The 144179-nt window shown below is 41.9% G+C and overlaps 3 protein-coding genes and 1 long non-coding RNA gene across 6 annotated transcripts; 1 reads left to right on the forward strand and 3 right to left on the reverse strand.

Moving 5' to 3' along the window:
- Positions 1–1163: 1163 nt before the first annotated feature.
- On the reverse strand, positions 1164–92575 carry tmtc1 (transmembrane O-mannosyltransferase targeting cadherins 1). 2 transcript variants are annotated; one of them, XM_026146480.1, is made up of 19 exons: positions 91536–92575; positions 77507–77684; positions 66838–66911; positions 65994–66170; positions 50353–50434; positions 48329–48432; positions 44616–44805; positions 38130–38251; positions 36281–36448; positions 29432–29545; positions 26650–26793; positions 23588–23696; positions 23365–23467; positions 21184–21319; positions 17414–17558; positions 17152–17289; positions 11568–11690; positions 3749–3826; positions 1164–3208 (listed from the first exon to the last, which is right to left on the reverse strand). In XM_026146480.1, exons 1-19 carry the CDS (start codon positions 91829–91831, stop codon positions 3083–3085), a joined length of 2607 nt encoding a protein of 868 aa, XP_026002265.1. In that variant the 5' UTR covers positions 91832–92575; the 3' UTR covers positions 1164–3082. The 2 variants fall into 2 exon arrangements, with proteins under 2 accessions (XP_026002265.1, XP_026002266.1); XM_026146481.1 differs by lacking the exon at positions 36281–36448.
- Positions 92576–103701: 11126 nt separating this feature from the next.
- On the forward strand, positions 103702–106926 carry LOC113009391 (uncharacterized). The gene is made up of 9 exons (XM_026147660.1): positions 103702–104196; positions 104363–104507; positions 104604–104647; positions 104790–104819; positions 105133–105177; positions 105986–106024; positions 106202–106222; positions 106323–106467; positions 106648–106926. Exons 1-9 carry the CDS (start codon positions 104011–104013, stop codon positions 106728–106730), a joined length of 738 nt encoding a protein of 245 aa, XP_026003445.1. The 5' UTR covers positions 103702–104010; the 3' UTR covers positions 106731–106926.
- Positions 106927–107895: 969 nt separating this feature from the next.
- LOC113009726 (uncharacterized) lies at positions 107896–110527 on the reverse strand. 2 transcript variants are annotated; one of them, XR_003270240.1, is made up of 4 exons: positions 110205–110527; positions 109963–110120; positions 109455–109632; positions 107896–109277 (listed from the first exon to the last, which is right to left on the reverse strand). It is a non-coding gene; the product is annotated as an uncharacterized LOC113009726 (long non-coding RNA). The 2 variants fall into 2 exon arrangements; XR_003270239.1 differs by having other exon boundaries at positions 109963–110526.
- A 10670-nt stretch (positions 110528–121197) lies between these two features.
- On the reverse strand, positions 121198–122139 carry LOC113009378 (uncharacterized). Its single transcript, XM_026147640.1, has 2 exons — positions 121697–122139; positions 121198–121610 (listed from the first exon to the last, which is right to left on the reverse strand). The coding sequence occupies exons 1-2, from the start codon at positions 122122–122124 to the stop codon at positions 121397–121399; spliced, it is 642 nt and encodes a 213-aa protein (XP_026003425.1). The 5' UTR covers positions 122125–122139; the 3' UTR covers positions 121198–121396.
- Between the last annotated feature and the right edge of the window lie 22040 nt (positions 122140–144179).

Here is a 144179-nt window from a genome sequence, read left to right on the forward strand (position 1 = left end):
GGAAATTGGCACGGGGCATTGCCGTCCTGGGGAAAGCAAAGCATATGTTGGATCAGAAAGCACTGCACATTTTATACTGTGCTTTACTACTGCCATATATGAGCTACTGTGTAGAGGTGTGGGGAAACACATACAAAAGTAACACACAAACAATAACTATAATACAGAAAAGGGCCATTAGATTAATAAATAATGTAGGGTACAGGGACCATACAAATGCACTCTTTGTCAAAATGCAAGCTATTAAATTCCAAGACTTGGTGAAGCTTAAAACAGCGCAAATAATGTATAAAGTAAGAAATAAATTGCTTCCCAAAGAAATCTGTAAATTGTTCATAGAAAGAGAAGGTGGGTATAACTTAAGAGGGAAATGGAATTTAAAAATACAAAGTGCTAGAACAACTTTAAGAACTATGTCTATCTCAATTGCAGGAGTTAAATTATGGAACAGTCTAACAGAAGAAATAAAAGACAGTCAAAACATAAAACAGTTTAAAGTAAAATATAAAAACCTAATTTTAAATAAGTATAAGAATGAAGAAAACGGGGTTAACCCAGGACGGTAATGTTGCTGGTAATGGTGTTGTGGTTCTTTTTTGGTTGTTTTTTTGTTTTGTTTTGGTTTGTTGTTTTTCCATAACTTGTGTATCTGCAAATATACACATTCTGTATTTTTCATATGAAAGAAACTATACTGTGGTGGGGCTTGCTAATTTCTTGTTTTTGATTTATGTATGTTATGTTTTGTTTTACTTCATATGTTTATATGTTTCATATGTTGTTTGTTTAATTTAAGACAAAAAAAAATTAAATGAATGAGAGGTAAAACTTGAGGGGGTAGGGACAAATAAGTAAATACTTCAGCCTACTCCTTTTCAAACAAATAATGGAATGATATTTTGTAATGATTGTGAAGGCACATGTTTGAAATGTTTGAAATAAAAATGAACTGAACTGAACTGAACTACCCACAGCTCGTGACCATAGGTGAGGGTAGGGACGTAGATCGACCGGTAAATTGAGAGCTTCGCTTTTACACTCAGCTCCCTCTTCACCACAACGGACCGGTGCAGCGTCCGCATTACTGCAGCCCCAATCCGTCTACTGAGAATATTTCATGTTTTTTTCTTAGACATTTAAAAGAAGAACAACTCCAAACACCATTTAATAAAAGATATATTTTATTTTCTTGGTGCAACCCAGTCACTGCACTAGTCACTTCACTTTCATCTCATTGGCATTCCACAATAAAATTCACTCGAGAGAATCAATAAAACCACAACGATCAGCGAAACACCATTCCTCAGAGGTTATGTTGCACATGAACCCACAAGTTGGAGCTCCACACAGGAGCCGACACATTAGCTTATTCTACTTGCTGAAGACTTGTGACATCAGGCTGTTTATTCTAGCTTCTGCCATAAGTGGAGATCAGATAAATATGATTTAGGTAATCTAGAGAGGAAGCAGCTGTTACCAGAATAATGACATTTTAAGAGAGCTTTACACATATATTCATTTAAATATCCCAGCAGAGTGGGATCCAAATGAATCTGTCCTTATTTCCCATTGGGTTATACAAATATAAACTTCACTTACTTTGCAGATCTTTAAATAACCTTCTTTAGTTAATATAGTTACTGATTTAATCATGAGGCCCAAGAATGGAGCTCAAGTATGATAGCGGTGTGCGTTGCTTATCTTAGCTGAAAAAACATTATAGACAGAGGCAATCTGATGTCTGTAATGAACTCATTTAAATTTTTATTCACCATCTGATGTTTGCTCATTTTCAATTAGAGTTTGGAAATTTTATTTTCTAAAAATGTAAAGTTAAAAGTCTGAGGACAGACAATGCTGCAAACAAGACAGCGTAACACTGCCTGTGTGATTTTTGATGATGGACACAATGTATCAGAGAATACAATCATGTCATTGTTACACTTATACCACTGAACAATGTACAAGGAACCAGTCAAGCCAAAACTTCCTTCTGCTGCAGAGAAGTTCAGAGTTAGCAGTCTGTAACAGCAGAAATGGGACTACTTTTGTGTCCCGTGGATACAATATCAGAGCATCAAGACACTGTTTCAGCAAAGAGCTCCTCTGCTGAATTTCAGAGTTGCTCAGAGTTAAATGTGCCTGATTGATTCCAACTCCAAAGCCACATTGTACTACCACTCATTTTAAAATAATAAGTAATCAATAAAAACTTTGCTGAGACGCTTCATTTTGAATTGATAAAGAACAACAATCCAAATGACAGCACGTTCCAAGAGTTTGTGTGAGTTGGTTTGCTGTGATACTGACGGAGATGGAAATCATTGCTGGCTGGGATTTGGAATTTTCAGAAGCTGGAAGTTACCAACATCATAAATGTTTGGCTCTGAGGCTTACCAACAGTTAGGTTACACTTGGTCTTGATTTGAGATTTGTCTTCAATATTAATTCATGCAAAAGCATAAAAATAATCGATACACCTCCGTTTATGGGCATTGATTCACAAAAATGTCTTTGTGTGAAGTGTAGGTGTCTTATGTCAGGTTGGGACATGGTTTGTTTGCATGAAACAGTGGGCTCTGATGTTCTTCGTGTCCATGAGCTGAAAGAACCCCAAAGCAAACAGGTGACTTCTGAACCTACATCATTTTATTATTCATACCTTAGGGTCAGGAAAATACCTGCCCACTCGTTCCCTTCATTAAATCTGCACACTTTTATTGCATTAATGTAAATATGTGAATCATTTTCAAAGGCAGAGCACAGAGCTCAGGAAGATCTCTGATTAAGTGCCTTAAAGAAAATGAAACGCAAATGTTGAAAACAGATATGCATGTTGAAGAAAAGCTGATGCAGGCTGGTAATGCACAGAGCTCTTACCAGCTTCTCTTTGTATCCTTCAGGAAAGGCTTTGGGCCTGTAGTTGGGGGCCAGTCTCTTTGAAGGCCCGAGAGGTTCACCCTACTTCTTTTCTCTCCTACCCATCGTCGTAACAGACTAAGTTTATTCAACAGTCTTAATGGGTGGTGTTTGGGCTCCAGAGCAAGTGTTTGTCCCACTGTGTCGTGTCACTGGCACCAGTCTACACAGCCCCTGTCAGTCTCCTCTCCAGTCGGTCCAGCTTGGCAAGGTTTTCCTTCAGAAGTTTGGAACCTGGACTGAGAAGGAGGGCGCGTTGGTAGTACATCCTGGCAGCTGCATAATCTCCCTAAACAAACACACACATATTACAAATCTGATTTCACATTAGACCTGCCTGCTGCCGCTGAGCTCTGCCATTAGGTTGAGGTCATTTTGAGTTGGGTTTAAATCTGCCTGACCTGGATCAAAATCACAGCACAACACGACACTGTTTTTGCTAGCAGCTTATGTGTAGTTCAGCTTCACAGCTGTTGCACATGTTTCCATGACCTTTTTGAGACAGAAGGGGGTGAGTGATCACCATGAATGGGCGTGCGGTTTGGGCTCAAACTGGTGGATGGGTCCAACAAGGCCCATTTCCCAAGGACAGCTGTTGGTTTCTGTCAGCCTCTAACATGGTTTCTGTAGTGGAAGACTTGGGCAGTACGAGCCAGCAGACATCTTGGGCAACCACCCCAGTAGTGATTTAGAGAGTGAGGTAGAGTGGACAGAACTTTATATAGCACAAACATCACAGTACATGCTGATGCTCGCAGATGTCGGACACATGTAAAGTTTGTCAGGAGTGTTCAGTTGTATTGTCAGATTTTAAATGTGTCTTTTCTACCTTGATGTGCTGAATTCCTCCCATGTTCATCCAGGCCTGTGATTGGTCTGGTTTGAGCTCAACAGCGAGCTTGTAACTCTGGTGATAGAGAAGAGGACTCAGTTATCTCTGGGGGCAAATCTCAGGTAAACACATATTATTTTGTTATAATGCAACCAAGTACAAACCTTGCAGCTTTGTACCTGGTTGCTTCAGTTGCTTTCTGAAAATTACTCAAAGGCTCACTGGTAAATTTACCAACTGATAGCAGCAGCTACAACACTGGGTTTTCCATTCACAACATTTTTAACAGCAGAAGTGGGACCGGACTCAATATCTCTTGATGCATGCTCAATCATCCAGGTGAGTAAATCCCAAACGGTCGACTCTGTTCATCTAGACCATCCAGATGAACAGAATCGACCAGACTTAATAGTTAGTTGGTCAGCTGGTGTAGGTTGCGGTTACACCTAAGCCACATAACCCACAGCAACACATGCTAAAGGTTCACTACTGGGTTCAGATCTGGAGAGTTGGGCTCCTGAACTTCTCTGAACTCAATTTGTAAGATCTGACCATTCAAAAAAGACACAAATTTTGATGGAGCGCTGTAATCAAATCTCTGCCATTGGTTTCAATAACTTATTGAGTCCAGTTTGACTCCATGACATTATCTGGCTAGAAGAGACCTTTAGAGATGGTCATGAAGGGATCCATATGGTCAGAAACAACACTCATCAGTCAGGAAGACAAACATGTTTTAACTATAATTTGTGACATATCACATGATATGCCAACCTTTATACCATTTTATAAAGTGTTGTTGTATTTAGGTGATTATGTTTCAGCTCGGCAGCATCCTGGAGATCCTGTGACTTCAATTCAATTCAATTCAATTTATTTATACAGATCACAACAACAGTAGCCTCAAAGCGCTTTATATTGTACAGTAGATCGTACAATAATAGATTCAGAGAAAAGCCCAACAATCATATGACCCCCTATGAGCAAGCACTTTGGCGACAGTGGGAAGGAAAAACTCCCTTTTAACAGGAAGAAACCTCCAGAAGAACCAGGCTCAGGGAGGGGCGGGGCCATCTGCTGTGATTGATTGGGGAGAGAGAAGTAAGACAGGATAAAGACCTGCTGTGGAAGAGAGACAGAGGTTAATAACAGATATGATTCAATGCAGAGAGGTCTGTTAACACATAGTGAGTGAGAAAGGTGACTGGAAAGGAAAAACTCAGTGCATCATGGGAATCCCCGGCAGCCTACGTCTATTGCAGCATAACTAAGGGAGGATTCAGGGTCACCTGGTCCAGCCCTAACTATATGCTTTAGCAAAAAGGAAAGTTTGAAGCCTAATCTTGAAAGTAGAGATAGTGTCTGTCTCCTGAATCCAAACTGGAAGCTGGTTCCACAGAAGAGGGGCCTGAAAACTGAAGGCTCTGCCTCCCATTCTACTTTTAAATACTCTAGGAACAACAAGTAGGCCTGCAGAGCGAGAGCGAAGTGCTCTAATAGGGTGATATGGTACTACAAGGTCATTAAGATAAGATGGGGCCTTCAGTTTTAGAATACAACAGGCAGTAAGAGATTAAAATTATAATATTATAAACCAGTGCGTTTGATTGAAAGTGTAAAATTCAAACTGCTTCTCAGGCTGTTAGCCTCACATTGGCTTCTTTAGACACTGTGCTGATGCTGTGAAATAAAACATCCCACGTGCACAGACATGGCCTTCTTTGAAGCTTCAGTGACCTCAGATGACCCCCACCCCTGTTTCTTCCAGTCTCTTTTTCAGTCCATCAGCGTTTCTGGCAGAATCATCAGTCTCTTGCAGTTCTGTTTGCTTTCTCTCCTCTCAAGCCTCCTCAGAAAGTCATTTCAAGTTTCCTGTATCCTCCACAAATTTCCTTTGCAGATTGCATCTCAACCATCGGTCTCGGATGACTTCTTGTGAGTGTGCCAGCAATTCTGAATGGGTGGAACTTCCACAGTGGGAGGAAGGCCAGCAGGCAGGGACAAGCCTGCCTGACTTTAATCACATTAATGACCTGATTCCTTTCAGTTCACTTTCTGCTGAATTTCCAGAGATTGCTCAACTTTACAAAAACAAGAACAAAAAAACGAAACCTCGATGTATACCCGAGTTCAACGCTATGTTCACTCCAAAGAAGACTCCATCTTTCTCTGTGTCATCTCTGTTGATGTGTGGCATGTGCAATAAATATATGATGCCAAGAGAGATCAGAGGAAAGACACAGGAGAGCCTGATGAATCTGCACTTAATAACTGAGGAAATTAAGCAAAAATAACAGCAAAAAAAACCTCTTGAATGACTTTGGGCGGACCGTGCATCGTACCGTGCACCTTTGTTGTGAGAGCAGTTACAAATGCTATGCACATTGTAGAGAATGAAGTTTAAGCACACAGCACAGCATATTTTGGACATAGGTTTTACATCATTCCCTACTGATAAAGATTTCCACCATTGCAATTAAATTTAAAACTACACTGATAATTAATAGATAAACAATAACAATTAAGTCACAGAAAAGTTGCTGTTTTTTCATTATCCACTCAGAAATGTCTATTTTTCACAGTGGATCCACAGCATGGGGAGAAAAGGACATTTTCTGAGCAGGATTTTTTCTGTCATTTTACACATTTATTTATTTAGGCTGGAAGATCAAAGTGCACCCGGTGGAAGTGCGGTGCAGGGGCTTTGTTGCCAGTACAACAGCAAAGCTGCTTAGAGAGAATGGGATCAGAGGAGAGGCGCAACGGCAGGCTATAAGAGAACTAGCTGACACTGCTGAGAGGACCAGTCACTGGCTATGGTTAAAAAGGGCTGACATCACTTGGGCAGCTAAGGCAGTCAGCTAACCGCGAGAGAAAAGAAAATACTCTGCTCTTCTCCCCTCTGCTCTTCTTCCCTTTTTGGGAGGCAGTGGGGAGGTAGAGCGTACAGCCCGATCCGGCGGGGAGGTGTAGGAAGCCAGATCGGGCGCCCCACTTCCGGCTCTCCGCTCTGCTCTCTCCTATCTTGCTAAAATAGCAGTTTAGCCAGAGGTTAGGTTGTGCTTTGTGCTGTTAGCTGCTTATTAAAAAGCACTAGTTACCATCTAGTACTGTTAGTGAATAAACCTCCTCTGTCAGAAACCTCTAAAAGCTCCCTTTTTCCTTTTACATCTCACCCTTGGTCAATATGGAACGCCAGGACTGCCATAATGAATTAATTAAATACACCATTAAATAATTAATTAAATGTGGCAATAATGAATTAAAATCGGAAATAATTAATTACGTAAATATTTACGACACATGTAATTGATTAATTATTGACACATTTAATTAATTATTGACATATTTATTTAATTAATGACATAATTAATTATTAACATATTTAATTAATTAATAACACATTTAAATAATTATTGACAGTTTTAATTCATTATTTATTGATTTATTTATTTAATTCATTTTGGCACTTTTGTCCCCTTCATCTCTCCCCTTGAAATAATTTTATCTGTCAGCCTCACCCATCAAACTAAGTGGGCGGGGTTAACGCTGCCATGCAGCTTCTCTAACATTTGATTGGTTGCCGTGCAAAATAAGTCAAGACAGGTCGATCCTAGATAATCGATTGCTTGTGTAGACTTGGGGCAGCCAGGTATCCCAGAATGCATTTCAAATCACAGGCAGCAATGGTGGTGGTGTAGTTTTAAAATACCCCGTTTTTCTGTCACCAACTACACTTTTAACAGTGTTTTAGCCGCGAATGTCGCGCCGTAATCTTCACACGTCTGGTCAGGTTGTCAACATAGAGCACGTTTGCAAAAGTGCTCAGATGTTTTCAGAGATGTCACTCGCTCTGCTAACAGTCAGCTGACAGAGTGCACCGAGCTCTGCTAACAGTCAGCTGACAGAGTGCACCGAGCTCACAGCCCCGGTGTTCCAGCTTAACTGTTTGTTTGTTTTTTTAAGTTTTTTATAGTTTGGTTTTTGTTTTTTTTTTTGTTTGTTTTGTTTTGTTTTTTTTTTGGGGGGGGGGGTACGTTAACCGGTTTGTTTATTCCACTCTCCGTGTTCCACATGTTGCATTCGCAGATTCTCATTTTCACCGAACGATCGTCTCTTTCCGCCTGGTCTTGTGTCTCTGTGCTTCTGTAACATAAAGAACGAGCTGACATTTTTCTCACGACACCAGCGATCAGCTCAACAGGCCCTAAGTTTACCTGCATGCATCCTCCTCCTCATCTGTCAGCTGTTTAACACCTGCTGCTAATTCAAGAAACACGCCCACGTTACCTGGTGATAGTCACAGTTTAACTGGGCAGCCGGCGCTCGATATAAAGCAATGTCAGCGCATTTTTCTGCACAAGATAAGTAAATATAGTGTTTTCCCCGAGCGCAGAGCTGCTGGAGCTTGTTTCCCAACAGAGCACTTTATAGGCGAACAGCTTCATCAGCGGCTGATGTCCAATCACTGGCACAGCTTTGAAACCTCACCTGAGTTTTAGCTCTCAGTGGTTAAACGCTGGACTTAATTCACTCAGGTTTTGTCTGTCGGGTCACGTTTACTTCGCTGTTTTATTTACAACTGAGCAAATCGGTTTGGCTGAGGTTAAAGTTACGTTTCAGAACTGCACAGTTTTACAGACGTTTAATGGTTCACATGTGTTAGACTGAACCATTCGCTTTTCTTTATCTGGTGTGTTTTGGATTTAACAGTGAATTTTGAGAGTAAACTGACTTATAAAATGTTTTAAAGAAAGAGAAGAGAAGGCGCATTTCCACCGAGAGGAGCAGAGTTTGCAACAGCGTGTTCATCATGCAGACTGCAACCTGGACAGAAATATTATATCATCTGTTTTTTAATAGTTATTCAACTGTATTCTAAGCACCAGCTGTCTGTTAGAATTTTTAGAGTTTACTTAACTAAAATAAATGAGGTTAACATATAATTTGTGTGATTTTTTTTCTCCTTTTTTTTTTGGTGTTTCGGTCATGTTATGTTTACCTGTCAAAGGCTTGTTAGAAACTATGAAACACATTGTGCAGACTTCTGGATGTTAGACGAAAACTAATACTGCTCATGAATGAGACTAAAGGCAGGAAGGTGTCCTTTAAAACTAAACATGTTAATAGGACCTCCCTGTTTATATCATAGTTTATGATATAGCACGTGTATTTCAGTAATAGCCTACTGATTTCAGTGTAGTGGTGAACAGTCACACAGCTCACGTGGGCGTTATCTGTGATACTCCTTAACTATAATTTATCCAAGTTAACTTCAGTTAACCATTCAGACGGTTCTTTTGCAATGACAAGCATAAACACTCATGTTGCTGGTAGGTTTCCGCTGTGCCAGCTGTTTACATTACAGCTGCTTATGCAGTAACCATGGTAACCACGGACTCTGAGCGGCTGGATCGACGGAGGTCAGACAACAATTTTACATGTATGATCTTAAAACAGGACACAGCCACTATACGTGCTGGCCTCATATCAAATGTGAACGCAGACTGAGTCTATGTTTGACGTTTGTTTATATCTAATATCTCTCAAACATTTAAACAACAGCGAGTCTGCAGCTGAGGGAATACAAACTCAAACTGTCCGAACAGGTTTGTTAATTTTGTGATTTATTAAATGTGTAACTGTTATTCTAATCTGCTGCTGAGTCTCTTACGCTGATGAAAATGCAGAAAACACAGATCACACCTGTTCAACCAATCACTTTCATTCCACTTTGATCTGCGACAAACTGACGCTTCATCTCTGTTACAGTGTTGCGTTAGACTGCTATATTTTTGTGTTCTTTATGCTGTAGATTTTCACGTCTCTGGAATAGTTGGCAGTAATACGGATGATTTCCTGTAAAATCATATAGATATGAGCCGTGACATATTCGTAGATGACAGTTAGATAGTCAGCTGGGAAACTCTGTGTTAACTCATGGAGCTGAGGATATCGTGGATATGCTGACCTCGCTCCGTGGTGTACAGGGCCGTTTACCCTCATGATTAATATTCACAATAAAAATATTAGCCGAACATCATGAAGTCTGTATGTGTTTCATAGTGTCGAACAACCTTTGTACAGTTAAAGCCAGCAGTTACTACATGACGGAAACACCAACGTTATTTCTTTTATGCGTTTATACACAGGTCACGTTGATTACTGAACAAAAACCCAAAGATCAGCTGTTAATTGAATTTATTTGCTCTCTCTCCTCCTTAAACATGTTTTTAATGTTAGTTATAATTCAGAATTGGCGACTGAAACACGTAGGACACATAAGAACATCAGGAAACAAAACTCCGATAAATATAACCTCAGTAAAAAAAGTCAGTGTCAGCGGGGGTTATTACAGCTGTGTACCAGGCCTGCGCTTTGCCAGTGGCAATAACAGCTCGATTGCTTGCGAGGCGAGCGGGTCTATCCCACGCTTTGCCGTCAGACTGGGCAGACATCTCCGAAATCATTGAAGCACTTTTGCAAAGAGGCTGTATCTTGACAAACCGACCAGACACATGAAGATTAAACCACTACATTCTCAGCTAAAAAAATATTAAAACGGTATTTGGTGACACACAAACAGGGTTTTTCAAAGTTCAGTTCTGTTAGCTGCCACATGCCGGTTGTTGTGTGCTAAAACCAATGGCCACCAGGCCAAAGCAATGGTTTTGACTCGATCAGCGTTAACCCCGCCCCCTGAGTTTGATGGGTGAGGTTGACAGATAAAATGGGTGAGACCTGGTGAGACCAGAAGGAGTCAACTGTGCCAAAATGAATTAATTAAATACACCATTAAATAATTATTTAAATGTGGCAATAATTAATTAAAATGTAAAATAAATAAATAATTAATTAAATGTGTAAATAATTAATTAATTACATGTGTCGTAAATATTTATGTAATTAATTATTTCCAATTTTAATTAATTATTGCCACATTTAATTAATTATTTAATGGTGTATTTAATTAATTCATTATGGCAGTCCTGGCGTTCCATAGGGTCAACACATATTCATATGATGTTGTTACCAGGCCTCTGGAGAACTCAAAGACATGCTGATGAGGTCATTTAGCCATTTGAATCAGCTGTGTTGGACCAAGGACACATCTAAAACCTGCAGGACACCGGCCCTCGATTCGCCACCCCTGCTGTAGTGGGAGGAAAAACACTCTACAAGACAACTTGATTTCGCTTTGATTTGTGAGTCTAAAAAACAGTTTTGCTGATCAAATTTAGTGATTTGTTGTAAATATCTTGAGAAGATTAGCCCAGACCAGAAAAATACTTTGTTTAAAAGTAAAAGTAAAAGTGACTGAGTTAGCATTAAGCACAGTTGCAGACCATGTAATTTTGTACCTGGCATCGTTTCTTACATTCAGGGTTCATACACCTTTTTCGGGGTCAAATTCAAGCACTTTTTAAGGACTTCCAGCTTTTCCAGCCCCCCCCCACCAAAAAAAAGAATGCATGTTTCAATTCGCATCACCTCAGTAAGACCATATGAAAAGATAGTTATTTGTGGTGAATGAAATACAGTTACACTTTCCAGCACTTTTAAGCACCACATCTTGAATTCAAGCACTTTTCAAAACCTTGAAAAGACAACATTAAAATTCAAGCATTTTCAAGGATTTCAAACACCCATACGAACCCTGTACATTACTGTTTGCATCACAGAATCAAACACAGACAGAGAGTCATCATTAGCAGCTACAGAAAATCCATGTTGCTTACAGGAAGAAAAAGAGAGAAAAATATGAGAGGGGAAAGATGATAAGTCTGTGTGTGACAGAGAGTGCAGATTGTAGTACCTCAAAGGCTCGGTCCAGCTGGTTCATCTCTCTGAGCTGGTTCCCTTTGGAAAAATATAGCTCTGCTCTCACTGTCAGGTCACTGGGATTCTGCTGCAGGGCCTTGTCCAAAGCCTCCAGAGCCTGGAACACACACACACACACACACACACACACACACACACACACACACACTGCAGGTGAACAGACCTGTCGAACTCTACATGCTAGTCTGACTGTATGTGTGTGTAGGCTCTCAGTCAAATGTGGCAGTCTAAGGAGCTTGGAAAGAAAAACATCTGGACATCTTCAAGTTTCTTGAAGATGTTTGATGCAAGATGTTAGTGGGGATTAAAGTGCTCGGAAGGGGATCTCAAAACTGCATTGTAGGAGGCACTTGGTGTTGTAAGCCACCCCCTCTGTTCAAACATAGTCAATCACACTCCTTTTTTAAACCATGTGAACATTGGCATCCTTGAAAGAGTGACCGTTATCCTTTAAATGCAGACGTAGAGGTCTGAGCACTGCTCGCTGCATTACACAGCATACTCTGTTTCTGTTTGGGCTTGCTTTATGTGTGTGTTCCCTTTCTTTCCCTTCTGGCTTAGAGGGAACATTTTCTTCCCGGTGTTGTATGGTCCTGATTACTCCAAGTTTGTGTTCCCGAGGATGGTGGGAGTCAAAGAGGAGATACTGGTCTGTGTGTGTTGGCTTTAGGTAAACGTCAATGTTGAGGTTTCCATGAACAGTGAAGGCATCAAAGTTTTTAAGAAAGTGCTATTACTATTTTGCTTGTAAATTAATAACTTCACCTGCAGTTTCTCAGTTCTTCTTTCTTGCTTGGTAAGAGAAATCTAGTCTTATCTAAGCTTGAACAAGTGCATTAGTATCAGGTTCAATGTCTGAGGTGAAAACGTTAAGTATAATCACAACAGCAAATGCAGGATCCGACTCCCATTCTGCCCATTCTGCATCTGAGAACTTCTCCCTCTCAGATCTGGACAACCATCAGTTGTAACAGCTGCCAGTTTGTCCCATTTCAGTCCAAGTCCATTCAGGCCTATCCGGTCACTTCCTTTAACTACTTACTTTCTGTCACAGTGCCTTTCATTGATTGCATTGCTGCTAGCTCTCCTGTAATCACAAACTTTGTCATTATCCTACTTACAAAAACTAATCAGCGGGCTGTGACATCACAGCTCTAGTCCAGAGCCAGGGAGAAAATGTCAAAATTGCTTGTTTATTAACTGAAGCTCCAGATCCGTCCGTCCATTCAGGGCCAGATGGTGAATTTGAAAACATTCTCAAATGCTTCTTTTTTGTTTTTGCTTTGTTTTTTTAAATCAGTGTATATTAACATGGCAGAGTCTACCAACGACTCTTTGATAAACTCTCTATGAGAGAAAATGTTACTGTTATGGTAAATGGTAAATGGCCTGTATTTGTATAGTGCTTTTCTAGTCCCTAAGGACTAAAAGCGCTTTACACGTTCAGTCATCCACCCATTCACACACACATCCACACACTGGTGATGGCAGCTACATTGTAGCCACAGCCACCCTGGGGCGCACTGACAGAGGCGAGGCTGCCGGACACTGGCGCCACCGGGCCCTCTGACCACCACCAGTAGGCAACGGGTGAAGTGTCTTACCCAAGGACACAACGACCGAGACTGTCGGAGCCGGGGCTCGAACCAGCAACCTTCCGATTACAAGACGAACTGCCAACTCTTGAGCCACGATCGCCTGTTATTTTGGGGCAGATTTTTGTAAGAAATTACAACTGAATCCTAATTTCCCATTGGCCTCATGGGATGGTCAGGGAGATGAGGATGATTTAGAATGCATAACAGCGTCTTACCCATATGTTAGGAGGTTTTTCTCCTACACATACACATCTACATACATATAAACTTACGTTCAGTCTTGTACTGTATATAAATAAGATTCTCTACCACCTTGGTTTGTGCAAGGCATACATTCATGTATCATCATTCAACACACGAATCATTACACTCCAGACTTGACTGATTGGTAAGATGTGCCGAAGGAGTGGCTGTTGCTGGGTTGTCTGCCAGACTGGAGGAGTCTTCCCAGCACCTCCAGACTACATGTAGGGATGGGTACCGGTAAATGGTAGTAACCAGACCGAAAAGCAGCGCACATTTCGGTGCTTTATTTCGGTGGTTCTTTTTTTTTTTCCCCTGAGATGTCATACACTTTGGATTCTAGCCAATCATTTTACCTTTCCAAGGATAGTAGGCGGGCCCAGGTACATACGTTCTTTTAGAGCAGAGCTACAGATTAAAAATGCCCAAGGTGAAGTGGTCAAAAGTCTGGCTGTACTTCACAGCAAAAGATGCAAACTCAGCAGCAACAAGTGCTTTAAGCTGATACTGTGATACTGTCAAAGGAGGTAACACCTCGAATCTGATGAAACACCTGGCGACGCATAGCGTTTTTTTAAAAGCCGAGAAATGTGCTGTGTTTGATAGCTTGCTGTGAGACCTCACACCGAGCACATCTACTGCGGGTGTGGTGCCTGTTATCAGACCCAGAGTTAGCAACATCCCCCAAGAACCCGAAGAGGAGAGTCCTGGCCCCTAGCCCTGCCAGTGTAGCAGAAATGATGAGGATGATGATGCAGCAGCAGCCGTTCTTCTCTGGGTGAGTAGCTTAATGTTGTTCGTGTGTAATTTACGCTGAGTAGGCTAACCACGTTATTACATTAATGCATGTAAGGTGAACTAGCAAACATCATCATAGCTACATGCGGCTGTCTTCTTGTTTGATGGCAGGTACTCCCTTCACCCTGGCCAAAAATGACCAAAGAAAAAGTGGAAAACAGTTAAACATGAGAGGTTTTTGGACAAAGTTTGTGTTTTTTCCATTGTTTAAGCACTGCTTCCAGCCAAGAGTGATACCATATATGCCCCATAGCTGCAGAAAAGGCTAACATTGTTATCTTTTTACAAAAAAACAGCTACACATGAGAGGTTTTTGGACAAAGTTTGTGTTCTCCATTCTTTAAGCACCAGTTCGAGCACCGTTTAAGCACCGGCACAGTTTCAAAAGTACCGGTTTGGCACCGGTATCGGATAAAACCTAAACAATACCTAACCCTATCTACATGTCAAAGAATTCTTAGGCAAGATACCAATGCATCCTTGCAGGAGTCCACTCTGCAGGTGGGGGAGAGACATAGGAAAGGTGGAGAATAAACTTAACCTGGGTGTCTGTTGTCTTGTGTAGTATGGGAGACGATTGAATGTTGGGGTGGGTACAGTTTCCTCTGCGGTGGGGTAGGGTGGGCTGCCCCGGGTCCTGTGGGGCTTGGCAGTGCTACCGTAGGCCCCGGTCTGGATGGACCTGGGCTCCCTTGCCTTGGTGGGTACCAGAGGACGGGGGTGCCTACTGGGGCCAGCGGGGGAGCTGGCCCTAGGGAGGGGCATCCTCCCCTCCCTCCTTTTCCTCCCCATCCCTGGCTACCTCCCTCTTCCCGCTCCACCACACTCACCCACACAGGTAGGGCCTTGGGGTGCGGGTGTGTCACCAGGGTGCAGGGGAGACATTCCCCCCCCTCTGTCCCCTTCTGGCCACCTGTGCCTCAATTTTATCTCACAACTTAGACATCCACATTACTTACACTCTCATAACACACACATATATATAGGGCCTTGAGGGTGGGCACGTTAACGGCGTCCAGTGGACGGTCTGTATACTCAAACCTACCTCTGGCACCGGTGCCCACCTCTCAATTTTAAATCCATGTAGACATTGAGGGTTCTCGGGAAGGGCCGTGCTGACACCTGCTGCTCTCTGGCAGCAGCAGCACCATGCTCTCCCTTGTTTTAAATGCACTTTAAACAACACGCAGCAACACTACACATGAGCGGGGGGAGGGAGGTATGGGGTCTTCACACACCCCCGTTCTCTGCTAGCCATCGGGGCGGGGGGGCTGGGAGGAGATGTTGGCTGTCCGATTGGCCTCCCTGCTGCTGCGGAGCCTGGGACGGTCTGCTTGCCTCCACCCCGGGGGGAAGGGTAACATCTCTTGGGTCTGGGTTCTGTCTCCCCCTCTGGGGGCGAGGGTACCTGGACCCGGGGTATAGAGCATGTTTGGGGAGTGTGATTGTGTGTACATGTCCAATCCTTACGTTGGGTGAGTGCTGAGTGTTTGTATATGTGTGCATGAGGGTGGGAATGCATGTTTGTGTCTGTGTGTGCCTGTTTGTCTGTGTCTATATGTCAGGTCGGGTCTTAGACTCCACCTCTCTGGGAACTCCCAGGCCCTCCAGGGCCTATCTCACCTCACCACACTCCCTGCCGGTGACTGATGCCCTCAGGGGTCGGTGCATTGGTGGTTCTTGGTGTCTGGGGCTGGGCACTCAGGTATGTACCGGCTCACTCCCGGTGGCTACCTGGCGGGGCCTGGCGCCTGTTGCTCAGTCAGGCCTCCTCCGGGGTGCGGGGGGCCCTCGGGCCTCCGGCCTCTGGGCCTGCGGCTCGGTTCACTCTGACACAGCTGGCTGCCGGCAGAGCCGGTGGGCACGCCGGTGCAGCCCCGTCTAGCTTCTGCTCGGTGGCTACTGGGTGATGCCTCGTCTGGGGATCCTCAGCCCTTCCCATGAGGGTGGCACGGATGCCCTCCGGTGGTCCTCCTTGGGCTCTCGCACTCTGGGGCCTCTGGATGTCTGGGGCCTGGATCTCCTCCATGCCTGCTTCATGCCCTGGGGGGCGGGGCTATGGCTCTCTACATCCTCTTGCAGACCATTACATGTGGAAACCTTTTGAATACAAGCGCGCTGATCCACACAGGTGTGCACACGGGTGTTCACTGTTCGTAGACTTAAATTACACCTTTCTTGGCTGCTACTTCAAAGCACATTGTGCGCTGTCTGTCCTGCGTGCTGCACAACAACATTGAATATTTAGTATTTACTGCTGTTTACACTTAGCTAGATTAATGCGATGGTGTTGTGTTTAGTATGTTGCTTTGGTTTTTTTTTGCTTGTTTTCTATTCTTCTTCTCTCAAAAGGTGATCCAGGAGATTTTATTTTTTCTCCCCCCCTTTCTCACTGTCCCTCTCCCCTTCTGTTTTTCTTTTCCTTCCTCTTTCTTTCTCCCTTTCCTATCCCTGACTCATGTCTGTCCCGTCTGTAACAATTGAAAATAAAATAAAATAAATAATAAAAACAAAGGTCGATCAAATGGACCAATACGGCAATGCCACGATGATCCATTTGGCAAAATAAATCCATTGGGTATCCTTGTTGGTCTTCAGACAACAATTCTGACGGCTAAAGAACCAAATGGGACAGGCAAAAAAAAAAAAAAGATACCAATGCATCGGAGTGTCAGTGGATACAAGTGTCCTGATGACTCTTGTATGAATATTTTTGAGAGTGATTGCAGCTTGTACTAAAAAGTGCTTTGAGTGCTCAGTTGGAGTAGAAAGGCGCCATATAACTACCAGTCCATTTACCATCTCTTCTGTCAAACTGGGTCATAAACACTGACGGCCGTACACGCTGCTGGTGCTAACACAACAGATTCAGAAAGATCATTAGCAGTTGCTCTTATGTAAAGCAGACGCGATACCTACCTCTGTGTAGTTGCCACGCTTGCTGTAGATTGCAGACAGGAGGCGGTAACATTCTATGCAGTTGCCTTTTCTGGATATGACATCGAGCATCATCTTCTCTGCCTCTTTGGTACGACCAGCCATTGCTAAAACCTGAGCCTGAAACATACATAGAGAGTTTTTGTGTGAAACAAGTTATGGTTAGCACGTGGTCTCCTTTCCAACTAACGCACAAGAAACTAAATGCTATTCTTAGTAAGTCTGAGTATGTATGCCTACTCACGAGAGCCAGCCAGATGTCGGTGCTCTCCGGTTGCAGGGCCACAGCTTCTCTGTACACCTGCAAAGCCTCCTCGTAGCGACCTGTATTGTAGTATAATGCTCCAAGTGGTGTCAGAATGTCCACCTTCCTTGTCACCTGCAGTGCCCTTCATACAAAGGTCAAAGGTCATGGTTTTCAATGGAGGGGATTAGAGACTCAATGGTAGACAGACTGGCATCTGAAAACAACTGTATTAAACCTCATTTACCCATTCACACATAATTCAAGAAAGCACTTTATTCTATGCATTTTAACCTTTTTTACTAATGGTTGGATGGATATCAGGGTTTCTGTGCAGGGGACTCGGACCTGTACATGACCCACTATATATACAAACTTGTTGTAAACCCTGGAGTACTTCATCTGAATGTCACAACTTTAAAGGGTCCCAGAAAGACGCCAGCTTTTTGATCCCCATAAGAAGATTATTCTCTTAACCCATCCTAAATATTAGGACCAGTGGGAACCTCCAGTGTTTAATTCCAGTTATAGGTCTATGCCTCGGTTAAGGACTCAAAGTTCCTCAAAGAAATCCTTGCATGAAGCAAAATTCAATTCAATTTCAATTTTATTCAAACAATGACAAAACACAACAACAGCAGGTGCCTCAAAGCAAAGTGATAACAACTGAGCAATCGTGCTTAAAAGTGTTTCAGTAATTTGATTGCCAATATCAATTTAATTTCTGGGTTCAGACTAGGACTGGGCGATATATCGAGTTTTTAAATATATCGATATGAGATGTGAGATGTGACAATATCGTTTATATCGATATAGTCTATGTTACGTTATAATTATACTTGTGGAGCTGCAAGTTTGCCTCTCTTTCGTCCATTTTTATTTTTAGCACCTGGCGACTCTTTTTGGCTTCTCATCCGTAAATACTCTGCATTTTTCACGTGATTCAGTTTATTTTAAAGAGTCTCAACAGGATCTTCAGCTTTATTGTGAAAGGTTAATATGCAAAACAAACAAGCAGACGGCGGAGCCATGCCATTGTTTTACTGTCGTTGTTGCTAACGGCAACACATAAAAACAGGCGCTTGTCCGTCCGTAGTGTGGTTATATTACATATAAGAGAAAGAGAACTTTAACAAATTAATAAAGCCACTACAGTGACCATCAAAACGATAAAAAAATATTCCCGTAAACAGTTTATTTTGCGACACCACGAAACAAACGACAGCGTAAAATGAAACGATAGACGTTTTTATATCGTCATCCGATATATATATCGTTATATCGAGCAGCCCTATGCTCAGCGTCTGTTAGTTTACATTTTGACTGCACAATTGTGAGCTTTTTGTTATGGACAAAAACAACATTGTTTTATTTTATTTATGGAGCATTATTATTTAATAAATGCTGATAATTTATTTCTGAGTAATTTTTTCTTGTACATCTGCGCTGTATGTTAATAAAAGTGCCTGTGTGAGATCTGGGACACAGCTTTGGCGAAGAACTCTCTTTTTGTTCTTACTTTATGGCTTTAAAAAAATATCGAGATATATATCATATATCACCATCCAGCTAAAGAATATCGAGATATGAATTTTGGGCCATATTGCCCAGTCCTAGTTCAGACCACAAGAACAACCCGCAGAAAGAGGAGTCTCTCTCTGTCTGTGCTTCACTCCATGCTATGTCTCTCTCTGCTGTCTGGTATTCCAGCACGCAGTGTAACTAAACTGATTTCTTTTGACACATATCTTTTCCCAGAACAAGTGTATGAACAGAGAGACGCATAAAAAGGCTCAGCAGGATCGCCCTGAAGTGCACTCACACATAGACTTTAACTATGTTGTCGTTTCTTCCTTTGAAAGAGAACAAAGGCATTAAACCTGTCGCTCCAAGTGTCCCACTTTTGAAGAAATTTCTTCCTGCTTCGTCATTCGAGCTGGAGTTTATCATCTGTCCCATCCATTTTCCACAGACACTGACTGATGCCGTGCACAAGAAAAAAAACCCTCTAACCTGTTACTCAAACTGCTGTTTGGGAGGGGGAGGCCAGCAGCAGGAAAATGACTGGGAGGGTGATGTAAATCCATAGTTTATGCAATCGTTTTCACACCTTACCTCATGTGATTAGGTAGAGGACCAATAGGGCGTCCAGGCCCCTCTTAGGGACACACACCCATAGGGCTTAAAATCTGGAACTGTTCACCAGTTGCTCTCAGAGCTGAAGAAGCTCCTTGAAATGAAACTTAAAGTAGTCCAGACGCTTTTCTTTCTAAGCTCCTGGATGACTGAGAACCTTCACAGACATATTCTCTACAGAAAGGGGAATTTCACTGGTCTGTCCCAGTTAAGGTGAAAGTGGGCTGTATGTGGCCCGCGAAATGAGTTTGATGGCCCAGTCTACACAATGAGCCAAGATGTCATCTAGGAAACATCTAGAACACCCAAAAGTTTGTGCTTGGATTCTATTTGGTGATTTCAGTGTCCCTGGTAACTTTTCTGGTTTGAGTTTCTAGTATTCAGTGTGAGAGTTTTTCTCAGCAAATAAAACTTCTGCTTTGAGTTTACCTTTACACGTACAAGTCCTGCATTTGGGCCTGCCACAGCACAAACCTCAACAGATACTGATCCAAAAACAGCTGCCCTCACAGGTGATATGTTACATAGCAAAGGGGGACTGGATATCGGCATGAAACAACACTCAACAACTTCAGGAAAAGCATTTTGGAAAAAGAAACGTGCTTCGATGACTCTTCATCATTCATTTGTATGACCTGGAATTTATAGATACAGAGCAATATTGGTGGAGGCAGCTACAGTTGTAGCCACAGCTGCCCTGGGGCAGACTGACAGAAGGCTGCCATATCGCGCCATCGGCCCCTCTGGCCATCACCAGTAGGCGGTAGGTGAAGTGTCTTGCCCAAGGACACAACGACCAGGACAGAGAGAGCAGGGGATTGGTTACAAGTATTCTAGCACGATGTGTAAGTAAACTGATTTCTTTTGACACATTTCTTTTCCCAGAACAAGATTAGAGAAATGTATAAATGTCACGGTCCTGGGTCGGTGACAGTGTTTTGAATTTCGTACTATTAGTGATCTTCGATTTTCATCGTGGCTTATGACTGCTAGTGTTTTGGTTTCTGTTTTGTATTTCTAGATGATCTCTAGTTCTTAGGTTTTGGTTCCTGTGCCCCTCATGTTTAGTGTAGGTTTAGTTCTGTCATGTTTATTTTCTTGTTCCCTAGTCAGTCGTGTTTCATCTTGCAGTTTGTTACTCCTGTCCCTGTGCTCCGTGTTCCCTTTGTTCAGGGTCTAGTCCGGATTGGATTTTTGCTTCTATTATCCTTTTTACTACAGTGCAATAAAGATGCCTCTTTTAGTTTATCATTCTGTCTCCGGGGCCTGCGTTTGGGTCCTACATCGTGCCTGCCACAGCACACCATGACAATAAAAAGGCTCGACAGGATCGCCCTGACGAGCACTGGCAAAGACTTTTGCTCCTTTTCACGAGAAGAAATGTGTTAAACTCGCCACTCTGAGTGTCTAATCATATGAGAGAGTTTTTCTGACAGGAGCTGAACAACAGAGTTTTGTAAGGCTCTGTCGAGTGTATTCCTGTCGTGCACTGAGGATTCTATTATTTTTGGATCCTGTCAATTCTGAATGTTCTGAACATGTATGTGAAACTCATTTTTAGCCACACGGCAGCACAGATAGGTACTTTTGCTGACAGATACTTTTGTTCTTCTTAGAAAAACTATTTTGCTCACCTTTTGTACCAAGACTCAGCTTCTTTATTCTCATTGGACGATCGGAGCAGACGGCCCAGGTTTACCATGGCTACGTAATGTGCCGGTTTGAGTCGCACAGCTTGCTGGTAGTGAGCAGCTGCCCGCTGTCCTTCTCCTGGGGGAAACGAAAGTGTAAGAATGAATGAAAAGAGGGAGGAAAGGAAAGAAGTGTTATGGGGAGGAGTGAATTAAAGAGCACGCTGGTGTGTCACTTCCTATCAGTGAAGAACATTGGCATTGTATTAATTTGCAACCCCATCAGCAGCCGCAAACTACCGTAAACAATTTCAGTTGCTGCAATGACATTTCTGCAAAATGGACTTTGATGTAGGGTGTCTTTTGAATTTAACCCTCTGTAGGTTGATAATTTTTTTATTTCCATCGAACAATCTCCAAAAGTTGATTCTGTTCATCTGGTCGTAGCGTTTTCAGTGGTACAGTACATTTGCATAATGACTGAAACTAGCACCTCCAAGCTCATTGTTCCTTTAGTGGGCTGGTTTCAGTCATTGTGCTGTACTGTTTATAAGATTGGGGAAAACTTCAGTCAGCTGAGACTGAAGAAGCCACTTGGATGAGTGATGAAACATTTCTCCCACTGAAAATGTCCAGATCAACAGAATCAACCTTTGGAGATTTACTTACCTGATTGAGAATGCATTGAGACGTCCATCAAACAATGTTTTTTGAGCAGTCTATAAGCATATACTTTGTGAAAAAGGGCAAAACAGTCAAAATATTGACCAGTACAAGTAGCTCTCTGTCCATGTTTTTCTTTCTCAGTCCCTCTTTTATTTCCATTCTGTTCTCTTTCTGTTAATACATATGCAAAATATGCGGTATAATATATGGTAATGCTCAGCCATTATGTTACCACATTGTCCCTAGCATTTGACAGACTCGGGTCTGTTTTTTAGCACAAACTTTTATTTTGGAGAGATAATCTCATACAATTCTTCCACTGAGTGGACCCGAGTGTCAAGGGGCTCGGTCCGTGACCCAGCATTTTTGAGTTTTTTTGTATTTTTATTGCTTATTATATATTGATATAATGTTAAGTTCTAATATCATAATTAGTTTGTCTTCATTGGGTTTTTGCCTAGTTTATGTTTCTTCTGTGTCTCCTTATTTACTAGTCTTCCTGTCCTCTGAGTGGTTTGTTTTACTTTAAGTTACAGTGGCTTGGAAAAGTATTCGGCCCCCTTGAACTTTTCCACATTTTGTCACATTACAGCCACAAACATGAATCAATTTTATTGGAATTCCAGGTGAAAGACCAACACAAAGTGGTGCACACGTGAGAAGTGGAACGAAAATCAGACATGATTCCAAACATTTTTTACAAATAAATAACTGCAAAGTGGGGTGTGTGTAATTATTCAGCCCCCTGAGTCGTAGAACCACCTTTTGCTGCAGTTACAGCTGCCAGTCTTTTAGGGTCTGTCTCTACCAGCTTTGCACATCTACAGACTGAAATCCTTGCCCATTCTTCTTTGCAAAACAGCTCCAGCTCAGTCAGATTAGTCGTTACCCTTGTATCTAAGTCCTCTGCGTCCCTCTGTTAAGTGTCAGGTCGTCTGCTCGCCTCATGTCTATGGATTTTTCATGTTTTGTCAAGTCTGCGTTTTTCATGCTTCTGTTCAGGTTCATGTCACAGTTTTCTTGTCTTGTTCTAGCTGTTCCCAGTTTAGGTTTATTATTCTTTGCCTCAGTTCGCCTTTGCCTTTGTTTTTGTTATCACCCTAAATAAACGGTTTGCCTTATGTTACACTTCATTTTTTGAGGTATGAACCCGCTTTTGGGTCCACACCTCAAACACCCCCAGGTGCTCCGCCGTGACATAGAGGTGCTTTATATATGTATTTTTCGTTTTTCTTCCACCAGTTTAATATTTGATTACCAAAGGGCCAAATACTTACATTCATTTTTTGAAATTGTTGCTAAATGTGAATTTCTCTGGGGTGTTAATCAGAAGCCCACTCAAATTTTGATACAGTATAGATTATTATATTAAGGCTCAGTTCTCTGGCTGCGGGTTCATTTTTTAAATTCTGAAAGGAAGAAAAATGAAGTCCTTTAAAACAGGCTTATATATGGTCAGTGTTTGAATCTTTTAGTTAAAGTAAGCCTGCGTTTGGAAAACTGGAAGGTTCAACTCACCCGTATCCACCAGAAACACGCCGTAGTTGTTATGCAGGTCGGAGCTGTCGGGACAGTTCTCTATACCTTTTAAATAAACTTCATTGGCTTCAGAAAAGCGTTTCTGTGGGAGAACAAAGAACAATCAGAAAGGATTAAAAAGAGTTACAACAGCCTTTCAGGCACAGTAATAGAATGTGATACATTACAATGTATGTACATTTTTGTTTGTGGTTTGAGTTACCTGTTCAGCATAGAGTGATGCCAAACTGGAGTAAGCATCAGCAAAATGTGGACCAAAGCGAATCGAGTCCTTGAGCAGAGCCTCAGCTTCTTTCTCCTTCCCCTGAGATCTGTAGACATCACTCAGCATTAGCATCATTATCATCATCATCAATTCCATTAACAGCATTTTTATCATTATATCCTCATTATCATAATAACAGCAATACTCTGTTATCGTCATTATATAGTGTTTTTCAACTCTGAGTGCTCAAAGTATTTTGTTTCTACAAGGAGGAGATAGCTCAGTAGGTAGAGTGTTTGCCCCATGAACCCACAGGGGTTCAAATGCACCGAATACTGCTCCCCCGGCGCTGTGTTGGCGGCTTCTTGAGGAGAGCCTTAATTTCAGGATTTATCCATGGCTGGAGGTCATCCTCCAAAGGGCTGCAAAGGTTGTCCCACACAGTAGAACGGAAACAGTCCCTCATAGCCTCTTCAGTCTCTGCCGACTATTTCCTAACTGTGCCTTTCACAACTGGTTCTCTGTGTACTAGAGGTTTATACACAGGCTGGAGATGAACCAGGTTGTGATCTGAGCCCCCCAGGGGAGCAAGAGGTGATGAGCTGTATACCTCCTTGGTGTTGGCATACAATAAGTCCAATGTTTTATTGTCTCTGGTGTGGCAGGTAACATACTGGGTGAAGGTGGGGAGAGTGGAGGACAGGGAGATGTGATTAAAGTCCCCAGAGATCAGGAAAAGGGCCTGAGGGTGCTGTGTTTGGAGTCTGCTGGTTACAGTGTGCAGGACCTCGCAGGCTGCTGCAGCGCTAGCAGAGGGCGGGACATACACAGCTATCACAATGACATGTGTAAACCTTCATGGTTTACACACAGATAGTACGGTCTCATGCTAACCGCTAGCAGCTCAATGTCCTTACAGCATAGCGTCTCTTTGATAGATAGATAGATAGATGCCCAGAGTTACACCATCTATCGTTCACAAACACAGCCAGACCCCCTCCTCTCTTCTTACCACTCTCCGTTGTTCTGTCGGCCCGGATCAGATGAAAACCATCCATGTTTACGTGTGAGTCCGGAGTTAGCGCAGTTAGCCACGACTCTGTGAAGCTGGATTTAAAAACAACCACTGATGTAGACTGCCTGATGTGAAGAGGAAGATCGTTCCAAAGCTTCGGGCCACCATAGAGAATGCTTGGTCTCCTCTAAGTTTCAGCCATGATTTAGGGACTGAAAGCAACACCTGCTCATGAACAAGGGGGGGCACAGGGCAAATATACCCTGCCAGACCAATTAAGGATTTAAAACCACTAAGAGGATTTTAAATTAGATTCTAAATTCAGTTCAAAGCCAGTGTAAAGAGGCTAGAACCAGAGTAATGTGCTCAAATTTTCTTTTACCCGTTGTGTCACAGATCACACCCAGTGGCAGGAGACACAATGAAAACAGCAATGGCCCAAGAATAGATCCCTGCGGTACGCCCCATAGCAGAGGGGCCACAGAGGATGAAGCCGAACCCAACTTAACAGAAAAGCTCCTGTTAGAGAGATATGATTTTATTCACCAAAGTGCCAAGATGGAAAATCCTACACAATGCTGTACTCGAGACCAGTGTTGGTCAAGTTACTTGTTAACTAATTACTGATTACTTCCCCAAAAAAGTAATCCCGTTACTTTACTGATTACTTATTTTCAAAAGTAATTAACTACTTAGTTACTTAGTTACTTTTTAAAAACACGATTTACAACCTGAAGAGGTGATAAAGCGATAGATCTTTCAGCCCAATTCTATTTTTTCTGCATAATCCATCATACAAAATGTAATCAAATGGAAAAGTCTCTTTTTTTAAATCTTGTTTTATCAGTTTTAATCTTTTAACTTTATGCATCAAGCAAAAATTTAATTATATGCACCATTCTCTGACTGGAAGAAATTTGTTTAACATTTAAACCTATTTTCTGCACATTCCAGCACATAAAATAATTTTTTTTGTGTTTACACTCAGTCTTTCAAATAGATGCAAGTAAAACGCAGCAGAAAATAAATAAAGTCAAAGACTCAGCGGTCCTGTTGCTCTATTTTAACCTGTAAAGCAGGACTGGGGGTAGGCGGAGGTTTACCCTGGTGCAGGTGTGCCGCGGTCAGTGGAAGAATCCGCGAGTTTCTCTGTGAATTTCCCATTACGTCGTTGCGCACTCTGTGCTTGCTTGGAAGTTTAGGGTTTTTTTGGCTGTAAAAAGTTTTCTTCCCACGCACAGCGGACGCTAATGTTTTTGTCACTTTTTATGGGATCAAACTCAAAGTAAGGTCAGTACTTCCACGCTTTCAACGCTGCACGCTCATACTCTCTCCCACAATTGATATATGATCCATTGTTGATATGCACACAGCTGTTGTCACAAACAGCGCACTCGCTTACGTCACTGTCATGAGACATTCTTGCAAAAAAAAAAAAATCATGGTTTTAGTAACGCAGTAACGCAGCGTTCCTACGGGAAAGTAACGGTAATCTAATTAAAAGTAATCAGATTACAGTAACGCGTTACTGCCCATCTCTGGTCGAGACATCAGCAGGTCATGATGCACAGTGTTGAATGCAGCAGTCATATCCAATAAAACAAGCACTACATGCTTACGACAGTCCATCGCTAACAGAATCTCATTCAGGTCTTATCTTGGTGCTAACCAACTCTTCATACAGTGGATCCAAAATCTACTCAAAGCGTTTCACTTGTTCCACATTTTGTCATGTTGCAGCCTTATTCTGAAATTAAATTCTTGTAAATTTATTAAGAATAAAAAACTAAAAAAATACCACATACAGCCTTTGCCATGAAACTCAAGACTGAGTTCAGTTTTAAAACTAAACTCAACTGAACTCAACTTTTCAGAGCTGAGGGAAAACAGAAGCTTTAAGCAGGAATTGAATGTTGCTGATGGAACAATAAGGCATAGTAAATAAATTCAAAAAAGTTCCCAAAAGTTCAACGTTCAAACCAAAATTAGAAAGTAGTGATGAGTGGTGGTCACGTTTCAACCTTGTTGTTTGTGTATCTCTTACTTAAAGAGGTTTCCCAGGTTAAACAGAGCTCGGTTGTGCTGAGGGTTGGTTTCCAGTGCTTTCCTGTAGTACATCTCTGCCTCCTCTGGGCTGCGAGTCAAAGTGCCAAGATTATTCATGGCGCTGGCATGACGGGGGTATAACCTGAGAGCAGAGGAGGATGCTATTGATCAAGAACATTTTGTATAATCAGCATTGGAGAATGCTGGACAGCACACTCCAATTAACTGATAATAGTCTTATGTGTCAACAACACTTGCCCTACCTGAAACTTTGCGCATATGTGAATCTTATGACACGCTCTGAAGCCATGTTTCATCCCCTCATGAAGCTTTTTATGAGGAGGCAAATTTTTAACACGTCAGTGGTGGCTTCAGAGCAAGTTAAACACGTATATATCTCTGACTGCCATCTACATACTCGTTCAAGTAAAGGACGCAACTTTCATACAAATGAAGTTATTGATATGTCAATGTTACTCACCGGATTATAAGGCACACTGTCAATTTTTGAGAAAATTAAAGGATTTTAAGTGCACCGTATAGTGCGGAAAATACAGTAAGTAAAATTGAACTGAATTTACTAAGAATTACATTATTGGGAGCCCCCAGCAGCCTAAGCCTAAAGCAGCATATAGTTAGGACCAGCCCTAACTATATGCTTTGTCAAAAAGAAAAGTTTTAAGTTTGATGGTGAAAATACAGGGAGTGCAGAATTATTAGGCAAATGAGTATTTTGTCCACATCATCCTCTTCATGCATGTTGTCTTACTCCAAGCTGTATAGGCTCGAAAGCCTACTACCAATTAAGCATATTAGGTGATGTGCATATCTGTAATGAGAAGGGGTGTGGTCTAATGACATCAACACCCTATATCAGGTGTGCATAATTATTAGGCAACTTCTTTTCCTTTGGCAAAATGGGTCAAAAGAAGGACTTGACAGGCTCAGAAAAGTCAAAAATAGTGAGATATCTTGCAGAGGGATGCAGCAGTCTCAAAATTGCAAAGCTTCTGAAGCGTGATCATCGAACAATCAAGCGTTTCATTCAAAATAGTCAACAGGGTCGCAAGAAGCGTGTGGAAAAACCAAGGAGCAAAATAACTGCCCATGAACTGAGAAAAGTCAAGCGTGCAGCTGCCAAGATGCCACTTGCCACCAGTTTGGCCATATTTCAGAGCTGCAACATCACTGGAGTGCCCAAAAGCACAAGGTGTGCAATACTCAGAGACATGGCCAAGGTAAGAAAGGCTGAAAGACGACCACCACTGAACAAGACACACAAGCTGAAACGTCAAGACTGGGCCAAGAAATATCTCAAGACTGGTTTTTCTAAGGTTTTATGGACTGATGAAATGAGAGTGAGTCTTGATGGGCCAGATGGATGGGCCCGTGGCTGGATTGGTAAAGGGCAGAGAGCTCCAGTCCGACTCAGACGCCAGCAAGGTGGAGGTGGAATACTGGTTTGGGCTGGTATCATCAAAGATGAGCTTGTGGGGCCTTTTCGGGTCGATAATGGAGTCAAGCTCAACTCCCAGTCCTACTGCCAGTTTCTGGAAGACACCTTCTTCAAGCAGTGGTACAGGAAGAAGTCTGCATCCTTCAAGAAAAACATGATTTTCATGCAGGACAATGCTCCATCACACGCGTCCAAGTACTCCACAGCGTGGCTGCAAGAAAGGGTATAAAAGAAGAAAAACTAATGACATGGCCTCCTTGTTCACCTGATCTGAACCCCATTGAGAACCTGTGGTCCATCATCAAATGTGAGATTTACAAGGAGGGAAAACAGTACACCTCTCTGAACAGTGTCTGGGAGGCTGTGGTTGCTGCTGCACGCAATGTTGATGGTGAACAGATCAAAACACTGACAGAATCCATGGATGGCAGGCTTTTGAGTGTCCTTGCAAAGAAAGGTGGCTATATTGGTCGCTGATTTGTTTTTGAATGTCAGAAATGTATATTTGTGAATGTGGAGATGTTATATTGGTTTCACTGGTAAAAATAAATAATTGAAATGGGTATATATTTGTTTTTTGTTAAGTTGCCTAATAATTATGCACAGTAATAGTCACCTGCACACGCAGATATCCCCCTAAAATAGCTAAAACTAAAAACAAACTGCAAACTACTTCCAAAAACATTCAGCTTTGATATTAATGAGTTTTTTTGGGTTCATTGAGAACATGGTTGTTGTTCAATAATAACATTATTCCTCAAAAATACAACTTGCCTAATAATTCTGCACTCTCTGTAGAGACTGTGTCTGGCTCCCAAATCATGGACTGGGAGCTGGATCCATAGGAGAGGGACCTGACAGCTGAAGGCTCTGCCTCCCATTGTACTTTTAAATACCCTATAACCCACAAGTAAACAACCCAGCTAAGAGCAACGCGGTCTGTTGGGGTGTCACAGTACGATGAGGTCTTTAAGATAAGATGGTGCCCGATTATTCAGAATCAGAATACTTTATTGACAAAGTATTTGCTTCATATCTTTACATGTATACATTTATGAAATGTATACATGTAAAGTCATAAATTTATACATAAAATGTTGAGGCTAAATCAGATGTGTTTTGACCATGGACGACACAAAATATGGGGGAAGCTTCTTGGTTTAGAAAGTGAAGCCAGCAGAGTGGAAAGCTGTCCACATTAGTATCACTTTATCCAGCATGGGTTGTGTGTTTTTTACTGTACTTATGTATTCCTCTAATGTCCATTGCTCGCTTCCATAGAAGCAAAAGTATGTTTTGTGCAAAAAAAACAACAAAAAAAAACCTGAGGGCAGTGGTGTAGTGGTGAATTGCCTCCTGGTGCCGACCGGCGTCTTTCAGGAAGTTGGCATAGTTGTAGTGGACTTTGGCATTGTGAGGCAGCGTCTGGATACCAGAACTACAATAAGGAAAAAGAGCATGTGGGAAAAAAACACTTTTTGAGGAAAGTTCTCTGCAAACTGAGCAAATGTGCAAATTTGGTTTGATGAGTGTGACAGTACTAGTCTGTGGTAACTGAGCAGTGGCTAAATTCTAGGAGCTCACTGGTCCTATAATTTAATAAACGTCATAAATAAATAACTCTGAGATACTGATATCTTTGGCATATGCATTGTGACTGGATACAACATTAGAGCCACCTGCCTAGTCCTGTGTATGTAACCTTCATTCCTGGTGCAGGACACCAGGCTGATGTGTCCTTGATCCAACACAGTTGATTCAAACGGAAAAATGACCTCAACATGGCTGTATCCCAATTCAGGGTCTGCAGCCTTAAAGACCGCATTTCACGTCACAGCGACGCGACGAAGGCTGTCCCAATTCAAAGGCTGCACGAAATGCAGCCCTCAAATGCGTCCTTCGTTTCCCCGGATTTGAAGGATGGGTCCGTGTATCCTCCATGGCCCAACATATCCCAGACTTCATAGCGCGGCGGTGGGTGTGGATAATTTTGCCGGAAAAAAACGGCGGACGGCTGAAGCGGGGCGGAAGAAGAGTAAACTTTCAAAAGTAAGTACTGAATATGATGTCACTTATTTATGTGCGAATGTTTAATAATGAAGAACATTAAACATGACTGTTGGCCACATGTCGGCAAAGTTATGTGACATTAGCGATGTTTGTACTAACTTGGTTTTAAAGCCTTTACTTTAAAATATACGCCGTTCAATAGTCGACCTTAATCTTACAGAGAATGTGATGATTTTATGGATAATTAAAGTCAGTCATATATCCACAAACACAACAAGCTGAAAGTCAGTGATGCTGCTCGGTTTGCAGTCCTGAATATCACGGCACAAGCAGGATTCACTGCACTGTTAATGTTAGCTGTGTTATATTGCTGCCTCTGTTCGGTGGTGTCGAGCCAAACGGACTTTAACGTGTGTTTGAACGAGCTGACGGTTCACTCGTTAAGCTGAAAGAAAGATGCTTTAATCACAGCAGTCACACATGTGTCCACTGCACCATCTGGAACTCTTCTTGTTTACACTCGTAATAACACAAACACTAAATCCTGCTTCTCTGTGCTGTTGTGTAGCAGTGTGTACACCTGAGACTGTCACCTGTCTGTCTGTCCTGCACTCTCTCTCTGTTTCTTTCTCTCTGATTGTGGAATAAAAGTATGAACATGTGTTTATAAGTTACACTTGTGTCTGAATCCTGCAGCTTATCACACATTTGATTTCCATGTGTGACGACTGCAAGTGTCCAGAGTGAGGACAGACTGAGGGACCCACTGCTGCACATCATCTGTGAGGCTTTGCAGCCCTGATGATCCACCAGGACAAACTCAGCAGTGTGTGAGGAAGAGGAGGAGGAAGAGCCAGCAGCAGCTGACAGATGGAGAGAATAGACAGACTGTTCCCTGTTTGTGAAGCACTGCTAGGAAAGTTTAAAATAACTAACTGTCTGTTCTGAATCAGTCTTATTAGGTAATGTTCAAATAATGTTATCATCCCAGTGTTTTCAGTGTGGGAGAAAGTACTCAGGGCCTTCAAGTTACAAACTATGAAAGGCAGCAACAAGTTTATATGTAAGCACTGAGCCAAATTTAGTAATGCCAACATATCTTTGAGTGAAGATTTAAGGTGATAGGAAATTTAAATAACTTGAATATTTGCTGCAGCTCAGTATTTGACACAGAGTTCAAGTTCACTGCTGTAATAAATCATAATGATTAATATAATAACTTTAATATTGGCCATATTATATTTACATTACCACAGTGAGATAACTTTAATCTCATGAACAACATGAGCTAATTGTTATTTACTAGCTAATCTTAAATGACTGTTCAGCACAGAAATGAAGGCCAACAATCATGTTTTACAGTCCTGTGGTCTCAGCCTCAACTAATCACACAAAGCTCATGTAGAAGCAAACAAACAAATGAACAAATATTTTCTCCTTCATTTCTGTCAAACAAAGCTGTTTGAAACGTTTCCAGCTGTTAGTGTCATAGTTGCTAGGCAACCTGAGCAGTGCGGGGAAGGTTAGACCGTCCCATTTCACAAGCCTCGCACTTCCGACCTCAGCAGTCTTTGAGTGCGCGGCCCTTGTGGACCGTTAAGGCTGCAGACCCTGAATTGAGATACAGCCATGTCTTGAAGTTCTCCAGAGGCCTGGTAACGAACTAATCATGTGATTCACGTGTGGTGACCCAGGGTGATGTCCCCCCGACCCCTGCTCTAAAACATAAAGCAGATATTCAGCTTTTCACTCAAAATGTTAAACACAAACTAGTAATGGTTAGAATTTTCAACTACAACTACAGTGGGGCAAAAAAGTATTTAGTCAGCCACCGATTGTGCAAGTTCCCCCACCTAAAATGATGACAGAGGTCAGTAATTTGCACCAGAGGTACACTTCAACTGTGAGAGACAGAATGTGAAAAATAAATCCATGAATCCACATGGTAGGATTTGTAAAGAATTTATTGGTAAATCAGGGTGGAAAATAAGTATTTGGTCAATAACAAAAATACAACTCAATACTTTGTAACATAACCTTTGTTGGCAATAACAGAGGTCAAACGTTTACTATAGGTCTTTACCAGGTTTGCACACACAGTAGCTGGTATTTTGGCCCATTCCTCCATGCAGATCTTCTCGAGAGCAGTGATGTTTTGGGGCTGTCGCCGAGCAACACGGACTTTCAACTCCCGCCACAGATTTTCTATGGGGTTGAGGTCTGGAGACTGGCTAGGCCACTCCAGGACTTTCAAATGCTTCTTACGGAGCCACTCCTTTGTTGCCCGGGCGGTGTGTTTTGGATCATTGTCATGTTGGAAGACCCAGCCTCGTTTCATCTTCAAAGTTCTCACTGATGGAAGGAGGTTTTGGTTCAAAATCTCACCATACATGGCCCCATTCATTCTGTCCTTAACACGGATCAGTCGTCCTGTCCCCTTGGCAGAAAAACAGCCCCATAGCATGATGTTTCCACCCCCATGCTTCACAGTAGGTATGGTGTTCTTGGGATGCAACTCAGTATTCTTCTTCCTCCAAACACGACGAGTTGAGTCTACACCAAAAAGTTCTACTTTGGTTTCATCTGACCACATTACATTCTCCCAATCCTCTGCTGTATCATACATGTGCTCTCTGGCAAACTTAAGATAAGATAAGATAAAACTTTATTAATCCCTCGGGTGGGTTCCTCTGGGAAATTCGATTTCCAAAAAAGCACAGCACCGACAGAAGTTACAGTTACAGAATGTTATATATATATATATATATATATATATATATATATATATATATATATATATATATATATATATATATATATATATATATACACACACACACACACATACACACATATATAAATACAGAGACAAATATAAATAAAATATACAAAGGGGATCAATAGAATAAATAGGAATAAAAAATAAAAATACAAGTGATGTCACGGACCCGGTGCCGGGGACTCGGGGTTCGTGAACAGTGTGGACCTTTATTGTTATTAGTGTATTGGATGTATGTTTGCTGCACTGTGCTCTTGTGTTCCATGCTGGTGTGTGTGTGTGTGTGAGGCTGGAGGATGAAGGACAGCCACCTGCAGGCCTGATGGGTGTGGCCCTGCCAGCTGCTGGTCACGCCTAGCTTACCACACACCTGCTTCTGATCAGGATCGTCGGGGGAGCTACTTAACAGAGCGATGGAGCTTCCTCCGGCGCAGGATCGTTGAGTTAGACTCCATGAGGACAGCGGAACACAGGACTGCAAGACACACGGGGTGTGTGAAGGCACAGGGGCAGAGAGCACGGGATACCAGCACTTGGGAGAAGACACGTCACGGGAGTCGAGGGAGCACTTTTGGAGATTTAATGTGTGGTGTACAATTACCTCACTGTAAATAAACCCACTGTTCATTCCATTAAGTCTGCGTTTTGGGTCCCTTCTCCTACATCCCCCACGGTCTGCCCTCCAGACCGTGACAAGTGAATTGCACATTTCAAGTATTGAGTCTATTGCACTGTTGACTATTTACAAAAGTATTGCACAAAAGGTATTGTACAGTGAGGTGAAGAGGCAATACAGCTTAGTTGTTCCCCCCTCCTTTGTCCTCCTGTCTCCCCTCCCTCTCCCCTCCAGAGAGGAGTTAAACAGTTTGATGGCGTGTGGGACAAAGGAGTTTTTAAGTCTGTTAGTTCTTGTCTTGGGGAGAAGCAACCTGTCACTGAACAGACTCTTCTGGTTGTTTATGGCCGTGTGCAGAGGATGCCCAGCATTGTTCATAATGTCCAGCAGTTTCTTTAATGTCCTTTTCTCTGCCACTGTCACCAGAGTGTCCAGCTTCATGCCGACCACAGAGCTAGCCTTCCTGATCAGTTTCTCCAGCCTGGATGAGTCCTTCTTTGCTGTGCTGCTCCCCCAGCACACCACAGCATAGAAAAGTACTCCAGCAACCACCGACTGGTAAAACATCCTCAGGAGCTTCCTGCAGATGTTAAAAGACCCCTATCCCCAAGCCATCCGTGCCCTAAACACACACACCCGCCCTCTCACATCATCTATAATTGACTGAGACAGGACTCTTCCAGACACTAAACCAAGGCACAATGTACATTCCAATTCCTTTAATTTTAAATATGTTTATATTGTCTATCCTGTAAAATAGTCAGATATCTATTCATACTAATGTACAGAATTCACCTGCTTGCTGCTACTACTGCACATTCACCCAGTGTATATACTAATACAATTTTTGCACATGTCGAGGAGCGTGTCAGGCTACATTTCACTGTGTGTTATACTTGTATAACTATGCATGTGACAAATAATAAAGAACCTTGAACCTTGAACCTTGAAGACCTCAGCCTCCTGAGGAAGTACAGTCGGCTTTGGGCTTTTTTATACAGGTGCTCTGTGTTGCATGACCAGTCCAGTTTATTGTCCACCCACAGCCCGAGGTACTTGTACTTGTTGACCACCTCCACCTCCTCCCCCTCTATCTGAACCGGCAGTGGACCTTCTCTGGACCTCCCGAAGTCCACAACCAGTTCCTTAGTCTTTGAGGTGTTGAGTTGCAGGTGGTTTGTGTGACTCCATGCGACAAAGTTCCTCACCAGACTTCTGTACTCCTCTTCCTGATCATCCCAGATACACCCCATGATGGCCGTGTCATCTGCAAACTTCTGAATATGGCATAATTCAGAGTTGTAGCAGAAGTCAGAGGTGTACAGGGTGAAGAGAAGAGGGGACAGCACAGTTCCCTGTGGTGCTCCTGTGCTGCTGACCACAGTGTCAGACGTGATGTCCTTCAGCCTGACGTACTGTGGTCTGTCGGTGAGGTAGTCGGAGATCCAAGCCACCAGGCAGGGGTCCACCTCCATCCTGTTCAGTTTTTCCTGAAGCATACAGGGCCGGATGGTATTAAAGGCACTGGAAAAGTCAAGAAACAGGATCCTGACCGTGCCTTTTCCCCCATCCAGGTGTGAGTGGGCTCTGTGTAGGAGGTACAGGATGGCATCCTCCACTCCGACACCCGCCTTGTATGCAAACTGTAGTGGGTCCTGGGCATGTTGTACCTGTGGTCGGAGGAGGTTGAGGAAGAGCCGCTCTAGAGTCTTCATAAGATGTGACGTCAGTGCCACCGGTCGGAAGTCATTCAGCTCATTGGGCCGGTTCCTTTTGGGGACCGGGACGATGCAGGATGTCGGATTCAGACAGGCCCGTCTGAATCCGACATCCTGCATCGGACATGCACTGGCTTCAGCAGCGGAACACATCTGGCACTGCGGGATTTGATTCCCTGCCGTTGTAGTGTGTTACTGATGGTGACCTTTGTTACTTTGGTCCCAGCTCTCTGCAGGTCATTCACCAGGTCCCCCCGTGTGGTTCTGGGATCTTTGCTCACCGTTCTCATGATCATTTTGACCCCACGGGATGAGATCTTGCGTGGAGCCCCAGATCGTGGGAGATTATCAGTGGTCTTGTATGTCTTCCATTTTCTGATGATTGCTCCCACAGTTGATTTGTTCACACCAAGCTGCTTGCCTATTGTAGATTCACTCTTCCCAGTCTGGTGCAGGTCTACAATACTTTTCCTGGTGTCCTTCGAAAGCTCTTTGGTCTTGGTCATGGCGGAGTTTGGAGTCTGACTGTTTGAGGCTGTGGACAGGTGTCTTTTATACAGATGATGAGTTCAAACAGGTGCCATTCATACAGGTAACGAGTGGGGGACAGAAAAGCTTCTTACAGAAGACGTTACAGGTCTGTGAGAGCCAGAGATTTTCCTTGTTTGAGGTGACCAAATACTTATTTTCCACCCTGATTTACGAATAAATTCTTTACAAATCCTACCATGTGGATTCATGGATTTTTTTTTCACATTCTGTCTCTCACAGTTGAAGTGTACCTCTGGTGCAAATTACTGACCTCTGTCATCATTTTAAGTGGGGGAACTTGCACAATCGGTGGCTGACTAAATACTTTTTTGCCCCACTGTATATGAGTAGTTTCACCTTGCAGCAGAGCTGGAGTCATAGAGTCTGTTTTCTTAGATTTCTTAGCATGTCATCCGTTATATTTTCAGATTGCACTCTTTTGATGGAGTAGATCTCTCTGCTGATCTAAAACTTCAGTGTGAGCTGATAACTGTGACTAAAGTACACAGGAACTCTTACAGGAACAGGGCCTCCCTGGAGAGCCACACATTGTTCTGATGGACAGTCTTCCATGAGAACAGCAGGACCAGTAGCAGCATGGACACACTGAGAACTGCGGTGCCCCAACGGCCAACCGACGAACACAGACGACCAAGTCCATGAGCCACCAGGATACAGTAACCCATGCTGCGAGAGGACAGACAGTGAAGGAGGAAGAAAGAGAAGAGGAAGGAAGCAGTGGGAGGTTTGTGAAGAACAGAAAAGTTACGTTGAAACCAAGCACACCATTGTTTTTCCTGTGACATTACCAATAAGTTTGATGTGTCACATGGCCCTCTTCCTATTGAAAAAAACAAAAGTTGTATCCAAGATGGCCGACTTCTAAATGGCCACCATGGTCACCACCCATCTTGAGGAGTTTGCCCCCTCACATATACTAATGTGCCACAAACAGGACTTTAATATCACCAACCATTCCCATGTTGTTACGGTGTATCCATATAAATGGCCCATCCTGTACATACTAGCTGTATACAGCCTAAACCCACAACCCTATATAAGGAAAAAAGTTTACCTTGAAGTAAACTGAAGAGACTTGTGATTATGTTGTAAGAGAGAAGCCTACACCACTAAGACAAGAAAGGAGAAAGTTTTGACTGAAGGAACTTAAATTATTGTCCATGGTCCAAGGATGAATCCAGAAAAGGGGGTTTATAAATAAATAAATTAAAGCAAAATAAAACGCGATGCTGAGGCTAAAACAAGCGGGTAGCTGAAAAGTAGTTTTTGGTTTGCTTGTTTTTTTCCAAATATAAGTTTAAAAAACCATTTGGACTCAAAGTCCTTCTGAAAAAAGTACTAACAGGCCAGAAGAAAAAGACGAATACAGGTGAAGGACAAAGAGCATGTCATGGCTGGAATTTCCATGAGGCTCCTGAACCTACCTGGGATCCGCCCCTGGACAGGGCCACCTCCTCCAGCTCCTGCACACCTGGAGCCAATTGCAGGCAATCAAGCCAGAGTGATTTAAGCCACATGCTGACATTCATTTAACGCCAGTTTGTCATCGACCCATTTCCTGGATTTGTCTTGGCTCGTGCTCTCCCTTCGGACTCAGGATACCATCATTCTGAAAATCACTCTATGCCTCACCTGCCTGCCCGCCATCACACTCCATCTGAAGACACCGGATCTCAGGTCAGCCTTTCCACGCCATTCAGCTCCCCTGGATTCTCGTCACCCCCCCTCTCAACACTCTGTCTCCCCTACTGCAATATGACTGTTTCCTGCCCAGCTCCAGTCTGCATCTTAGGCCCCGTTTCCTCGCCCTAGTTCTGCATTCCCCTAGCCACTTTTTCCAGGCCGCGCCAAGCTCTACGTTTTATTGCTTTTGTCCTTGCCACATTTACAGAGCTTAAGTCTAATAAAATATTGTTAAACCACCTGCTGTCTCGTCTCTGTTCTGGGTTTCTGCGCCTGAGTTCAGTTCAGTACAGACCACTCGGTCCCGTGACAGAGCACTTGGTTTGTCAGGTAAGATGAGAAATGCTAGAATATGTTTACATTAAGGCTAAAGCTTAAATCTGTGATTTATTATTTTTGTTTTCCTAACATACAAATTCTAATTGAGCTTTTTGTGGCTTATTTTTGAAAAGCTAAATAATGCTTAAGAGGTAATAATAATCATCATAATAACAATAATAATAGTTATTATTATTATTGAATATCACATTGTGTCAAAGGTAATTTATTAGACCAAGGCAAACCATCTCCACAAAAAGATATCATTGTTTTTTAAAGCAAACAAACATCAGATGTAGAGCTGTGCAATTAGTAATCAATTGCCAATAGTCTGACACGCACTCACCTCGGCATGTAGAGAACCCTTTCAGCCACGACAAATCCAACCCTAAAGAACAGGTTACTGGCAGGAATGAAGGGAAACACCAGAAACAACAATCCCACCAACACCTCCCTACTGTCTCGCCTCTGTGGAAAAAGAGAGAGAGATGAGCACAGTCACAGCAAACAAATCAAACCAAAAAGTTCCAAGTGAAGAAGCTTCAAACACCATGTGTGAGAAGTTTATTCATTTGGCAGAAAAACTATGTACATTACTCAATAACACATCAAATACACTTGAGAACAGACTATTTATTTATCAACACTGAAGACCGGCATAGAATCAAAGGGTGAAAGAAAGGAAGAGCAGACGTATCAGATCATAATCCACTGTTTCTGAGGAGGTGGAAGAGAAGAATATATCTGTAAGGCTGAGTTACTACAAAATGGGACCAAAAGTCAACAAACGTCTACCAAGACAAACACAATACACACAATTTAAAACTCATGAAACATATCACCTCCTGAAGATTAGCTCCATTGTCAGCATGTCAGTTATCCACAAATTTAAACTGGAGGAAAAAAAGATTTCCTTAGGACTTGCTGAGGAACATCACTGTTTACTTCAGTGTCAGTATAAATCCACTGATACCTATCCGTACATCTATAGAAGCTAAGTAACAGTTAAACTGTCAAACTTTTAATTGTGCAAATATATTGTTAGGCGGTAGGGCTGGGCCATATTATACCGTTCACGGTAATACCGGTATAATGTTAGGCAACGATAGGAAAATGAAATATCGCGATAGAATATGAGTGAAACGCGCATGCACAGTGCCTTTGTTTTCATACGCACATGGCCGATTGTTGAGTGAAACAGATGAACCAGAATTGGTTTGTACAAATGGTGCAACTTCAGTGATGTGGAACTGGTTTGGTGTTTGTCCGTCAAATACACGACAAAGCACATTTTTTTGCAGAACATGCAAGCGGCCGTCGTTATTGTCGGACTAAGATGCTCTTAAATCTGGGAGTAATCTGGGTCCTAAACTCCGTACTCCTCAGTTCAAACGAACACTGCAGCATCACTGAGAGTTAAAAACTGTCTAAATTCTTTCATCTTTAATAAAACAATCAGCATTGCTGCTTTACCAGGTGTAACTATGAAGTTTAACTTCCAGGCATCCATGAAAACAAAATTTATTACATTTAACGGAGTTAGAAGTTAGCAGGAAGCTAGCGGAAGTTAGCTCGCTAGTTTCGCTAGTTACCTAAACATGATATTGCATGTTTTGACTGAGAGATTTCTGAAAAAAATCAAACGTACAGCTCTGCTATCACTTCCAACATAAATGAAGACAGGAAACTAAACAGCAGTGACGTTTGTAGGGTTACTGAAGTTGGGCTAGCTGGTATATAATCATGTGCTACGTGATCGCTAGCGACACAGCTATGTTAGCATGACATAAACAGTGAAGCTGGAGGACGAACACTAACACTTTTCCACTTATAAAAGTTAACGTTAAGGTTCCTCATGGTTAGAGACAAATGCAATCGCATGGCAGGATGCTGTAAAAGGATTTTCCACGGTGTGGTGCACCAAGGTATTTTTTAAATGGACCCAAGAGCAGACACTGCAGGAGACAGAGTGAGCCTTTATTAGGGCTGAATGAAGGCAAAAAACAAAAACGCTAAGAAGAAAAACAGAAAAAGACAACTAAACTGAGTACAGGCTATGAACTACTATGAAACTGTGAAAAACTGAAAACTATGATGAGTATGGTGTGGAATAACAGAGGCCTTGACAGTGAGTGAATGGAAACACAAATAAAATGTCCATCAAAAGCACAGGAGCGCAGGGAACAGTTCATAACTCCTCAGGGGGCCGACCCGGAGGGTGACGGTCCAGAAATTCATAGTTCATTTGATCAGGGGGCCGGCCCGGAGGCCGACGGCACAGGAGTTCATGGTCAAACAGTTCCAGGGGCCGACCGTGCGGACGGCAGCGGCGTAGAAACAGTTCCGGCAGCCGACCTCGACGGCGATGACGTCCAGCTGGTGGCCCCGAGAGTGGCCGATGATTCCGAGGTGCAGAACGTGGCCTGGGCGGTGGCATAACAGCCACAGGACCAGGCGAAGCAGACGCAGAAGCCGGACCAGGCGACGCTGAAGCAGAGGCCGAGGCCGGACCAGACGAGGATGACGACTCGGATGAAGCTGGACCAGGCGACGGTGATGAAGCCGAAGCCGAAGCTGGACCAGGCGACTGCGTGGGCGGAGACACGGAGGCCGCAGCTGGCGTGGGTGAAGACACGGCTGCTGCAAACGTGGATGAGGCTGCTGGTGGAGCAGCTGGTGGCTGAACGGGCCCCTCGGACCCTCCAGCGGAGACAGGAGGCTGAACGGGCCCCTCGGACCCTCCAGCGGAGACAGGAGGCTGAACGGGCCCCTCGGACCCTCCAGCGGAGACAGGTGGCTGGACGGGCTCGCCAGAACCCCCAGCGGACGAGGAAGGTTGCTGGACGGCCTCCTCGGGCCCTCCAGCTGACGAGGCATGAGGCTGGTGCGGTTCTCCTGAACCCCCAGCTGACGTGGCATGAGGCTGGACGGGCTCCTCGGGCCCTCCAGCTGAAGCAGTGGCAGGACCAGTAGGTGCAGAGACTACTGGCTGAACAGAAGGCTGAGCGGGTGATGGAACAAATGACTGAGCTAAACACTGGGGAGCTGGCTGAGCTGCACAGTGGGCTAACGGCTGAGCTAACGGAAACACAGGAAAATGAACTATGGACTGGGCTGCTAACAGAGCTAATGACTGAGCTATAGACTGAAAAGCATGCAGTAGTGATGGTGGCGATGGTTGTGGACTGAACTCTCCTGAGCCTCTGGAACACAGGGAGGACTGCTGGGGGGGGGGGGGTTGCCTGAGCCTTCAGCAGAAACAAGAACAGGTGCAGGCACCTGCCGGACACTAGCCGCTCCCACCTGAGGAGTAGGTACGGGTGCGGAGACGGGCTGTATCCTGGCTGACCTCACCCTGGGGACCGGCATGGGTGCAGGGGTGGACTGGTTCACAGCCCCCCTCACCCTGGAAGCCGGGACAGGCACCGGCAACGGCTGGGCAACTGCCCTTCTCACCCGAGGAGCTGGTACGGGTGCAGAAACTGACAGAGCCTCAGCTGGCCTGGAAACCAGAGCAGGGACCAACTGGACCTCAGTCTCCCTCACCCGAGGAACTGGTACGGGTGAAGGGGCACGCTGGGCCCGAGCTGCCCCAGGAGCAGGAACACGAGCAGGCAAAGGAGCAGGCTCAGAAAAAACAGTCTTAGAATTGGCAGGCTTAGGGTTAATATGTACCGGGTCGACAAAAACAGACCTATCAAAAATGAACTTAGCATTTTTCCCACAATGTTTTTCAGTCTTTGTTTTAGCAGGTTTTGACGTCCTCGGGTTAACAGTCTTAGAGTGAGCTGACTTGGGGATGACTGAACCAGACTTGACAAAACCTGAACTGACAGAACCTGAACTGAATGTTTTAGACCTGGTGACATTGCTCAGTTTTTCCTTTAACAGCATTTACAGCCTTTGGCGAGTGCTTATTGTCTGTGATTTCTCCCTGTTCAAAGGGAGCAAAATGAAAAAACTTTTCCCAGTCTATGTCATCATCCAAAAGGGAGACTCCAACAGTGTCTGGGGTGAGTTTATTGTCCTTTTCAGTTATGGCTTCAGGTGGGATGTGTGAAAGGCAGTCATTATAACTCACCACCGGGAGTTGCTCAGCAAGTGAAAAGTGACGGCGGCGTGAGCGTCGCTTCCTCTGAGGAGAGAAAGCTGACGGGGCATACAGCTGAGCCTCTGACGTGCGGGACGGCAAGGCAGAGGCTGGAGCGTGAGCATCCGAAGAAAAACAGAGCACTCCCACCTCCCACCGGGGCAACAGGCGGAGGCTTTTGGCAACTTCGGGGACCTCCAAAAGCCAGCCGAGTTCCGCGGAATATGTGCTCAAAATCCGGAGCGCGCCACGGCTTCCAGCGGAGCTCCTCCTCCAGCTGGGCGAGGGCTGCCTCCTGGCGCTCATACAGCTCACTGTCTGCTGGGTCCATGTAATGGTCGTAGTCTTCTGTCATGTTTCGGCTGTGTACAGGCAGGAGAAGGACCCAAACGCAAAACTCACGACAACAAAATTAAACTCAAAAAGCTGCTTTATTGCAGAATGGCATGGAAAACTAAACTGGGACATGGATGACTAACACACAGGGAAACACAGCCATGAGGGAGACTACGACACTGACAAAGAGAAACACAGGGCTTAAATACACAGAGGGATAACGAGGGAATGAGACACAGAAGGAGAGCACAGCTGGGAGTAATCAGGCATGGACGAGACAAGGGAAGCAAAGCTAGAAACACTCACATGAGACATGGACCTTCAAAGTAAAACAGGAAACACACTGACTGAACTCTAAACATGCAAACTTAACAGCAACTGAGAAGACAGACTATAGGGACCAGAAACATGGTACAAAGAGGTCACAGTAGACACAACATTGAACACAGGGAAGCCATATTACAAAGCCAAAGAACTAAACCTATGATAACCATAACTGAAATCTAGGGAAACAAGAAACAGTACAACAAAGGACTCAAAACATAATCCATAATATAAAAACACGAGATCTCTTCAAAATAAAACAGGAAACATGAGAGGCAGACATGACAACATAAGACAACAGACATGAAACACACGAAGGGAAAGGGAGACTTCACAGGGGTTGAAAACACAAGGGGGAGCTAATAAGCAAATGAACATAGGAAACCTAATAAGCTTAAACATACACTATAAACATCAAAAGAACCAAAACTCAAAACACTGGGTCATAAGACCCAGGATCGTGACATAAATGACTGTTCAGTACAGAAATGAAGCCCAACAATCATGTTTTACAGTCCTGTGGTCTCAGCCTCAGATACTCAACTAATCAAAGCTCATGTAGAAACAAACAAACAAATGAACAAATATTTTCTCCTTCATTTCTGTCAAACAAAGCTGTTTGAAACGTTTCCAGCTGTTAGTGTCATGGTTGCTAGGCAACCTGGGCAGCGCGACGGAGGCTAGACCGTCCCATTTCAGAAGCCTCGCACTTCCGGCCTTAGCGGTCTTTGAGTACGCGGCCCTTGTGGACCGTTAAGGCTGCAGACCCTGAATTGGGATACAGCCATACACACTAGGGGTAATCAGGGGAAGGAAATAGCTGACACAAATGAACCCAATGACGTTACAGGGGAAGTGAACCTAAACACAAAGATAAAGACACAACAGACTCTTTCAAAATAAAACAGGAAACACTAAGAACATACAAAAATCAAAGAATAAAACTAAAATACACAAATCACTGAGTGTTAGTGTTAGTCAAATTTTAGCACAGAAATGGCTTTAGTGAAGGTTACAAATTATCTTCTTATGGCCTCTGACAGTGGACTCATCTCTGTGCTTGTCCTGCTAGACCTCAGTGCAGCGTTCGATACTGTCGACCATAATATCCTATTAGAGCGATTAGAACATGCTGTAGGTATTACAGGTACTGCACTGCAGTGGTTTGTATCATATCTATCTAATAGACTCCAGTTTGTGCATGTAAATGGAGAGTCCTCTTCACACACTGAGGTTAATTATGGAGTTCCACAGGGTTCAGTGCTAGGACCAATTCTGTTTACATTATACATGCTTCCCTTAGGCAGCATCATTAGAAGACATAGCATACATTTACACTGCTATGCAGATGACACCCAGCTCTATCTGTCCATGAAGCCAGATAACACACACCAATTACCGTAAATCCCGGACTACAGAGCGCACCTAATTAAAAGCCACATGCTGTAATTTTAGAAAGAAAATTAATTTTGTATACAGAAATATTACACCTGAGGATTTTTACCGTTTAATTTAATCCGTAAGGTAATATAAACATAGTAACATACAAAAATACATACTGCAAATGCTTTTTTTCCCCTCGAACAGCGCCTGTAACACGGCTACCTGTAAGTATACGTACGTATTGGTAACACACAAATTACGCTGCTTATGGTTTTTTTACGGAACAGTGCACAAACAACATTACAACGTCTCTTAACAACCGGTAAAAATATATACCGTATATATACTACTTATCAATTTTATTGGTCTACTATTACCAGGCAAAATGTTTTTGACCGCATGAAAAAAGATATGCATTAGCCGCACGTCAGTATAAGCCGCAGTGTTCACAGTGTGGGAAAAAAGTAGCAGCTTATGACCCGAAAACTAGAGTAGTTAAACTGCAGGAATGTCTTAAAGACATAAAGGCCTCCAATTTTCTGCTCTTAAATACAGATAGAACTGAGGTTATTGTACTCATCCCTAAAAAACTTTTATGCCCTTTAAATGACACATTTGAGGGCAGACAAGATTCACGAGGCAGCAGAGATCATGGGAAATGTGATCTAAAGCTTTTTTGAACTACATTTCTGTTCTTACCTGCAGTGAAAAGATGCAGTGCAGGCATGAAGCAATCATCACTACAGCCAGCAGCATAGTGGCCACATTGCGCACATCACCCAGCGATTCCACCAACATAATGCTGCCAACCTGCCAGTCATAACACAGCACAATGGGGGCCAGCAGCAACCAGGCATTAAAGGACAGCAAATATGAGTAGGTTAAAAACCTGTGGAGAGAGGTTAGAGAAAAAAGAAGAAAAGGACAAAGATATAATAGATGCTTGGTTGTCTAAGGTTACAACTAATTTAGAATAATCTAATAAACTGACATTTAAAGCCCAGTCAAAGAAACCTATAGCAGATCATGGTATACTGAATCCTAAACGTCTTTAAAAGAGTCATGCTGCAGTTGCTGCTGGTGTTCATGTTTGCTCTGATTTAGTCTTTGTATTCTCCCCTTTTGTAAGTGCAGCACAGTATTAAATCCCAGTTCTTTTGTGTTCTTTACGGCCAAGAAAGACACAGGGCTCAGAGTGGTCAAACTGAAACAATGATCTTTAATTTTACATATCTGGGATATGGAGACCTGAACACAAAACACACAACCCCAGGTCTGAAGCACAAACGGAAGCCTAGTTATTTATATACTTGCTCTCTACGTCACACCACACTTTAAGTTTCGATCGAACAGCCTAGTTGGTTTCACTTTCTACTGCAGTTACCATGCTTCTGCAAAACCATGTCGTTTCCTGTCAACACTTTTGGCACAGAGTGTACTCAGAGTTAGGCCTTTCTTATATAAAGCAATATAATCAACATATAAGCATTTAAGATTATAAATTTAAACCTCAACAACAGTTATTATCAAACCTGTGTGACTCATGTATTAATTCTGAAGATTTGTTGTAGCTACCTGCTTCTATTAAAACAGCAAAACTCAACAGTGAGAACTGACAAACAGGACATTGAAGGCTAAAACACCTCTTAATTGAAAGAGTAATTTGGCACCCAGACTTTGCTGTCTGCTTTTATAAATTACAAAATTCAAGAGGCAATGTGTTTGATATGTCAGTAATAATTAATTTGATCCTCAAAGCCTGTTAGGACGTTAAAGTGGTTCAATCTTTTGGCAGAAAGCATCTTTGGATACTTCCAAACTATGGGCACTAATGTGTTACAACCTCAACTCTTTTAGATTTTTCCAAGTAATGCTGACACCACCAGTGGGTAGGAATAATGGTAAATGGCCTGCATTTGTATAGCGCTTTTCTAGTCCCTAAGGACCCCAAAGCGCTTCACACTACATTCAGTCATTCACCCATTCACACACACATTCACACAATGATGGCAAGCTACATTGTAGCCACAGCCACCCTGGGGCGCACTGACAGAGGTGAGGCTGCCGGACACTGGCGCCACCGGGCCCTCTGACCACCACCAGTAGGCAAACACGGGGTTAGTATCTTGCCCAAGGATATTTGGCATGCAGCCACGAGGCAGCCTGGGATCGAACCACCGACCTTCTGATTAGTGGCTGACCTGCTCTGCCACCTGAGCTACAGCCAGCTAAATAATGTAAACTTCATTCTACTCCTTTTTTAAGTATATATATTTTGTGGTATATTTGTGGGAACTTTATTTTTATTTTCTATGTTGTTTTGAATTTACGATGTATTTTCTTGCTTGTTGTTATTTCTATTTACATATTCAAAATAAAACAATTGATCAGTCAACCAGTCAATCAAAATGTGCAGTGATTTGTGCCAGTTCATATACAAAAAAGGTTATGGTGCTTTATATTGATTTATATTGATAAACATATGCAGATACATTAACATTAATTAAAACTAGATACAATATAAAAATAAGAATAAATAATAAATAAATGTCAAACTTTACTACAGTATACAGGGTTTACCAGATGAGAATTTCATTCACTGTTAAATGCTGTGCACGGAGCACACGTGCTAATAAGAGAACACACAGTCTTGCCAAAAAGAAGGTTTTCAAAGGACTTCATGTGGTCCTGTGAAAAACTAAGTACATCCTTATGGAATCCAAAATACATGGGTAACATGAAAGACCAACACAAAGTGGTGCAGACGTGAGAAGTGGAACGAAAATCATACATGATTTCAAACATTTTTTACAAATAAATAACTGCAAAGTGGGGTCTGCGTAATTATTCAGCCCCTTTTGGTCTGAGTGCATAGGCAATTGTCTATGGTGTGAAAAAAGTGTGTAAAAGCAGCAGGATATATATTTCAGTTCTGCTGAGCCAAATAAGACAGGTCAGGGTGAAGAAGTGACAGCCAAAGAAAAGCTTACCACAAAACAGAAAAGTTATGACAAATCAGACTATAAGGCAAAAAGAAAGTGCAGCTTTATGGTTTCATGGACAAAATCATTTCTGTGGCTGCGATATGATGAGCTATATAACCAGGGCTGCACATAAGTGGTCCACAGGTGCGCATTCGCTGTCAAAATAAAAAACACGCACAAGGGTTAGGGTTAAATTTAAAAACTGTACTTTTGAGTTAAAATATATATTTATAATTTTAATAAATGACAAATTAAAAAGGCATGAACATTTTTTTTTGTATCGAAAAAATATCGAACCGTGACACCAAAGTGTGTGTGTGTGTGTGTGTGTGTGTGTATATATATATATATATATATATATATATGGGTGATCGTGGCTCAAGAGTTGGGAGGTCTAGTAAAACGCTATACAAATACAGGCCATTTACCATTTACATACTTAAGGCACATATTAAACAAATATGTAATAAATATCCTGTCTCAGAGTGACGCTGAAAAACTAGTTCATGCATTTATTACTTCGAGGTTGGACAGCTGTAATTCATTATTATCAGGAAGTCAGGATGAAAATCCTTCAATTATTCCATAATGCTGCAGCAAGAGTACTGACTAGAAAGAGAGAGCATATAGTTAGGGCTGGAACAGGTGACCCTGAATCCTCCCTTAGTTACGTTGCAATAGACGTAGGCTGCCAGGGATTCCCATGATGCACTGGGTGTTTCCTTTCCAGTCACTTTTCTCACTCACTATGTGTTAACAGACCTCTCTGCATTGAATCATATCTGTTATTAATCTCTGTCTCTCTTCAACAGCATGTCTTTATCCTGTCTTCCCCCCCTAACCAATGACAGCAGATGGCCCCGCCCCTCCCTGAGCCCTCCCTGATCAATTTTAATTATTATTTTATATTTAATTATTGATGACTTGCTGATCTGCTTTCCATTTTTAATTTTCTTTATCCCTCCTTTTGATCTCCTTGCAGTGCCAGTATTCCTATATCAATTTTTTTATTTTTATGTCTTCTTAAGTGTTTTATTTTCTATTTATTTCCAATCTCTGTCTTGTGCAATAATGATAAGTCTTATCATTAGTGGCTACTTAAACACAATGCACAAAAAACCCCAAACAGGATCAGGGTTAGTTAACGCTCCTATTGTTCATTTTTGTAAGCGGCTTGTCATAAATCAATGATGTAGCATAAATCGGCTGCCTGGACACATCAAGTTGTTTTTCCCCGTGTATCAGATAGTTCAGTAGCGCCAGGCCTCCACTCCCGTCCACCACTGATATAAAAACCATATATATGTATTTATGGTTTACCGGACAATATTTCAATGTTAGAAACAAGTTATATGGATATTAGAAGACTTTTTAGGACAAAATGTTCAATACCAGATTCTTCTGTCTCCATCTGAGTGTGATGCTGACCTGGTGAGAAAGTGAGGTGAGAAGGAGGTGGGATTGTCTTGTTCAGAAAAAAGCGGCATGGATCCTCCCATCAGCCAAAGCCTGAAAGACACGATGATCACTACCTGCAGGATAGAGGAGAGAAACATCTCAGCAAGCCACTCCTTTTTAGACGAAAGTCTTTCCAGGGATTGTGAGTCTACAGCAGGCAAAAAGGTATTGAACATATCACCAATTCTCTAAGTAAATATCTTTCTAAAGGTGACATGGAATTCTCATCAAATGTTGGAAACAGCCTGTCCAGACCACACACGCAAAGACATTAAACCATAAATTATGTGTAATCATTTCCATTCATCCTTTCTTCAATTATATGAACCATGCCAGTGTCATATTCTGAAAAACAGCCCCACACTTCCAAACTTTTCTTTTGATGTTGTGTTTTTGGTGATTTTTGATCTGCAAACATGCGTGTATTATGGCAGAGTTCAACGTTTACCAGACCATTCTTCTGGGATTTCACAGGCTTATTTAAATGTTGCTCAACAAACTTTAAAGGATGTTTTTGCGTGGTGGATGTGCATACTTGCCAAGGCACTTGACTGCATCACTTATCATTTTCTTTAAAACAAGACCAGTCATTACCTGCGGATTCCAGGTATTTCTGCAGCTCTCCACAACTGCTCCTTGGCTCTTGGATAACTGATAGTTCTATTCACTCCTCTGTCTGAAACAAGGCAGGGAGGATCTGGTCACAGCCAGTTTATGGTGAAATAATGTTCTTCCCACTTCCCAGTTATAGATCCAACACTGCTCAATGGGACATTCAGTGTTTAATCATTTCTTCTGTAACAATGCCATCAGCATGTTATGAAACAACAGGGTTGTGAAGGTCATAGGAGACCTCAGCGGTTTTACCCGTCATGAGAGGTTTCGTGTGCGACACCTTGGTAATGTCGCACCATTTACAGGCCATCAGTTGGAACTGAAGCAGCTGGTGTTCATTTGCACTAAGTGGCAGGACTGATTTCTAATTACTGATAGATTTCAGCTGATGCCATGAATTTCCATGGCTTTTTGCACCTTCCCTGTACAATACTTTCTTTTTTTTTACAATTATTATAGGTGTTTTAAGGCTGTAAAACCCATCACTACACACTTTATACACTTTTTTCAGACAGGCATGAACATTTTCACACTTTTCTGTCTTGTTTAAACTCTCAAAGTTCAAATCTTCGTAGAAAAATAAGTCCAGTATTATAGAATGAAACCAAATATCAAACCCTGTTTTCAGGCCAACAACACGGGAATAGAGCAGCTGCCAGAGAATTCAACATTAATGAATCATTAAAGAATCAATGAGGAGTAGGGGAAGCAAGAGGAATGAGTTGAGTAAAGTTTGACTTATCTGACTGTTTTGTTTTGCTTAATGCACCTAATCCAAAAAAAAAAATAGGGTAACTAGCATGTCCAGAAGTCCAACTTTTTGTGCAATGGATAGCATCTTCCTCTGCCCTTTCGGTGCTACCATAGGAGCCTTTGATGGTGCAAAATGTTTCGTCAACAGTGTTGTGTTTGTTGGAGAGAAAACTTACAAACATACAGTATAGCACCTCAGAGTCACACTGCTAGTGATTGAAGATTTATATAAATTTGACAAGCTGAATGCATTCTGGAGACACAGCACAAGATTGATTGATAATTGTCTACAGCCAATCAGGATGCAGAACACAATGGCTGTTTAAAAAAAAAAAAGAAAATAAAAGAAGAAAAAGTATGGAAAATTGCCCCCCAAAAAAATCCACAAAACAGCGAGGCCGCGAAAGGTGGACCACATTATAGCGATGGAATAACTTAATTCTTGGAAATCTATGGTTTCATTTCTTTGAATGTGTGGAGTTGATGGGTTGTTACCAACATTTGGTGATAAATTCATGTAAATAGCTCCTTTAGAAATATATTAACACAGAACATTGGTGACGTGTTCGATGCTTACTTTACCCGGTATATATACACTGCAAAGCTATGCACACACAAATACTCACATAGCCGGTGATAAGGCAGGCTCGTTTGATGAAGGGGCTACAGATGTGGAGGAGCTCCCTGAGTGTAGAACTAGACAGGTGACTGTGAGTCAGAGACAGACAGACAATAGTCAGAGTAAAACAATAAAATTAAGTTAGAATTTAAAAAAAAAAAACACATAGGTGTCTATGACAGACTCAATTTTTAACAGCAAAGTTATAGTTTATGGGAATAAAGAGCAAAAAATTGTCGTAGAAGGGAAATAAAAACAGGAATTATGTATAATGTCAATTCCAAAAAATGTTGACTGCAAATATCTTTTTAAAAACCAAACACTTTTTAGCCACGTTTATTTTTGTAATTTTTTCTGTATTCTGTATGATTTAACTTCCGTTTGCCTTGTATGCTTTTGAAGCGTTGTTTCAGTTTAAGCATTTATTGGTTTTCTGTCCGACTGTAAATGAAAAATTTATTTTTGAGATTTTCATGCCATTGCATTTTGTGTTAAAAAATGTCATAACATTTTTAGGGCCCGAGCACTGAGAGTGCGAAGGCCCTATTGTATCTGCTCCGTTTATTATTAATTATTATTATTAGTAGTATTATCATTATTAGGGCCCGAGCACTGAGCGTGTGAAGGCCCTATTGTATTTGCTCCGTTTATTAGGGCCCGAGCACTGAGAGCACCCTAAACCCTATTCTTTGATCCCCATGATAGAACAGAGAAAACCCGACTCAGAGTGGTCAAAACATTTATATTTCTTTATTCAATCATCTTCTGGAAGAGAGAGCCCTGCACAGCCCCAAAAGCCAGTTGCAGAAACTCTAACATTAGAATTTAAAAATGTGTCTCATATAGGTGTTATTTTGGTCCTTTACACGTCACACATAGTTTCATGTTACTAGTTCCTCTTTTTGTCTGGGTGTCCTGTTTTTATTTATATGCTTGTATAGCTCTACACCACGTGTCAAAGTCAAGGCCCGCGGGCCACATCCGGCCCGGCGGACATTTATATCCGGCCCGCGAGATCATTTTATATAGATGTACTATTATTGTTATGCATGACCCGGCGATATGAGGTGCTAATAATATACAAACTACAGATCCCATAATGCAGCGCTGCAGCCTCCGTGCTGAACGCTAGGCTAACTGGGAACATTCCCGCGTCAATCAAGTCAAACTTCTGTTATTGCGAAGCTAGCCGCTCACAATGGTGGAGAGAAAAGTTGATTCTGAAAGCAGAGCCTTTCAGCGCCAGAGACTGAATATATGTTTACAGACATGCTGGTAAACCCGTGTGTCTTATTAGTGGAGCTAATGTGGCTGTAATGAAGGAATTTAATTTTAGACGGCACTATGAGACAAAACGTCAGGATAAGCTGAAAAACCTAAATGCAGAGCAGAAACTACAGAAAGTAGACGAGCTAAAGAAGAATCTGACATTTCAGCAGAGTTTTTGCACCAGAGCAAAATCACAAAGTGCAGGTGTTGTGAAAGCAAGTTTTATTGTAGTAGAGGAGCCAAATCAGCCCGGTACCACTCTGAAGGGCTGCATGATGAAGCTGTGCGACGTCTTGTGTCCAGACAAAACGCAGATTTTGGCAAATGTGAGCCTGAGGAGAAATACGATTGCTGATCGGGTTTGTGAGATGGCCACTGATTTAAGAACACAGTTGTGTGAAAGAAGCAAAAAGTTCATTGCATACTGTCTGTGGATGAAAGTATAGACATGATGGACATTGCACAGCTGGTCATCTTCATCCGTGGAGAGGAAATATTGAACATTAAATCGATGCACGGGACAACGACAGGAAAAGACATTTTTTAAAACGTATGTCAAAGTGTAACCGACATGAAACTGCCCTGGGACAAACTTGTTGGACTTACAACAGATGGAGCGCCGGTGTTGTGCGGTGAAAAAAGCGGACAAGTCAGCAGGATGCAAGTAAAGATGCAGGATCACTGTACCGGTGAGTTAGCAGCATATCACTGCTTCATACACCAGGAAACGCTGTGTGGTAAAGTCCTAAAAATGGAGCATGTAATGATCTGAAGGCCCGCAACACCGCCTTTAGGTCAGGAGATGCACATGCCTACGCCCAGGGCTAATCTAAAGAAGGGTATCAAAAAAGCCAAACACCATTACAAAAAGAAGGTAGAAGAACACTTCTCTAACTCCAACCCCCGATGCAGGTGGCAAGAACTCCAGACCATTACAGACTACAGGACCACCAAACCCTCCCCCGTATCCTCTGATGTCTCCTTCCTCAACGAGCTCAACAACTTTTATGCTCGTTTTGAGCGAGGGAACCCCACAATCACAACCAAAGCAGACATGACGCCAAACCACCAACCTCTGACTCTCTCCCCCACCGATGTAGGAGCGGTGCTGAGCAGGATCAATGTCCACAAGGCTGCAGGCCCTGATGGCATCCCCGGGCGTGTTCTCAGAGCGTGTTCTGGGGAGCTTACAGGAGTGCTGACAGACATATTCAATCTGTCCTTGGCCCACGCTGTGGTACCGGCCTGCTTCAAATCCACCACCATCGTCCCGACACCCAAAAACTCCAACCCATCTAGCCTCAATGACTACCGCCCAGTAGCTCTCACCCCCATCATCACTAAGTGCTTAGGGCAGCTGGTCCTAGCACACTTCAAATCCTGTCTCCCCCCCACCCTGGACCCCCACTAATTCGCATACCGCCAGAACAGGAGCACAGAGGATGCAGTCTCCATCGCACTGCACTCTGTCCTCTCACACCTGGACAACAACAACACCTACGCCAGAATGCTGTTTATAGACTTCAGTTCAGCATTCAATACAATCCTCCCCTCACAACTCATCAGGAAACTGACAGACCTGGGCATCAGTTCCCTCATCTGCAAATGGTTACTGGACTTCCTGACCAACCGCCCCCAACATGTCCGGCTGGATAACCGCTGCTCATCTACAATCACAATGAACACCGGTGTACCACAAGGCTGTGTGATGAGCCCTTTCCTCTACTCCCTCTTCACCCACGACTGCAGACCTGCTGATGGTTCCAACACCATCATTAAGTTTGCAGATGACACCACGGTGATTGGCCTCATCAGTGACAACGATGAGACCGCCTACTGGGAGGAGGTAGATCGTCTGGCTGAGTGGTGCGACACAAACAACCTGCTGCTCAACACCGAGAAGACCAAGGAGCTCATCGTGGACTACAGGAGGAACGCTGACCCACATCCACCCATCTACATTAAGGGGACAGCTGTGGAGCGTGTGAGCAGCTTCAAGTTCCTGGGAGTCCACATCTCCGAGGATCTCATCTGGACGTCCACGCTCACCTGTGCCTCTTCTTCTTGAGGACTCTGAGGAAGAACCACCTGTCCTCAGACATCCTGGTGAACTTCTATCGCTGCACCATCGAGAGCATCCTGACCAACTGTATAAGAAAGAAAGAAGTGTACTTTATTGGTCCCCGTGGGGAAAATCCCTCTCTGCATTTAACCCATTCACTCAGTGAAACAGTGGGCAGCCATTGGGCGCCCGGGGAGCAGTGTGTAGGGACGGTACCTTGCTCAGGGGTACCTCAGGGTAGCTGTTCAGGGGAATCGAACCCCCGACCTTCCGATCATGGGGCCGCCACTCTACCTACTGAGCTATCCCTGCCCTACAACAGGGTACGGGAACTGGTACGGGAACTGCTCTGCCTCAGACCGGAAGGCGTTGCAGAGGGTCGTGAAAACTGCCCAGCGCATCGCCAGAGCACCACTTCCTGCCATAAAAGACATCTACAGGAAGCGGTGTCTGAAAAGGGCTGGGAAAATCATCAAAGACCCCAGTCACCCATCACATGGACTCTTCACCCTCCTGCCCTCTGGGAGGCGCTACAGGAGCCTCCGGACTAAGACCACCAGGTACCGGAACAGCTTCTTCCCCACAGCTGTCAGACTCCTGAACTCTGCGCCCTCCACGCCACCCACGTCTAGCGCGCCCTCCACACCGCCCACGTCTAGCACGCCCTTCACACCGCCCACGTCAGCGACCAGTGCTTCATAGGCCATGTGCCACTCCTAGCTGTTGCTCACCGGAGCAGTGCCGTTGCCGTCGGACCCGGGGCAAGCCGCCGGAGGAGCAGCGCCGCCGCCACGGGGCCCGGAGTAAGCCGCCGGAGGAGCAGCGCCGCCGCCACTGGACCCGAGGAAGGCCACTGGAACCGTTTCGCCGCTACTGCCGGACCTGTGGCAGGCTGCAGGAGGTACAGCGCCGCCACCTCTGGACGCGTGGCAAGCCACTGGAGCTGCAGCTCCACTGCCACTGGATCAGTGGCAGGCCCCCAGAACAGTTTTGCTGCTGCTGCCGGATCCATGGCTGCCTGCCGGAGCTGTAACGCTGCCCCCACTGGACTCGAGGTCGGCCGTCTAAAGCGTCCCACTGCCGTCACGGGACCCGAGGTAGGCCACTGAAACTCTTTTGTTGTAGTGATGGGCCGCCTGAGACTGTTTTGTGGCATTTTTGTTTTTGTTCTTTTTGCACCGCTGCGGGATGCGCGGTCTGACTTTGGGACTGTGACCTGGGAGGGGTTGTTGATTTATGGTTTTTGCTGGTTTTGGTTCTGCAGTGTAATGACACACTCAAGGGAAAGTACGACACAGAATGGCCCGCACAGTTTATTAGTTCCATTCCTGAAGCAACGCCCAGCTTGAATTTGCTTTCATTTATTTTTTCTGGGGTTTTTGGCAGCATGTTCATATTTCTAACTTGCATAATTTTGACAGGATATATTTTTATGAAGAGCAAAATATTTAAAGTTAAAGTTTATTTTTTTAAGTTTATTTAATCTGGAATAATATTCCTGTCTGTTTTTATTAAAAAAGCATTGTTTTAGTGTGTTCAATAAATGTTTATCTTGTTTGGCCCGCGACATAAAGTGTGCCTTGAGTTTTCGCCCCCTGTGCAATTGAGTTTGACACCCCTGCTCTACACTAACTTCCTGTTTTCAGTCTGGCTGAGCCCTTAGTTTACGAGTCAAAAGTGGCCTTGCTTTACAAGCTTTTATTACTAACATACATTAAACATTATAATAAGAAAATAAGCACTAAGAATATATTAATTACATGACACTACCCCACAGTTACAGCATGTCTGACTGCCTGTTCATGCAAAAATATATGAGTTTAAGCATGTGATGACAAAGGCCTTCTATTATGTTGTTTGTCATCACATGTCACAGACATCTGGATGATCATTTGGAATAAACAAAAAACTCAAAACTTGTTACTTTATCCTTTACCTTTAGTATTATTATTATTATTATTGTTCTTATTTTACATTTTTCATTGTTAGGCATTAGGTTTATTTGTAGTTGTCCTTTCCAACTTCTTTCCCTCTTCCATGTTACTGTGTCAGCTTGCCAGCATCTATTTGGGGTTGGGAGTGGAACAGAAAGTAAGGAAATCCAAAGTGCCATTAAAACCAGGAGAGGTTCAAATTCAAATTCAAATTCAAAATTCAAATTCAAATTCAAATTCAAATTTTATTTGTCACGTACACAGTCATACACAGTACGATATGTAGTGAAATGCTTGGACAACTGCTCGTGACCTAAAGAAAACAAAAAAGGAAAAGGCTATGAATAAGATAGGAAATAAATATGAAAAATTAAAAAGGGTAAATTTAACTAGGGAGGAATAAAATATAAATTAAGGTTAAAAATGAAATAACTGTACAACACAAATTAGAATGAAGGGTAATTTTAACTGGGAAAGAATAAGATAAAATATATAAATTAAAGTTGAAAATAAAATAACTGTACAACAAAATACACAATATAGAACTATATAAGAATGTATGAAGAAATATAAATAAATATATACACAATAACAGCAGCTGTACAAGTATTAACTGGAAATGAAGAATATAATGTCCAGTGTTGTGCAATCCACATTATGTCTTGTGCAGTGCAAATATGCTTAAAGTGATTTAAGTGATGAAGTGAAAACAATGTCCAGAATGTCCAGTGTGTGTGTAAGAACTATATGTGTGGGTCAGTATTGTGTGGTGGTGTGATTGAGAGACCGTATCGCCTGCGGGAAGAAGCTCCTCCTCAGTCTCTCTGTGTTGGTCTTCAGGGAGCGGAATCGCTTTCCTGACCTCAGCAGAGAGATCAGTCTGTTGTTGGGATGGCTGAGGTCCTTCACCATCTTCCTGGCCTTGGTCCAGCACCGCCTGCTGTAGATTGAGTGCAGGTCAGGGAGCTCGGAGCGGATGGTGCGCTCAGCTGATCGCACAACCCTCTGTAGAGCTCGTCTGTCCTGCATGGTGCTGTTCCCGAACCAGGTTAAGATGTTTCCCGTCAGGATGCTCTCTATGGTGCACGAGTAAAAGTTCCTGAGCACCTTGGAGGGCAGTTGGAAGTCTCTCAAGCGTCTGAGGTGGTAGAGACGCTGTCGGGCCTTTTTCACCATGGTGTTGATGTGACAGGACCATGACAGGTCCTGCGTGATGTGAACTCCGAGGTATTTGAAGCTGTCCACTCTCTCCACTGGGCACTCGTTGATGACAGGGGTCTGGTAGTTCCTCTCCTGCTTAGTGCTGAAGTCCACTATCAGCTCCTTTGTCTTACTGATGTTTAGAAGGAGGTTGTTCCTCTGGCACCAGTTCTCCAGATTCCTAATCTCCTTCAGGTAGGCCGTCTCGTTGTTATCAGAGATCAGGCCCACCACGACGGTGTCGTCAGCAAACTTGATGATGGTGGTGGAGCTGGTAGTGGCCACGCAGTCATATGTGTACAAAGAGTACAGCAGGGGGCTCAGAACACACCCCTGGGGGGCTCCAGTGCTGAGAGTGGTGGAGGCTGAGACATGTCCGCCCATCCTTACTGCCTGTGGTCTGCCAGTTAGGAAGTTGGAGATCCACTGACACATAGATGAGCTGAGTCCCAGATGCTCCAGCTTGGTGGTGAGTGTGGAGGGAATTATGGTGTTAAATGCAGAGCTGTAGTCTATGAAGAGCATTTTAACATAATTCCCCCTTCTAGTGTCCAAGTGGGTGAGTGATGTGTGGAGGAGATGAGAGATGGCATCGTCTGTGGAACGATTTGGACGGTAAGCGAACTGTAGTGGGTCCAGTGTGTCTGGTAGTGAAGAAATGATGAAGTCTCTGACCAGGCGTTCAAAGCACTTCATCACTACTGAGGTGAGGGCTACAGGGCGATAGTCATTGAGAGAAGCAGGGTGGGGTTTCTTCGGGACAGGAACAATGATGGACTCTTTGAAGCATGTGGGGATGACCGACTGAGATAAAGAGATGTTGAATATCTCAGTGAACACAGGAGCTAGCTGGTATGCGCAGTCTCTTAGGATACGACCTGGGATGCCGTCTGGTCCTGCTGCTTTCCTGGTGTTCACTCTTTTGAAGGCTCTCCTTACTTCATGCTCGGAGATGACGAGCACGTTTCCGGTGCTGGCAGTATCTTCCTGTCTGCAGCCGTTAGCGCCGCTAGCACTAGCATTGTTGGAGTCCTTAGCTGCAGCCTCGAAGCGAGCATAGAAAGTGTTCAGCTCGTCTGCCAGAGTCACGGCCGCGTTCGTCATACCGGTTGTTGGTGCTTTATAGTCCGTTATTGTCCTTAGTCCCCGCCACAGGCTCCTAGAGTCACTCTGTTGGAGTTGTGACTCTAGTTTCCTCCCGTAGCGCTGCTTCACCTCTTTCACCGCCCTCCGCACGTTATATGACGCGGCTTTGTACGGGTCCATGTCCCCCGTCGTGAGTCCCGTGTTGTAGGCAGCGGTGCGGGATCTCAGAGCGTCGCGGATGGTTTTATCCACCCACGGCTTCTGGTTGGGAAACGTTGTGATAGTCTTTGTCTCCACGGTATCATCCACTAGTTTCCTGATGAATCCCACAACCGCTTCCGTAAACACGTTGACATCATCATCGGAGCTGTTTCTGAACATGCCCCAGTCTGCGTCATCGAGTGCGTCCTGTAACGCGGCCACCGATTGATCCGTCCAGCGCGCGACCTTCCTCTGAACCGGAACTTCCTGTTTCAGCCTTTGTTGTATTTTGGCATGAGGAAGATGGCGGCGTGATCAGATTTGCCAAACGGAGGGCGGGATTGTGCCTTGTAGCCGTCCTTGACCGTAGTGTAGCAGTGGTCCAGTGTCCTTTCACCTCTGGTGGGGCAGGTGATGTGTTGATAAAAGTTCGGCGCTGCGCGTTTGAGGTTGGCGCTATTAAAGTCCCCCGTCACAATAAGCGCAGCGTCCCGGTGTTGTGTCTGGTGCTGTGTGAGTGCCTCATGCAGCTCGCATAAGGTGGTGACCGTGTCCGCTTGTGGTGGAATATAAACGGCACTTATAATGACCGATGTAAATTCCCGAGGTAGATAAAAAGGACAACAGATGATGGACAGTAGTTCCAGATTTGGTGTGCAGGAGCGTGTGAGAGGAACAACGTTCGCACTGTTGCACCAGTTGTTGTTCACCATTAAACACACGCCGCCTCCCCTTGACTTCCCCGAGTCCCGTGTCCTGTCCATGCGGTGAACCGAGAAGAACTCGGCCGGCTGGATGGCGTGGTCCGGCACCGCTGGGTTCAGCCATGTCTCGGTGAAGCAGAGGAGATTGCAGTCCCGAATGTCTCTCTGGAACTTTACCCTGGCCCTGAGGTCGTCAAGCTTGTTCTCCAGTGACTGGACGTTGGCGAGCAGGATGCTAGGCAGAGGTGTGCGGTGTGCACGAGCTCTCAGCCTGTTCCTGACGCCGGCTCGCTTCCCTCTAGGCCGCCACCGCTTCCCTTTGTTCTCCCTCAAGATCTCACTCGGCCAGCTCTGATCCGGAGTTAAAAACTTCGAATTGTGAGTACATTGTATACCAATAGAAACAAGAGTGTCACTGTTATACCTAATGTACCCAATGGTGATGATTTTGCCGATTTAGAAACGCTGAAAACTAACTTAAAAAACAAAGACAAAGAAAAAGTGGTCGGAGCAGTCGTGACGGCAGCCGACCTCACCGGCGCCATCTTATTATCTTATATTTCTTATATTTCAGAACAGGGATTAATTCAAAAGAAATGACCTCAATGCCATATTTTATTTAGGAACCCTAGAGAGCACTTTGAAAAATAACACATTCTTATAATTTCACCCTCAGATGAGCCAAGCTACGACTGTCAGGGAAGGTGATGTAGGTACAGAGCATGTGAGAGTGGTTAAGTTAATGTCTCTTGTCTAGATGAAGGCACAAGTGGGATCAATGGCAAGGTGTAGAGATTCAGTATCTTCAGTCTTCAGTGGACACTCCATTTCTGGCACAGAACACCTGTAAAAGATGGTCGGGTCACCTCCTAAATCGACAACTTCAGCCTGTCAAACATAGTAATGGAGCAGTATGTTTAAAAAAAAAAAAAATCTAATTAAGCATGCACTCAGCACCCTAAGAATTATTATGGTAGTTAAACACAGTGATAGTCACATATCATATCACTTCAAACAGAGATGATCCAGTAATGCTGCACTAACGAATTAGACTAACTATTCACTTTAGCTAAAGTTATTAAGCTAGCTAAAGACTTGGGATGCTGTGTAAGACATAAATAAAGCTAAAACACAAAGGTTTGGACACCGTTTTGCATGTTTCCCTACTGTAGGGGTCTTTGGAAGCATACAGGGCTCTGAGAGGGTGACAACTTTGGAATTCTACTAGAAACAGTCGATCATATTTGTTTGTCAAAGCTGAATCCAGGGCAAACTACGCTAAATTAGCGTTTTTAGCTAACAGCTACAATAAGCATAAAAGTTACTGTACGGCTATCATTTGTTAACATGACGCTTGTTCTTATACGTGTAATACATTTATTACCAACCTGAGAGTTTATCCGCTGGTCATTTGACATGACGAATGACTTCTGAAGTCTTAATTCAGCTCATGATGCTGTAGATTCCCGTCAGTAACACTTTCGGTCCGTTAGTAAAACGTAGCTCTATTAATCTGCGCTCGATTACTCTTGAACCTGAACCGGATGTAAGTCCCAAAAAACTGGATTTTGGAACTGAAATTGAATTGTAGAACTGAAACTGAATGGTGAGAAGTGAATCTGAAATTATTTGAGAACATAAATTTTAATTGATAAAATACAGTTTCAAAACAATTGAATTCATTTTCAAAATATAAAATTCAATTTAAAGTTAGTGATGATCATTTTCAAACCAATAAATTGAATTTCAAATTAGGATAATTCATATTCAGTTTTTAAAAGCATTTATTCAAGTTACAATTCAGATTCAATCCAAGCAATTCAAATTCAAATTTAACTTATTCAAATACAGTTTCTGATGGCACAGATTTCTGCCCATAGGAGTCACTCTGCAGATGCGGCTGAGAAGGTTCAGTTGATTATAATGTAACTTGTTTCCACAGCACACTTGAAATTTTTCATATGCTTATACTTACAAGTACTTATATTATAAAAAACAGTGATAGAGGGACTTGAAAATGGATAGTTTTATCTTTATAATAATTTTGTTTACAAGTTCCTGTTGTAATGAAATACTTTTATTTAAGTATTAGAGACGTCATAGAACCATGAGGCACTTTGTCATTTTGATCTGAGGGATGACGTGAGCAGCAGCAGAGAAGCTGTAGCAGCAGTTACTTTCAGCAACCACAATCTGCTGTATCTTGTCTGTACACAGACGTTTGTGTTAATTTTACCTCATGAATCACATCCAATTTTTATACAGTGGAATTAAAAGAAAAAAGAATCAGTCATTGCAATTTGTGTTCTATTGTCCTAGTTGTCCAATACTAGGCAGATTAGAATTAATTAATTATATTATATGAGCTGCTGTAAGATCTAGCTTTTTTCATTTGAGGGAATTAGCCAAAATAAAGCCTATCTTATCGAAACAGCATTTTGAGACAGTAATCCATGCCTTTGTTACTTCTAGGCTGGATTATTGTAACGCACTTTATTTTGGGGTTAGTGATGCGTCCATTAGGCGCCTGCAGGTTGTGCAAAATGCTGCAGCACGTCTTTTAACTGGAACAAAAAAGTTTGAGCACATTACCCCAATTTTAATTTCACTCCATTGGCTACCTGTACATTTTAGGATTGTTTTTAAAATTCTCTTATTTGCTTTTAAATCTCTTAATGGCCTGGCCCCCCCCTACCTCTCGGAGCTACTACAACCATATACACCTCCCCGTTCCCTTAGGTCCGCCAATCAGCAGCTCCTTAAGGTACCAAAAACTAAGTATAAATCTAAAGGTGATCGTGCTTTTGCTGTAGTTGCTCCAAAGTTGTGGAATGATCTACCCTTGCATGTTAGGCAGGCCTCTTCTCTCTCTGAATTTAAAAGTCTTCTTAAAACATATTTATTCGCTGAAGCCTTTGGCATTGATTAGAGGGGTTGACTAAATTTGTTTTGACATGTTTTAATTTATTTTAGTTTTTTAGTTATTTATTTTATCTTATCTCATTTTAATTTGCTTTTAGCATGTACAGCACTTTGTGAACTCTGGTTTTATGTTAAAGTGCTTTATAAATAAAGGTGGTATGGTATGGTATGGTATATTATGACATTAGAAATTAAAATTCTAATATCAAGCCCACGATGTGAAAAAAAAATTCTGCTGCTGTTAACAGCAGGATGCCAATTTTCTGTAACTGGGGAAAAAGGAAAGGAGCGAAGGGATGGAGGTGTGCATATCTCAGGGAAGATGTGGTGAAAGTAAAACACTGATTTTGATCGAGTTCAAAATCACCAACACTGTCTAATTTTTGCACTGAATCCAACTCAGCCTACATTTCACTCAGAGCTGAAAGTTTTCACATTCCTCACTCTGTATGGAATTTCCTCTCCTGTTCCTTCATTGTACCCCTTAGAGGGTAATTAATTAATTAGTAAGTATTAGAGATGGACCGATCCGATATTACGTATCGGTATCGGTCCGATACTGACCTAAATTACTGGATCGGATATCGGAGAAAAATAAAAAATGTAATCCGATCCATTAAATATCACGAAAGCACCTCGCAAAACTTGCAACACGCCGTAACTCACCTCAGAACGTTAGCAAGTCGGAGCAGTATGCATCACGTGATAGAGCGGCTGTGGCATGCAGGACCTGTCGGTGGTCTGGATAGCATTTGGAGCTTCGCTAGCAACCTGGCATTTCATCTCCGACAAAGTTATCCCCGAGAGAAGTAAAGCAAGTGTGTAAGTCCATCTCTGAATGTTTGTAAAGCATTCCCACATTACGCTTAACAAGTGACTGCCTCTCGCTCTCCGGCTGCTACTTCAATCGTGAAACTGCTTAAATGATCAGCTGATCGGCTTTTCTGTCACGAGTCCGTGTCTCTAGTTTGTTTTTGGCCCACTTTGCACCAGAAAGAGGAAACCAGCGGCTGAACAACAGCAGCACGTTTAAGCTTGATCAGCTGTTGTTAGAATTTATTTAATATTTCTTTCTACACCAGGATCTTTTTCTACGTAGCTGACGCTGGTAACTGTGCAGGGGCGGATCTAGCAAAGTTTAGCCAGGGGGGCCGATAAGGCATGAACAGGGAAAAGGGGGCACAAAGACATACTTTTCTTTCTTATTCTCATTTAAAATGTCGAGCTTTTAATAAATAATTATCTGACACCCAAAGTTTTAATTTGATGTAAAATGAATAGAAGTCAATTACTGTATATAGTGACTATTAAGTCTAATATATACCCTAGTAAGCTATAGTACTTTTTACTTTGGGAAGGTACCATCTGTGCAGTCTGCAATTTTGTTGAAGAAAGATGTTGAATCTATTTAATATTTCTTGAAAAATAATTGATTTCTGTGCATTTTCTGTGCACTGCATCAAATTAAGGTTGATTACGTTGATTAAGCATCATGAGGTGGAGCGTGAGGGGTGGTTCCCTATTTTTTATTTATTTATTTTTGTTGTTGCTGGGAGTTGGAACCCTATTAGTTAGGTTGCTTAATATTTACGCTAAGTACTCTTTAAAATACCAGAATAGGGAGGATGGTGTAGGTCTAAGTTTATTAGATTGATCAGTATTGCTGAACTATGAAATATTTTTTTTGTATACAGGTATAACAGAATAGCTTTAGTGTAGTTGTTGTTTTAAACTTGAGTATGAACTTGCAGACTTGCAAAATGCAGCAAGCTATTTTAAAAAACAGTTTTGTTGATTAAAAAACACTATATCGGATTCATATCGGTATCGGCAGATATCCAAATTTATGATATCGGTATCGGTATCGGACATAAAAAAGTGGTATCGTGCCATCTCTAGTAAGTATGTCATGAGTCATCACGTTGGGATGTATTATTGTGTGTATTGTAGTGTAGTGTAGGGTCTGCCTTACAACATAAAGCACCTTAAGGTGACTGCTGTTGTGATTTGGCGCTGTATAAATAAAACTGGTTTGAACTGAACTGACGTATAGTTGCACTTCTAAGGAGCTATATAATGTGGTTGAATTACTGGAGTCTTCTTACGGTAGAGATATTATATACTGTTTCTATGAATATGTAAAACTGAAGAATAAAGTACATCAGAAAAAGTGATAGTCCTGCTTCTAGTAAAAACAGTCTCTTTTTCCATTCAAGAAACTGCCCTTAGATGCTTAACTAATAATCTTAATTATTTCATATTTGTCTAAAACAACATTAATATGAAAAAATGCATAAAATATCCCAACAATTGTTGTAATAATTTTTTTTTTTTTTTATATATATGTATTTTGTAACTAACCCTAACCTCCTTCGTGTCAAGCATGTGCATGCTACAAAAATATGGCAACTTTAAATAATTAAGCATTAACTGCAGAAAATAGCAGATGTTTTGGGACATTCACCTAGCTCATATTTGGATTTAATTTTAGCAACCATTCAGTGGCATGACTTACTCTTTTCTCCAGCTTTGCACTTAGGTAATGCTAATGCCAATATATAATATAATATACAGCATAACTGTATTGGCTTTACATAAAATATTCAAAAGACTAATGTAGTTATTTTTCATAAGATTGTTTTCATTATGTATGATGATCATTTTTACGCAGGAATTTGTCATAACTTTGAATAAACCCTAACTCATTCGTTGCACACTTAAATACAATCAAAGGGTTTAGTTTTTTGGACAGATGTTGTATGCAGTTTATTTTGAAAAAGTTTTTTGTCTTTTGAATATTTATAATTTCCCATGAATAAAAAAAAGTATTTCTTATCCAACTACTCAATTAATCAAAGGAATAATCGATACTCTATTATTAAAACAATCATCCCTAGTTACAAGTATTTAGGTCAAGTTTGTTTATTATAGCACATTTCCAAACAGTGCTTAACACTGTAAAATGCCACTAAAATAAATAAAATGCACAACAATGATGCAGTAAAATATAGAAAAACAAATAAATACAATATGTCAATAAAAACAACTAAAACAACAACAACAACTAAGGCTATTAAAGTCAATGTGTGTTAAAATCCAGACCACAAAAATGTCTCTTTCTTAACGATTTGAAATGTTTGAGCGTTTGTGCAGATCTAATATCAGGAGGAAGACTATTCCAGGCTCTGTCACCACAACGAGTTTAGACTGTGGAACAGTTAAAGGTTGGTTAAAACATATTCTTGGATTGCTGTAGAAAGTGCTTGAAAGGTCCAGGTCAAAACTAAGCCTAAAAATGGTTGTGTGGCTCTGGGGAGAGCAGCCAAAGTGCACAACTGGGAACCTGACAAAGAGTGAGTGTGTGGGGTCAAGGGGTTAATCTGGCTCTCGTTTAATTCTTATCTTTTAAATTCACTGATGGATAAAAAAAAATCCCCTCAAACTGCCTGCTGGATCTTTTAATCTGGTAGATTTAATCTCGTGTACCTTGGACAGCACTAGCACAGAGAAAGGATGAGCAAGAGCATAATACAGTAGAACACAATGTATGTATAGAGGAGTCACCAGTTACACAAATACAAAACATACTCTGATATATTTGTGTTTAATTCATTTATATTGTGATAATTATTGCCAGCTTTTTTGAATCAGTCAGCCCCTAACACTTCTAGAGTAAGCTTGTTCACTTCCTGTTTAATAACATCAGGTGTACACCTCTAATAAAACATCTGAAGATCCAGCGGCATCACGCTCTGTTACAGGCACAAATTAGACTGCTCGTATTATTTTCAAACACTGTTTAAAAAAGCTCTTTCTCTCTGAAGGTCTGACACTTTTTATTAGTTTCTTTTAATTTTATAAGTCCAAAGCAAGTCTTTCAGAAATATAGAATGAAATGTGAAGACGGATAAAACACAGATCATAAAAAACAGATTGGGTGTAAAGATGTCTAAATCAAACCTTGACCTTTACACAAGACTTACACTAGACCTCTTTATGAAAGCTGTCATTATTGTTTCAATATAAAAGTGTTTTTTACTTGGAGAAAGTAAAACCCAACAGAAGCTTTTCAGTGATCTACTCTTTATGCGCACGGTGCCTGAAAAAGCTCATTTTGTCTGCTAACAAACAAATTCTTTATGGTTGTAGTGGTAGCTCACAGGTGTTAGAATTTGCTGAAAAACGATGCCCACGTTCAGCAACATGTTGGCCAGATAAAAGAAGATGGGGAAAAAATAAACAGGAAGAAAGGAAGAGCCTGTGTCCTTACTACATGAGAGGCTTGCGGCAAAGCACCAGGGCGTCGTAGAGCAAGCACACTCCAAACACGGTGATGCCTGTCTCTTTCACCAGCATGGCGCAGGTGCCCAGCAGCAAACTGAGGAACAGCGAAGATGACGACACCGTGAAGGCCAGCGAGTCCTCAGAGACACGCCCACCCACACTCCTGAGAGAGGAGACGAGACAAAAGTATGAGAGAACAAAACAGCTCGGCTTTTGTAAAGTCACTAGCTTCAGGACAGCTTCTGTTCGTTAAATGTGACGTGGCAGTCATGTTGCAGCACGTCTAACACAACGACAGAAATCACTTGTTACATTAGCTAAATTTAGATGTTTTTTATGGCTGTAATTAAGAACTGTCAGACCTGCGTGTTCATAAGCTTTTATATGTTCAGCTGATATACTGAACATATAAATTATACACTAATAGGCTGTAACACTTCCTGTATGTAAATGAGACTAAACATGATGTTTTTATGAACAATTTTCCATCCATCCCGTAACAAATCTAACTATGGTAACAGTAAAAGTACTCTGTAAAATCTTATGTGCTTTGAGATTCTGTTCACTTTTTAAACACCAAGCTGTAATCATAAACCTCACAAAGTCATATGCATTACACGACTGAACATGAGTAACAAAACCGTTTAACATTTTCACTCACTTGTTAAAAATAATTCAGTATTACAACCACCCGTTTGTAGGAGCTTTCCAAGTTTATTCTATTCACTCGATCTGCATCAGTCTCTCAGGCAGGCCAATCTAATTTACAGTTGCAAATGTGCATAGAGAGGTTGAGGATGGTGTTGTCTTACAATAATCTAATATCTTACCTAATATAGGAGAGGAATGTCAGCAAAAACAGCAGACAGGCCAACACATCAGCTCTACCCACGATACCAGACACCTGCGAAACAGACGTGCACAGATTTGAGAGATTACGCATGTGCCAGAATGCTCCATTGAGGACACACTGCTGGATGTCTATGTGCAGCCCATTACTGTTGCTATGCTACAGTGAGCTGCACATCACTGTCTCAGTAGAACCAGCCTCTGTACTTTCCTTTCAAACCTTGAGAGCGATACGCAGTGTGACCATGGCTCATGGTTACTGGTGCCAAGAATAAGTATTAAGGCTTTTCTATAATGTCTGATCACACACGTGTTTCCGTTGGGCAAGCATGATTTGTTCATAAACAATTCTCCCCAGAACTTTACTTAGACTAACAGGTCTGCTACTGACACCATTAAAAACAGCATTCTTATTTTTTGGAATTGGAATTCTTTCCGATTCAGTCCACTGCGATGGAAATAAGCTGCATGCCAAACATCTATGTGATGTATAGGAAGGGACACAAACTTGGCTGCAGCTTTGAGCAGTTTACTGTCTATGTTATCAGAACCTGAAGATGTATCATCAGGAAGTGATATTAATAAACGCTCCATCGTCTCAACATTCACTGCCTCAAACTTAAATTGGCATTGCTTATTATCCATGATAGCATGATAGGATGGGCTCTCCTCTACTCATTTTAAATTTGTTATTTTATTGCTGTAGTAAATCTTGAAATATATCCTTAGCTTTACTTATAAACATTCCATCTGTGCTGATGTGTGGCACCACCAGAGCATCACTCTGCCCATTATATTGGTTAAAACTTTCCACATCTTCTTTCTGTCCTTATTGGCCTCCTTGAGCTCATGTTGATAATATAAATTCTTCTTATTAAAATATTTGTCTGTGTTAAAGTTTATGTATGATCTACGAAAAACAATCTCTCGTGCAGTTTTCAGTGGTTTCATTTTCTTGGTCAAGCCTACAAGATTATGGTCACTATAACTAACTGGAACAGAGACAATGTTTAAGCATTGTTCAGGAACATTTGTATATATATATAATCAATACAAGATGATGACCTATGACCTGCCTCTGTTGACCGTCATCCGCGTGGGAATGATTACCATCTGAGACAGACAGCAGTAGATGCTAATGAACTCTTCTTTTTCCTTAAAGGACAAGAAGTAGATGACCAATTAATATTAAAATCTCCAAATAAAAATATGTCCTTGTCTTCCATCTTTCCAACATTTCACAGATTCGTTCTACATACAACGTATTGCTACTAGGGCGTCTGTAGCAGCAACCTACCAATAACAGCGTGCCATGGAGCGGGTGTAACTGAACCCACACGATTTCCAGATCGTCAAACATTAAGTTCATACGTAGTTTGCGTGCCACATTGTCATTAATATATATAAGGCAACACCCCCTCCAAATCTGTTTAAGTCTTTCCTATACAACTTATAACCATTCATTTCAAATTCATTATTCTCAAAGGCAGCACCTAAATGTGTCTCAGAAATGAGTTTGTTGACAGCAATGACTGAATTTCCTGAAACTTATATTTAAGGCTACAAATACTACCATGAGCTACTGAAAAATATTTTGCGGAGAATCCGGGAATAAACTGATCAACCATAACGGCTAGAAATCAGAATCAGCATTCTGATTCTGATTTCTAGCCGTTAAATGGCAATATTACTGAAAGTGTAAATGTTAAATCCAGCATTCCGGGACCTCGGTTTAACAATAAATTTATCATGTTTCAGGACGGCAATATCACCTCTGTCTCTGGCCACTCTCAGCTGTAGTAATAGTTCTTTCCTCTTCTTCCTGATCTTTGTAACCTGACCACAATCTGCCTGGCTCAGCCATACGTGACCGCGTTCAATTTGAACGTGTCGCTGTCGAGGCCCTGCTGGTTCTTCAGCAAGTGTTGGACTTTATCCTCTAATTCAGGGGTGGCCAACCAGTCAGAGACCAAGAGCCACTTTTTTTTCTTTTACTGTGTTACCGCAAAGAGCCACATCATACACATGGGCACACATGAACATCACCCATCCTCCCTCTCTCTCACTCACACACACACACACACACACACACACACACACACACACACACACACACACACACACACACACACACACACACACACACACACACACACACACACACCTCTGCTCAGCCAGATTTATTGTAAATGTCACACACCAACATGATAATGACAGAAATGGACTCCTACAGTACTAAAACCACAGGCCAGTCATTTTCAACAATGAACATTGTGTGCACTGTCTCACACACACAAACTCTCAGTTTAACCAAGTCCACAAACAAAAATATAATAATCTACAATAGCATTTACTTCTACAATGCATGTTGTTTAGTGGGACTTCTGGCATTCCTTGCCTTGAACAATCCTCTTCAAATCTGGCTTGTATTCCGTTGTTGCCACTCGAAGCAATTCGAGTGTCAGTCAGAACAGATCGATGCTTTGATTTCACAGACTCGCAGACGTATGTTGACCCAAACATTGACAGTATCTTAAGCGCGGCCCATTTGACATTGGGGTATTTTTCCATTGGCACACTTTTCCAGAACTCAATGGTCCCTTCCCTTAAAGCAGGTTTCAATTGGTCCTTTTCACAAAGATCGATCATCTCCAACTCAGCCGCAGCTTCATCTGTGACTAGCGGGACTTTCAAACAGCCGGTCTCTGCATTAAATCGGTCGACGAGGAACGTAATCTGTGGCCTTTTCAATTGTAGATCATGGAACCGGGTCACGAAGCTTTCGTGCAAGTTTTCAATCAGCGTTGCCTATCTGGCTCTTTGCTTACTCAGGGCAGTGCTGGCGACTTGCCCGCTGGCTTTTAGCAGTGGGAAAATGCTATAACTCCCTTTTGAATATGTCTTGAACAGCTTCAGTTTGTTGACAAATGCAAACACACTTTGCACCAGGTCAGGCAGCATTTTTAACTTACCCTGCAGGGTCAGGTTCAGTCTGTCCAAGTGACACAGCATGTCGACCAAAAAGGCCAGATCCATAATCCACTTGAGGTTCGAGAGCTCGGGATAGTCCTTCTCTTCCATAAACAGTTTCACGGCATCCAAAAGCTCAAAGAAGCGAGAGAGTACCCGGCCTTTTGACAGCCACCTCACAGTGCAGCGGCAGGTCACCTGGAAGCCCTTGGTCCAGCTCAGCAATGAGATTCTTGAATTGCCTGTGGCTAAGCGCATGTGTGCGGATATAGTTGACGATTTCCATCACAGGCTTCGTGACGTTATCTAAATTCAATGATTTAGACACGAGTTGCTCCATGTGGATGATGCAGTGGATGATCCAAAAGTCAGGAATAGTTTGGTCAGCTTTGCACAGCCCCACAAGCCCGTTCACAGATCCCATCGTGGCTGGTGCTCCATCCGTGGCTATTGCAGTTAATTTCGTTATGGGCAGATTTGCTTTTTCAAATGCAGCCATCATGGTTTGTTCACATCTATGCCACGGGTTCTGTCTTTTAATGGCACAATATCCAGGAGCTCTTCTTTGATCACACAATCGTTTGACACAGACCGTGCAAATATTGCCAACTGAGGCTTGTCTTCTATATCACAACTCTCATCCAAAGCGACACTAAAATACTCACATGCTTGAAGGTCAGAGTGCAACTGTGATTCAATAGCCGTGTTAATGTCCGATATTCTGTGTTCAACAGTGTGGCGGGACAGTTGGACGTCTGATACCACGCGGTTTAATTTGTTGTTTTCAGGAGACAAGATTTCAACAACGTCACTGAGGCATTTTTTAACGAACTCCCCTTCATTGTATGGCTTTTTAGCCCGTGCAATGTTCCCAAGCCAGCTGATAGGATGCGAGCGTTATGGTCTCTGACCGCTTCGTAAATTTTTGGAAAAACTGTATCTGCTTTTCTGCCTGACTTTTCAAAGTGTGCTTGTGAAGTTCAGTCCCTTTTGGAAATTCCTGGTCGATGTTAGCATGGAGTGAGCTGAAGTGGCGCTGAAGATTTGAAGCTTTGAAATGCACTAATGACGTCTGACATATAAGGCAGAATGGCTTGCCATTGCGTTCAACAAAAAAAAATATAAACTCTCCCACTCTGTTAAAAACGTCCTTTGTTCATCTTCATATTTTCTTTTCACTGTGCATTTTTTCCCTGCCATTTTAAGGGCGAACTTGCTCCTACTGGGAAATTTTGCAGTATTTTCATCTCACACACATGGCCATTTGATGAAAATACAGTATTGAACTCAAGTGAAGCGAATGTGCACATTTTAAAACAACAACACAAAAAAAACTCAAAACACAAACACAATCTTTGATATGAATGTAAGAGCCGCATGAAACCAGGCAAAGAGCCGCATGCGGCTGGAGAGCCGCGGGTTGGCCACCCCTGCTCTAATGCTTCCCAAGTTTCTGCATGTTCGTCTATTAATCCATCCACCACGATGTTATTCCTCCTCTATTCATTTTCTAAACAATCCAACTTGGTTGTTAACTCTTTGGTTTCCCCGCATATGCTGCTGACCACTAATTCAAACTCTTTCTTTCAATTTGCTTTTAATACTTTTCTCTTTGGTTTGCAGCTGACCGACAACACCATCCGTGAATTGCAGGCTGGACTTAACATCCTGTACATCCTTTAGAATGCTGTCTAATCTTTTGTTAGTTCTGTCTACAATTAATTGAACAAATGACTTGAAGTCATCTTGCTGACTTTGTTCCTGGTGAACATTACTTGTGCCAAACACTGGATGATGATCTTCAGCTTTCCAAGGGCAAGCTATTTAGATTTTTGTCAATTAACCTACTGTTACTTGTCCAGACTGCTTGCGTTTTAAGTGGAGGGGCACACACTTTGAGCATTACGTGATCATGTTCACATGGTTGTGGGAAGCCAAAATCATGATTATGATTAAAATATGTATAACTGTGCAGCCCTGGCACTAACGGATCGCCATGCTCATGGAAACATGAGCATAAAATGTCACGATCATTAACGTCAGCCCCTCAGGCCATCCTCACGAAGTCTGTTTGACAACACTCACACCAGTGGCCTGGTAGAGGTCAGCTTTTAGGCTTCTGTTAGTGCTCATCCTGTTTCTACTTGCAGAGAGGAGCAGATACCGGTCTTGATGATGGGTTAAGGACAGTCTATGGCTCTGTCCTGCTCTCCTAGTATAACTGCCTGTTTATACAAAGCCAGTCATCTGGGAATGGCACGCATATTTGTGCAAACCTTTGTAAGGTCTACAGAGAAAAAAACAAGTGAAAAACTGAGAAAATGAGGAGGGAAAGCTGCCTCCACCCGTACAACCATTCCAATTTTGGGGACTGCCTCACTGTTGCCCCTGTAGTGTACCTCTTGTTATTTCACCCCCTTGCTACTTAACTGATCAGACGGATGGTCTAGAAGTTTAAAGCTGGGCATACACTGCGAATTTTTCAGTCGCGTTATTCAGCTCCTGCTCAAACTGTATGATTGAGTCTCAGGGGTTGGAAGTTCGTAGGTCAGGATGCAGGGTCTCTCACCAAACGGCCCGATGCTGTGATGCGACCTGAGTGCTCACACTGTACGTACATAACATGAAGCTTATAACACAAAATCTGTGTCTCGCTCTCCCTCTCCGTCTTTCACTCACACAGACACACACACCACCACCACCATCAACTTTGCTAAATTGCTAATGAAAAATATTGAACAGGCAGCTACAATCACGACGGCCGACAGGTTTGATTTTCTTGCAACCAAACGACTGCTGATAGGCAGCTGGTCGTGAGGTGTTAATCGCTTCTCGTTACGCCACGTATACTACACGATGCACGCCTAGGGATGGGTACTGGTATCCTGACATAAACGGTAGTGACCAGACTGAAAAGCAGCGCACATTTCGGTGCTTTATTTCGGTGCTTTATTTCGGTGCTTTTTTTTCCCCTGAGATGTCATGCACTTTGAATTCTAGCCAATCATTTTACCTCTCCAGGGATAGTAGGCGGGCCCAGGTACGTAAGTTCTTTTAGAGCAGAGCTACAGATTAAAAATGCCCAAGGTGAAGCGGGCAAAAGTCTGGCTGTACTTCACAGCAAAATATGCAAACTCAGCAGCAACAAGTTCTTTAAGCTGATACTGTGATGCTGTCAAAGGAGGTAACTCCTCGAATCTGATGAAACGCCTGGCGACGCATAGCGTTTTTTTTAAAAGCCGTGAAATGCACCGTTATTGATAGCTTGCTGCGAGACCTCACACCGAGCACATCTACTGCGGGTGTGGTGCCTGTTAACGGACCCGGAGTTAGCAACATCCCCCAAGAACCTGAAGAGGAGAGTCCTGGCCCCTAGCCCTGCCAGTGTAGCAGAAATGATGAGGATGATGATGCAGCAGCAGCCGTTCTTCTCTGGGTGAGTCGCTTAATGTTGTTCGTGTGTAATTTACGTTGAGTAGGCTAACCACGTTATTAAATTAATGCATGTAAGGTGAACTAGCAAACACCGTCGTAGTTGCATGCGGCTGCCTTCTTGTTTGATGGCAGATGCTCCCTTCACCCTGGCCAAAAATGACCAAAGAAAAAGTGGAAAACAGCTAAACATGAGAGGTTTTTGGACAAAGTTTGTGTTTTTTCCATTTTTTAAGCACTGCTTCCAGCCAAAAGTGATACCATATATGCCCTATAGCTGCAGAAAAGGCTAACATCTTTTTACAAAAAAACAGCTGAACATGAGGTTTTTGGACAAAGTGTGTGTTCTCCATTCTTTAAGCACCGGCACCGTTTCAAAAGTACCGGTTTGGTACTGGTATTGGATAAAACCTAAACGATACCCAACCCTATGCACGACACGTTATTAAGGCGAAACTCGGGCTGATCCCCAAAACGGTCACACAACTGAAAACTCGGCTCAAAATGGGCCAAAAATTGCACAGTGTATGCCCAGCTTACCTGACTCGATGTCAAACTCTTATTAAAATGTGTTGAGTTCATTTTTGAGCAGTGTTGTTCTCATGTGGCTTCTAAGCACCTCCAGATGTGCTAGGTGTAACTGAGAGAGAGGTTGTAAATATCTATTATCTATAACAGCCACAGACAGACAGCCCCCATTCCAAAAAGAGCACCTGTGCAAAATGTACATAAAAACCTGATGAACAAAATGATTTGCAAATACTGTAAACCCCCATTTTATTCATAAAAGAAAACATTCATGGAAAACACGAAGTTGACAAAATATATATTTATAAGAAACAAATCAGCACTTTGAATTTGATGGCAGAAACACATTAACACAAAATACATTTTTCACTCCTATTAGTATTTATCAGCATGTGTGTTACAGCCAATTAGCAGCTCCTCATCCTCTCCCCCAACCGATCCAAGAGTTTGGGCCTGAGATGAGCATCAAAGTCTATGCAAGACTGAACTAGCTGTTTCATGCTTCCTATTCTCACTTTGTTTTCTACTGCGTAGTCTTTCCAGTTCACTCTCTCTGTCTCTCTCCCTCGCTTCTTTCTCTTAATGTCTCTCTGTCCTGTTACAGCCCCTGCTGCACTCAATTCCTATTTTCTTGCCCGATCTCTCTTTGCCTGCCTCTGATTTCCTTTCATCACCCTCGTGTGCCAATTTCTATACAGCTCTTTTTCCACGCTACACATTCATCTACCCTCCCCTTCTGCTCCTTCCATCTCCAATTTCTCTGCAGCGCTCCTGTAGTGAACGTCTGAGCCCTTTGTTGTTGTCTCACCTGTTGAAGTGAGTGAGAAGAGTCGTAGACTGTAAGCTTACAGAACTTGACTCACCACCTCTCAGAGGCAGATCAGGAGAAATGTTGCCCTTTGGGAATCACATGGAGGTTGAGCTGAGGGCACAAAGAACTCAGAGGACTGATAGCCAGTGATGGGAATAACGGCATTACTTCTTTCATTAACGAGTAATCTAACTAATTACTATTCCTATCATTACAACGCTGTTACAGTTACTAACAAGAAAATGCGTTTGCGTTACTATTCTTCAACTAACAGACGGTTGAAGCTGTGTTCAGCTTACCGCACCTTATACCAGCTGCAGGAAGTAGCTGTAAGTAATCTGGACGCTACAGCTTTAAGTGGCTGCGCGCTCCCGCGGACGGCGATCACGATCACTGTCTAGAACAACACCTGGAGCTAAGGGGGCAAAACAATCGCATGAGTGCTGCTGTTTGACTGAGGAAGAATAAAGTAGTCGTGGTAAGCCAATCACATGACCACTTAAAGACAAAGCAACAAGGTGACATATACCAGTGTATAAACTGTGTTGATAGGCCAGTAAAACCAGAGTCATGATAAAAAATATATCCGCGTGTTTTTCCTCAATAGTTTGGTCACGTTTACTGTCTAAGGACAGCGCAGCGAGCACTCTCTGCTTATGAGCAAAAAAACAAAAAAACAAAAAAACAGGGGAAGTTTTAGGAGAGAGAGAGACAGCAGAAAAACAGAGAGAAGGAGTTTTGAGATGTGAGAGATTTGTGACGTTTAGCGTGTTTGGAGTGTGTAGTTAATGTGTAGTGTTGTGACAATGAGGCGACTGCTGTCTCCAGGTAGAAACAGTAGTGATACACCTGCTGCTGTCAGACCTGCAGGTATCAGCCTGTGATGTTCTCCTTTATAGTGGACAGAAATTATTTTTTTGGAGTGGCACAAATAATTTGTGTGGCATCTTATTGAAATTTGTCTGATTTTAGATCAGTTGTGTTAATACAGTATGTCAAAATGAAAACCTAACTGTAATTTCAGATACGAAAATCAAAAGTAGTTAAAAATGGCCAATTATACCCTGGACCCCAGAGGGTTAAACTTTTTTTTTTTGTTTAGGCTAACGCAATAGTTACTTTTCAAGTAATTAATTACTTTTAGAATATTGTAACTCAATTACTAACTCAGTTACCTTTTTGAAGAAGTAACTAGTGACTATAATTAATTACTTTTTCAAAGTAACTTGCCCAACACTGCTGATAGCAGGATACCTGAGCCCTGCTGTGTTTCTCAAAGCTTTGCCCCCGTAGCTTGATAATGCTTTCTTTCTCCTTTCCTTGATCCTTTGGCTCTGACAGGGAAAAGTTGCTCCATTTGAGGGATGATTTTAGATGAACAAAATGAATAGATAATTTAAATAAATTAAACAATCTTTCTTCTTCTTCTTTCATATATTGCAATCTATTTGTCATACAAGTTTATATCGTGAAAAAAATATGAATACTCAGTGAAGAAGTCAGTCAGAAATCAGTTACTATTGCCTGGCCACTGATTTCCTCTGCATACCAAGATGGTCAGCGATTTCATCACCTCCTTCAATTGTTTGTTGTCATTTGGTTTTAGAAGCATTTTTTGGTTGTCATTTTCTAAATCTGTTAATGACTGAAATATCATTATCATTAACAGATATACAGTAATTCTCCAACTGCCCCTGCGGGCGGTCTATCCTTCAAGCTGAGGTCCTCTACCAGAGGCCTGGGAGCTTGAGGGTCCTGCGCAGTATCTTAGCTGTTCCCAGGACTGCGCTCTTCTGGACAGAGATCTCCGATGTTGTTCCCGGGATCTGCTGGAGCCACTCGCCTAGCTTGGGAGTCACCGCACCTAGTGCTCCGATTACCACGGGGACCACCGTCACCTTCACCCTCCACATCCTCTCCAGCTCTTCTCTGAGCCCTTGGTATTTCTCCAGCTTCTCGTGTTCCTTCTTCCTGATGTTGCTGTCATTGGGAACCGCTACATCGATCACTACGGCCGTCTTCTTCTGTTTGTCTACCACCACTATGTCCGGTTGGTTAGCCACCACCATTTTGTCCGTCTGTATGTGGAAGTCCCACAGGATCTTAGCTCGGTCGTTCTCCACCACCCTTGGGGGCGTCTCCCATTGTGACCTCGGGACTTCCAGGTTATACTCGACACAGATGTTCCTGTACACTATGCCGGCCACTTGGTTATGGCGTTCCATGTATGCCCTGCCTGCTAGCATCTTCCACCCTGCTGTTATGTGCTGGATTGTCTCTGGGGCATCTTTACACAGCCTGCACCTGGGGTCTTGCCTGCTGTGATGGACCCCAGCCTCTATGGATCTGTGCTCAGAGCTTGTTCCTGTGCTGCCATGATTAGTGCCTCTGTGCTGTCTTTCAGTCCAGCTTTCCACTGTGACAACTTGGTCTCTACAATAATGACTCAGTTTCTAACTGGAACACAGACCATCAGCTCCACCCAGACATATGATCTCATCCCAAAATACAGGAGAAAACACAGACACAGATTGATGCTTCATGAAAATCAAAACCTTCATTTTTGAAACCTGGCAACAAGGGGAATGGCTGTCTGACAAATGTGTGACAAAAAGCAACAAAACGAGCAGCGGGAGCAGCTTAATGAAGATAGACTTGAGAAGATAAAAGTCACTGCTCTGTTGGTTACCATTTCAAATGAATGAAATATCCTGTGACTATCCTGTGGTCAACGTTTCAACTTAGAGGAGGAAAAATTTATCATTTTGAATGAACCTCTTTGTCTGAGATGTTGAAGTGGAAACCAGTTCTAGTGGGCCAGGACAGTCAAGTTCAATATGTTTCATGTGATAACTGAAACTCTGTTGTCATATTCCCCGAGCAGCCTGTAACTTTATGGTTATACTCACAGCCTCTGTGTGGACAGGGTGCACGGTGAAGAGGAGCGCCGTGACGAAGGCCAGGCGGCGGTTTTCAAACACGTGGCACTGGCATACGTGCATCAGCAGGCAGGTTACGGTGCAGTGCAAACACACGTTGACAATGTGGAAATACAGAGGTGTCATACCACCCAGCACGATGTTCAACCTAACAGAGAGAAAAATTCAGCTCTGTGAGATGGACAAAGTATAAAAAATAGAAATCTTAAAATATCATTAAGAGAGTGAAAAATAAAGTTTAATATCTTTATTTTTCTCAAAGACCGACACTGTTAGGGGACAGCCTTGTCTAAAACACATGCACATCTTTGGATTTACTGAGACAATTCCTGAAGTAAATTCGGTTCTGTGTTCGTGGATAAGGTGACCGTCTTATAATTCTTAACAGAATCTCAGTTTTCACAGTGGCATGAATTTCAAACACAACATGATTGCTTTGAAGGAAAATGTTAGAGCAAGTAAGTGAACATTTTGTCCTCAAAGTTGATGCATTATACTGGAAAGATGTTCATAAAGCTATTCAAAACATCTTTAGCACATATTTACCCTTTGATTTCAAATCTATATTTTAGGATACACACCCTCAGACATAAAGAGTGCAGAATAAATACTTGGTCTGCTGTTGGCTGCAAGTAAAAAGGCACTGACCAAAAGATGGCTAACACAGGATTCACCAACAATTAAACACAGCTGGATTGATGTAACTTGAGAGATTTATAAGATGAAAAAGATAACTCTTTTTTAGTGAATTTAGAGTATGAGAAATATATAAAACACTGGAGAAAATGGCTCTGCTATGTGGGTTCTATGAGGCTGGGTGTTAGGCCTGGGCGATATGGCCTAAAATCCATATCGCAGTATAATTTGAAGCATGTGTGGTAATGATATATATCGCGATTTATTCTTTTCTTCTGTATCTTACGCACTTAAAATCCATTACTTTTCTCAAAAATCGACAGTGCGCCTTAAGTATGAATTCTGGTTGTGCTTACTGACCTCGAACCGATTTTATGTGCTACACGGCGCTCAAACCTCTGTCAAAAATGTTTTAGTATGGCTTTGGTAAGCTACGAAGCCGCACCGTTTGATGAATTGTTGTAGTCAGGAGCCTTGCGGAGTAATCTGGGTCCTAAACTCCGTCCGTTTCAGGTCCCAAAGTCAAACGAACACTGCAGAATCACTGAGAGTTATAAACTGTCTAAATTCTTTCATCTTTAATAAAATGATCAGCGTTGCTGCTTTACCAGGTGTAACACTTAAGTTTAACATCCAGGCATCCATGAAAACAACAGAGTTAGAAGTTAGCAGGAAGTTAGCTCGCTAGCTTCCACCTAAACATGATATAGCATGTTCTGACAGAGATTTCTGAAAAATCCAAACGTACAGCTCTGCTGTCATTTCCAACATGAATGAAGACAGAAAACTAAACAGCAGTGACGTTTGTAAGGTTACTGAAGTTGGGCTAGCTACTATATAACGATGTGCTACGTGATTGCTAGCGACACGGCTATGTTAGCATAACATAAACAGTGAAGCTGGAGGATGAACGCTAACTTTTTTCCACTCGATAAAAGTTAACGTGAGGGTTTCCGATGGTTAGGGACAAATGCAATCGCATGGCAGGATGCTGTAAACGGACCAAACTTCAGTCAGGAGAACAACTGAGATAATCCATCCACAATACGAGGTTAGTCATTACCTCCTAGGACCTGGCGTCCACATATGTGGACATCACATTTTGGGTTGTTTAGACCAAAATACTAAATTTTGCTCTACAAGGGCCTGATATCCACTTATGAGGACATTATACTGCCACTGTTCTATCAAAATTTAAAGCGAATGTCCTCATATCACTCAATCAATCTTTATTTATAAAGCACTTTTCATACAAAGATGTAGCACAAAGTGCTTTACATGGTTAAAAGCAGCCCACCCCACCCCGCCCTCCAACTCACTCCCCACACTCTCATTAACATAAACGATCATGGATACATACACACCCCCCCCTCGCACACACACACACACACGCACACACACACACTCACATTTAAAGAGTAAAATTGGGCTGGGCACACATGAGCCAGGTGAGGAAACACTATCACAGGGAGCCATCTGCACCGGGAGCCGGTCACAGACCGCAGCCTCCAGGCTGGGCACACAGCAGGAGGGAGGCAAAGAAGGCCCCCAGCCAGGCTGAGAAGTCCCACAGAGCCCCAGCAGCACAGCCCCGGTGCAGAAAGCCCCCTCCGAGGAAATGTGGATCTTGTTTTTGTCAGAAACAAAAATCAGGTAAAAAAACAAAAACAAAATAAAAATCTGGTAATTCTTTGTTTTTACATTCATCGGGTCCCAATCAACCCAAATAGCAGAGAAAAATTAAAAATGCATGCCATGAAAGAGTTCGGGTCTTAGGAGGTTAACATACTGCTGCGTGGGCTGGGCTGTAGTTGCCCAAGGGTAAAAACTGAGCTTTAAAATGAACAGTGGTAATAAAAACCGAGAGAGGGCGACAGTGATCACTGACTGTTTTTAGGGGCTTGTTCAGATTAAATAGAACAAGATGCAGAGCATTAAACATGTCAAAAGTACAACAGCTTTAATAAAAGTCTTTTTGTAGCCTTAATGTTACAATCTATCCACTTAAGTCTATTTACAACTGGAATATAAACTGTTTAAATTTACATTTCCTGAGCAAATTCTAATTAGTGATGCCAAACCTAACGATCTTTACTTCTCACACGTGATGCTTAAATAGTTCCAGCAAGGGTTCAAGTAGGTTTATCGACACACCAACAACAGCCAAGCACATTCCTAAAGGTGACAGATACAACAAACGAAAAACAGCCACCCTGAAACCAGTTAAGGTCTTATCAGTAACTTATGGAAATATTCCATAAGTGAGTGGAGGTGAATTTCAAAGGAGCAGATCAGTTCAGTCTGACATTCACAGAGACATCACATGTTCTTATATCTCCACAGAGTGATGTGACATCCTTCTCTTCAGCTTTAGCATATACACAGCGCCTGAGGTACAAAGGCTGTGGGATTTCTCGCCACATGTTTGTAATGGAGGAACATAGTTGACACACACTCCTCCAGGAAGCAGGTCCCAAATCTTTCACACGGCAAGCTAATAAAGGTGGTGTGAAGAAACGGCTCTCCAAGCTTCCACCCAAAGCGGTGAGCCTCCTCCCTGTGTGAGCAAGAAGGCAACAACTGCCACTCGTGAGAGATTACCTTCCTACTCCATTGTCTGATCAAGACACACTCATTAAGTGCGTTTGTCTGTAAATCTGGGAGCAGATGCTTGTGGAAAGCTGTAAGCCACGCTTTTCGCTCTCATGAGATGCATTAAGTTGCTAGTACTTCTTCAAAAACTATATTACCAGGGAGAAGGACAACTAAGCAACTGCTTGAGAGGCTGCAACAGTCTAGAGCAAATAGAGTGTCATCAAACAAAGAAACAATCCTGCTGCTTGACCAAACACACACACACACACACACACCTTGCTGATTTAAGGCCCCAGTATACCCGCCGCAATGGTTGCTTCGCTCACCGGAGAGGTGCACGACCAGCCGATTTGGCCATATTTCAATGAATGTGCTGCTCCATTCAGAGTGGGATGGATGCAGTCTCTCCGAATAAGACCAGGTATCCTTCAGAAAGTTTCCCAATTAATTATAAAGCCCACATCGTTTTCTGGACACCACTCAGACAGACAGCAATTTAAGGAGAGCATGCAGTTAAACATGAGGAGGGGACCAGAGAAAACTACAGAGTCTGACATCCAGAACTAGAATACGTAAAAACTCTTGCTGGTGAGGATTAACTTCCTGAGTTCAGTGTTTTTGGATGTAGAATACATTGATACTGATACCGCTCCTAATTTTTCAGTGTGTGAGCTGGATATCAAATCTGAACAATGACAATTTCTTTTTCTTAATCTGACGTAACTCATTCACTGCCATTGACGTCTATAGACGTCAATTGAAAAACTTACGTTGACTGCCATTGACGTCTATAGACGTCAATTACGTTTTTCAATGGGAGGGGGCAGGTGTGGGATTTGAAGGGGAAGGTGACTGGAAAGGCAGAAAAACCCCAAGGGCACCTTACAACACCGACCCTGATAGCAGGCTAGACGGTGACCTAGGCAGGCACCAACTTGAAAAACTGAAGCCCACCAGCAGTAAAAGTAGACCTGCAAGGAGGTGCAGGGTTTGCGCACGTAAGGGATTGCGCAGTGAGACAAAAATGTGGTGCAAGTCTTGTTGTGTGCCCTTGCATCCCGGAAAGTGTTATAATGATTACCACACAAAAGTGAATTATTCATTGTGAATAAATGTTTCACTATGTACATTTTATTTTTTCATATATTTGTAAATGAATTGTTTTGATAAAACATAACCTTTCTCAGTGTTATTTCTGTTTTATAGAAGTGAAAAACTATTTTATATGTTAGAGGTGTCACAAAGCAAGAAATATTAGTGTCAAAGGCACGTTTCTGCTTGAAATGTATTTTTCACAAAAAGCTCGTTTTCTCCCTTTTTTTGGTCAAAACAGGCATTTTTGGTGGAACCCACCTCTCTTCTACAGCGGATTACTAAAGAATGGAAAATGGTAGAAACAAGCTTTTTTTTTTGGATGAAAGAAGAGAGTCTGTTCTTCATTTTGGTAGGTTCAGTGTTTATATGATCATAACACACAGTTTTCTGTGGCTCTTCAAAAATGAGTAAAAATGCTCAAAAACCCTGGCAGTGGGGAGTTACCTGATTTGAAAATGGCTGGCAGTGAATGAGTTAATATCGGTTTTATTGCTAACAAAGGCCTTTTCACATACTGGATATGCAATTCCATCTGTTTTCTCCAAAACGTTTTTGTCCCACAGGCCTAGAGCATCTGGCAACTGCACTATTAAGCAATGGTCATCAAAAATGTGCATTCCCTGACCAGTTGTGAGGTTATTTACTGCTGCTAAGTAAAAATTAGTATACAGTGCTGCATCATAAACCTCTTTGTGACTGCTTTGGTCACTCACAGATAGCGGCAGTCACCTGCAGCTTGCATGGAAGACGCTGACTTTTCTTGTTCCTTCAAATTGATCAGTACAGAAGAAAGCTATTTTTAACTGCTCCCTGTTTCATGGGAGGTCACCACAGCAGGTAGCTCCACATGTTTGACTTGGCAGGGTTTTTTTGGTTTGTGAAATAAATAAATAAATATTTATTATTTAATGCTGATCGAGTCAAAACCATTGCTTTGGCCTGGTGGCCATTGTTTTCAGAAGGTGTTTCTGCACACCAACAACCGGCATGTGGAAACTACCAGAACTCTACTTTGAAAAACCCTGTTTGTGTGTCACCAAATACCGTTTTTGTTCAATAATCAGCGTGACCTGTGTATATACACATAAACTTTATTAAAATAGATAACATTGGTGTTTCTGTCATGTAGTAACTGCTAGCCTTAACTGTACCAAGGTTGTTCGACACTGTGAATCACATACAGACTTCATGATGTTCAGCTAATATTTTTATTGTGAATATTGACCATGAGGGTAAACGTGTCGGCAGCATCAAACTAATCTAACTGTCATCTACGAATATGTCACGGCTCATATCTATATGATTTTACAGGAAATCATCCGTATTACTGCCAACTATTCCAGAGACGTGAAAATCTACAGCATAAAGAACACAAAAATATAGCAGTCTAACGCAACACTGTAACAGAGATGAACCGTCAGTTTGTCGCAGATCAAAGTGGAATGAAAGTGATTGGTTGAACAGGTGTGATCTGTGTTTTCTGCATTTTCATCAGCGTAAGAGACTCAGCAGCAGATTAGAATAACAGTTATACATTTAATAAATCACAAAATTAACAAACCTGTTCGGACAGTTTGAGTTTGTATTCCCTCAGCTGCAGACTCGCTGTTGTTTAAATGTTTGAGAGATATTAGATATAAACAAACGTCAAACATAGACTCAGTCTGCGTTCACATTTGATATGAGGCCAACACGTACAGTGGCTGTGTCCTGTTTTAAGATCATACATGTAAAATTGTTGTCTGACCTCCGTCGATCCAGCCGCTCAGAGTCCGTGGTTACCATGGTTACTGCATAAGCAGCTGTAATGTAAACAGCTGGCACAGCGGAAACCTACCAGCAACATGAGTGTTTATGCTTGTCATTGCAAAAGAACCGTCTGAATGGTTAACTGAAGTTAACTTGGATAAATTATAGTTAAGGAGTATCACAGATAACGCCCACGTGAGCTGTGTGACTGTTCACCACTACACTGAAATCAGTAGGCTATTACTGAAATACACGTGCTATATAGGGGTGGGTTTTTATAATCGATTTATTGATTAAAATCGATTCTGGCTTGGATAACGTAAAATCGATTCATTAAAATCCTGAATCGATTTTTTAATATAAATTTATTTTGCCCGAAATGCCAGAATCTCAGGTGAAAGATCACAAAATTTAAACAACCACCAAACAGCTAAGACAGTAAATGAGAGCAGGTAGACGGATTCTGCACAAAGACGTAAACACACAGCGCGGACCTGCGGATCAGAATCAGTGAGATGTCTCCTTTCTCAGCTGACGGTCGGGGCTGAAAGCCGACAGCTCGCTGATTCTGATCCGCGGGTCTGCGCTGTGTGTTTACGCCCTTTTTGCACTGATTCTAAAGCTGTTAGTTTGATGTCTCTCCAAACAATACTGACCAAACCAGCAGCAAAAGAAGATCCAAACTACGCTTCACATAAACATCGTCATGAATTCACTCCGACTTTTCCTGTTTTGCTTCCACCACGATAAAAATCACACATTTGCTACTAAAACAATACTAAAAGTGTAGTTGGTGACAGAAAAATGGGATCTTTTCAAACTTTATGCCACAACCATTGCTGCCTGTGATTTGAAATGCATTCTGGGATACCTGACTGCCCCGAATCCACAGTTGTAATCGATTATCTGGATCGACCTGTCTTGACTTACTTTACATAGCAACCAATCAAATGTTAGAGAAGCTGCAGTGGCAGGGTTAACCCCGCCCCCTGAGTTTGATGGGTGAGGCTGACAGAAGGGGACAAAATGCCAATATGAATTAAATAAATACATCACTAGATAATGAATTAAATATGTCAATAACTAGTTAAATTTGTCATTAATTAATTAAATGTGTCATAAATATTTATTTAATTAATTATTTCCAATTTTAATTAACTCATTCACTGCCATTGACGTCTATAGCCGTCAATTGCAGTGAATGAGTCAATGGGTTTAACTCATTCACTGCCAATGGCTGGCAGTGAATGAGTTAATATTGCCACATTTAATTCCCTAGGGCCTTTTCTATTGCTGCTCCTAATGTCTGGAACAATCTGCCCCAGCGCATTAGAGAGATCACTGACCACTTTTAAAACACGTCTTAAAACCCATTTTTACTCCTTGGCATATGACACATTTTATGGTTTTAGACTTAGAGACTTAGAGTTTTTTATTGTCATTTTATTGTCATATGCGTAAGAAACACTGAAACAGAAACATTGTGGGTCTGTATACAAGAGCAGTTATATAGTACAATAAATAAATAAATACAGGTGGAGGGGCTATGGTCATTTAGGGTAGAGATGGTAATTTTACTGAGACCAAGATATTGCACAGGACCGAAAAATATTGCACATACCAAAGATATTGCACATGAGCCAATAAAAAAAATATATTGCACAGAACATGGAAAGACTGAGATGTTGCAATAGCAGCGTCAGAGTGGATGTGTTGGAGAAGTCTGTTCACACTCTCAGTTTGCATTAAGAGTTCTGACAGGCGCTGCTGGGCTTTCTTCACCAGGGCAGATGTGCTTGTGGACCAAGAAATGTTCTCAGATATGTGGGTGCCGAGGAACTTAAAGGAGGGCACCCTCTCCACATAGTCACCTTTTATGGCTAGGGGAGGGGGATCAGTTCTTGTTTTGCGGAAGTCCATGACCAGTTCCTTTGTTTTCTTGGTGTTTAGGGTGAGGTTATTGTAGCTGTAATCTAATTTGCTGATTTTATTGTTTTAAATGTAATTCTAATTATCATTTTATACTATTTTATGTTTTTGCTATTTGTGCTGATTTTATTACTTTAAATGTCATTTTAATATATATGGCAATTAAGTCCAATATGGAAATATGGGGCGATCGTGGCTCAAGAGTAATCGGAAGGTTGCCGGTTCGAACCCTGTTCCAACAGTCTCGGTTGTTGTGTCCTTGTGCAAGACACTTCACCCATTGCCTACTGGTGGTGGTCATAGGGCCCAGTGGCGCCAGTGTCTGGCAGCCTCGCCTCTGTCAGTGCGCCCCAGGGTAGCTGCAATGTAGCTTGCCATCACCAGTGTGTGAATGTGTGTGTGAATGGGTGGATGACTGAATGTGTAAAGCACTATACAGGCCATTTACCATTTTTATAATCTTATATTTTTTTACTTATTGTATCATTTCTGGCATGTCAAGTGTACAGTCGTTCTGAAAGTGCTATATAAATAAATTGCTTGCTTGCTTAATTAATAATTTAATGGTGTATTTAATTAATTCATTATGGCAGTCCTGGTGTTCCATAGAGCAGTGGTTCCCAAACCTTTTTCGCTAGACCCCACCCCCCCGCGCACAAACACATCCTCCAACCACAAACACCCATATTTTGCTCCATTGCAGTTTATTTCACACCTCAAACATTTAGTAAACAATTAAGCAAGTACAAGTAAACTGCAATAAATTACAGGTAGTAAGAAAATAAACTACTAACTCTTTTATGCTATGTCCACACCTACACGGGTATTTTTGAAAACGCAACCCAAAAAAGGAGTTTTAAAAAATCTCGTTTTCGGTGATTCCAAACGCCGTTTACTTGTGGACGAGGAATATAGAGTTCTTCACGCAGCGTCAAATGTATGTGCCTTTTTTCACGTCACGCTCTGCGCCACGTTATTGTTTATACGAGATGAATTGCAGAATGGCAGATAGTCAGATTAACAGTATTTTGTCTCTATCTTCAGGTTTTACACGCTTACATTAGGGGTGCAACGATACTCGTATCGATATTGAGCCGTTCGATACAGTGCTTTCGGTTCGGTACGCATATGTATCGAACAATACAACTTTTTTTATTTATTTTATCAACTTTTCTTCTGACGATGCTGTCTGTGTTGAGCGCTCAGTGGATCTGCGTTCGACTACTCCGCCTAGGCTGCACTGTCGAGTGCAGATCCACTGAGCGCAGCGCAAGCTAGCAAGACAGAAGCTAAGCTCGTTGCAACATGGCAACTGCCTCAACGCTACCCGAAACTGAACCTCTCCCACCCTCATTCAGATCTGGCGCTTGGAGCTATCTTGGTTTTCATGTGAAGCATGACCCTGATGGTAAGCGCGTCATGGACAAAAGTAAAACAGTATGTCGGATGTGCCACCCAATGCTCAATTGGTGGGAACTAGTGCGTTAGCGCAGTTAGCTTGTTGACGTCGTCCAGCCCTAAGCACGGGAGGATCCACGGTAACTTGTTAACGGAGATTTGCTGTGTTATGGCGTTAAAGTCATTTTAACGAGATTAACGCTGACAGCACTAGTGGGAACACAACGAATATGACTGCACATTTACTCCGACATCATCCTAGTGCAAAGACAAGAGGAAGCAGACAAAACAACAAGCAGCATGCTACAAACTTTACCCGAGTCATTTAGACAGCCGTTAGCACAGGATTCTCCTTATGGGGACCTGATATGTTTAATATGCTGCTGAGAATATAGCCCAGAAGAAGCATATAGTAGAGCTTTTATTTTGGAAAGAGCCATTTCTCTGTAATAAACTCTCTTTTCCAAAGATGAGGGATTTCTCGATCAGATAGATTTATTTTTTTTTATTATTTTGTTGTTTCAGCAACATTAAATTTAAAAACTGTACTTTTGAGCTAAAATATATATTTATAATTTTAATGAATGACAAATTAAAAAGGCATGAACATTTTTTTGTATCGAAAAAAAAATCTAACCGTGACACCAAAGTATCGAACCGAACCGTGAATTTTGTGTATGTTGCACCCCTAGCTTACATATACACACGCAGTTACTGTCCCTCCATTTAGAAAGGCAGAGGCCTAATTATTTTACGTGTAGTTGTTTTTTTCCTGTGTAATAACAAACAAATTTCCCACATGTGGGACTAATAAAGGTTATCTTATCTTATAATATTCAACATTGCTATCAATGCATTTTTCAAAAAAAAAAAAAAATCCTCTCTTTGCAAAATGGGTTCAAAAACATAAACAACTGTGAGATACTGTTTGTCCGTGATTTGGATAGCCCAGCGCGTGCTCACGACGAAGGGAAAAGCAATTCTGCAGGGGAGAAGTATTTGGGAAATACTTTTTTTAACTTTTGAAATGCTGCTGGCTTACCGACACGGAAAACTTTAAAAAAACAAAAAACAAACAAACAAACACACACTCACTATGAGAGAGGAATAAAATGTCTGATTTGATTAATGGCCCATCGTATCCCACCAGAGCTTTATGTCTCGCAACAGCCATGCTCTGTAACTAGGGTTGCCAACCGTCCCTTAAAAAACGGAATCGTCCCGTATTTCGAAACACAAGTACACGTCCCGTATTGAGCTAATAAGGGACGCACTTTGTCCCGTAATACAGTGAGAATCAAAAGTAGTCTATAAATGTTAATGCAATTAACGCTTTGTTTGAAAACATAATTCCCAGCCCCTCTCCTGATTTGTGACCAATGAGCTGACAGCACACTTATGACAATTCGAGTATGACAATTCAGATTACCGCTCATCTCATTGGTCGAGGAAAGGTCGCTTACGGAGAAAATACCGGAAGACAACAGATGACCATAACAAGAAGCATGGCCAACAGGGAAACAAACGCCGACACTGCGGTGCAAGTCTCGGACGACAGTACACCTAAAGCTGGGCAGACACTGTGCGATTTTTTCAGTCGCGTTATTCAGCTCCTGCTCAAACTGCACGATTGACTCGCAGGGGTTAAAAGTTGGTAGGTCACGATGCAGGTCTCACACTATACGGCCCGATGCTCTGATGCGACCTGAGTACTCACACTGTGCCTCCATAAAATGAAGGTTATAACAGAAAATCTGTCGCTCTCTCTCCGTCTTTCACTCACACAGACACACACACCACCACCATCAACTTTGCTAAATTGCTAATGAAAAACATTGATCAGGCAGCTGTGATTGAGCAGCAATGTAAATCCAACTATTTTCATGGTTGTTGTGGTCGTGATAATTTTGTGAGGCCACATCGAAAAGGCTCGGATGAGCTTTCCAAAGTTCTACAAGTTGTGCCTCCATCGCTTGTGTCCAGATCACACGCTGCACAGCCGTGCTGCGCCGTCTTTTTCGCTGACATTTGTGTTTGCGCGTGCGCAGTGTGACAAACTGCGGTGACACCCTCACGACCAAGCGATTGATGATCGGGAGCTGGTCGTGAGGTGTTAATCGCGTCTCGTTACCCCACGTATACTACACGACGCACGATGAAGGCCAAAATCGGGCCGATCGCCAAATCGGTCGCACGACTCAAAAATCGGTTCAAAATGGGCCAAAAATCGCACAGTGTAAGCCCAGCATTACACTCACACAGACACACACACCACCACCATCAACTTTGCTAAATTGCTAATGAAAAACATGATCAGGCAGCTGTGACTGAGCAGCATGTAAATCCAACTATTTTCACGGTTGTTGTGGTCGTGATAATTTTGTGATGCCACATCGAAAAGGCTCGGATGAGCTTTCCAAAGTTCTACAAGTTGTGCCTCCATCGCTTGTGTCCAGATCACACGCTGCACAGCCGTGCTGCTCCATCTTTTACACCAACGTTTACGTGTTTGCGCGCGAGCAGTGTGAGCGGCTGTGATGAGACCCTCACGAGTGATTGATGATCGGGAGCTGGTCGTGAGGTGTTAATCGCTTCTCGTTACCCCACGTATACTACACGATGCACGATGAAGATCACTCAAAAATCGGCTCAAAATGGGCCTAAAACCGCACAGTGTAAGCCCAGCATTATAGCAGCAATGTTTGTTCCCCTCAGAGAAAGGGAAGAATGGGAAAAGGAAAACACCTGGCTGGAAAAAGTTAATATGGGCATGTGCAGTGAATATCAGCGCTATGTGGCCAGAAGTGTGATAATATAATTTATTTTGTGTAATAAACAACTGCAAGGATAGATGATTACAACAAATAGATGACTAATACATAAAAGTAATACATAGATGAATAATGATGATGAGTTAAGATGCGTAATCATGGGAACAAGCGGGTTTACAAACAGGAGCAGCTGATTAGCATTAGAAAAGCTGAAATAATACCTCAACTGAAGCCAATTGTACTAAATGCACTAAATGTGCACTGTTACAAGAATGTTTTTCTTTCTATTGTTTTCTATTATTTTAAGTTAAGCAGGACAGAGTTCTTTTAAAGAAAGATTTACTTATATTCTCAAAAGTTAAGCATGACAGGCTTCTGTTTAAGAAGGAGACCTGTTTTACTGTGTTAATGTTGTCATTTTGAGCTAAAAATAAATGGCTAAATGATCATTTGTTTCACATGTGTTCATATCACAAAGAATAAACATCTACTTAAATCAAATTCAAGTCAAATGGTTAAAAAAATAATTTCACACACAAAAAAAGAGCTAGAAAATTCACCACACTGGGAAGGGTGAAGACAACTGGGTCGCCCGGCCCTGGCCACGAGGTGTCCCTTATTTATTTTTCAGGGAGTTGGCAACCCTATCTGTAACCGGTCCCGTACCAGCAGACTGAGAGACAGCTTTTTCCATCAGGCCATCAGACTGCTGAACACGTCATAGACACCTCAGCTTCACTACTGGAACTTCAACATTATGCACTCCACACTGTATATAAATGCCACTTGTTTTGCACATATTCAACTCTGTATATTTTATATATTTTATTATTATTATTATTATTTTATTTTATTTTTTTACTATTTAATTTGTAAAAATGTGTATACACACACACACACACACACACACACACACACACACACACACACGTAGGAAAATATTTAGTATACACATCCAGAAATGCATACACTATTATATATTGTACATATATTTATTAGTTTCTTGTATTTTGCTCGTTTGTGTTGTTGTGTTTGCACATCTCTGTTGCTTGTGGGGCTCGCACACAAGAATTTCACTCGCATGTGCTGTGCCAGTGTGCCTGCACATGTGATGTGACAATAAAAAGTGATTTGATTTGATTTGATTTGAACTAACAAACTGCCTAATGAGGAGGAAACGTGGGGAATGATGGAAACATAGGTGAGCATTTATCTGGAGGCCATTGTGCGGACTGTTTACTCATTATGCTCTTCCTTATCAGACATTCCCACCCTGTTAAGGAAGCCCGACTGGGTACTCCCCACCCTCGCTATTTCCATCCATCGACGACCCGAGCACAACAGACCAGCCCACTCCAAAACCGCTCCAACCACTACTACATCTCCACCCATACAGTACACCTCCAACTACACCACCAGACTTCAAGCACCTAAAAACCTGCGCAACAGGTTCCACAGATGTCTGTGCGATACGTGAAACTTGAATCAAAGTAGTAACGTGGGCTGGACGGCTGGATGTGCTGAGACAAGCTGCTCTGCACGCTCCAACTCTGCATAGAAAGAACTGGAAGCGAGACTCTCGCTGTAACATTCCTCCCGAGAAGACCCTGCCTGGTATCGGCACATAGCCGGGGTTAGCAGCGTTCGGCTATTGCAAAGTTCAGCATTTCGCTACAGCAGCCCGTCCCTACGAGGGACAGCTGGATGACGTCAGCCCGAAACACGCGTTTACATCGCGGAGCTGTCGATCCAGCAGAACGACTAGCACTAAGTGTTGCTGTTCAGAGCTCCAGGTAAGGCGGGAAGGCTGAGTTCCGAGAACTTACTTGAAGGTGAGGATGCACAGCGGTCTGTAAGACTTGTGGCTCGTGTTGTCCGCCATCCTCTTGCCCCAAAAGTCGTCGCTGAAGATGTTTCTGAGGCTGGAGCCAGGTCGGACGTCCGGATTGTTGACGATAGCCCACACATCGTCGTGCACCAACTCCCCGTGGAGAGAGTTGCTATAGCACAGGATACACAGGGCGGCCAGCGCGATGTAGCGACCCGCAGCCCACACCGTCTCCGGACGGACCGTTACCCGCGACTGCTGGCAGAATTTCTTGTCCCGTGCAGACGCTGTCATGTCGGGCCTGGCTTTCCCCGCGGCTCTGGCGGACTGAGAACGGGAGTAGCAGAGAATACGTCCATTCCACCTGGAGTGTAGCGGCTCTGTGTTCTGGGGACAGCAGGGATGGTGGAGATGTACTTTGTTGCCTTTAGGTTCTGTGGGAGAATGTCCTACTAGTAGGCCATTCCTAGTATTAGAAAATGTGAAATCGTCTTTATTGTTTTTATTTCTGTTATATTTACATTACTCTTTTCATAAATAGTTGTTTCATATTTACTATTAACAAACCAAAGAGTAATCTGTTTTGTTTACATACAAAGGTATGCACTTGATTGGTCGTTCTTGACCTTGACAACATCAAAGACAAGTACATCAGTTGCCCCCTTAGAGTCTAGTCTTTTTTGGAGGGGGAGGGGCAAAATCGCTGGCAAAATCGCTGGCAATATCGTTATTATGTTGTTTGGTTTGTTGTACACCTAGTGTGACTTATATTTTTGAAAACAGAACGTATGACATTGCTGCTAACAAATAAACAGACACGACAAAAGACTGAAATAAGAGGAAGAAAGGGCAATTTTTTTCCATTTACTATGTAAGAGTCTATTAATAGATGTTATTGGTGGACCAAAGGCAAGACGAAGCCTCCGTGTACGAGCTTATGTGAAGAACCTGAATGCGACATCAGCACAGATCGCGCCTGCAGACGCATGCGCAGGAGACGATACCTCTCTCGCCTTTTAAAATATCAGCCGCAGATAATTAATGCAGGCGGGGCCAAAACTGCACGAGCCCATCATTGTGAACGCGCTCACGTGAGCTGTCCTCTTGCTCCGTGCCAGCCGGACCCCAAACAGCAGAAGCGGCAGAGTCCTTCTGTACACCTTGCTGCCTCGTCACATCTGAGAAATTATTATTATTGTTAAGGGAGCATATTTTCTGATACACAGACTTTAGTTTCTAACATCTCCTGTTCAATTCTGTGCAGTATTTCTGGGTTGTTGTATTTTTGGAGGGTTGTTATGGAAGCAGACCTTTTTGGTTAATGCTAGCAGAGCTCTCACCAGCTTCAATCATCTGTAAGACATACTGCATTGTTTAATACCGCGGTCAAGTGAGCCCTCACTTACGAAGACACAGTCAAGCTAGCCGCACCGCCAGCCGCACCTAAAATGTTGTTGCACTATTCTTATGCATATTACGGTACGGGTCTTTTGTGTCCTGACACTATTGTACTTCACAATCCACTCCCCCATACGGTAAAAAAATAAATTTTTCCTGGCCAAAATATATTTCAAATATATGGTAAATATATTTTGTATTTGTGATGCTCCAAAAAAAGATATTTTTGAAATTTAAAATATATTTCTTTCAAACCAAAATACATTTCAAAAGATATTTGCGTTCAAGAAAAATACATTTCCAACCTTTCAGTAGAATATATTTCAAAGTATCCCTTATCTAACCTCTTTGGACCTGGCGTCCACATATGTGGACGTCACATTTTGGGTTATTTAGACCAAAATACTCAATTTTGCTCTACAAGGGCCTGATATCCACTTCCGAGGACATTATACTGCTACTGTTCTATCAAAATTTTAAACAAATATCCTCATTTGTGGCTCTTATTTTTCTTAAAAACAAAAATAAGTTAAAAGAAAATCTGGTAATTCTTTTTTTTTTTTACATTCATCGGGTCCCAATATGCCCAAATATCAAAGAGAAATTAAAAATGCATGTCGTGGAAGAGTTCGGGTCTTAGGAGGTTAAAATGTATTTAGTGCCATAATAATAATAAAAGTAACAACATCTGCATCTAATCACATCTGCAAACACAGTTGGATTCAAACAAAACACAGTCAAAGGTCTAGCAAGAATTAGGTTATTTATTCATTTGCTTACAGTATTTCACATTAGACAATATTAGCATTCACTTGACTTTGAAATTAATGGTCATTGATACAGTACACAAAATACAACTGCTATGTACACTTTAGCTTTTGACAATATATACAATATACTACTTAAAGAAACAGTCCACTTTTTTTGAAAATAGGCTCATTCTCCATCTCCCTCAGAGTTAAAAAGTTGAGTTTGACCATTAAGTCTTTGGTCATTTTTCTTTTTTCTTTTTTACAGATTATACAAAAATCATAAGCACAATGTTCATTTTGTTGAGCAAAATTAAACAGCACTTCAAATTAAGCGAACAATCACTGTTACAACAGTTATTATGCTCATGATTGGCTGTGTGCCACTGATGGCAGGGTTGTTGGGTGTGTAATCAGGCAGCGGAGGCGGCGTCTGGGTTCAACATTTTATTTTAGGCTTTACAGCGGAGCTCCATCTTGTTCTCGCTCTCTACTTTCTTCTTCTCCTCTTTCTCTTACCCAGCCTCATTAGCGACACCCCTGGTCTGACAGGGTAACAGCATGTACTAATTTTCTTCCCTTATTATAGAACCTTGTAAACACAACATCTCCCCCTTTTCTCAAATAATACTCTTTCCCTTGTAGCACAACCTGAAACATTCGACAGCCTTTTACTTTTGAGGGAATTAGTAACTTCAGAATAGTATTATATATATATCCTGATAAAAGAACTGTAATGGCAAAGTAAACGTGCCCCGGATCAACCCTGAATCAAAAGGAACAACCATGTGCCCTCTTCTCAGCTTATCAGAAGTCACAGCTGGAATTAAAGATAACTAATGAAACTCAAATGCACTTTCCCTTCACAGTCATTTCTCACATCTGCATATTTCTCCTTTCTTTTTACCTCTGAACTATTTCATAACAAAGTCTTTTGTCCATCTTGGTGGTTGTCTGTCCCTCTGCAGTGTGGGACGTGTAGCAGTCTGTGCTGAGCTGATGTTTTCTGTCTCTGTATCAGCTCTTTGTGTGTGTTTTGAGTTCTCTGGGACAAGTGAGAGACGTGCTGCATTCCATCTTCTCCCATCGCTGAGGATGAAAGAACTCTCACCCGTCTGCTGCTGTACCTCCAGCGGCTTGGTGTATTGTGGCTCTCCTTTTCCCACATGGAATGGCTTTCGTACTCTCACTGACGCACCCACAGTCACTTTAGTAGGTTTAGCACCTCTCTTTCTGTCTGTATAAAGTGCACTTCTTTTCTGTGTCAATGTCACTTTGGATCTGATGTGGTCATATTGTCCAGCATCCTTTGGTGGTGGCAGAATGTTGAGTTTAGTCCGCATGGCTCTTCCTCTGAGGAGCTGGAAAGGGGACTCACCGGTTGTCGCGTGGGGAGTCGCTCGATAACTTTGAAGCAGTTCTGTAACCACAGTTTTCCATGGTCGCTGAGTAGCTTGTGCTGTCTGTATGGAGTCCTTCAGTACTCTATTAAAGCGCTCCACACATCCATTTGCTTGAGGATGATAGACGCTTGTCCTGATGTGTTTTATGCCCCTTTCAGCGAGAAACTCAGCAAAGGCAGCTGAGGTGAACTGCGGACCATTATCAGTTGTAATTTCATAAGGGTTTCCTTCACGGGCGAAAATGGAAGTCAGGAATGCAATCACTGTCGCAGTTGAGGCGTTTGGTGTGAATGCGACTTCAGGCCACTTACTGAAATAGTCAACTAGTGTGATGGCAAACCTGCAGTCATAGGTTCCTTGTTCAAACGGACCAACAATGTCGACAGCAACATGTTGAAACGGACCCTCTGGGAATTTGATGGGTTGTAACGGTGCAGGTGAAACAGCTGCAGTCTTGTCACACGATTGGCAGGTTGTGCATGTGGGCAATATTTCGTGGACCAGTTCATCCATGTTTGGCCACCAATATAGATCTCTCAGGCGTTGTTTGGTTCGGACCATGCCTTGATGTCCTTCATGGGCTAGGTGCACTACTTTTCCTCGCAGAGATTTAGGAACAATCAGCCGTGTTCCTCTAAATATCAGCGGTGACTCTGCTGCCAGTTCATGTCGGACCAGGAAGTAGGGTTTGACATCATCTGGTAAGGATTTTCTTACTTTCGGCCAGCCCGAAAGAACGATCTGTCTTAGTTTTGTTAATTCAGGACAGTCTTCACATTCTGCTTTGAAGTCAGCCAGTGGAAGCGCTGTTAGCTGAGGAGAAATTTCAGCAATCTCTGTAATTAAGTCCTGTTCAGAGTCTTCACTTGTGTTTGTGGTATGCAGGGGAACACGGGACATACAGTCAGCTATAACATTTTGGCTTCCTGGACGGTACTCTAAGTCATACTGGAAACACATCAGTCTGGCTGACCAACGTGCTATCCTCATGCCAGCTCTGTTCATCCCCTTAGTACTTAACAGGGTGGTGAGGGCCTGGTGATCAGTTCTCAGAGTAAATCTGCGTCCCCATATGTACGTCCTCCATCTTTCAACGGCCCATACGCAGGCGAGGGCTTCTTTTTCAATTGTTGAATATTTCCTCTCGGCTGGGGACAGGGTGCGGGAGCCAAAAGCAACAGCACGTTCCTCATTGTTTGAGTTGATCTGGGTCAGAACAGCTCCAAGACCATAATCTGACGCATCAGTGGTGATGAACGTTGGCAGATTTGGGTTGAAGATTGCCAGTGCTGGGCTTTTTAGTAGCATTTCCTTCAGTTTGTTGAAGCTTTCATTTGCTGTATCAGTCCATTGAAGTTCAGCCGTCTGGCTTGTCCGAAGTAACTCACGGAGTGGTTCAACCACAGTTGCATAGTTTGCTAGGAATTTGCTGAACCACGAAGTCAAGCCTAAGAAGGAACGAAGAGCAGCCATGTCCTTTGGTGCAGGGGCTTTGGCAATGGCAGTCAGGTGGTCTGGGCTGGGGCTCAGGCCATCCTTGGAAATGACGTGTCCCAAGAACGGAATAGATGTCTGTCCAAATGAACTTTTGTTGAAGTTGATCTGCAGACCGACATCCTTCAGGCGTTGGAGGACAGCCTGTAACCGTTCATCATGCTCTTCTCTGGAATGTCCATACACTATTATGTCATCCAAGTAGTTCTGTACTCCTGTCTGGTCTTTTAGGACTGTTTGCATCATCTTTTGGAAGGCAGAAGGGGCTGAAGCAAGTCCAAATGGAACTCGGGTAAACTGGAAGAGTCCTTCATGGGTTATGAATGCTGTGAGGCTTCGGCTATCAGGGTGAAGAGGTAGTTGGTGATAAGCTGAACTTAAATCAATCTGGCTAAAATGTGTAGCCCCAGCCAGCTGTGCGAACAAATCCTCCATGTGAGGAAGAGGGTAACAGTCCATGATCACACTCTTGTTAGGTTCACGCAGATCCACACAAAGTCTTAAGTCTCCCTTACTTTTTCTTCCAACCACCAGAGGACTCACCCATTCAGCTGCATCCACTGGTTCGATGATGCCTGCTTGGAGTAGACGTTTCAATTCAGCTGACACCTCCTCACGTATGCTGAGTGGTAGACGCCGCAGTTTTTGGCGAACCGGCTGTACTGTCTTGTTCACTCGAACTTTGTGGATAAACCCTTTAACAGCTCCGAGATGATGGGAAGAAGAGGAATCAATGTTATTCACCATGCATGTTTGTTTACTGGCTGGTGCTCCTCTTGCAGGATCCTCTCCTTTGTTGATGACTTTTCCAGCAATGATATCAATGTTAAGTGCTTTAATTAAGTCCAACCCCAGCAACGGTGATCCATCTTTAACTATGAAGAATGATCCTGGCACTTTTCTGTCATTGTTTGCAACCCTCACTGAAGCCTGTAGGCAGCCAATGACAGGCAAGTCACCTTTTGCATAAGTGACAAGCTTAACTTTCGGTTCAGTCAAAGCGCAGGGTGCAAAATGTTCTTTGTAGATGGCTTCTGGGAGGATAGATACTGAAGCTCCTGTATCCACAATTAACTCCAGAACCTGAGAGTTTCCCTGTGGTGTTTCAATGTTCATTTTGCATGTAATCTTATCACATGCTGCAGTCATCAGTTTGTGATCATCGACACATAAAACTGTAAACTCAGGAACAACTACTTCCCTGACCACTGCTACAGCTGATTTACAAACTCTGGCGAAGTGCCCTTTTTTGTTGCATTTATCACATTTTACTGTTGCTGCTGGACAGTTTTTATCATTAGCCAGGTGTTTCTCGGATCCACATCTGAAACAATGACGCTGTTGCTCTTTATCACTTGCCTTTTTGTGCCATTCTTTAGATGTAGGTCCCCGAGCTTGAGCCGGTCGCGCTCCTCTTTTTCCCCGAAGACGTGCATCCTTCACCTCCACAGCTTGTACTGCCGCAGTCTGGGCCGTGGGCGCAGCAGAGAGGAGTGTAGCATTCTTGACCGCAGCCTCCACCTGACATGCAATAGTAACTGCCTTGTCCAATGTAAGGTCCTCCTCCAGCAGCAATTTTTCTTTAACAACACTGAGATTAGCATTAGCAACAAGTTGATCCGAATCATTTCACCCTCCATTATTCCAAAACCACATGGCACAGCTAATGCTCTGAGGGCGGCAACATACTGGGTCACCGTTTCATCAGCCCGCTGAACTCGCTGTCTGAATGTGTGCCTGCATGCCACTACATTCACTTTAGGGACAAAGTGGTTTTCAAGCGCAGTCATGGCTTCAGCAAACGTTGTACCTTGATTCGGCAGTGTGTAGAACAGTCGTTGTCCCTCTGGTCCCAAGCAATGTAATAAGACGGCTCGTCGTCTCGCCTCCGGCCATGCATCTCCCGTAGCATTTATCACTAGCATGTAGTTCTCAAAGAATTTGCGCCACGTCATAAACGGTATTGGCGGCTCACCCGCATGTTGCAAAAAGGGCGGTGGGCTCGGCACTGAAGCGCTCATCTTCGTCGCCAATTTGTTGGGTGTGTAATCAGGCAGCGGAGGCGACGTCTGGGTTCAACATTTTATTTTAGGCTTTACAGCGGAGCTCCATCTTGTTCTCGCTCTCTACTTTCTTCTTCTCCTCTTTCTCTTACCCAGCCTCATTAGCGACACCCCTGGTCTGACAGGGTAACAGCATGTACTAATTTTCTTCCCTTATTATAGAACCTTGTAAACACAACAAGGGTATTTTAGATGTCCTGTGGATCATTGATGATGTTCCTTTAATGATGCAATATAATATAGCACTTAATGACTTAATGTAATGTATATCTGACGTTTTGCCATTTAATGTTTAATTATGTATGTTTTTTTTTTATGAACTGGTTTAAAATCACTTCAGAAAAATACCACATGGCAGAAAATCATGTTTTCTCGTGTTTAACCTTATTTAAGGAATTCACACTGATTAATGCTTCTAAAAATGTAATTGACTTTTAGTTTTTCAGTGTGAATGATCAGACATTTGCATTTGATCTCTGCAGCAAGAATACCTGTCAGATGCCCAAGGCGTTTTGATACTGGTTCAAAATAACTTGGATTTGAGGCACAGAGACTATGCTTTGCTCGTTCATAGAATCTTCCAATGGCATAACACGTCTCTCCACTTTCATTTTGACATATTACAAATCGTTTAATGTTAAAGAAATTTTGATCATTATCATTCAACATAACAGTGAATGAATTACGTTTGACTACACGACTGTAATCTTCTGAGTGAAACACCTCGCCATTTGTAATGATTCATTGAAAGTACTTTACTCTGCTCCTTTGTACCCCATAACGACTCAGTGCCATATAGTCATCCCTCCTAATTAATCGCACTTTAGGATGATTAAGTGCAGTGATACCATGTGTGCGAGTTACATCTTTTAACTGTTTAGGTCTTGTTAGAGATTCAAATATCTCCTTGCATTCATTTGAGGCATCTTTCAGTAAAGTCTGGCCATAAAATGGTAAGGCCTTCTGTAGCCAGAACATTTTTACAATCTGTAGCGCAACCCCTTGAGTGCTTTTGATCATGTCTAGTAGTTTAGCATTGTAAGACTCAAACACAAAGGCGGAATGAGCCCACAAAGGCCCCCAGTTAACTACACTCCTTGGTAAATGGAGGCAAAGATGTACATTATAAGACAGATTAGTTTCCCCATAGAATACCTCCATGTCTTTCACAAAATCTGTTAGAAGTGCCTCAGACTCAGTAATCTGCTCTCTAGTTATATTTTCGCCCAACAGAAGGGATACTCCCTTGACTAGTTTAGACCAGTGATTCAGTAGTGGTTCTGGCAATACACCTTTCAGTACAGGTAAGCTATAATAAAAGAGCCACATATACATATCATGGGCTTTCCAAAATTTCCTCAATGTGACAGACCTTGGCACACGAGGTACATTACATGGCGGTTTAATCTTTAAAAGCATTTCATCTAACAGTTTTGTAGACCTACCTATATACCAGTGCTTTTCATGGTTTTCACTGTTTAACCACAGCCCTGTTACAGTTCTTGCAACACCCAGAAGTACTGAATGCATATAGTCTGGGACAGACCCTTCGATAATATCAAAACTGGGAAGTCTACACAACATACTTGGCCCTTTAACACCCATAACAGCTTTACCAGACTGTAGCACAGCTTCTACAAATTCATTAGTTTGTTCCTGATTGCGGAGCTGAATGTCCTTCTGAAAAGGATATACACGAGTGAATCCTCTGCCTTTTTCAACTACCTTTCCTTCATGAAGGCAGTAGGAGCATCCGTATTCACCATTAAACTGTTTAAAATTTTGGATCAGAGGTCTGGCAACTGAGTCACTCATTAGAATTAGAGGGATTACTTTGGTATTGACAGAAACGCCTTTGTCATCTTCCCATGTGAAACCACTGTCCTGTAGGCCCACACACTCATCAATGAAAGGTTTTAAGAAACTTCTCATGTGAGGCTTCTCATCCCCGAACCATAGTGCACAAAGAAGTACATTATCCTGTCTTGTTTTCAATGGCAATTCATTAATGGTGCAAAAAAGGGGCCAAATACTACAAGGGGACTTTTTAAAAACTGGCACACCATCACAGCTAAATGTTAAGCTGAGGGTTTGAAGGGCCGTTTCTGAACCACTTAAAGCTTTCTGATACAAAAAACCATCACAAATGTCACTGAGAGAAGTAGATGTTTCTGTTTGCCTTCCTATTAATTCATCTGTAATTCCTGGCATTCTCAAGAGATTTTTGAGTTGATCTTCCAAGGAGAGGTATATGAAAAAGTTATTGGTAAACCTACTTGCTTTGTCATAGGTGCTGTTGCATTGAACACAATGAACTTGGTCCAGTTCAGCTGACATTATATTACTGCACTGTTCACACACATAACAGATTTTCATGATGTCTTTTGTATCATCAAAAGCTTTGTAAAATGAATATTTTGTCCTGCATGCTGAATCACTGCCACCAACAACATTAAGGATTTTCATGATATCTTTAAGACAGTCATTGGTCAAACTGTGTTTGAGCTTAAGTGCCAGAAGTAGTAGTTGATTTTGCTCTTTAGTTTGACCTGAATCCACTGGGACCTCTATCTGAACAGGACCTGCAGTGCACTCTTCATCATTAGTCATCAGCAGAGTTCTGTCTTCTGGAAGGGTGTCTGGGATTTCCTTGAAAAGAGAAGCGAGAGAGAGAATTATGGGTCCTGTAAGCAAATCTTCAGTGTAAGAGCATTAACCTAGTGGACTCATAGACGCATTCATGTCTATATCGGTGAGATCTGCCCTGTAACCGTCTTCTCTGTATTTATGCATCTCTTTTTTTAACATTACAGCAGAAATTTGAAATTGGTCTCATTCACTAATTGTGCACTATTTGACATGTCCATTCAGTCTTGCCAAAATTTAAGTGTGCTTAGGCTGTCAAAATGAATGCTTAGTGCTTTCTTTCATGATAAATTCTGTAAGAATATATGATTGCAGTAGAAAGTAGAAATTACCGTAAAAATCATAATTAGAACAATGATTACTTGTTTTATTTTTTCTTGTTCAATGCACTAATTCATGAATATTCTTTAAAAAATAATGTCTAGAAATGTAATGATCTTTTTGATTTCATTTCTTGACTTGAAAATTCAACTAACAATTGTGTACTTATTTCGACAAATCTATAGTCCAATATTCAGAATAGATTTAATTTAGGTTTATGCATTAAAAGTGTTTTTATTACAGTTAACCCAAAATGTTTGTATTCCAACACTAACCTTAAAAAGAGACCAATAAGATTATTATTAATATTAATATGAATCAAGCATTTATTATTTGGTATAACTGAGGTAATTAAATGCTAAGGGATAAGATAAAATGGATGATAAGATAAAAGGAATAAAATGTTCTTTTGGTAATCATCACCCTCAAGTTGTTCTAAACCTATTTCTTTGTTCTGTTGAACACAAAAGAAGATATTTTCAAGAATGTTGATAACCAGTTTCTTGTCCCTACTGACTTCCATAGTGTTGTTATTTCATACTATGTCCATACTATGTCAATGGGGACCAGCAACTGTTTGGTTATCAACATTATTTTGTTCAAAAGAAATTCATACAGGTTTATAACAACTTAAGAGTGAGCAATTGATTAGAGAATTTACATTTTTGGTTGAACTGTTCATTTATGAATTTACAAAAATGCAAATTGAACCACCAATCATATCATAAGGCATACCTTTTGACATTCCTTGATAACATTCTGAAGTTCTTCTTCTGCAACCTTAATTCTGAAAAAGAAAATATACAATAAAGAAAATAGAAATTGCTTATTGCTATATTTGAACTCTAAGTGAACTGCTATTAACATGATAAAGATGTGATCACTTATAAAGATGTTTATTGATCATTAATAAGCAGATTAGACATAGCCTAGCTACATTCCCTGTTTAAAAGAGCCAACTCCAACTCCAGATCATTCATTTGGGAGCCAGAGTACCTTATGGTATGGTAATTTATAAAGATCATTTTTTCCTTACAATTTTCATTGTGGCTATTAATTACATTTGATAAAATTTACTTAGAATGATGTTTATACCATTGTTTTAAGCAACTGCATGTCCTATTTTTACAAGAACATAAGCTGAAAACACTAATTGAAAATCCTTCAATGCTATTCTGGAGTATTAAGCCCCAAATGTCTATTACACATTGGCTTTGTTTATTCTTGATAAAAAACAAACAAACATCTTAAGCATGCAGTGGACGATTATTTGCCACTTTGAACGATTACATAATTGTGGCATCCTTAGTGATTGCCACTAGATTAATTGATTGATTGCCCTATGGCATTCGTTAATGTTAAAGAGTGAGGGATATTACATTACCAACACACCTTTCTTTTTGTGCCCATCTCCGTTTGGTTCTTGAAGGAATTTCCTCTTCAGGATCAGTTAGATAACGTTTATACGAAATCCTTTCAGGAGGCTCGCTCATTTTGACTCACACGTGACCTGTTGATGACATTAAAATCACATTGAAGAAAACATGGAGGATTGTAAAACAGAAACTGCAACATATAAAATAAATGTAGTGAAATATATGCTTACCGAGCAGTTTTCCAGGGAGTTCGCAAAATTGCAGCGTCTTCTTCCGCGAGCGTCTGCACACGCAATGGAGACCTTAACAAAAACTTTAAAAACTTAAACGTAAAGTCCCAAAAACGTCCGTCTTTGTACGTCACAGGATTAATCGAAAAAAAGGTACTTAAAACAATATAATATGTTTTTTCTATGAAATCTATGCTCACCAGAGATTATTCAAAAAATGCAGCGTCTTCGTTCTAGATCTGTAGGTTGTGTGAAAGTGTAAAGGTTAATGAGCGGAGCAGAGTATGCGCATGCGCGTTGCCATTGTGCTTTTTATAAATAAAGATAAAATAAAAAGTAAATATTGAAATATTCCCAAACATGTGCAATGAACGCGCAAAAAATATTAATAATAGTAATAAAAAAAATTATTAGTTGTTGTTTCTTCCCCCCCCCCCCCCCTTTTTTTTTTTTTGAAATATAACCGATGTTTGAGGCGCAATTTCCGAATGGCCGATATACAGACGGGAAGACACAAGCGGATAATGTTCGCGTTAATTAAGTGGTCGGAAGATGGAAAGTTCTCAATTCTGCCAACTGAACACATTCGGGATTTTGATGAGGAGGAATACTTAAACGGTTTGGAGGAAAAGGACGTTTATTTGGTGGAGTGGCGACAAGGCGCCAAGGAGCCAAAAGGCGGGTGGCCGGTCTATGAAGCCTCCATCATTAAGCTAGCAGGTGCCTTTTCTCCAGTATAATATTACTTTATTGTCGCTTATTTGTTAATCAAAATATGTAACTTAATTATATTATGATGTACTTTAGCCTTTTTTATTATTATTCTGCCTCCTCAGAAAGGGAAAAAACTTTGCAAACAAAGCTTAAGGAAATCGAAGAACAACTACCCAAGCCAGAGGTGCTTAAGAGAAAAAGTAAACCTTCTATGAAACTCCTTGAGGCCACAGAGGTCACAGACGAACCGGCAGCTAAGAAAAAGGTGAGTGTTTCGCCACGCGTACACACACAGACATATATACTAATATATATATATACCTGTTTTGTGTATATATATATGTATGTGTAACCCTCCCCTAACATTTTGAGATCATTCCTTCATACAGAAGGTGGCTTTTAAAGAGAGAGTTTTTTGTTCCATTTCTTAGGCATACCCAACAGACCAACAAAACGATCTAAAGTTATGGAATGAAAAGAAACTTGAACATCTACAGCGTGTCATTAATCAGTTGAGAGAAGAGAACTCGAATCTAAAAAGAGAGAACGATAGGCTGAAAAATGAAATACTTGAAAGTAAGTACTGTACTATTGCATGTTTTATGTGTGTGTTTACACTTGTCATATACAATAACTATCAAAACCTATTCACATTTAATTTCACTTTCACAGAAATCCCACCTCTCCTTCAGGCTACACAGCATTTAATTACCAAGGTTAGAAACAAAGCACAGTTATCCTTCATTAATAATCACTAATTACAATGTTCCACATTTCCTTGCCTTTTTAATCATTTTGAGGCCTTTTGGAGTTTTTTTTGGGTTGTTTAGCAGTAATGTTTGTGCCTATTTATTTTAGCCCATGAAAATGAATGCAGATCTTCCTGACGTAAGTAAAATCTAATTAATTTTTTGTCATTACCATTAATTTTGTTGCTTTGTTGTTTTTGTGCAGTTTGCAATCATATAAACCTAACAAGCATCAGTCAGCAGTGTGCCTAACCTAAACAGATTCTTGCTTTATTCACATATGTAGTTATATGTACTTGTACATTGTACCTAGGGTTGCGACGACTTGGCACCGCCCCATTGTTGTGACAGCCCTGATTGTACTTGTACACTGCATCGGAACAGGGAACAGTCTGCCACATTAATGTATTTTTAAATGACTTGTTTCTAATACATCAGTTTTTCTCTTACAGATGTCAAAGTCTCAACCTGATGCTGCCCTCCCTCATCCTCCTAAAGTAAGTATTAGTTGTTGTGGTTTTTTACGCAGTGTCTGTGTCACGTGATATTATGTCACATGCTAAGCATAACTATTGAAATAATAACTGTTTTATAACAGATTTTCCCAAACACTAGCTATGTTTGTTGTCATTCAGACCAGTACTACTGGTTAGACATTGCTTAATAAGGATTGTGTTTTTTTAGCTGCCATCACCAGTGTGTGAATGGGTTGATGACTGAATGTGTAAAGCGCTTTGGGGTCCTTAGGGACTAGCGCTATACAAATACAGGCCATTTACCATATAATTGATATTCCCGATTAATTTCTCATCTCTGATTGAATGCCTTTGTTTGTTTGCCTTTTTTTGACCATAACAAGACATTTTTGCAGGATATATATGGTGAATTTATATGCATAGATACAGTCGTAGTGCTTGACACATGCACAGAGCAGTAGATGGACTAGTAGGGAAATAATTACAATCATGATGTTGATTGCTGATGTCAGTATATATATTTTAGAGGAATGTTTTGTTTTTCACCCAAAATGAACTATATTCTTCAGAAGAGATTTTTTACCCCACTGGATTCTTATATATTGTTTTTTTTTTTGCTTGTTTGTTTGTTTGTTTTTTCTCCAGAACATGTATGCTGTACCTATTTACTTGAATTGTATAGATATATTTACGTCATCAAAATATGTCACATGACTTACAAGGTTTAGATTGTTGTGCAACATTGTCACATTCTGATATTTATTCAGTGGTTTTATGGCAGTCAATGCTATGTGTATTTTTTTTAATCTTTAAATATTCTCCTTTATAGGTGCCCAACTCTTCATGCAAAGCGTCTGGGGATTCTAAAGTAAGTATTTTTGATTTTGCTTTGTGCCACCGCGAAATGTCAATCTTTCTTATTAAAGTGTAAAGACTCAATCATCTAAGTTATTCTGAGTTCTTCCTTCTTTCATTTAGTTTACCAGTAATACTCTGTCTGTAACAACATTGTTGACTTCATATGTATGTGTTTATTTATTTAAAGGGTTCCAGTGATGCTGAATATGTAAGTAATTTTGCTGAGAATTTAGGTAGGTGCAAACTCAAATGTGTTTTTTAAAAACAATTTATATTGAAACACTCTTTTTATGTGATTGCAACCACAGGTGGAGTTAGCACATGCTACAGGGATAAAAATTCTGAAACATCAGTGGGCTACTGCTCTTCAGGCCCAAACACCCACTTTAATGGTGCATGTTCTTCTGATGGCCGTCTTCCCACTGGAGGTTTTGATCCAGAGCAATTTAAAAGGTAAACAGCTTTGAAACTTAGTTCCAATGGTTAGCTAATAGTATTTTAAAAAGCCTACTTCTCTGTCACCAGTTTCTTTACCAAAAAGCATAATATTGTAGTTCAAATGTTTAGATGAACAAAGATCAGATTTTTGGAAATGTAACTAGCCAGACACTCAAATGTTAATGCTTTTTATAGGAGGACACAGCAAAACAGACATCGGCGCAGAGCGAAGAACTGCCCTTGATAAAGAAACCATGACAGCCATATATAGTAAGTGAAGACTGTGTATCTAAAATTGCATACTGCACAAGTAACTCACTTTGCAACAATAAAAATTGCACAGATAGGTGATGAAGCATTGAAGTGGTTGGACTCAGACAAAGAAGGTCAACAGATTGAATGCTGGAGAGTAAGGATAGATGACCAAAAGGGGTGTTAGTATTACTGTAATGTGAACTGGATAGACTTTCCATCGAGGGGAAAAAAAAAGGTAAAATTATGTGGAAAATATATCTGTATCTCTATAAACTCTATAGATATATATTAATATATATATAAAATATAAATATATTTTGAAATGTATTTTAGCGCATATATTTTTTGGCCAATTTTTGTATATTTTGAAATATATTTCAAAATATATTTCAAAATATTTTTTTTTTACCGTATGGGCCCAGTTTTGGTTCATCTCCACTTTTCACCCTGTGATCCACAGCCCAAATTACTGTACGATTCAGAGAAAATTAACAGTAAACTTTACCCAATATACAGTACTGTACTTTTATTATCCTCATCTTTGAGCTCAGATTACACAAAAACTGTAAGAGGTGACACTGATATTTCTCTAGATTCTGGCTCTAGGCCATCTCCACTTTTTACCCAGTGATCTACCCCAAATTACTGTATGGTTTTCCAGAAAATGAATACTAAAATTTACCAGATTTACAGTACTGTACTCTATATATTCTCATCTTTTACATCAGATTACAGGAAAACTGTAAAAGGTGACACAGATATCTTACTGGATTCTGACTCTGGGTGACCCCCACCCTTCACCTTGTGATCCACGCCCAAAATTACTGTACAGTTTTCTGATAAAATTATAACCTAATCCATTACTGAACAAATACTAAAACATAATATATATACACTCAACAAAAATATAAACGCAACACCTTTGTTACTGCTCCCATTCCCCATGGGATGGACGTAGAGATCTAAAATTCATTCCAGATACACAATATAACCATCCCTCCCAAACAGTGGTCACAAATCAGTCCAAATGTGTGGTAGTGGGCACATCTGCTATACTGAGATAATCCATCCCACCTCACAGGTGTGCCACATCAGGATGCTGATCTGACATCATGAGTAGTGCACAGGTGTACCTCAGACTGCCCACAACAAAAGGCCATGAACACAGGTCATGAACTGTGGGTACCGGTATGAGGAGAGAAGGGGGACAGGACTGGATAGTGGCTTAAAGTTAGGATTTGGTTGGGGGAGGGAATTGCTAAAAGTCCTCATCTCGTCTTCAAATCCCTTCTTTCCTGTATTAATGAGAATCCTGCGACAGTCTGTTCAGACCCCTCCCTGACTGAGGAGGGGTCTGAACCGGGTCGGGTAGAAGCTGGAGTGGAAAATGGGTTAGGGTAGAAAGGGAAGGGTGACAGACAGTCACACAAAAAGCGAGCATCTCCTCCTTGCACTGAAGTGGCTGCAATCAGCTGGAGGTCCAGGCTCCAGTGGATGAGGGTACAGGTACTCAACAGGTACAGGGGGCAGCCACGGCATGTTGGTCATGAACTGTTGAGATGGAGATGAATGGCTGCTGGGGTAAAAACCAAACAACCCAACTATGGAAGGCTCCTCACATACCCTCGAGGATACTGGGCAAACCCCACTCAATGAGGGCACCTCAAGAGCCGAAAGAAACATCCAAAATTATTGTTTTATATTATATTATATTATTTTATATTATATTGTTTTATAAAAAAGCAAGAAAAATCTTTTCATTTCAGACTGTTGAGGCACACTTGGTTGAGTGGAGCTTCAGTGGCACTGTAAACTATCTGAAAACACATTCACTTCAGTAATTATAATCTTTTAAATGGAAGTAGATCAAACAAGCAACAAGAAAAACTACTCTCGTTCAGTGTAACAAAAAGCACTGTAACAGCTTCATATAGCAGAAGCTTCTCCTGACCACTGGAGCATAGCTGATTCTATAATGAACAGAATAAACAATTATTGAAAGAAGAAGAACTTATTTCTGTCCAAAGGACCTACTGAGCATTGGAACTTAAGAAAGGTGAATCACTCCTCCCACTTTTCCAAGGCTTATGGGGATGGCTCATTTACACACTGGTTCCACTGTTCTAACATACACATTGCTGCTCTACTAGTCGAGTGAATGTTGTCCTTCTGTGCCGAATATCACAGTAGGAAGTGCAGGAATCAGTTCATCTAAACCTGTAATAAAGTTGTTAAGATCCAACATTGTGGCTTGTTCTTTACAGATAAGGGCCTTAGAAAGATTGCTGACTGCTCTGCCTTTAGTCCCATTTTCAGCTCCATCACTGGTATTCAGTCCAAAGTTATAAAACCAGATTTTCCACAGGGTGCTTTCTCCAACTGGGCCTCACCGGGTGGCAACATTTCGCTCATGGAAATCTGTCGATCTGTACCCCTCTGCTTTATAGGACGGAGGAGTCTGTGCACATAGGAGTCACCGATGATCACAGATATTTTCTTCACATGAAGATTCCAGTCCTGCAGTTTCCTCTGTGTGTTGGGGTCTCTCGTTGGAGTGCAGACCTGTCGTTCTGGTGAGGATGGTGAGGAAGGAAGACAATAAGAGGAGGAGTCCTCTGTTATTCTTGTTTGGAGGCAGGTCTGCACACAAGGTTTCAATCTGTGTAGGTTTGTGAGTGTAACTCAAAGCTGTATTGTTTCAGTGAGGGGTTGACACGGTTATTCAGCTGTGTCGTTTCCCTGCTCACCTGTGGCTGTTGTTCTGGTTTACTGGGTGTGTCACTGCTGGTGTGGTAGCTGGATTCCAGTCTGCTAGCTCGGCTATAACCACCGCCTGGTTCTGGTCCAACGACTCGGGCTGGAGACGGCGGCCCAGGTTCCGTTTCTCCCAGGATGCTGCCATCTCAAAGGGGCCTCTCTAGAAAACTGAAAACAAATTTTAAACTCATACTCTATGCTTTGGTTATAATAGTCATGAAGGATAAAAATTTATCTCTGAGCTGAGTTTTTAGCATCTCCTCAATTAGAGTCTGTGTCCTTCTATTGAGATAGCTGGTTTAATCAAAGTTACTAAGTTTGTGGTTATTTTTATTCAGAGATTGATGATAACAGTCTTCTGAAACATTTTTCTGATGATCAACCGCTTTAATAAGTCTGTAAATTTTGCAAACTTTAATAAAAAAAAAGTGTGGATCATCCGATTGTACTCTATTCCTCCGAGGTTCAGCTCTTTCATTCAGGGTGGATTTTACATACCGTTTGTCTCTGGCCACTCCTCGTTAAAATCTCCGATCTCCACCAGTCTGTACAAGGTAACAGATAATGTTGTTTTTTCATGTTAGGCTTCTTCTGGGTTAGGCCTTCCTGTTGCTCATGGTGGAAGATGGGTGCCTTTGTTGACCTAGGAGGGATAGCTGGAGACAGGTATTCTGAAATTGCCTTCTTTATTTTTTTTAACGTAATTTGAGATGGGCTACGTAAAAGGTATTTGCACATACCAAGGCAACTCTTTGGATTCCCCGTCCATAAACATCCGACAGTTCTGAAACATGGTTTTTTCCACACAGAGGATGGGAGAGGAGGAGGGGTGAGGAGGGGAGAGCTGGATGGGGAGGGTTCTGTGGGTTCATAAAATGGAGGTGGTCTGGTCTGATGGATTCCTCAAGCAAACGTGTCCGGTGGCAGTTTTATTTTCACCTAAATAACATTTGGGTGGGAGGAATCGGATCCAACGCATGGCTTCTTTTTAAACAATTATTCCCCGTTGTTGTAGCCGTTAACTTTTTAAGTGTTGTGTCTATCCCGGTATTGTTTAGTGGAAGTTCTCAACAAGAGAAAACATTTGCCAGTGAAATAATAAACCATGTTTTAATAGTATTGATGGTTAAAAATAAACAAATACAATTGATAGATAACATATATAAATAAAACCATAGTCATTAACTTTGTTTGTAGTGTATATACACACGCATGCAATCTTTTATACACTATTTTACAAATTCAAGGAGTTCATATACTTAATATAATGATGGATAAATACATAATAAATAAACTATACTTATTGTATTGTTTAAATGCTATACAACGTTATAAACATATACAATAAATTTTTTCCATTTATTTACCACTGTAAATGTTCTATGTACCACTTACCACTATGTACAACTTCTCATCTCTATTGGCAGGTTAAACATCTCTATGGATGAGCTTTATGAAGAGTGTGTCACTGCAACCAGCCTTCTGAAGCACCTCACCAAAGAACATCAGGAGAAGGAAAAGTGGCAGTCCAAGGGAACAGCAGAGAAGTGGATGGAAATTCTTCAGGCAGCTGACCTCCCCAATATGCAGGCTGTTGTATCCTTTGTACTCAGCATCCCATCTTCCACTGGGTTTGAGGAGAGGATTTTCTCTCTAATGAAGAATAAGTGGACTGATGTGCGGAAAAAATGTTCTACTGAATTAATTAGAAGTGAGCTCATTGTCAGTCTAAATTATGATATGTCTTGCTCAGAGTTTTACTCTGCAATCCTGAACGACAAACAACTCCTAACTGCAGCAAGAGCTAAAAAAAAAAACACAAATGGAAAAAGTAGTCTGTTTCCACATAATGTAGCATTGAGCTTGAGTTCATGAGTTTGTTGGGTTTTTTTTACTTCAACTTTCAGCTACAGTCAAGGCCTTTGAGGCACAAATGTTGTGTTTACAGGTGTTCCACAGACTTTTTTTTTTTGCACTTTTCTAATTGCACTAAATGTGCACTGTTACAATAATGTTTTTCTTTCTATTGTTTTCTATTAATTTATATAATTTTAGTTTAAGCAGGACAGAGTTCTTTGTGTTAATTTTGTCATTTTGCACAAAAAGTGAAGCGTACCAGTCTTTCGTTTAGGAAAGATACCTATTTTATTGTGTTAATGTTATCATTTTGCGTTAAAAATAAATGGATAAATTATCATTTGTTTCCCATGTGTTCATATCACAAAGAATATGCATCTACTTAAATGAACTTCAAGTCAAATGGTTAAAAAAATAATGTCACACACAAAAAAAGAGCTAAAAAAAAATTCACCACACAGGGAAGGGTGAAGACAATTGGGTTGCCCGGCCCTGGCCACGAGGTGTCCCTTATTTATTTTTCAGGGAGTTGGCAACCCTACTTGGAATTGAAAAATGCAAATGACCAAAAATGGTCCCACAGACAAATTTCGTGTTTGTGTAATTTTTGTCACGGTCCTGGGTCTCCTGACCCAGCGTTTTTAGTTCTTTGTGATTTTTGTATTATTGTACTTGTGTGTGATTTATTCTATGGCTTCTAGTTTTGATCCCTTGCCCTTCATGTCTCTCTGTGTCCCCTCTGTTCTGTGTAATTGTGTGTCTTTGCATGTTTGAGTTTCTTGTTTTCTGTCACTCTGCATTGTGCATTATGTTCTCATGGTTGGTTTTTTGTTACTCTCTCTAGTCTAGTCTCTTGTGTTCCCAGCTGAGTATTTCCCTGTGTATTTTGGTTCTTAGACCTCTGCCTTATGGTTTATGTCTCTGTATTGCTTAGTTGCTGTCTCCACTGTGTCAAGTTCGCGTCTCTGTGTGATACTTCCTGTTTTACTTTGATGATCCGTGTCTCATGTGAATGCGTCCTGCTTTGCTTGTCTCGTCAGTCCTGATTTCTCCCAGCTGTGCCCTCCTTCTGTGTCTCATTCCCCTCGTTACTTCCCAGTGTATTTAAACCCTGTGTTTCTCTGAGTCAGTGTCGCGTCGTCCCTCATGCTGTGTGGATCTCCCTGTGTGTCTCTCTGTGAGTTTTCCAAGTTCCCAGTTTAGATTAGTTTGTATGTTTTTTCCCTGCCAGCAAATAAAGCTGAGTTTTGAGTTCACCTCCCTGAGTCTGTGAGTCCTGCACTTTGGGTCCAACTCCTGCCTGCCGCACAGCGATTCATGACAATTTTAGACATTAAAGTTCTTCTTGTCAATAACTTTTTGAAAAAAGAAGTAAACCTCAAAACTTATTTCTACATTGAGAAACACCACCTATAAAAGGGCAACACCTCTCAGTTCACTCATTTTGGACCTAACATTCAGACCATCAACAGCTCTCTTCATTGGGGATTTACCTGCAACACCTCTCAGTTCACTCATTTTGGACCTAACATTCAGACCATCAACAGCTCTCTTCATTGGGGATTTATCTTCTTTGGACCTTAAGGTAAGTTCAGTAATTTTTGGTGTGTGTGTGTGTGTGTGTGTGCGTGCACTTACTTGCTGTGTGTGTGTGTTAGTGATGGGTTTTCCGGCTATCCTGGAGCACTTCTGTTGTCTTTTGTACGTGTTTTGAGTTTTTATGTGCTTATGAGTTGTTACGTGCTTCTGAATTTTTATGTGTTTTCATGTGTTTTGGAGTTTTTACGTGTTTTTGAGTTTGTACGTGTTTTGGACTTTGTACATGCTTCAGAGTTCGTACGTGATTTGAAGTTTGTATGTGCTTTGTCTCTAGGGGCCACCGTAAATATACTTTTATTCATTCACTCTACATAAAATGTAATAAATAAATCATATAAAAAAAAAATCAACTATTCACATTTAAACTTTCAACTATTTAAATTTTCAGCTTTTTCCTTTTACAAATTTAAAGTGAAAACAACACAAAACACTGCAAACCACAACACAGTGCACTTACCTGCTGTGTGTGTGTGTGTACACTTACCTGCTGTGTGTGTGTTACCTGATTTTATTGTGTGTACTTACCCAATTTTTTTCTTTTTACTTACCAGATTCCACCAGCCATGGAGGATGTTGCTAGGGAGAACATGGATGATTTGGCCACAGCATTTTTGAGTTCCTCCAGTGTTTCAGATTTCCTTACTGACCCAGAGATCCTCATTCCTCTGCAGGCTAGTACTGTTGACAATGCTGATGAGCAACTAGATGCTGAGTTCGATTTTGATGGCATCGTAATCGAACTGAAATGGCTGGAAAGGTTGAAGCTGTTGTTTTCAAAGTTCAACCTTTCTCTCTACCGAATCCAACAACTGCGCAATTCTTAGCATTTAATCAAGAAACATTTTGATCTAACCAAGTTTTCCATGCAAGGCCTGGAAGTGCTACACAAGGTTCGAGGCATCGACCTTATTGAGCTGGACGAAGGATTTAAATTGCATGTTGTTGCAATTCCCAGATCCCTTGTTAGGGTGGACCAAGCCTTTCAGTCCCCGGGATATTTTCTCACAGAAACCATTGAACTCATCAATGATATGATGGTCAACTTTGTGGAGAGTCTTAGAACCCTCCCAGTGGGAGATCTTGATCGACCCTCTGTACAGAAGACAGTCCTGCAGAACAAAGGGTACATGAATGTCCTACCTCAGGATCAAGAGTTCATGCTTTGCACTATTGACCAGTCCAAGGATTTGTTGCATGAACATCCGACATTGGATCTCCATTTTTTTGTTTACAAGTTTGGCCAAAAGTCACGTGAACCACTCATTTTATCCAAAATCACGGATTTCCAGAACATCGTTCGGTGTTCTCTGCATGTGGCGTGCAATTTGATTCCAGATGACACCAACACCCAATTTTTTTGGTCTAGAGCTGGTTTACAGTTGTTGGTTGGGCCAAGAGCAAAACTTTTCACCGCCATGTCCATGCACGAGTGTGCAAACTTTCAGACAGTGCTGGATCAACATGGGCTGGATGTTGCTCCAGCTTTGGCTAAAATTGCCAGACTGCCGTTTGTCACCTTTTGGCAGTTTTACGTGGCCAGTCCACACACCCACTATCAATCAACTTTCCGACACCCAGTAAGTGGGTTGATAGTGAATTGTGGGCTGAGCCACCCCAACTACCAGAAAGCTATTCACACGCGTGCGGAGGATTACTACGTCACATCTTATGAAGACCCTAGAGCGGCTCTTCCTCAACCTCCTCCGACCACAGGTACAACATGCCCAGGACCCACTACAGTTTGCATACAAGGCGGGTGTCGGAGTAGAGGATGCCATCCTGTACCTCCTACACAGAGCCCACTCACACCTGGATGGGGGAAAAGGCACGGTCAGGATCCTGTTTCTTGACTTTTCCAGTGCCTTTAATACCATCCGGCCCTGTATGCTTCAGGAAAAACTGAACAGGATGGAGGTGGACCCCTGCCTGTTGGCTTGGATCTCCGACTACCTCACCGACAGACCACAGTACGTCAGGCTGAAGGACATCACGTCTGACACTGTGGTCAGCAGCACAGGAGCACCACAGGGAACTGTGCTGTCCCCTCTTCTCTTCACCCTGTACACCTCTGACTTCTGCTACAACTCTGAATTATGCCACATTCAGAAGTTTGCAGACGACACAGCCATCATGGGGTGTATCTGGAATGATCAGGAAGAGGAGTACAGAAGTCTGGTGAGGAACTTTGTCGCATGGAGTCACACAAACCACCTGCAACTCAAACCTCAAAGACTAAGGAACTGGTTGTGGACTTCGGGAGGTCTAGAGCAGGTCCACTACCGGTTCAGATAGAGGGGGAGGAGGTGGAGGTGGTCAACAAGTACAAGTACCTCGGGCTGTGGGTGGACAATAAACTGGACTGGTCATGCAACACAGAGCACCTGTATAAAAAAGCCCAAAGCCGACTGTACTTCCTCAGGAGGCTGAGGTCTTTTAACATCTGCAGGAAGCTCCTGAGGATGTTTTACCAGTCGGTGGTTGCTGGAGTACTTTTCTATGCTGTGGTGTGCTGGGGGAGCAGCACAGCAAAGAAGGACTCATCCAGGCTGGAGAAACTAATCAGGAGGGCTAGCTCTGTGGTCGGCATGAAGCTGGACACTCTGGTGACAGTGGCAGAGAAAAGAACATTAAAGAAACTGATGGACATTATGGACAATGCCAGGCATCCTCTGCACACGGCCATTAACAACCAGAAGAGTCTGTTCAGTGACAGGTTGCTTCTCCCCAAGACAAGAACTAACAGACTTAAAAACTCCTTTGTCCCACACGCCATCAGACTGTTTAACTCCTCTCTGGAGGGGAGAGGGAGGGGAAACAGGAGGACAAAGGAGGGGGGAACAACTAAGCTGTAGTGCCTCTTCACCTCACTGTGCAATACCTTTTGTGCAATACTTTTGTAAATAGTCAACAGTGCAATAGACCTCAATACTTGAAATGTGCAATTCACTTGTATTTTTATTTTTTATTCCTATTTATTCTATTTATCCCCTTGGTATATTTTATTTATATTGTCTCTGTATTTATATATATATATATATATATATAATATATATATATATATATATATATATAATATTCTGTAACTCTGTAACTTCTGTCGGTGCTGTGCTTTTTTGGAAATCGAATTTCCCAGAGGAACCCACCCGAGGGATTAATAAAGTTCTATCTAATCTAATCTAATCTAATCCACATGCGGGACCTTGCCATCAAGTCCAAATGCAACTACCCCTTGCGCATTGAGATGGTCCAGGGGCTGGATGAAGAGGATTTAGGAGTACTGAAGGAACCCATTCCTGCTCACTCTTCCGGATTCCTAACATCCAAAGGTTATTGGAGAACGTCCCAATGCTCGTACCTTTCCAATGGAAGGAGGAAGAGTTAAGCCTCCAGTCTGTCCTTTCGCAGTGTCTAACCCACATGGTTGAGGAGCTCTGGCAGCTGGGCCAACAGCACGAGGGCAAAGGTGGGTTCCTGCCCACGTGGAGAGACTTTCAGCTAGAAATAGCACTAGAAGAGGCATTCCATGGACACCCCTTGTCTAACGTTGACATTGTGTATTCCTCTGCTCTGGGCACAAGTTCTCGGCATGAATTCAGTGCCACACATGTCCGGGGCTTCATGGCGCTTGGTCCTGCAACTGGGCCAGCAATTGAGGACACACCTCCCCCTTTGTTACACTGGACCAAGGATCCCCTACAGGTTCTTCGAGTTCACAGGGTGTTTTCCCTCACATGTAACATGGGGTGTGAGCCTGCCGTAATTGGTCCCTCACTTCTCCTCCTTCTGCTGCAAGACGTTTTTCGGCGAAATGAAGAGATCCCCGTCGCTGCGCTCCAGGGAGCCAAGTGCCCTGAGAATTTGAAGGGACACGTCAACCTCTCCGCATTGGTTGAGAACCTCGCCATAAGGGACTCTTTTCCAACACCTTTCACCTTCTCCAGGGCCAGGGTGCTCATTGAAGATTGTGGCAAAGATGTTCAAGAATGCCTGAAGGCTGGCTTCGTTGAAATGAAGATCAGGTGGTTCCCCGACTTGAAATTTCGTGATCTCCGGGGAACCCGTAAGGCAACTTGGAACTTCGTTGACTTTGTTGAAGTCCACAACGATGACCAACAGCCTTCGGTGGAGGCACGGTCATCAGCCATGGTTGGAGATATTTCAATGGAGATGGAGCAACGTTCGCTTTGCTATGCCCGGAATCTTGACAGATACAAGGAACATGGCATGCCATGGTTGGTCGATGTACTGAAAAGGCTTCCAAAACAGACCGATCCTGAAACTCAGAAGAAAATTCTCATTCTGGTGAGTTCAGTTGGCCTCCTGATGAACCGGGATTTCATATCTTTTGAGAAATTCAAGGATCTGCTACTCGAGCTAAAGGTCAGTCAAGCGGACCTTCAGAAATGTAAGATTCTGTCTACATCTCCATGTCAGCGTACGTTTGGATTCACCCTGTACAAACTGTACTACGACATCCCATATCGTATGGTGATCCATCCAGTGCATCCAAAGAAGAAGCCTCCAACACTGCAACTGGAGCTTGATCACGTGGAACTTCCCGTCCTGCTGGAGGATGAAGAGCCTCAGCCTGTGAGCACAAGCGCAGTGTTCATCCCTGCCAATGTCAGCAGGCGTTGGTCAGAAATAGAGATAGGCTTTGTGAACACGGACCCTTCAGTCAGGGTAAAGAATGCATATGCACAGTATGTGCGGGATTGCAAGGCTGCAGGCTTGTCTGCCCGGTCTTACCAGGCATTTGTCAAGAAAAGACTGCACTTGGTGTCAAAGTTGGACAAATAAAGAATCGGTGTTACAGAATTCACCAATCCAGTGCTTTTTCAAGTTATGATGTGATGAAAAACTTATTGTCTTTTTTTTTTTTAACTAAGTTTTGATTTTTTCCATGTTACACGAGTGTGATACCATGTTACGGTTGTAAACATGTTTCCAAAATTGTTCATTTTACCTTGTTTGCTTTGAAAACTTAATTCTTGTAATCAAACAATAAATGTTAGCTTTGTAAACATCTGATAATTCTGTTTTTGACATAATGTTCTGTTAAAAAAATCATTGTTGAGATGACAATAATATATGTTATTTTTGTAAACATTTGTGAGTTAAAACGAAAAAAAAAAGTTAAATGTTCCAAAATCCCCCCCCCCCCCCAAAAAAAAAAAAAAAACTACCCTCACATGGACTCTGCCTTGACGTGGCGTGAGGGCTTATGTGTTCCTGGGGAACACAACCAAAGAGTCCAAAAGGGTTAGGGAAAACAAGGTGTTAGGGGAAATCAAATTTGGGAGCATGGACCCCGAAGGTCAGGGTTAGGGGTTAAAAAGCCAGGAGAGGATGGGACAAAAGTGGATTAACTGAAAAAGTAAGAGGTGTAGAGGGACAGCAGAACCAGGCCTTTGGAGCACTGCGTCATCTCCTGGTCCACACATGCCTTCAGGAGGCACTGTACAAGGGGAGAGTAAAGAGTAGTCTGTTGCCACAAACAGTACAATCGCCTTCTGCGTCTGTCATTCTCTTTCGTTTGTTTGAGCGTTTGTTTCTTAAATACACAGCAAGTGTCACTCTCTCTCTCTCTCTGTCACACATGACAAAACATGTTTCTCAGATCTGGTAGAACAGTAGCTGATATAATGAACAGAATAAACAATAATTGAAAGATATAATAATTCTGTCACACACTACAGCGGTTGTCAACTTATTTTTGCACAAACTCACCTCACCTGGGAGACATGAAAAATATTATGCATCTTCACCTTAATAGGCAGAACCAGCTGAACGGTAACAGGATTTAACTTTCCTTCCGCTGGGAAAGGACCAATAAATAGAGAATATAAACCCCTTCATGCTCCTTTCAAGCTCCCCTACCCTGATACTATGTACATTTAAGATAAAGCGTTTTTTGTTTTCAGTATATGTAAAAGTATGGCTTTGTTATTCTATGTAATAATTTCTGAAAAACCTTTAGTTATTTACTTTATAAAGTGCATTTGCTATGATTTCAAGTAACACGCTAACAGCTTCACTGCTCACCTTTCGCTCTTATAATCTAGCCAACCTTTATGTGCTTGAGTAAGAAAACGGTATCTCACTGTACAGTAACTGATCAGCCAGTATGGTTTTAGGAAATTTTGAATTAGGCAGAATGACATTTTCATTATTGTTTTTATTTTTTATTTATTTATTTATGTATTTATCTTTGCTTTACCACCCTTCTGAAATCTCAGCTGAAAACCATATTCTCCATGGTAATCTGTTGTTACTGGGACGGTGGAGGCTTGTGATGTAATGCCATCTTTGTGCAAACTGTCATTTGGTATCTCTCCCTTAATTGCTGGTCATTGATGAGCAACATATCGATGCAGCTATCTGTCCTCCATATGTACAATTATATAAACATACAGACACACAGACACCTTTTAAGCCCTTGTCCTCTGATCAGGTGTCCATGTAGCATTTACCTGGACCACTGTCGCCAAACCATCTGTTTCATAATACATGTAATGTTTAATCCGCACTGGTCACTCCACTTTATTGTCATTGATATTTATATTTAAAAGTGCAATACTGTAATTTTCTGCTGCTCATTCCTGTGCAATATCCCATCTGCCCTCCCGTCATATTTCTTTTCAAGATTTTCTTATTTAATCACTAGTGTACATATATTTATATTTATAGATACATATATATTTAGTCATCTTTTCTCTTTTACCATGTCTCTCTAATATTTTGCTCCTTACTATTTTCTTATTATTTTATTTTATTATATTTTCTCCTACTGTATCAATAAAACACGAAACAGTGAACGTAAATAATACAATATGAAGCAGAGTGAAATTTGGAAACATGACACTTTATTTCAATACGTAAATTAAAACAAAACAAAACAAATGTAAAAACAGCTGTGTTTTCTAAGAATAAAACCACTGCATAAAAAAGCCCATGCAAAGAGAAGAGGAAAAGAACAGATAAAATCTAAGTCAGCTGTCCAGCCACTCCAAGTCTTCCCCTTCACCACCATAAGATTTCCGAGTTACTCCATAGTCCCATAACACCTCCTCACCAACTGCGATGTCCTTCAGGGCAATGAAAAGTATTGTCTCCTGGACTTCCGGTGTGGCGGTAGAGCAGTATGGTCGCATAAGTACAGAGCTCCCGTAAGCCAAGTAGATAAACTCCGCTAAAACACGAATTGAAGCGTGAGACAGAACAACTTTGGAAGATGAGCGGAGGGACAACAAAAGCAAAGAATAAAAAAACTACGGACACCCAAGGTAAAGACCTAAAACATCCGAACAACGAGGACAAGCTAGCACCTGAAGCTAATATGGCCGCGCTTCAAAACGGACTGGATTGTATTAGCAAACAAATTCAATCATTCCAAAATGAATTGAAATCAGACTTCACGACGTTCAAAGAAGAAATTACTGGCCAAATGAGACACGAACTGTCTAAATTCAAAGAAAATATCGACCAGAAGTTTAAGAGCATGACTACAGAACTTAAAGAACAAGAAGGGAAATTAGAAGCTGCGCTGACGCGCACGGAAGAAATGGAGACGTGGAGCCATGAGGCCAATCAAACCCTGACAGAACTAATGAGAGAACAAAAGGCGATGATGACCAAATTGGATGACTTGGAACTGCGATCCAGACGTAACAATCTGCGGATCTACGGAATACAAGAGGGAGCCGAATCTAAGGCAGAATCGCTGACCCAGTTTCTGGAAACCTGGCTCAGAGAGGAGCTTAATATTAACATCAACCTCCAGATTCAACGCGCACACCGAGCATTAACCCCGAAACCGGCAGCGGGTCTCCCCCCAAGGTCAGTCGTTGTCAATTTCCAACAATTCACAACTAAAGAGATGATACTTAAAAAGGCATGGGAAAAGAAAATAGTCACTCTGGACGGAAGCAGGGTTTATTTTGACCACGACTACTCGGCGAGAATGGTGCAAGAACGTAAAGCGTACGTGAATATCAAAAAGATATTAAAGAAAGAAGGCATCCGCTTCCAGACTCCTCTCAGCAAGATGCGAATCCACTGGCCAAATGGAGTGAAAACTTATGGCAACGCGGAGGAGGCTGCTAATGACCTGCAAGCGAGAGGATACAACGTGGAAAAAGGGATAAACAGCCGGGAGAGAGAGAGCGCCGAGGGACGTCTGTCAATCGGGGCAGCGACATGGAAACCGGTCCGGCCCACGTATGCTGGTGTGGCTCGCAGGCGAGCTCGAGAGAGACTTCAAGAATTTCAGCATAACGATAACCATGCATGAGAGGCGTATAAGGAGACGTATAACAACAAGATGGATTCACGGTGTGTCTGGTAGGATAATATGGAAACACAAAGTTGGCTAGGGATGGACAGTACACAATAATGACTAGTATGAGTGTGACAATCTTTCGTGAGTCATATCTCATTACTGGAGGGGGGCCCTTTCAATATGAGAGACATCATTTCACTTATCGTGCACTTTTGTTGTTGGTGGTGCACTTACACAAAGTTCTTGAACAGCATTTGCTGTCAGTCCATGTTGTAAAATCAGGATGGCCTCGCAGTACTGTCTGAAGGTAGTCATTGCAAATGTGGGGATGCAATCACCGCCAGAAAGTCTTGTGTGGAAATATTCAATATCCTTCTTGGCCACGGCAAGAATTTCCTTCTTATCAGACCTATTGCAAATGTGACAGAGGTAAGACATTATTGAAAGTTTGTATGTGTCATCCAATATGTGGAAGTGGCAATAAGGTCATCATACCTCGCTGTTGGCACAACTGTCGAAAACGCTTGGGGACTGTTCGTGATGATAAATCCACGTGTTTGAAGGCGAGTGCAGAGTTTAATGCAAGATTCTTCATCCTTGCAGTACTCCTGGAGCTCTGAGAAGTTCCAGACTCTACCTTCATTAGAAAACAGCTTCTGTGAAGCAATGGCTCTGGAAGCTTCTTCCTCACATTTCTGTGGTGTGCAGTCTTTCAGGCACACTCTGCTCAGGTGTGTGCGAATGGACTGTTGCGGCTTTTTACAAAGCAGGCTTAGGGAGAGGAAAAGTGTTCCGGCCCCCGAAGGGACGCGGAGGTGCACGGTCCTTCCCTTGGGCCCTCCCGCTGCTCCACTGCCTGTTACGGCCACCAGGCACAAGACGCCGTCCCCGGTACCGTACAGGGATCCAATCCTGGTCCTCATCCAGGTAGACCATTATTGTCTTGTCTGTGATGAAGCCTTTGTTATCTAATAATAAAGTTTTGTGTGGATGATGCAGCCTTTGGTATTATAGTTTAATAAATTTTGTTTGTTTGTTATTTATGAATGTAGGTATGAATGATAATGTATCTAATTTATAGTGCAAAAAAATAATAAAGAGAAAAAAAGAAAGTGTTTGTTTTTAAAAAAATAAAGAAAAACTGATTAATTTTTAATAAATTCAAAATAGGCCAAATGGTAGTGTGCCCGGTGCAACGTTTCGACCCCACAGGGTCTTCTTCAGGCCAGGGCACACGCGGTACAAACAGAAAAAGTGGCTGCTGTAAATAATCTGGAGATGTTGCTCCTTTGGCTGTCAGGGCTAGAATGAGGGTGTTCAGCACTCCTCTCCTTATATAGCCTCTGACGAACTAAACTAAAAATGCAGTTTTCAATGAACTGATGTTTTAAAGTTATGCAGCCTTGCCTATAATAATGAAAAAACACAGAAAATGGAAAATACGTACATAGTCAAATAATACAAAATTGGTTTTAACGTATTTTTTAATCCTTTTTAACCACACTAAATGTTGTAGATAAAATAGTGTTTTAAATCGTTTTTAGTATTTTATGAAATGATTTTAAATGGTTTTTTTGTTGTTTTTTAATGGTTTTTTAATTTTTTTGTTGCTTATTCATTTTTGGTGCTTTTATTTACATTTGTAGATATGAATTTTTACATGTTTTGAAGATAAACAATGCTTCAAACAGGAAAAATTATTTTTAACTATTTACAACCGTATGAAACATTGAAAAGAAATTTCAACTAATGTGAAAAAATTGAAATCAAGATTTTTGATGTTTTTAAAGATATGTGATGTGTTTTTTGTGTATTCCTTTGTGTTTTTAAATAGTTTTGTGTGTGGTCTTAATAATGTTAGTAACATAACAAACATGAGGGTTCCCCATGTGAGTGGGGGTTGGGAAATGAAAAGTAAAGACCCCCATGGTTAGGGTTAGGGCTTGTGAATCGGGTTGGGGTTAGAGACAAAAGATCAAAATGGTTAGGGGAAAACAAGTTGCGAGTCCGGTCCCCGAAGGGGGCCGGGCTCCAATGCACTGTCCATACCTGTTCCCATCCCGGGCGTCAAGGTCCCCCATAGCATGCCCCAAGAGGCTGTGATCGTCCAACGGACTGGTATGATGTCCTTGTCCCGTTTCCAAAAACAACCCGTAGGTAGGTTATTATTATAATTTTGTGTTTTGTGTTTTGTGTTTTAATCATGTACTTGTGTGTCATTGGGTTAGGGTTAGGTGTTGAGTAAGAAACAGGCCACCAGCAAGCTGGTAGCCTGGAATGCACGGGCCATCGATGGGGCCGGGTAGTGGTGTCCCTGCCCTGGTTCAAAAAATTACCCATGTCTAGGGTTTAGTGCACTTCATTGGGCCTTCGCAACGTTTCGGCGTAGATTCGCCTTCCTCAGGCTGGCCCAATGTGTTTCTGACTGCTTGTTCACTGTTCTGCCTCTCTTGGCTTTTATACTTTTAGTTGACTCCTCCCTCTTTTAGGTTTTCTATTTGTGTTTTTCTGCTTTCTCTATTTCTGCCTCTCTTGGCTTTCATACGTGACTTCTTATTCTCAGCTTTACCTGCTTTGCTTTTTTTACGTTTTTTCTCTGTTTCTGCCTCTCTTGGCTTTTATACTTTTATTTCTCTTACGTGACTTAATCTTGTCTTACGTTTTTTCTCTGTTTCTGCCTCTCTTGGCTTTTATACTTTTATTTCTCTTACGTGACTTTATCTTGTCTTACGTTTTTTTCTGTTTCTGCCTCTCTTGGCTTTTATACTTTTATTTCTCATACGTGACTTTATCTTGTCTTTTACGTGACTTCCTTAACTTTTTCTGTTTCTTTGCTTTTCTTTCTCCTTTCTGACTTTCTTGTCTTTCTTAGGGACCCCCCTGGTTAGGGTTAGGATTTGTTAGTGGGCAGGGGCACCCCCAACCCCACGAGGCACTGGCTGGTTAGGTGTTGAGTAAGAAACAGGCCACCAGCAAGCTGGTAGCCTGGAGTGCACGGGGGTTAGGAGTTGAGGAAAACAGGCCAACAATGAGCCTGGCGTGCACTGTCCATCGTGGGGGCCGAGGGTTCTTGCCGGGAGGTGGAGACCCTGCCCGGCGGTTCCAAAAATTACCCATGTCTAGGGTGTAAGAGCAAGTGGGCTGTCGCGACGTTTCGGCTTCGTTGTGCCTTCTTCAGACTAGCCCAGATCATTTGCTTTCGTCCTTTTTATAGGTTTTTTTTCAGGGTTAGGGTTGAAGAAGAGAACCTGTCCCTCCCGAAGGAGGAACAGGGCGTGCACGGGCCATCAACCCCGATGGTCCGCAGCCTCACATCCCTCTACCTCCATAATTGATTTTTAATTTGAAAGGTAAGTATTTCTTTTTTTACAGGTTTGCAAAGGTAGGTATGCTTTTTTTGCAGGTTCCCAATTTTTCCGTTACTTTGGCTTGTTTCCAATATTTCTTTTTTTACAGGTTTGCAAAGGTAGGTATTCTTTTTTGCAGGTTCCCAATTTTTCCGTTACTTTGGCTTGTTTCCAATAAAGTGTTTTCAATCCCAATTTGTTTTCTGTGTGGTTTTTAATTTTGTTTTGAGTTCTCTCTAATTTGAGTTGTTAAGGAAAATCAATAAAACATGAATTAAAACATGAAATAAACATGAAATAAAATCCCCAAAAAATAACAAACTAAAATAACAAACTAACGTAAAATTGAAAAAATTAAATGAGTATGCCCTTGTCGCGACGTTTCGAAGTTGTTTCTTCTTCCTCAGGCGAGGGCATACTGAAGAGCACTGGGTTTGAGGCTCCTATTTATACTCTCCCCTCTGATCCCGCCTCCTTGGCTTTCTTTGGCTTTCTTGTAATATCTTTTTTTAGCTGTTTGCTTTTTTCCAATTCTGCCAGACTTTTTGGCTCTCATTTTTCCCTTTTTCTTTCTTTCTTCTTTTCCAGTCTTCTCCTCTTTCCCCTTTTGACTTTTCCTTTTTCATCATCCTTTTCTTCCCTTTTCTTGACCTCTGCCCTTTACCCTTCCTTTTGGCCTACATCTGTCCTCTTTCTCTTCCGAATTTTGGGTTCCTACTAATGCCGACTTGGCTTTAATACTACAAACTCTCAACCCTGCTTGGGGAGGACTCAACCCGACTTGGGGAGTAAATTTAGAAAGGCGATGTGACTTTGGGTTAGGCTTTAGGTTTCAGCTGGGATTAGGATTACTTGGGCTTCAGATCCAGTACTGGGGTGAGGTTTAAGATTCAATTTCCAGGAAAGAAGTAGAGTTAAGGATCAAAATTTCAAATTGTTTAGGGCCAGATTAGATCAGGGGGTATATAAAATAGGGCCAAAATCCAAATTTAGGGTGGGTAATTTAAGATAAACAAATTGGTTAGGGTTAGGATAAATGACTGGGGTAGGGCATAGATGCTGGATTGAGCGTTAACTAGGAGTGAGACCCAAAGACCAACCGGAGCGAGGCACTGGCTGGTTAGGATTGAAGAAAAGAACCTGTCCCTCCCGAAGGAGGAACAGGGCGTGCACGGGCCATCAACCCCGATGGTCCGCAGCCTCACATCCCTCTACCTCCATAATTGATTTTTAATTTGAAAGGTAAGTATTTCTTTTTTTACAGGTTTGCAAAGGTAGGTATGCTTTTTTTGCAGGTTCCCAATTTTTCCGTTACTTTGGCTTGTTTCCAATATTTCTTTTTTTACAGGTTTGCAAAGGTAGGTATTCTTTTTTGCAGGTTCCCAATTTTTCCGTTACTTTGGCTTGTTTCCAATAAAGTGTTTTCAATCCCAATTTGTTTTCTGTGTGGTTTTTAATTTTGTTTTGAGTTCTCTCTAATTTGAGTTGTTAAGGAAAATCAATAAAACATGAATTAAAACATGAAATAAAACATGAAATAAAATCCCCCAAAAAATAACAAACTAAAATAACAAACTAACGTAAAATTGAAAAAATTAAATGAGTATGCCCTTGTCGCGACGTTTCGAAGTTGTTTCTTCTTCCTCAGGCGAGGGCATACTGAAGAGCACTGGGTTTGAGGCTCCTATTTATACTCTCCCCTCTGATCCCGCCTCCTTGGCTTTCTTTGGCTTTCTTGTAATATCTTTTTTTAGCTGTTTGCTTTTTTCCAATTCTGCCAGACTTTTTGGCTCTCATTTTTCCTTTTTTCTTTCTTTCTTCCTTTCCAGTCTTCTCCTCTTTCCCCTTTGACTTTTCCTTTTTCATCATCCTTTTCTTCCCTTCTCTTGACCTCTGCCCTTTACCCTTCCTTTTGGCCTACATCTGACCTCTTTCTCTTCCGAATTTTGGGCTACTACAATGCCGACTTGGCTTTAATACTACACTCTCGACCCTGCTTGGGGAGGACTCAACCCGACTTGGGGAGTAAATTTAGAAAGGAGATGTGACTTTGGGTTAGGCTTTAGGTTTTAGCTGGGATTAGGATTACTTGGGCTTCAGATCCAGTACTTGGGTAAGGTTTAAGATTTAATTTCCAGGAAAGAAGTAGAGTTAAGGATCAAAATTTCAAATTGTTTAGGGCCAGATTAGATCAGGGGGTATATACAATAGGGCTAAAATCCAAATTTAGGGTGGGTAATTTGAGATAAACAAATTGGTTAGGGTTAGGACAAATGATTGGGGTAGGGCATAGATGCTAGATTGAGCTTTAACTAGGAGTGAGACCCAAAGACCAACCGGAGCGAGGCACTGGCTGGTTAGGGTTGAAGAAAAGAACCTGTCCCTCCCGAAGGAGGAACAGGGCGTGCACGGGCCATCAACCCCGATGGTCCGCAGCCTCACATCCCTCTACCTCCATAATTGATTTTTAATTTGAAAGGTAAGTATTTCTTTTTTTACAGGTTTGCAAAGGTAGGTATTCTTTTTTTGCAGGTTCCCAATTTTTCCGTTACTTTGGCTTGTTTCCAATATTTCTTTTTTTACAGGTTTGCAAAGGTAGGTATTCTTTTTTTGCAGGTTCCCAATTTTTCCGTTACTTTGGCTTGTTTCCAATAAAGTGTTTTCAATCCCAATTTGTTTTCTGTGTGGTTTTTAATTTTGTTTTGAGTTCTCTCTAATTTGAGTTGTTAAGGAAAATCAATAAAACATGAATTAAAACATGAAACAAAATCCCCCAAAAATAACAAACTAAAATAACAAACTAACGTAAAGTTGAAAAAATTAAATGAGTATGCCCTTGTCGCGACGTTTCGAAGTTGTTTCTCCTTCCTCAGGCGAGGGCATACTGAAGAGCACTGGGTTTGAGGCTCCTATTTATACTCTCCCCTCTGATCCCGCCTCCTTGGCTTTCTTTGGCTTTCTCGTAATATCTTTTTTTAGCTGTTTGCTTTTTCCCAATTCTGCCAGACTTTTTGGCTCTCATTTTTCCTTTTTTCTTTCTTTCTTCCTTTCCAGTCTTCTCCTCTTTCCCCTTTGACTTTTCCTTTTTCATCATCCTTTTCTTCCCTTCTCTTGACCTCTGCCCTTTACCCTTCCTTTTGGCCTACATCTGACCTCTTTCTCTTCCGAATTTTGGGCTACTACAATGCCGACTTGGCTTTAATACTACACTCTCAACCCTGCTTGGGGAGGACTCAACCCGACTTGGGGAGTAAATTTAGAAAGGAGATGTGACTTTGGGTTAGGCTTTAGGTTTCAGCTGGGATTAGGATTACTTGGGCTTCAGATCCAGTACTTGGGTAAGGTTTAAGATTTAATTTCCAGGAAAGAAGTAGAGTTAAGGATCAAAATTTCAAATTGTTTAGGGCCAGATTAGATCAGGGGGTATATACAATAGGGCTAAAATCCAAATTTAGGGTGGGTAATTTGAGATAAACAAATTGGTTAGGGTTAGGGCAAATGACTGGGGTAGGGCATAGATGCTAGATTGAGCTTTAACTAGGAGTGAGACCCAAAGACCAACCGGAGCGAGGCACTGGCTGGTTAGGGTTGAAGAAAAGAACCTGTCCCTCCCGAAGGAGGAACAGGGCGTGCACGGGCCATCAACCCCGATGGTCCGCAGCCTCACATCCCTCTACCTCCATAATTGATTTTTAATTTGAAAGGTAAGTATTTCTTTTTTTACAGGTTTGCAAAGGTAGGTATGCTTTTTTTGCAGGTTCCCAATTTTTCCGTTACTTTGGCTTGTTTCCAATAAAGTGTTTTCAATCCCAATTTGTTTTCTGTGTGGTTTTTAATTTTGTTTTGAGTTCTCTCTAATTTGAGTTGTTAAGGAAAATCAATAAAACATGAATTAAAACATGAAATAAAACATGAAATAAAATCCCCCAAAAAATAACAAACTAAAATAACAAACTAACGTAAAATTGAAAAAATTAAATGAGTATGCCCTTGTCGCGACGTTTCGAAGTTGTTTCTTCTTCCTCAGGCGAGGGCATACTGAAGAGCACTGGGTTTGAGGCTCCTATTTATACTCTCCCCTCTGATCCCGCCTCCTTGGCTTTCTTTGGCTTTCTTGTAATATCTTTTTTTAGCTGTTTGCTTTTTTCCAATTCTGCCAGACTTTTTGGCTCTCATTTTTCCTTTTTTCTTTCTTTCTTCCTTTCCAGTCTTCTCCTCTTTCCCCTTTGACTTTTCCTTTTTCATCATCCTTTTCTTCCCTTCTCTTGACCTCTGCCCTTTACCCTTCCTTTTGGCCTACATCTGACCTCTTTCTCTTCCGAATTTTGGGCTACTACAATGCCGACTTGGCTTTAATACTACACTCTCGACCCTGCTTGGGGAGGACTCAACCCGACTTGGGGAGTAAATTTAGAAAGGAGATGTGACTTTGGGTTAGGCTTTAGGTTTTAGCTGGGATTAGGATTACTTGGGCTTCAGATCCAGTACTTGGGTAAGGTTTAAGATTTAATTTCCAGGAAAGAAGTAGAGTTAAGGATCAAAATTTCAAATTGTTTAGGGCCAGATTAGATCAGGGGGTATATACAATAGGGCTAAAATCCAAATTTAGGGTGGGTAATTTGAGATAAACAAATTGGTTAGGGTTAGGGCAAATGACTGGGGTAGGGCATAGATGCTAGATTGAGCTTTAACTAGGAGTGAGACCCAAAGACCAACCGGAGCGAGGCACTGGCTGGTTAGGGTTGAAGAAAAGAACCTGTCCCTCCCGAAGGAGGAACAGGGCGTGCACGGGCCATCAACCCCGATGGTCCGCAGCCTCACATCCCTCTACCTCCATAATTGATTTTTAATTTGAAAGGTAAGTATTTCTTTTTTTACAGGTTTGCAAAGGTAGGTATGCTTTTTTTGCAGGTTCCCAATTTTTCCGTTACTTTGGCTTGTTTCCAATAAAGTGTTTTCAATCCCAATTTGTTTTCTGTGTGGTTTTTAATTTTGTTTTGAGTTCTCTCTAATTTGAGTTGTTAAGGAAAATCAATAAAACATGAATTAAAACATGAAATAAAACATGAAATAAAATCCCCCAAAAAATAACAAACTAAAATAACAAACTAACGTAAAATTGAAAAAATTAAATGAGTATGCCCTTGTCGCGACGTTTCGAAGTTGTTTCTTCTTCCTCAGGCGAGGGCATACTGAAGAGCACTGGGTTTGAGGCTCCTATTTATACTCTCCCCTCTGATCCCGCCTCCTTGGCTTTCTTTGGCTTTCTTGTAATATCTTTTTTTAGCTGTTTGCTTTTTTCCAATTCTGCCAGACTTTTTGGCTCTCATTTTTCCTTTTTTCTTTCTTTCTTCCTTTCCAGTCTTCTCCTCTTTCCCCTTTTGACTTTTCCTTTTTCATCATCCTTTTCTTCCCTTCTCTTGACCTCTGCCCTTTACCCTTCCTTTTGGCCTACATCTGACCTCTTTCTCTTCCGAATTTTGGGCTACTACAATGCCGACTTGGCTTTAATACTACACTCTCGACCCTGCTTGGGGAGGACTCAACCCGACTTGGGGAGTAAATTTAGAAAGGAGATGTGACTTTGGGTTAGGCTTTAGGTTTTAGCTGGGATTAGGATTACTTGGGCTTCAGATCCAGTACTTGGGTAAGGTTTAAGATTTAATTTCCAGGAAAGAAGTAGAGTTAAGGATCAAAATTTCAAATTGTTTAGGGCCAGATTAGATCAGGGGGTATATACAATAGGGCCAAAGTCCAAATTTAGGTTGGGTAATTTGAGATAAACAAATTGGTTAGGGGAAGATCAAGTTGGGAGACCGGTCCCCGAAGGGGGCCGGGCTCCAATGCACTGTCCATACCTGCCCCCATCCCGGGCGGCAAGGTCCCCCAGGGCTTTTCCCTCTTTACTATAATCCTTATTTTATTGTATTATCCTATTATTGTCTCATTAAATTGACATTATTGTGTATTTTAATTCTTTTTAAGGTAATATTTAAGGACACATCATCAGTAGTGGACCCTGGAATCATTGGATGTTTCGGCCATTATCACTAGACATCCTCTTCCAAGGAAGGCCCTCCCAAGGTTGATCACGCCTTGGAGTGTGTCATCAATTAAATAAGATAATGGTAATTAATTAATGCCTTTCTGGGCTTTAATTTTTAAAGTTTTAGGCCCTATTTGGGTTCATGGCAATCCAACGTATGTCCGTGACTTTGAGAATTTCACTCAAGAGCCACCCCGGGCGGTCTGCGCTTGGGGGGACGAAGGCAGTGTCCAAAGGTCGCCTGCGAATGCCCCAGCCGCGGAGACGTGGAGGTCTCCGATTGATTGCATGTCTGCACTTGGGGGGACGAAGGCAGTGCCAGAAGGCCGCCTGCGACTACCCCAGCCACGGAGACGCGGAGGTCTCCGATTGATTGCATGATCCCTATGTCCTGCTTAATTCACAATTATTAGCTTTAAGCTTCTACAAGTTTAAAGTATTAATATCATCAGGTTCAATCGCCTTTTAGAGAGTTAATGAGGCCCTATTTGGGTTCATAGAAATCTAACGTATGTCCGTGACTTTGAAAATTTCACTCATTAACTCACAATTATTGACTATTAGCTTCTGCAAGTTTAGAATATTAATATCATCATATAAATGCTTCTCCTTCAGTCGTTTCCTATATTTGTTATCATGTATTCTCACATACCTGCACCTTGTTCTTCGAATGAGGTTTCCTCCCTGGTCTGTCTGCCACCTGCTCCCTGTGCTCCATGTGCTCTGCCTGGTCTGACTTCCTGGTTCCCATCATGCACTTGGTCGATCTCCAGGGCAACCACTGTTGTGTCCTTGAACTGCTATCATTAGCTTTAGCCATAGCATAATGTTAGCTTCCATATTAGCATCAACGAAATTCAATATAAAGATGACTAGTCCCATGTACAACTTGTACTTTATCATGTGTCACTGTCATACAATTGTTAGCATTAGCTTAGCACCTTGGTTTTCTTGTTAGCATTAGCTTAGCACTTTAGCTTTCTTTGTTTTTATTGTTTTAATGGCACCCCCTTCTCACATTCCTTTTTTGGTTTTCTTTGTTTTTATTGTTTTAATGTTTTAATGGCACCCCCTCATCATATTTCCTTTCCAGCATCAGCTAAGCACATTGGCTTTCTTGTCAGCACTGGCTTAGCACTCTAGCTTTCTTTGTTTTTATTGTTTTTGTTGTTTTAATGGCACCCCCATCTCACATTCCTTTTTTGGTTTTCTTTGTTTTTATTGTTTTAATGGCACCCCCTCATCATATTTCCTTTCCAGCATCAGCTAAGCACATTGGCTTTCTTGTTAGCACTGGCTTAGCACTCTAGCTTTCTTTGTTTTTATTGTTTTTGTTGTTTTAATGGCACCCCCATCTCACATTCCTTTTTTGGTTTTCTTTGTTTTTATTGTTTTAATGGCACCCCCTCATCATATTTCCTTTCCAGCATTTGTCTTTCTCAAGTGGTTAGGGTTAGGATTGGGAGGGGGTCGGGACACCCCCAGCCCAGTGAAGGAAGCCCCCAGGGAACCCCACACTACCCAGGCGGGTGGTCAGGCGGCACTGGCTGGTTAGGGGAAGATAAAGTTGGGAGACCGGTCCCCGAAGGGGGCCGGGCTCCAATGCACTGTCCATACCTGCTCCCATCCCGGGCGGCAAGGTCCCCCAGGGTTTTTCCTCTTTATTATAAGCCTTATTTTATTGTATTATCCTATTATTGTCTCATTAAATTGACATTATTGTATATATTAATTATTTTTAAGGTAATATTTAAGGACACATCATCAGTAGTGGACCCTGGAATCATCGGATGTTTCGGCCATTAACACTAGACATCCTCATCCAAGGAAGGCCCTCCCAAGGTTGATCACGCCTTGGAGTGTGTCATCAATTAAATAAGATAATGGTAATTAATTAATGCCTTTCTGGGCTTTAATTTTTAAAGTTTTAGGCCCTATTTGGGTTCATGGCAATCCAACGTATGTCCGTGACTTTGAGAATTTCACTCAAGAGCCACCCCGGGCGGTCTGCGCTTGGGGGGACGAAGGCAGTGTCCAAAGGTCGCCTGCGAATGCCCCAGCCGCGGAGACGTGGAGGTCTCCGATTGATTGCATGTCTGCACTTGGGGGGACGAAGGCAGTGCCAGAAGGCCGCCTGCGACTACCCCAGCCACGGAGACGCGGAGGTCTCCGATTGATTGCATGATCCCTATGTCCTGCTTAATTCACAATTATTAGCTTTAAGCTTCTACAAGTTTAAAGTATTAATATCATCAGGTTCAATCGCCTTTTAGAGAGTTAATGAGGCCCTATTTGGGTTCATAGAAATCTAACGTATGTCCGTGACTTTGAAAATTTCACTCATTAACTCACAATTATTGACTATTAGCTTCTGCAAGTTTAGAATATTAATATCATCATATAAATGCTTCTCCTTCAGTCGTTTCCTATATTTGTTATCATGTATTCTCACATACCTGCACCTTGTTCTTCGAATGAGGTTTCCTCCCTGGTCTGTCTGCCACCTGCTCCCTGTGCTCCATGTGCTCTGCCTGGTCTGACTTCCTGGTTCCCATCATGCACTTGGTCGATCTCCAGGGCAACCACTGTTGTGTCCTTGAACTGCTATCATTAGCTTTAGCCATAGCATAATGTTAGCTTCCATATTAGCATCAACGAAATTCAATATAAAGATGACTAGTCCCATGTACAACTTGTACTTTATCATGTGTCACTGTCATACAATTGTTAGCATTAGCTTAGCACCTTGGTTTTCTTGTTAGCATTAGCTTAGCACTTTAGCTTTCTTTGTTTTTATTGTTTTAATGGCACCCCCTTCTCACATTCCTTTTTTGGTTTTCTTTGTTTTTATTGTTTTAATGTTTTAATGGCACCCCCTCATCATATTTCCTTTCCAGCATCAGCTAAGCACATTGGCTTTCTTGTCAGCACTGGCTTAGCACTCTAGCTTTCTTTGTTTTTATTGTTTTTGTTGTTTTAATGGCACCCCCATCTCACATTCCTTTTTTGGTTTTCTTTGTTTTTATTGTTTTAATGGCACCCCCTCATCATATTTCCTTTCCAGCATCAGCTAAGCACATTGGCTTTCTTGTTAGCACTGGCTTAGCACTCTAGCTTTCTTTGTTTTTATTGTTTTTGTTGTTTTAATGGCACCCCCATCTCACATTCCTTTTTTGGTTTTCTTTGTTTTTATTGTTTTAATGGCACCCCCTCATCATATTTCCTTTCCAGCATTTGTCTTTCTCAAGTGGTTAGGGTTAGGATTGGGAGGGGGTCGGGACACCCCCAGCCCAGTGAAGGAAGCCCCCAGGGAACCCCACACTACCCAGGCGGGTGGTCAGGCGGCACTGGCTGGTTAGGGGAAGATAAAGTTGGGAGACCGGTCCCCGAAGGGGGCCGGGCTCCAATGCACTGTCCATACCTGCTCCCATCCCGGGCGGCAAGGTCCCCCAGGGTTTTTCCTCTTTATTATAAGCCTTATTTTATTGTATTATCCTATTATTGTCTCATTAAATTGACATTATTGTATATATTAATTATTTTTAAGGTAATATTTAAGGACACATCATCAGTAGTGGACCCTGGAATCATCGGATGTTTCGGCCATTAACACTAGACATCCTCATCCAAGGAAGGCCCTCCCAAGGTTGATCACGCCTTGGAGTGTGTCATCAATTAAATAAGATAATGGTAATTAATTAATGCCTTTCTGGGCTTTAATTTTTAAAGTTTTAGGCCCTATTTGGGTTCATGGCAATCCAACGTATGTCCGTGACTTTGAGAATTTCACTCAAGAGCCACCCCGGGCGGTCTGCGCTTGGGGGGACGAAGGCAGTGTCCAAAGGTCGCCTGCGAATGCCCCAGCCGCGGAGACGTGGAGGTCTCCGATTGATTGCATGTCTGCACTTGGGGGGACGAAGGCAGTGCCAGAAGGCCGCCTGCGACTACCCCAGCCACGGAGACGCGGAGGTCTCCGATTGATTGCATGATCCCTATGTCCTGCTTAATTCACAATTATTAGCTTTAAGCTTCTACAAGTTTAAAGTATTAATATCATCAGGTTCAATCGCCTTTTAGAGAGTTAATGAGGCCCTATTTGGGTTCATAGAAATCTAACGTATGTCCGTGACTTTGAAAATTTCACTCATTAACTCACAATTATTGACTATTAGCTTCTGCAAGTTTAGAATATTAATATCATCATATAAATGCTTCTCCTTCAGTCGTTTCCTATATTTGTTATCATGTATTCTCACATACCTGCACCTTGTTCTTCGAATGAGGTTTCCTCCCTGGTCTGTCTGCCACCTGCTCCCTGTGCTCCATGTGCTCTGCCTGGTCTGACTTCCTGGTTCCCATCATGCACTTGGTCGATCTCCAGGGCAACCACTGTTGTGTCCTTGAACTGCTATCATTAGCTTTAGCCATAGCATAATGTTAGCTTCCATATTAGCATCAACGAAATTCAATATAAAGATGACTAGTCCCATGTACAACTTGTACTTTATCATGTGTCACTGTCATACAATTGTTAGCATTAGCTTAGCACCTTGGTTTTCTTGTTAGCATTAGCTTAGCACTTTAGCTTTCTTTGTTTTTATTGTTTTAATGGCACCCCCTTCTCACATTCCTTTTTTGGTTTTCTTTGTTTTTATTGTTTTAATGTTTTAATGGCACCCCCTCATCATATTTCCTTTCCAGCATCAGCTAAGCACATTGGCTTTCTTGTCAGCACTGGCTTAGCACTCTAGCTTTCTTTGTTTTTATTGTTTTTGTTGTTTTAATGGCACCCCCATCTCACATTCCTTTTTTGGTTTTCTTTGTTTTTATTGTTTTAATGGCACCCCCTCATCATATTTCCTTTCCAGCATCAGCTAAGCACATTGGCTTTCTTGTTAGCACTGGCTTAGCACTCTAGCTTTCTTTGTTTTTATTGTTTTTGTTGTTTTAATGGCACCCCCATCTCACATTCCTTTTTTGGTTTTCTTTGTTTTTATTGTTTTAATGGCACCCCCTCATCATATTTCCTTTCCAGCATTTGTCTTTCTCAAGTGGTTAGGGTTAGGATTGGGAGGGGGTCGGGACACCCCCAGCCCAGTGAAGGAAGCCCCCAGGGAACCCCACACTACCCAGGCGGGTGGTCAGGCGGCACTGGCTGGTTAGGGGAAGATAAAGTTGGGAGACCGGTCCCCGAAGGGGGCCGGGCTCCAATGCACTGTCCATACCTGCTCCCATCCCGGGCGGCAAGGTCCCCCAGGGTTTTTCCTCTTTATTATAAGCCTTATTTTATTGTATTATCCTATTATTGTCTCATTAAATTGACATTATTGTATATATTAATTATTTTTAAGGTAATATTTAAGGACACATCATCAGTAGTGGACCCTGGAATCATCGGATGTTTCGGCCATTAACACTAGACATCCTCATCCAAGGAAGGCCCTCCCAAGGTTGATCACGCCTTGGAGTGTGTCATCAATTAAATAAGATAATGGTAATTAATTAATGCCTTTCTGGGCTTTAATTTTTAAAGTTTTAGGCCCTATTTGGGTTCATGGCAATCCAACGTATGTCCGTGACTTTGAGAATTTCACTCAAGAGCCACCCCGGGCGGTCTGCGCTTGGGGGGACGAAGGCAGTGTCCAAAGGTCGCCTGCGAATGCCCCAGCCGCGGAGACGTGGAGGTCTCCGATTGATTGCATGTCTGCACTTGGGGGGACGAAGGCAGTGCCAGAAGGCCGCCTGCGACTACCCCAGCCACGGAGACGCGGAGGTCTCCGATTGATTGCATGATCCCTATGTCCTGCTTAATTCACAATTATTAGCTTTAAGCTTCTACAAGTTTAAAGTATTAATATCATCAGGTTCAATCGCCTTTTAGAGAGTTAATGAGGCCCTATTTGGGTTCATAGAAATCTAACGTATGTCCGTGACTTTGAAAATTTCACTCATTAACTCACAATTATTGACTATTAGCTTCTGCAAGTTTAGAATATTAATATCATCATATAAATGCTTCTCCTTCAGTCGTTTCCTATATTTGTTATCATGTATTCTCACATACCTGCACCTTGTTCTTCGAATGAGGTTTCCTCCCTGGTCTGTCTGCCACCTGCTCCCTGTGCTCCATGTGCTCTGCCTGGTCTGACTTCCTGGTTCCCATCATGCACTTGGTCGATCTCCAGGGCAACCACTGTTGTGTCCTTGAACTGCTATCATTAGCTTTAGCCATAGCATAATGTTAGCTTCCATATTAGCATCAACGAAATTCAATATAAAGATGACTAGTCCCATGTACAACTTGTACTTTATCATGTGTCACTGTCATACAATTGTTAGCATTAGCTTAGCACCTTGGTTTTCTTGTTAGCATTAGCTTAGCACTTTAGCTTTCTTTGTTTTTATTGTTTTAATGGCACCCCCTTCTCACATTCCTTTTTTGGTTTTCTTTGTTTTTATTGTTTTAATGTTTTAATGGCACCCCCTCATCATATTTCCTTTCCAGCATCAGCTAAGCACATTGGCTTTCTTGTCAGCACTGGCTTAGCACTCTAGCTTTCTTTGTTTTTATTGTTTTTGTTGTTTTAATGGCACCCCCATCTCACATTCCTTTTTTGGTTTTCTTTGTTTTTATTGTTTTAATGGCACCCCCTCATCATATTTCCTTTCCAGCATCAGCTAAGCACATTGGCTTTCTTGTTAGCACTGGCTTAGCACTCTAGCTTTCTTTGTTTTTATTGTTTTTGTTGTTTTAATGGCACCCCCATCTCACATTCCTTTTTTGGTTTTCTTTGTTTTTATTGTTTTAATGGCACCCCCTCATCATATTTCCTTTCCAGCATTTGTCTTTCTCAAGTGGTTAGGGTTAGGATTGGGAGGGGGTCGGGACACCCCCAGCCCAGTGAAGGAAGCCCCCAGGGAACCCCACACTACCCAGGCGGGTGGTCAGGCGGCACTGGCTGGTTAGGGGAAGATAAAGTTGGGAGACCGGTCCCCGAAGGGGGCCGGGCTCCAATGCACTGTCCATACCTGCTCCCATCCCGGGCGGCAAGGTCCCCCAGGGTTTTTCCTCTTTATTATAAGCCTTATTTTATTGTATTATCCTATTATTGTCTCATTAAATTGACATTATTGTATATATTAATTATTTTTAAGGTAATATTTAAGGACACATCATCAGTAGTGGACCCTGGAATCATCGGATGTTTCGGCCATTAACACTAGACATCCTCATCCAAGGAAGGCCCTCCCAAGGTTGATCACGCCTTGGAGTGTGTCATCAATTAAATAAGATAATGGTAATTAATTAATGCCTTTCTGGGCTTTAATTTTTAAAGTTTTAGGCCCTATTTGGGTTCATGGCAATCCAACGTATGTCCGTGACTTTGAGAATTTCACTCAAGAGCCACCCCGGGCGGTCTGCGCTTGGGGGGACGAAGGCAGTGTCCAAAGGTCGCCTGCGAATGCCCCAGCCGCGGAGACGTGGAGGTCTCCGATTGATTGCATGTCTGCACTTGGGGGGACGAAGGCAGTGCCAGAAGGCCGCCTGCGACTACCCCAGCCACGGAGACGCGGAGGTCTCCGATTGATTGCATGATCCCTATGTCCTGCTTAATTCACAATTATTAGCTTTAAGCTTCTACAAGTTTAAAGTATTAATATCATCAGGTTCAATCGCCTTTTAGAGAGTTAATGAGGCCCTATTTGGGTTCATAGAAATCTAACGTATGTCCGTGACTTTGAAAATTTCACTCATTAACTCACAATTATTGACTATTAGCTTCTGCAAGTTTAGAATATTAATATCATCATATAAATGCTTCTCCTTCAGTCGTTTCCTATATTTGTTATCATGTATTCTCACATACCTGCACCTTGTTCTTCGAATGAGGTTTCCTCCCTGGTCTGTCTGCCACCTGCTCCCTGTGCTCCATGTGCTCTGCCTGGTCTGACTTCCTGGTTCCCATCATGCACTTGGTCGATCTCCAGGGCAACCACTGTTGTGTCCTTGAACTGCTATCATTAGCTTTAGCCATAGCATAATGTTAGCTTCCATATTAGCATCAACGAAATAGGGTTAGGGTTAGGGTTAGGGGTTAGGGTTAGGGTTAGGGATGTGGAATTGAGTCCGGTCCCGAAAGGGTCCAGACGGTGCTCGGTCCATCCCTCCACCCCTGCCACTCGTCCCCCGCTGGACACGTCTACGGGAAGGCAGCCGCCCTCTCCCGTGACGCACCACCGTCCAGCCTTCTGAGTCCATCCGGGACCCCATGGATTTTTTTCTATCTATCTCTTGATGTCGCCTTTGTTATCTTTATTTAATAATTGTTTTAATGTGCTATTTATTTCAGTTAGATATGTAAATTATGTGTATATGAATTTATAATCACAAACAAGGCGAGAAAAAAGAAAAAGTAAAAAAAGTAAATGAAATTTGTTTTTAAACAAAAATAGATGAAATTAATAAAATTATTTAATTTTTAATAAGTGAAAACCAATGAATTAAAGTGCCCACTGCCGCGACGTTTCGACCCAAGATAGGTCTTCCTCAGGCTGGGGCACAATGAATAAGCTGGGAATGCACAGAGAGAGAGAGATGTTGCCTCTTCAACGGTCAGCTCCCAAATGAGCTCCTCTCTACTGTGCAGCCTTTTATAGGCTTGGTTTCCAACGTGAGTTTTTTTCGAATTTTAGGTTAGGCAATGTATTTTGAAATGGCTGGGATGGTTTTAGACCAAAATGAATGTGTGTTTTTTAACCTTTGTAATAAAATTGCATGAAATGTATTTTTATTTTGTATATTATGTGAATTTTCAAAAAACTGTATTTTTAAGTGATGTATATGAGATTTTAAATTTGCATATTTAGGTTTTAAATCCAATCGTGTTTTTATGAATTTTCAAGTGACGTATATTAGATTTTAATTTTGCATTTTTATGTGTTAAATCCAATCGTGTTTTTATGAATTTTGGTGAGTTATATAGAGAAATGAGTTTATGATTTGAAAATTGTATTTGTGTTTTTAGCCAAATTGTGTTTTTATGCTTCTTGGAGTTGTGTATTTAATCAACATGTATTTTTAGGGGTTTTAATAAAGTTTAATTTAATAACATGGGTTAGGGTTAGGGTAAATAATTGGGTTGGGGCCACAATCATAGTGGTTAGGGTTAGGGCAAAACATGGGGGTTGGGTTAAAATTAAATCGTAGTGGTTAGGGTTAGGGCAAAATATGGGGGTTGGGTTAAAATTAAATCGTGATGGTTAAGGTTAGGGTAGGATATTGGGATGGGGTTAGATCAAACCAACCCGAATAGGTTGGAGTTAGGGTATGGGCTGGGACAGGGACTCCAACCAAATTTTTGAGCCCAAATTTTAATTTGGCTCATATTTTGGGTTAACCATTGGTTTTAGAAAGAAGTGCCCAATTACATTTCATATTCAGTCCCCCCGGTTCTCTTGTGTCCAATAATCGTATCCATTTCCTCTCCATTTTCTTCCTCTCTCCTCCCGTCCAACTTGAATTACTTTGCAGTCCTGCTACCCTTAGCGAATGATACCCATGTGAAATGAAATGTTTTACCAAAAGTGTGTGTGTTTCCTTTTTGTGTTTGATGTTATACCTGTGTTGCATCATCCTGGTGGATATTGAGTTTCCGGTTTCTCCAATGTATTGTGTGTCACATCTGGAGCAGAAAATCATGTACACACAATTCACAGTCCGTGGTGTAAAAGTCTGTGGGATCTTAAATATAGTTTTATTGAGCCTATTTTGCACAAAGTCCAATCTAATGAATGTACCGGCCAAGACTGTAGTTTTCTGCAATGGCTGTAAGGGAGCAAGACTTGCCCTCACCAGGTGGTCTTTGAGGTTGCTATTTCTCCTGAATGCCGAGATGACTTGATAACCACTCAGGAGACCCTGGTTTTCCATGATCATCCTGTAGTTATTTTTGAATTTGCAATTCAGTAACCTGCTCCTAGGTGAAAAGGTGGTGATCAGCGGAATCCATTCTTTATTGATACTTGGTCTTTGTATGTGGAAGGTCTTCAGACAATGTCTTAGGAACGACCTTGAGTATCCCCTCTTCCTAAGAGCCCGGAAAAGGGTTCCGACTGCTTCGAAAAAGTCCGCCCTTTGAGTGCAGATCCGATGAAACCTAATGAGTTGTGATTTGACGAGACCTTTGTAGGTGTGCCGGGGGTGATAGCTGGATTTAAACAGCAATGAGTGTGTGTCTGTTGTTTTGAAATATACCTTAATGTCCAGTGTTTGTTGGTCGTGAAAAGGCTGTCCCTTGTACACAGTAGTGTCTAAGAAATCAATTGACTGATGATCAAATTCGTATTTAAGCCTAATTGAGGGGTCATGAGTGTCCAGTGTATTAATAAATTTCTTAAATTCATCCTCTGAGTGGTTCCAAATGCCAAAAATATCGTCTAAATACCTGAGATATGTGAATGGTTTCTTCTCACACTTGTTGATGGCTGCTTCCTCCCAATCCGCCATGAAAATATTTGCATATGCGGGGGCGAATTTTTTGCCCATCGCAACACCTTTGACCTGGAGGAAGTACTGATTGTTGAATTCAAAATCATTCCGTCCCAGATTTATTTCCAATAGAGTCACAAGTTCTGTATCAGGTCTTTGATGGTCCGGGTATTTGCCAAAGATCTTCTTCACTGCTCTTAAACCAGCTTCTGTTTCAATGTTGGTGTATAAACTGTCTATATCAATGGAAAAGAAGAATGAATTTGGAGGAATTTTTAACCCTTTAACTATTGAAATGAAATGATAAGTGTCTTTTATGTAGGATGGATGTTTTGTTGAGAGTGGATTCAGAAAGTGATCGATGTACTCGGCCGTGGCGTAGGTCTCACTGCCACAATCAGAGACAATTGGTCTCCCAGCCGGTATCCTGAATGGTATTGTCCACTTGTCGGGATCCTTGTGTATCTTGGGTAAGATGTAAAATCGTCTTATCCTGGGTTCCACTTCCCCCCGCAAATATTGTTTCTGCCTGGTGTTGATGAATTTCTTACTGTACAATCGATCTATCACGTGTTGCACCATAGGCACAGTGTGCAGGTAAATTGGGCTGTCTAATTTCCTATAATAATGTGTATCCTCCAACTGACGCATGGCTTCGAAAATATATTGCTCTCTACTCAAAATGACAACCGCACTCCCCTTGTCTGCGGGCTTAATTACTATGTGTTTGTTTTGTTTCAATTCTGTGAGCGCCTGATTTTCATCTTCCGTCAGATTTCCCTTGTCTTTGTGTATATTTTCATGTTTATGAATTTCCTTATTATCCTGTTTAATCAAAAAATGAATTTCCGGTGGTAGTTTGTGTGGTGGTGGTGTCCAATTTGATGGTGGTGTAAATCGCGGTTTCTCCCGTTTCCCCTTATTTCCAAAATATGTGGCCAATTTTATCTTTCTGTGATAATTTTGTATATCCAATAACAATTGTGTTCTTTGTTTCCTATTGTCTCCCACCATAGGGATGAACGTTAACCCACGGTTCAGCAGATCCAGTTGCGCTTTGGATAAGCTGAAGTTCTCTGCCACCACCATTACATTCTGTAACAGACGGGGCCTATCCACCCCGGTTAGGGTTAGGACATTGGTTATGGCTCCGTCCCCCCTGGGGGGGACCGAAGAATGCACGGTCCTTCCCTCCTGGGCCCCTCCCTCCCCGGTTCCATAAAAACCAGTCCTGGTCTCGAGATTGGGGTCGATAAGTGTCGGGCCGCATACGGGAGCGACCCCTCCTCCCATAGCGGACCTGCTGCCCCCCTCCATCAGCCATGATGGAGGGCCAAGCAAAGTTTTTTCAATATTTTTTTGTTGTTTTTTGTGTTTTTTTTAATGTTTTTTAAGTTTTTTATATTTTAGAAAAACCAAAAAAGAGAGAATGAAACTCTTAAAAACTAAAAATGCCCTGGAAAGGGTTCAAGAAACTAAAAATGCCCTGAAAAGGGCTCAAAAAAAACTAATCGTGTGCCACTGTGGCGACGTTTCGACCAAATGTGGTCTTCTTCAGGCCTGGGCACACTAAAAACTAACTGAAATACGTCTGCTGCAGAAAAAGCGACTGTCTTCGTCGAAGGGCAGCGAAAGAATGAGCCTGGCCTGCAGGCTCATCCCTTAAATAAGCTCTGGCTCCAAAAGAAAAAGAAAAAGAAAAAGAAAAAGAAAACCCCACAGTACAAATGATTTTAAACGTTTTTAAACCTTACCCACAGGATTTTAATGAATTAAACCTACACCATATGAACTGATATGAACTAAATGGTGCGCATATATATAAAATAAAATTACTATTTACACACAAGTTTTTAAACTCAATATTTACACATTCATAACAAGTATTTATTTATTTATTTATTTATTGTGTTACATATTTTTTTACATATTTTTTTACCAAGTATTTAACAAAATAGTGGGGATGGGGGAAAGGGGGAGGGGGATGGGACTAGGGTTAGGAATAGGAGTAGGAGTAGGAAAGGGAATTAGGGTTAGGATATAGGACAGGGGTTGGGACGATAGGTTAGGGTTAGGGCTAGGAGTGGGAGGTGGTTAGGGTTAGGGTAAGGAAACAGGATAGGGGATAGGGATAGGATTAGGAACAAGGGAATGGTTAGGGTTAGGGCAAGGGAAAAGGATTGGGGTTAGGATATGGGTTGGGGTTGGGGTTAGGACAGGGAAGGGGTTAGGATTAGGGTAAGGGAAGCAGGTGGGGGTAGGAATAGGGAACGGGGTTAGGATAGGAACTGGGGTTAGGACAGGGAATGGGGTAGGAACCGGAATGGGGAAGGGATTGGGATAGGGGTAAGGAAATAGGACGGGGTTAGGGCAGAATCAAACGGAAGCCAGGCCCCTAGGCCGGACAAGTTCGGTCCTGGCCTTCAAACTAAACTTACTGCCATTTAAGGTTCAGGCCAAGTGGTTCCTTCGTATCCAACCAGTAGATCCACCGTCTTTCCTTGGCCTTCCGCTCCCTATGTGTCCAAGTCACATTACTTTGAATTCCCGCAATCCGAAATGCTCGGAATCCGTGCGAAATAAAATGTCTAACTAAGGGAGTCTGGGTTTGTTTTTTGTGTAGAATGTTATACTTATGTTGCCACATTCTCATCCTGATTGTGTTCCTTGTCTCACCGACATACTTCATTTCACATTTTGTACAAAAAACCAAATAAACCACATTTTTGGTTAGTGGTGAAAAACCTTGTGTTAATTTAAACATCCTCTTGGTCGTCGAATTTTTGACATATTTCAGTGAGCAAAAGAGAGAGAGTTAGGTCAATTATGGACAATTTGAAAAGGCTTTTAATTTGGAAGGCATAATCAGAATGACTTGATATTGATATGGTGTCACCGTGGGGTTGTATACTGTTGATCTAAGGTGGAATTACCCTGTGGAAACAGGAATTTTCCATTTTAGAGCATTTTGAAATCACTGAAAGTTAGGTCAATTGTGGACAATTTGAAAGGGCTTTTATTTTTGAAAGCAAAATCAGAATGACTTGATATTGATATGGTATCACTATGGGGCTTTATACTGTAAATACAGAGTGG

This window comes from Astatotilapia calliptera, chromosome 17, assembly GCF_900246225.1.
Source record: "Astatotilapia calliptera chromosome 17, fAstCal1.2, whole genome shotgun sequence".
NCBI lineage: Eukaryota > Metazoa > Chordata > Actinopteri > Cichliformes > Cichlidae > Astatotilapia > Astatotilapia calliptera.

What these genes read in the sequence shown, in the direction of transcription:
- tmtc1 (XM_026146480.1), bottom strand. Translation starts at nt 91,831, where the DNA reads ATGACAGCGTCTGCACGGGACAAGAAATTCTGCCAGCAGTCGCGGGTA. An exon ending in CACTACACCACTGCCCTCAG is followed by an intron (nt 26,794 to 29,431) that starts GTTTTTTTTTGT and finishes CTCTGCTCTCAG; the next exon opens with GTTATACCCCCGTCATGCCA. An exon ending in GCTGAGTCTTGGTACAAAAG is followed by an intron (nt 17,559 to 21,183) that starts GTGAGCAAAATA and finishes CTTTGTATGAAG; the next exon opens with GGCACTGCAGGTGACAAGGA.
- LOC113009391 (XM_026147660.1), top strand. Translation starts at nt 104,011, where the DNA reads ATGATGTACTTTAGCCTTTTTTATTATTATTCTGCCTCCTCAGAAAGG. An exon ending in GAAAAATGAAATACTTGAAA is followed by an intron (nt 104,508 to 104,603) that starts GTAAGTACTGTA and finishes TCACTTTCACAG; the next exon opens with AAATCCCACCTCTCCTTCAG. An exon ending in CCCTCCCTCATCCTCCTAAA is followed by an intron (nt 105,178 to 105,985) that starts GTAAGTATTAGT and finishes TCTCCTTTATAG; the next exon opens with GTGCCCAACTCTTCATGCAA.
- LOC113009378 (XM_026147640.1), bottom strand. Translation starts at nt 122,124, where the DNA reads ATGAGGACCAGGATTGGATCCCTGTACGGTACCGGGGACGGCGTCTTG. An exon ending in ACAGTTGTGCCAACAGCGAG is followed by an intron (nt 121,611 to 121,696) that starts GTATGATGACCT and finishes CATTTGCAATAG; the next exon opens with GTCTGATAAGAAGGAAATTC.